Raw genomic sequence first — 144179 nt, 5'->3', positions numbered from 1 at the left:
TCTAGCAAGCTATCATCTTTATCTTCTTCTTTAAGATCTTGGAATAAGAAACAGTGAAAAGGTTGGAGCTCAAAGAAAAGGCTATAAGGAATGTTGTTGTTGTGCATGAAAGTGTGAACCTGGAGGACAAATCAAAGCAATGGTATATTGAAGAAAAGCACAGACTCGCCTCTTCTAAAATTAAATATGATGCAGCAAACGGATAAGTGGAGATAGAAATCCCGTGTTGCATGGCTGACACTTGGTGATCGTAACTCCCGGTTTTTCCATCAAAGCACGATAGTTCGAAGGGCCCGCAATAAGATACGGATGATTAATCACAATGGTCTCACCTTCTCAGATCATGGTGCCATTGCTCATGCTTTTGAACAGCACTTCAAGCATTTATTTTCATCCACTAATCATGTGACCTCTTACTCCTATTTTACCCTATAAAAAATAGGGTTTTCGAGGCAGACAAACTTTGGTTGTTGAAGCCTTTCACAAAAGAGGAAATCAAAGCTGCAATATTTGATGCTAATAGGATAAAATCTCTAGGTCCTGATGGTTATCCTGATTTATTCTATCAACATGCTTGGGATTCTGCAAACTTTTGGGGACTCTACAACGAAATGCTAATCTGACAAAATGGTATGTCCGATCTTAAAGTTGAAGCTAGCATCGAAGACGAGAAGCTATAGATGTAGGTAGAAACTTTTTGTTTGGCTTTGATTGGAAAGCAGTCAGTAGAAACGAGGACTCTCATTTTCTAATTTGTGAAAGTTGTAAACATTTGAATGGTACAAATATTAAAAAAAAATTGTATTTATATATGTATCATATCCATATATTTACTCCTACCACCATTGGATCTTTTCTAGAATACATGGTAAAATCTCAACCTTAAAGAGCTCTTGTTTCCACACCCCCCTCCCTCACGAGTTCAGATTCTCGACCCGTCCTAGGGGTTGGGTGATGGGAATTTTTTTTTAATATTTTTTTACTTGTGGGGCCTACCGATTTTGTGATGGTAAAACCGTCGGGGAGCAAGTGCTCCCCTGACGGATTCCTCCCCCCCTCGCTTTTGTCAACTAAACATCTTCTGTGTGGCAATTGTTAGTGGTAATTATCAGATGATGTAGGTTGAAAATGCACTGGAGTTTTGTGGTGATCTCTTAGGCAACGTTTTCTTCGCATGCAATTTCTAATCTTGGAGCTGTCTTTTTTGAGTTTTATTGAACCCCACATCATGCAGTATTTTGTCCCCATCCACCGTTAATGCAGTTATATCTCTTTATTGAAAAAATCCCATTTTCCTTGTCTCCATTACCCCTGTCACCTTCACCTATACGTGACATTCTTGTTTTTTTTGTTCTTGGAACTTTCTCCTTGCTTGGCATTTCTTGTTGTTTTGCAGATGGGTTAGTTAAAATTTGGAAGATAGTCCAACTCGCGAGCAACTTCCATAGACGACCTTATCATCCTCCTACATATGTTGGCAAAAGCAATAGCAAAGGAACCCACAGAAATAGAATGATGGATAAAAAGGGGTAATGCTGGGAAGAAAAAAACTTATAAATCCCTGTGGAAGATGACAAGTTCACCTCATGGTGTTGCTTTGAGCAAAGAGTACAACCACATTCTGGATCAAACTGATGGAAGATAGAAGTCTTTACGGGCATGCCATTGGCTACCCAGTATTGTCACTCGGAAAAATCAGCAACTGATCAGTCCGAGACGCATTGTACGATCGATTATGGTGTGATCACCATTTTAGGCTTCACCAAGTATGTCCTCAAGATCGTGTTCAACTCCAAAGAACAATGAAACGTAGTCATGTCTTTCTCACCTTGGTGCCTGGTGGGTTGATCAATTTCTCCTAGCTACATCTTTCTATGCTCCCACTATCAGACATTACATTGTCCAACTCTTTGCCACCGATTACACTCTGAAGCAACATCCTGGCCAGAAGAGTTATACACCGATAAAGGAAATAATAACCATTTGGGATAATCTCCTCATCTTTGTACAATTCATAGCCCTCCTAGTTCTCTTAATGGGACATTTCAATGAGATGCTCAGACCCAGTCACAAAATGGGATGCCCATAAAAGCCATCACCATCTCTTCAAAATCTTTCAAACCTCCAAAAATCTCTTTCAATGGAAGAAATTCCTGCCCATGGGGTTTATTACACCTGGACCAACCGGCAAAAACCACCCAATCTAACCAAAGGAAAAGCTGGATCACATTATGGCCAACCCACTTTGGCTCTCATTCTTCTCACATGTAGCGGCCTCAAACTGCCGGCTACAGGATCGGACCACAATGGACTGCTACTCACTCTCCAACTAGTGAAAGCAGGAAATTCTTCCATTTTCAAAATTCGTGGAGATATCATCCAGATTTCCCTAACTCAATTACAAGGGTCTGGGTAAGTGATGAAAGCTCACCATTGAATGGTAAGCCAACAAATCTCTCTTGCTTCCTTTTATCCTAGAGCCATTAAACTTTTGGTAGCATTAACAACCTTTTTTGAGAATATAGTTTCAAAGATTGATGTGCTTGAAAACTCCACCAATCCAGATTCGAAAGGAAAGGTTATCTTGGATTTTGGAGGCAGAGAAGAAGCGTTTTTTGGTACCAAAATCATTAGTATGTACATCTCTAATGGTGACTCTCTCCTATAAAATTCAACAACCTAAGCAAAAAAAAATTGATAATATTATTGACAATGGGGTAACTCTGAATAAACCTCATGCCATTGCTTATACGTTTGCAAACTTCATGCAAGATCTCTATGCCTCAAGCTCTCCCCTTAATCCATCCTTCATTCAATTGTATTTGCAACAGACAATACATAAGCAACAATTTTAGTATGCCCAAATTTTTAAGGTGGCCTAATTTTTTTCCCTTGGTTTGTTTCTAGCAATATTGTACTCCTCTTCTTCTTAATTCCCTTGAGCATGTTCTTCTTTAGTAAGAGTGGGCAGCTGAACTAAAAATGGCTGCCAGTTTTCAACAACTTGTTCATCACCCCCCACCTTCCGAGTCCACCATTGGTGGTGCCTTTTTTGGAAAATTTCTTCTGCCGTATATTTCATGAAGGAATTCCAGTGAACGGGATTCTTAAACATTGGCTTCTGGTTGATCCCAGGTGCCCTTTCTATTTAAATGAGGAAGAGAGAGCATTACTCGTCTATTTTTTACTTTCCTCTGATCCCCTTTCTGTTAATATGGAGATACTATTTTCAACTTCTCTGTCTCACTTTTGTGTATTCTTATGTAGTTATTACAAGTGGAATTTGAACAAGTTGTCATGGGTTTTTAAAACAACTGTGTATTTCGAAATGAAATTAAAATCATAAACTTGGCTGGACTATTAATAGAACTTTAAAAATTTTCATATTTAAACACTACATCTTGAATCTTGATAGAGCAAAATTTTTTAAGTAGTTTACTGAAAGTCTCTTAGAAAAAAAGTCTGTTCACCCTTGAAAGTGACTATCTATCTTTTATAAACTTGGATTAAGATTCAATAGGGTTTAAAGTATGTCTTTTAATGTTTAAAACTAGGGGTGTAGGAAGAAGGGGACTTTTGTAATAGAATTAATTTCGTAATCTGCTCTATAAATTTATGAATATAAAATAAATAATAAGGTAAATTTATGAATATAAAATGAACAAAAGGGTTTAAGTATGTTTAAGGGTGTTTGGCACAGGGACACGTTTGAAGTCTTCTGCAGTAGAGTTTCTATCCATTCAAAGATTAAAAAGAACTGCAAATCAATACTAACCAGGACAATTTAATCAATTAATGGATACAAAACAAAATTCCTCTCCCTTTCTCTCCCATCTCTAAACTTTTCGTTTTCTGATTTACAAGGGAGCTAGACCAGCGTTGCTCTTCTGAGATTCTGGAAACAAATTTTAGTTTTGTGTACAATTGTGGAGCGACAGAGGAACTTCGAGCTTCTTGGGTTCAAAGATGACCGAGCAGTAGATGTTCCTGTCGAATTGAGGTTTAACTAGTGAACCCAGACCTCTTGAATGCACCGCAAAGCCAAGGTTCAGAGGCACCATCGACATTTCTCCAAAACTAATGAAACTCCGTGGAGCACTATGCATTGGAATATTCTGGTTTCCAGACACCTCCACTGCCACCGTTCTCTGGCTTTTCTTTGATTGATAAAAATCCTTCATCTGCAATATCCATTTGACCCCAAAAGACAAAAAAAGAAAAGAAAAAAGAAAACAGAAAATCAGAATAAAGAGGGACGAACCCAGATGGAATTCTGCATATAATTGATTTAATTTAAAAGAATTTTGTAGCTTACGTTTCCAGTGGCAAGCGTGAGCTCTAAGAAATTCAGATTCAGGGGTTTTGACATTGTTACTTTAACCCGGAAAAGTGTTGCAGTGTTGCGGTATGTGAACTTAACAGTGGAGTTCACGGAGGCCAAATAGGTTTCAAGTCCTGCGAGATCAGAACCGACTGAAACGGTGAAGTGGTTGAATGTAATGCTCTGCAAAATCATCCAAATATAGCCCATTTCAGAGAAATAACTCTTCGCTAGATTTGAAGAACCCAAGAATGGAAAAAGAAACATAGAATAAAAGAAATAGATTTTGTACCTCCATTGTGATAACAGGCTTCTGATGTTTACTGACATTGTCAAGAATCAAAGAAACGAGAAGGTACAGAATAATGACTCCAGCAACAGAACTAAAGAGACACCATTTATGGGAACACAACTCTTCAAGAAAGCCTGCGCCTGTATTTGTCTCCGGCAATAAAAGATAAGAATCACTCGTAATCTCTCCAGAAACAGATCGGCTCAGCTGCTCATAAGAAGCGTGGGGCGAAAAAAATTCTTCTGACGAAGAACTACTATTCGGTGGCTCATCCACACTGTGAAGCTCTCCCTCGTTGGGATTTTCTTGCATTCTTGCTGCTGGATTGCTAAAACTGAAAACACAGAAAGATCGATATGTTACTTCAGGGTTGAAGCGAAGATGATCTCTTCTCTATTCTTTCTTTCTTTCTGTAAAGATCAATAGGTTGATCCAGAAGACAGTCATGCAAATGGATTGTCACACTTCCGTTCTTCAAATAGGGTGAAAGAGAGACTCTTGTCTCTTGGGGAGGAAATGTTGACTCTCCTGCTACAAGAGAAACGGTTCGGTGGGCCCCAGTGAATCAGTTATTCAGTTACAAGCTGTAAGTAGATGCGAATCCAACGGCTCACAATTTCATGACAGGGTATCCACAAGTCTTATGGCGGGCCGTTCCGCTTGTGGATTGTTTGTCTGGTTCGTCATCACTCATCAGTCATCACCCCCAGCAGCGGATGAAGAAGCAAAGCCCTTTCGTTGTCTTATTTCCGATTCAATCATGCAGTTGACCCAACATTTTCCTTCTTCTCTCTGAAGCATGTTTGATGGGCTCTAGGGATAGAAACTGGATTTAACATCAAAAGGGATCAAATATTAAATACCAATATTTCACACAAATCACAATGAGGTGTCTACAAATTATCTTAATCGTTAAAAAAAAATTCTTATGGAAGCCTAATATTGAAATTTCATACATAGAAAAGATGTCAAAAGAGAGAATTTTAAAATTTTAGAGAGGAAATGGAGAAAATTTTCAAAAAATGGGGGGAGAGGGTTGCAAGTGTTGATATTTCACATGTTAAAGAGGACAACCAAGTAAATTTTTAAGAATTGAAAAGAAAAAAATTAAAAAAAAATGAGGGGAGCCGGGGTGCATGGCCCCTGGGCCCAAATGTAACTCCACCCAATGCAAGGCTCTAGGATCATCAGATCATGACATGTGATTTTCTTTCTATCAAACTTGTGAATACAATGTGCTTTTTTTTTTTTTTTTTTCTCCTTTCTAAGGGGAACATGTAAGGGATATATATACATCATTAGGGAGAGCCAAATTCTCACTTCTCTCACATGGGAGTTCTGTTGGAGGCAGAAGATGACCACTATAAAGCTGCAATTGATGATTATTCTGAAGCATTATCAGAAACGTATGAGATGGGATCAATATGTGAGTTTCTTGGGGGATCATTAGAGACAACACCATCAAATGGAGTTTGATTCACCTAGGCACAATACTTGGAATTGAGAGTTGGAGATTTTATATGATTGAACGACTCTATGTACTTGTATAATAAACTGTAGACTTTATATGATTTGGTTTATATGAGTTTTCAGATTTCTAGTTTCGAGGTTTTCGCCCGCATATAGTCGAACATGGGTCGATTAAAAACATTAGTTTAGGTGATGTTTTATGTCAAAATAATACTCTCGATGTGTTTATTAGCTTCAAATTAGGCGCCATATCAAATTTTAGGCAAAAATGACTCCAAATGCTTTTCGAAACAGGGGGTCGATTTTTCATCGAACCCCCTCAAAAAATCGCCCAATATGTTGGCCTGTGTCGCCAGGCACCAACACGGCAACACAGGTTGACATGTCGGACCTTGCATTTACTTCCCTTCTTAGTTGACTAAATGGTAACACCTTCTTAATTGGATGATATTACTTAGCTTTCCTCTTCTTTGGGAAGTTAAATATTTTTTTCTAAAATCACAAACTACCCTAAATTGAAAGGATATTTTAGTATGATAATGACACAAACAAAATGATTAAAATCAATCTTTTTCCTTTTGTTTAAATAATTATTAAGTTTCCATTGTTGGGAATTGAACGTGAAAGGCATCCGCCCAACCACGTTGGGCGGGGCCAGGCCCCTTTTAATTGAAACTTTTTTTCTTATTTCCTATCTTTAAATGTGAATACCCTATTTGCCCCCTCCAAAATTAAAAATAAAAATTTACTAAGTGTATTTGTTTCTAATCTCTTCTTGTTTCTTCAATCCATGTTTGGTTGTTTTCCTTCTACTCCGTCCCCTTTTCTCTCCTTTTCTTTCTTTTTTCTCTCGGTTTCCTTTCTTCTTTTTTCTTTTTTTTCCCGCTCCATTTGTGTTGCCTTTTTTCCTTTCTCCCTCGTTCCTCTTTTCCTTTCTTTCTCTCTCTCCTCCTTTTCTTTTTCCTTTTTTGTGCTCTCTTTTTTTTATTCTGTGGCCTTGGGGTTCCCTTGCCCCTTTTCCCCCTCCAGTTCTCCTCCGCCCGCTCCGCCCCAACATATGTAGATGAGCATAAACTTAAAGAATGACATTCCAAAAGACGGCTTAAATGATGTGAGGAATGACATTCCCGGGGAGAAAGATATGCGGACCAAAATGGCACTAGGCATGAGAGAAGGTATCTGGACATGTAATACCAAACGTAGTTGACAGATATCCGAACCATTGGACGACAACGGATGGTTATACAAAAACTATCATATTCAACGTTAGAACTATTTTATACCACATTAGTATGAAAACATAATTATATGAAATATTAACGGTTGGGTTTTCTTCATTTATCTCTAGAGAGAAAAATTCAATTGCCCACTCTCTTGCTCGGTGGTGTAGATTTGTCACAGATTGGACCCTATACCCTAGCTATCAGATGCTTGTAAGCTATAAGCTAGATACCTCTAGTTCTTTCTGTCTTTTAGAATGAAAGCATAAATAGTTAAAAGGTGGGGTTTGTCCCCGGCCCCGAGGGTATTCGAACCTTCTTACCTAGAAGAGTTAGTTTTTCACCAAGTGAGCCATCTCTTATCTTTTTTATTTATTTAACGAACCATCCTTTACTCTTAGGTTGCGTTTGTTTGCAAAGGTGGGGTGGAAAAAAAAAACATGGGCCTCATGTGTAGTGGGGTGAGAGAGAAAGAAAAAAGAAATAATTTTGTGAAAAAATAATAGTGATGGGTTCCATTTTTTAATTTTCCCAACTTTCTCACAAAGTCCCACAAAATATATGAAATTTTAAAATGGTTTGTGGTGAGAAAATTGAGCTTTCACATCACCAAACTCTCTCACTTTCCCACCCCAAACAAACAAACAACGTAACATTTTGGGATTTTAAGGGAAAAGCAAGGAATCTACATTTTTTTTAAAGAATTTTTCTACCTCACCTTTATTCCAGCAAACAAATGCAACCTTAGAATTAATGAATATTATATAAATATTTTCAAATACATCAAACTCTAAAGCCGAAGCGTGGCCCATTAGCATACCATGGAAAGCGGACAGGAAACGTCTTATGGGGATCGGACGGCTGATATATGATTTGCTAAATCCACACTCTTGGCGCGAAAGTTGAGAGGGTTTTCCCGCCATTCGTCGCAGTTAACTCTGCAAAGCACACTTCCGTCGATGATCTGATCTACACACTGTACAGAGGGAGGGAAGCGAGACAAAGAGAGACATGGCGGACGAACCCATTGTTGCCGGCCGGCGTAGAAACAGAGGTGCCGATGCTACCGCCCGTGTCGAAGCCCTTCAGCGTCTCAAAGCTCTCCGCAGTGGCGGTCGGCGTTCCGAGGCTGGATTCCAGATCAAGATGGAGGATCCGATCTATGACACAGTTGCTGAAGACGATTACGCTGCCCTTGTTGCCAAACGCCGCGAGGAAGTTCGCGGATTTATCGTTGATGATGATGGTCTAGGATATGGGGACGATGGGCAGGAAGAAGATTGGTCTCGGGCCGGTCTTCCTCCATCCTCAGATGAATCTGAAGGGGAAAACGAAAAGCCTAAGAAGAAAAAAACCGAGAGAAAAAATCCACCTACGAAACCCTCTTCTTTTTCCGCTGCGGCTGCTCTTATGGGGAACCAGCGCATCTCGTCGATGTTTACTTCTTCAGTGTTCAAGAAGAACAAGGAAGATGGACTCAAAGGATTGTCCACTGACAGCATTGTCGACGACGTGATTGCTGAATTTGCTCCAGATGAAGCTGACAGAGAGAGGCGAAGAAGGGGACAGAGAAGATCTCAGCTAAGCTCGACTAATTTTGTACCTGTGGCTCAGGTTATGAGTGAGAAATATGTTAGTGCCGATTTCATGGTAAAGCCTGGAGTACCCCAGGTTGCAGATGTTGGTCCCCCTGCAAATTTCCAAGAAAATTTTGATATGGATAATGGGAAGGACGAGTCCAGGGAATCAAAAGATAAAATTGTTTTGAACCCTGAAGTGGGTTCTGATTCATTTCCACAGCAACAAGAATCTTTAGCCCCTACCGCGGTGGCTGCGGAGATGAAGCCTGCTACCGTCGAAGCAAAAGCAGAACCTGTGAAGAGAGAGGAGGCGTTTTCTCTCAATGCAAAGATCAAAGTGGACAACCCTGCATTGAGTGCCACAGCTGGGTGGCGAGCAGTACGTGGTGGAGAAAACGAGAATGCCATTGGCAACGAAAAAGAAGCGACTGCTTGCCCTAATGGTGAAGATAAGTCGGAATTTTCGCTCGACTCCAATGGATCTATGCTCTTCTACATAATTGATGCTTACGAGGAAATCTACGGTGCCAATATGGGCACCATATATCTTTCTGGAAAGGTACTTGAATCTCGTTTATTTTCTTTTCTTTCGTCAACATGCACTTTCCAACGTATCCTAAATTCCCAGGTGGATTATTAAGACCATAAACATTACTTTGGTTTTTATAAAACCCAATTGTGACTTATCATCGCCCCAAAATATCTATTGCAATTACTATACGCGTTATTTCTAATTTTGCAGTTCTGTGTCTACTTCGCAAGATGTCTTCCTTTTCTTATGCCAGTGCTACAGTGATTCTATCATTCCAAGATAATGATTAGACTACACAAAACCAAAGAAACTTGTATTTAGTATATCTATCAATAGCAAACCAGAACCTACTAAGTACAACACAACTGTACCTAATAAACAAAGGGAGAAAATAGATGCTTTGCTTTTAACAGGTTATGTATTTCAGTGAGGATGGGTCTTGGTGCAACTGATAGGTTGCTTAAGTTTGAGTTTGGAAACAGCCTCCTTGTTAAAGTAGGGGTAAGGCCACATAGGTATGACCCTTCCCCGATCCACAGTTATGGGAGCCTGAAACACTGGCTACCCTGAAGATTTCAGATAGGGCAGCCTGGGATGAACAGAATTCATGTAACCAACCAAGTAGTTCTGATAAATGCTTAGATATTTGAGTTATGTTTTGATTATTATAGATGCAGGGTTACCAATGCCTACTCTTTAGAAAATTGGTGCAAGAGATCTCTGATTCTCTGTAGATATGTGAGTCTAATCCTAGAAAGGCTAGCAGGCTTCTATCCACACCCAAAAAAAAGAGGGGCTGGGAGGCTACTAGTACACACGCTACCCTGATGATTTCAGATAGGGCAGACTGGGATGAACAGAATTCATGTAACCAACCAAGTAGTTCTGATAAATGCCTAGATATTTGAGTTATGTTTTTATTATTATAGATGCAGGGTTACTGATGCCCACTCTTTAGAAAATTGGTGCAAGAGATCTCTAATTCTCTGGAGATATGTGAGTCTAATCCTAGAAAGGCTAGTAGGCTTCTATTCACACCCAAAAAAAAAAGGGGCTAGTAGGCTACTAGTACACACTCCCTTAGAACACATGTGAAAGATCCTTTTGATTCTTCAGCTATTCAACTATGTGGTTCATCGTATTACCTCTAGTCTTCATTCATGTATTGCCTGGGTACGCACCTTTTCTCTTTTAGGTTTTGCTGATTTTTTATGCATGGTGGCTAAGGTTTGAAATTGGAAAGAATCTTTGTAGCAGTATCTTTTATTGCATCTTTGTCAAAATATAAAAATTGCTGATAGGTTTTCTCCATGTGAATATGTGAATGTCTGTGGCCAACTGAAGTCTCTTTTTTATATTGCTTTTGGACTATATGCTTGGTTCTTTCCACTCTTGTTGCAATTTGATGGGAAGCCATTTGACTGCTGGCATCTGTCAATGTGTTAAGGTTAAAGTTGGTACCACCTATCAGAGCTGTTGCGTGGTTGTAAAGAACATGCAGAGGTGTGTCTATGCAGTCCCGAATGGTTCCATTTTTCAAGATGACGTTACCATGGAGCTTGAGAAAGGTGTTTCCGACTCCCGCATTTCACCAGCAATTTTTCGGACAAAGCTGCAAGTATATACTTTTATATTGTTTATTTGCAAAAGTGAAGATGTTTAAGCTGCCTAGCAATACAGTCTTTGTCTTGACGATCTTCTGCTTTTGTCTTTGTTAGGAGATGGCATTTGAGTTAAAAAATGAAATAGCACAGAAGTTGTTAGATCTCAATGTGTCTACTTTTAGCATGGCTCCAGTTAAGGTAATTAAGTGCAATTAATTTTGTTGTTTGGGAATATTGTTTGTTTACTAATTTCACATGTTGGTGCATTTGCATCAATAATGTTTTTCCCCACTGTTAGGTTCTCAAATGATTTGAGGAGAAAATAAAATAAATACAAAAGGTATACACCAGATATATAAGAGAAGAGGGGAAAATAAGGGGAAAAAGGAGAGGAGAGAGTTGGAGGGGGGGGGGGGGGAGTAGGGGATAGGGGTTGGGGGCCTTTACAGAAATGTCACTGCACGTCTTAGATCAATTGGGATGCCATGTATTCTCTGTCGAGACAACCTCGGGATTAATAAATAATGCCTAGTCCTCCATTTTATTTCCATTATCTCCCTTAAATGGCAATTACAATTTTCTGTTTTTGGCTCACCCCAGTGATTTGCACAACCCACTCTCGCCATGACTTAATAACTTTATAATAAAACTATCCCTAAAGACAAGGATGGATAAAAACAAAATAATCAAACATTAAATATTTAAATGCAAAGTAACTAGCACCCTTATGTTTATGTGGCATAATTATTCTTTAAGTTACTTTGACATGCTGCAGAGGAGCTATGCATTTGAACGTTCTGATATACCTGTTGGTGAGCATTATTTTCTCAAGATCAACTATCCATTCAAGGTAATTTACCTAACCAAGTTAAACTTATTTTGCCAACAATGTACTTTTGTTTTCCTTGCAATTAGAGATCACAAGATCTCCCGTACATGGTGCTTAAGTAGAAGAATAAGCGTGTGTAGAAATTAGTATTTGTTACACTGAAGGCTTGTGAAATTTACATTCTTTGTATATTAATTGTTATTTCTGTTTAAAATATAAAACGTCCTTAAAGTTGTTCCTTCTGAATGACAATGTAGGATCCACCACTTCCTTCTGATCTCAAAGGAAAAAAATTCTCTGCACTGCTTGGAACACATAGCAGGTATAAGCAGCCATATCTATTTCCTTGTACTTGATATGCATGTCTTGTGAACATCTTAGTCCATTCTGAACTGCGGCTGCCATATTAGTCTTAGTGGACCTTTTTACAGGAATGGTTTGCTGACTAGTCTATATCACATATTATTTGATCTAGAAGGTTTAGAATGTTAAAATCTTTCCATGTTGATACAATTATATGTTTATAAGTTTATAAGCATATAGGTTTCTACTTGAACTAAATTGGTGGGCTGCTGTGAAGTACTTGTGCATTGTGTTCCCAGCTAAAGGTCCTAATAGGGAATCATCAAGATCCATTATTAAATAAATTCCGATTATGTGTCACTTACGAGAAATTCTTAGCCATGCTTGTATAACTCTGCACCCGGGTTTGGATACTGTAACTTGATTCTAATGAATAACCAAACTGTAAGGTGGTGCATACATTGATTCTCAATTTTCACATTTGAGGGTCTGGGCTAAAGGTTTTTGACTGCAATCTGCCAAACCTAATGCATTCAACTTTGTATCTAGGCTTGCAAGGGGCATCACAAAATGACACTCGCAAAATAAAACATGGCTCAGTTGTCAGAGGATATTCTTCCAATTAAAAGAACAGGACAGAGAAGTGCTTCCCCCCCCCCCCCTTCCCCTTTGGAGTGAATATGCTACCGAATTGGAAGTGGACCTTCATAAAGATGGTCTCATATCATTTAGGGTATTAGAACATGCAGATGAGGTTGATCTGGTGATTGCTTAATGTTTCTTTTGTTGGCTATCTGCTTTGTGATGCTCTAATTTCTGATTTTGTTAGATTGTCTCATCAAACAAGTTTAATACCAAGCATATTTTTAGGTGCACAATAGTATAACAGGCTTCTATCCCTCCATGTACAAATACTGTATGTTATTGAGCTTTGTGTGTTTTCTATTTTTCAAAGTCAAATCTTTTTAACAATCCTCGAATCAGTATATGCTATTTAGGATTAAGACAGTCCACTAGAAATTTGTGGTTTTCTATGTTTTAATTACATCTTGTCAAGTATCAGAATTCAATGCTTTTTGATTTATGTGACACCACTCTAGATCAAAGGTATGGAAACAAGCTTGAAGAACTGCATGCAATGACCCATCATTTATGCTTTTCTTTTTGTGAATGCTTTCCTTCGTAGTTCCTTGAACGTCATTGCAAATTATACATAGGCTAGACCTAATGAATTTTATTATGTTCATACTGGGCATGAATTATTTGCTCTGCAATCATTACCTTTTTATTTGATTATCTGTTGATATATGGACTTCTCTACTGATTACAGAATTTTCTTCTGGGTGGGATTGGGTTGGTCTAAATAGAATATGGACTAACTTTGTTCTGTGTAGTGCTCTGGAGTTGTTTCTAATCAAAAGGAAAATAAAGGGGCCTTCCTGGTTGTCAATTTCAAAATTTGGCATCTGTCCAGCAGCTCAGCGGGTGAGGTTTTCTATTGTACTGATCTTACTGTTTAATTAATTCTCAAATAGTCCACTTATGCATATTTGTTTTTGGTTTTAAATTTATTTGTCTAATTCTAAGCTCTTGTTAGGTGAGCTGGTGCAAATATGAAGTTACAGTTGATTGCCCCAAAGACATCCGTGCAACTTCATCAAAGTTGATGCCGGAAATTCCTCCAGTAATTGTTTCAGCAATAAATCTCAAGACTATCCTCAACGAAAACCAGACTGTAAACGAGATTGTCTCCGCTTCTCTCATTAGCTGTTGCAAGGTCAAGGTAGGTCTATAGCCAGTAGTTCTGTTGGTATATGACCAATTTTAATCATTGAGTTTTGTAGTTAGAATACCACAACTTTTTTCCTCCTTTATTTGTGCGTTACTAATTACAGAAAGGCAACTCTTGTACACTATAACCCGAATATTTATAAATAAATAAAAAAGAATTGAAAAGCAAGTTGGTGTACACCTATGTTCCCTCCAATTTTAAAAGTCTGATGGTAGGGCCAAATCACCCCTCAACTCCCCCCCCCCACTATGACCACAGGAATGGTTAAAGAATGAATATCCTTGTCTAGACTGGAAAACCATAATCTGAAGTCTGAACCCATTTGTGGCCCTTTAGGCCTCTAGGATGACCTCAATTGGAACCTGTTGATCCTAACACAAAATTTGGCCTGCTCATGACTTGTTTGATTTTCCAGCCATGATTTAGTTTGATAATATTATTCTCTTAGTGCTGTAAAACTTTCATTTTGGATGAATTAAATATTTGATGATTTTTACTTGTACTTGTTCTCTTTCAGATTGACTCTCCCATGGCAGCATCAGAATGGAAAAAAGCTGGGGTTCTTAGCCATTTTTCAGTTGTCCGCAAGCTTGAAGGAGGCATATTTCCAATGGGTTTTACCAAAGAAGTTACCGATAGAAATGCAAAGGCTGGATCTACTGTTTTGACGTTTGAAAGCAGGCAAGCATTTCATGCAAATAATGTTTTTATTTGAAGTTTTCATTTTCTACTCAAAATAAAAATATTTCAGTATCTATAAATATTTCAGTTGTACTCATCCAACTTTTCATTATTTTAACCATTTTCTTTTAATTGCAGTGAAAGAGCCTTATTAAATCGTCTGATGGCTGAACTATACAAATTAGATAGTGATGTTCTTGTTGGGCACAACATTTCTGGGTTTGACTTGGATGTTCTTCTCCACAGAGCCCAGGTAAGCATTTCATCGTATGAACAGTAGTTAAATTCTCTGATGTTGAATGGTATTAATGTATTTAGCAAATTCCTAAGTTTGAGTTGGAGTATGCCACACTAGAAAATCTTCTTTTAATTGCATATAAGTATAATAATAATGAGCCACTTCTGTATCCATATGGAAGGACTTGCTGTGGATGTATCAAAAGCATTCACCACTGCTTTTCCATGAAATTTAATGTAATAAATATAATAATTCTGTTCGTATTCACTACCATATTGTACTCATGAAGATAGCATTTTAGTTTGCCCCATCTCTTTGCAAGATTCATAGTCCTACGAGAATGTGACCCACCTGTGCATGGCAGGGCTGAAATACCAATGTTTTCTCTTTCTTCATATCCTTAGAATGATGATCCACCTGTTGCATATTAAATGCACTGACACATTAAAACTGCTGAAGACCCTTACTTGTTCTTTCCCCCTCCCCACTCTAAAACCTCCTCAGTACATGCATATTCAGGTTGTTTTTGTATTTCTATAATAAGAATGCTTACAATTTAAAATCTTATTGTGAAGGCTTGCAAGGTGTCGAGCAACATGTGGTCCAAAATTGGCCGCCTTAAGCGGTCTGGTATGCCTAAACTAACAAAGGGAAGCACCATTTTTGGGTCTGGAGCAAGTCCAGGGATCATGTCCTGTATTGCAGGCCGCCTCTTATGTGACACCTATTTATGCTCACGCGACCTATTAAAGGAGGTAAAGTTTGAACAAGCTTACTATTTACTTTTGTTGTGTCATCTGTCATCTAAACCCCCATGTCACCAGCACAGTTTCCAAATGAAGGAAGTTGTACTTGACATTTTGAAGATGAAATTGTGCATTGAGCCTTTGATGGGTCAGTTCATTGTTTAGCTCAACCAGCTTCTTTTTTTTCTTTTTTTGACAAGCTCAATGTGCCGAACAAAACATGGAGAGGTTCAATCATCTAGTTTCCATTGGTTTCAATGGAACAATGTGATGACCAATTCCAAGAGATGCAGGTTTTGCCTACATTGTGATGACCACAATGTGAAGTTAATGCTATGACATATTTTGTTAACCCCTTGAAGCATTTGGACCTCTTTCTTCCAGGTGAGCTATTCTTTGACACAACTTGCAAGGACCCAGCTGAATAAAGAACGGAAAGAGATCACTCCACATGATATTCCTGCAATGTTTCAAACGTCAGAATCTCTTGTGGAACTTGTAGGTTCTTATGCTGCGTACTCTTTCGTTTTCTTATGGTTATTCTTCTTCTTACTCATCTAAGCACACATGCAAGCAGATCCATAATTATTAAAAACTTATCATAGAAATTTGATCAATGGAAAGTCTAGCTTTAAAATCTTTGTGGGGGTGTATATTGATCTCTAATGTTGTATCTGTAATTGAATCAGGTTGAGTGTGGTGAGACTGATGCATGGTTATCCTTGGAACTGATGTTTCATTTGAGTATTCTTCCCCTTACACGACAGTTGACCAATAATAGTGGTAATCTTTGGAGCAAAACTCTCCAGGTAACTTCTCAGATAATTTATTGGTTCTTTTTGTTGGAGCATACATTTGAGGATTAACCCAGAAGTCCAACCCTGCTCTTTCAGGGTGCTAGGGCACAAAGAGTGGAATACCTTTTGTTGCATGCATTCCACTTGAAGAAGTATATTGTCCCAGACAAGATATCTGCACGTGCGAAGGAGATAAAACCAACTAAACGGAGAATAAATGGGGCAGAGGATGGAGATATTGATGATTTGGATAACAATGTTGCGAATTTTGAGGACTTGGGTCAACAAGTTGATGAGGGAAAAGGAAAAAAAGGTCCTGCCTATGCTGGCGGGTTGGTTTTAGAACCCAAAAGAGGTTTATACGACAAGTACATATTACTTCTAGATTTCAATAGTCTATATCCGTCAATCATTCAGGTTATTTTCTAATATTATTGTGTCAGTTCTTTTACATGTTGTGCATTTTGACCCAAAACACAATTCCATAGCATACTAGTGCCATTATATTTTTCTCATGACTTTCTTTTTCTAATGCTTTATAGGAATACAATATCTGCTTCACAACAGTTGAAAGATTCTCTGATGGAATGGTTCCACGATTACCTTCTAGTCAAACTACTGGAGTTCTACCTGAGGTACAACCACTTCAATAATTATTGTCAAAATTATGTTTTCGCCATTAGATAAATGATTAGTATGAAGATCATTATATCATTTTAGTGAGTCATTGCACACTTTAATTCAATGGAATAAAATTGAATTGGGAAGGGTAAGGGCCTTGAAGGAGTTTTTTGTTTCTGGTCAGATTTGGTACTTCTTTTGTTTTAATTTTCTGACATATTTTTGTTCTGCAGTGTTGTTTGAGATAGATTTAGCATCTGCATTCTTGTGTCAGCTTTTTGCAAGCGTATGCAATTCCTAAGGCTTACTTGTGGTTAGGGTGTCTAGCTTGGTTTGTTGGGTCTGCAGGAACCAAATCCTAATGAGAATGGCTGAATGATTAACCTTACCAGATGCTTAATCTAAAGTATTCCAATCAAACCCCAAGATTTACGTCAGACTGGATCAACATTTTTTTTGTTTTTTGTTTTGGTTGGGGGGGGGGGGGGGGGGGGAGCAAGTTGGTATAATTGTATGAGATATATTTTCCTCACATAATTAGCATCTACAAAGTTTGTTTACCGTTTATCTTTCTTAAATATTTTTGTGTACAAATAAAATTGAAAAGACAAAAACAACTAGTTCGGTTGAAGATTGGGTTGAGCTGGCTTAAATCCTAACAAAACCCAATTTTAATCTGGTTTGGTTTGCCTAGCCTGGTCTGAAGTATAATACTCCTACCATCCTCAGCTAGATTTTGTTTTACTCCATCCAAAGCTGTTCTACATATTCCGTATATTTTAATGATATCCATTTGTGTTTAAACTGCTGACTTTATTATAAAGATAGGTGGCGAAGATTCATTTTTGTACATCTAATTTTTTATTTTTGGTTGTAAGTAAGCTTTGAATCAGAGAGATAGTAATATAGAAGGCAGCCTCCTAGAATCCCCAAGGGGGGGGGGGGGAGGAATTTAACCAAGAAAGGCATTCCCTTCTAACCATTATCCCAATTCCCAAGTATGTTAAAACATCCAATTACAACCTGTAAAGCAGATGACAATCTGCATCCTGGATCAGGTCTGGCAACTCAGCTAGAAGCTCCTCTAGTGTCTACTCCAGCAGGCCACTAGTCAATTTGACTGCTGCCATGAAGCTGGCAGGTCACCTGAACTCCCTTTCACCAGGTAGATTAGCCTTTCGGCTGATCCATTTCCTTCCTTGTACTCTACAAGGCCCCTGAATTTTCCATTGATAATATCAATGGCTAGCTGGGAATCAGAACAAATTGACACCTCCATAAATCCCCTCTCAATTCACAATGTCAAGCCTTTCAGGATTGCTTGTAGTTCCATAGCTGGATCCTATACTTCATCCCCTTTCCCTGCATAAGCTAGTAATAGTAATAGTTATGTTCATCCTTGGTAATGTTGTTGAAATGAAATAATATTTGGGGATGGATGGGGCTGCAAATATTATGTACTTTTTGTGTATATTAGGGTTTTTCTGGTTGTAACTGCTAGATTACAGTATTCTTTTTTTCGCTTTAATATATGGTGAGATGGCATGATCCAAAAATCAATTTTGTTAATCTTACCGCATCGTTGTTTATTGCTATTGGTGGACATGTGTATTTTCCTTTTGCTTTTAGGGCTCTTTTCTTGGAAGCACTTTCTTAACATGTAGCTTATTTCAGGTGGTAGTGGACCATATAATATAATTTTTTTCCTTACTGAAAAAGGAAATATACTTTTAGGAAAATTGAAAGTTCATCAGACTTTGTTCATGAATAAAGACTATCATATTATACATGTAACAAGGGCAACTTCTGTCACTGATCTAACAATAACTTTTGTAACAGTTTGTTTATACTGTCGCATGGCTTACAATTCAAATGACACCAAAATATTATGAAATGGAATAATTTAAAAGATAAATTCCTTAGTGCTGGGCATATTGGGTGAGGCTGCTGCACTCCATAATAAGTGCAAGAAATTTTGGATTTCATACTAAAAACTGTTCTGCTTGGATGCTACAATACTGCCAACAGGAGGGCACACATAGTTTGGAATGAGATAGTGCAACTCAACAATAAAAAAGCTCCAAAACCAATTGATTTTATTTCATCATGCCACATTTGTCTCTTGTTTGGTTGCCATTGAGTGCCTTATTTGCATTTTTATTTTTTCTGTACTTGGGCTCAACAGATTACCCAGCATGTGAAGGTGCTTATGTTTCACATTAAGGAAGAGAATTTGGGAATTTTTCCTGTAATGGAGTGAAATGACATAGACAACTATGTGTTGAGCTGATAAGAAACTGGCATTTCATTATTTCTGTCATTGTTGGTGTATGAGTATGTGTAACGAGGGTGTTACATATGTCATCCCTTCACTTGTCAATATGTCTCTCGTAACTTTTGTAAGCTCACCTAGTAAATTGTTTGTCAGTAAATATGACTGGTTTGTAAAAGTTTCAGGTATGCCATACACTATAACAGTTTACTATAACAGCTTTTTAGTTGGCATTATCCCTTATGAATTTGCAACTCCATGCACTGAAAGTCCTTGTTCCCTCATTCTCAATTGTAGTTGCTGAAGGATTTGGTTGAAAGGAGGAGAATGGTTAAACGCTGGCTTAAGAAGGCATCAGGTCTTGATTTTCAGCAGCTTGACATTCAGCAACAGGCTCTAAAGCTCACTGCAAACAGGTGTGTGCTTAAATTTTTTTTCTTGCACCTCATTTTTCTTCTTCTTTTGATCCACAACCAAATTTCACATGACACTATCTGCAATACAGTATGTACGGATGCCTAGGGTTTTCCAACTCAAGATTTTACGCAAAGCCACTTGCTGAGCTTATTACAGCACAAGTAAGATAATGCTGTTTTTAAGTCCACAATGAGGAATAGAGTTTCTACTTTTTGGGGGTAAGCTTGTGGTTGCTATACTAAACATATGAGTTGTTCCATAGGGAAGGGAGATTCTACAAAGTACAGTAGATCTTGTTCAGAACAATTTGGGTTTAGAGGTATGAAGTTGATGAATGAGATTGATGTTATTTCTTTGAATTTCTTGATGAAGTGATAGTGATCCAAAATCACCCAATCCGAGGTGGGTCTCAAAGTTTTCTTGAATTTTGTAGGTCATATATGGAGATACAGATTCAATAATGATCTATACTGGACTTGATGATGTTGCAAAGATCAAATCAATTGCAGAAAAAGTTAGGCAAGAGGTATTTTTCCCAGTTTTAGGTGGTACTAAATAAGTGTTTGGTTGATAGTGACTACATATTACTGATTGATGGTAAGTTGTAGTAACTAATGGTACAATCCTGAAGTTACTTCTAGTAAAACCAAAGATGAAAGTTTCTCTTAATATAACCTGGATTTTCTTGAGAAAAGGAATATTTGCAGCTTAACTGAGTATCGAGCAATTTTGGTGCACCAGTTTTTTTTTTTTTGTGTACATGATGGGATATCCTTGTAAATTCCTTTGATTCCTATGTAAGAACTCTTGCAAAGTTGGCACTGCTGTGTCTACAGCCAACTGTATTTTCTTTTTCAGAACTCCTATGTATATTCTTAGCTTCTATCAGTATTTATTTCCCAAGAAAAAGCTGGGGGGAGGGTGGGTTGGGTGCAGCAAACTCTCATTATTGATCAAACACTTTGCATGTGATGATACAAAAGATTTTTGGATCATCTATCCAAAGGATACACTGTCTGAAATCTCACAGTTCATATTCGACCTGAACAGATGACCAAAACAATTAAGAATACTATGTGTGTCAACCTCTAATATAGTCCAACAAACAGCATTTCCTAATACTAGATTGTTGATTGCATGGCTATAATGATTCATTGAGGTTGTCTAGAAATCACCCCTATCTTTTCTCTTGTATGACACTTGAAATCTTGGATGCACTTATTTTGGTTTTGAGATGTTCTATATGTTACTATGATCTCTCATTTTTGTGTATAGGTCAACAAGAAGTATCGATGTCTAGAGATTGATCTTGATGGCATATACAAGAGAATGTTGCTTCTGAAGAAGAAGAAATATGCAGCAGTTAAAGTGCAGTTTAAGGATGGGATGCCATATGAGGTTACAATTAGAACACCTCCAGTCAATTTTTATGGAATCACACTTATAATATGTCCCTCTTGATGTACACCAGTTTTGTTTACCATGCTGGAGCAGGTCATTGAACGTAAAGGGCTTGACATGGTCCGACGTGACTGGAGTTTACTATCAAAGGAAGTAGGGGATTTTTGCTTGGGCAAAATATTGTCTGGGGGGTATGCATTTTTGTTCTTTTTAGCTTTTATCTCTGCTAATGTAATAGCGAGCACAGAAAGAATATTTTTGTAATTTGTCACTGAATGTCATCTCTTGCCTATTACAGTTCCTGTGAGGATGTTGTTGAGTCAATTCATAGCTCTCTCATGAAGGTAATGCCAGTTTCTTATGTGGATTGCAAGCTATAATTTATAAATTGTGCAGTTTTTTGCATGCTGTATGATGGAGAACCTGTTATTCCTTTAAGCTGTTTGAATGTCTATAACTTTTTAGAGCCAAGGAAAAAATGTAACTTAGCCCATGCAAAGCAGTAACTCAGCCTCATCCCAAATATTTGGGTCGGCTACATGGATACTTACCGTTCTGTCAACTCTTTTTGTCTATATTTTGGCTAGTCATCTAAAAATTAAAGCTTCAAGTTGGTTTAATTTTGTTTTAGTGGGTGCGAAGTAGTTTGAAACAGGTACTGTAAAGTGGAAGATTGTAAACGTTGAATTCCACTTACAAATTAATGAGTTAATCTGTTTTTTAGATTATTTTTCTTATTTATTACTTTTGTTGGGAAACAGGTACAGGAGGAAATGAGGAATGGGGAAGTTGCACTTGAGAAGTATGTCATCACAAAGACATTGACAAAGCCACCAGAGGCCTACTCAGATGCTAGAAACCAACCTCATGTGCAAGTGGGTCCTCTCAATGATTTTTAAGGCCATGTATATTGTTTGACCAATGATACTATTGGAGTTTCTAACGTAATAATTTTTCATTTGGTTGTATCCTCTAGGTGGCACTTAGATTGAGGCAAACTGGCTACTCCTCTGGGTGTTCTTCTGGGGATACTGTCCCTTATGTCATTTGCTGCGAGCCGGTATCATAAACTGTTATACAATATTTTAACTTTCAAAGAAACGATATTGCACTGCCATCATATTTAAATGTGTTACAAGAATATATGCAATTGCTGTGGACAGGGAGCTGGTTCCAGTTCTTCTGTGGGGATAGCTCAGCGGGCTAGGCATCCTGATGAGTTGAAGAGGGACAATGGAAACTGGATAATTGACATTGACTATTACTTGTCACAGCAGGTTTCCTTCATACCCTGTGGTTTTTCAGCCATCTAGTGGATGATTCTCATTTATATCTGCTCAAATGGTTAAGTTGGGGTCTCTATGCAGATCCATCCTGTAGTATCACGTTTATGTGCTTCCATTCAAGGGACAAGCCCAGAACGCTTGGCTGATTGTCTGGGGCTTGACTCATCCAAGGTTTGCATCTCATTTTCTTCTTATTCTTCCCCCCCCCCCCCCCCCTTTTTGTGTGTGGCTTACTGAGGTTTTCATCTCATTCTCTGGTCAACCAATGTTAGATGTATTACTTGGTGTGGCATGTGTAACTGACGCAAGTTATTGTTGTGTAGTTCCAAAGCAAAGTCAGCGAAGTCATCAACAAGGATCCATCTGCCTCACTCTTGCATTCTCTAGAGGATGGTGAGAGGTAAGGTTTTCTACTGTCCGGATCATGACTGGTCTGTATGCCATACTCAATTTTGATGGCTGTGTTTTGATGCAATGAAACTACAGATTCCGTGGCTGTCAGCCTTTGTGGTTATCATGTCCATCCTGCAGCAGTACTTTTGAGTGTCCTGCAGTGTTCAGTTGGCTATGGAATTTAAATAGTGAAAAGCCAGTAGGGCCACAAGCAGAAGAGTCAAGCAGTAATTTCTGGAAGAAATTGCAATGCCCAAAGTGTCCTGATGAGGGTGATGGAAGTAGAATATCTCCGGCAATGATAGCTAACCAAGTAATTATAGTCTTGCTGTTTCATGAAATTAGATTTGTACAATTGTCTTTATTAATTTACCAAATTTTAATTGATTTCACATACATCATCACAGGTTAAAAGGCAAGCAGAAGGGTTTATCTCAATGTATTACAAGGGCTTAATGATGGTGATTACTGATGACTGATTTTATCTTGCTCTTAGAGTGCAACTAACAAGCTTTTGGACTTGACTTTGATCTGATTAATCATTAATTGTGTCATTCCAGTGTGATGATGAGACTTGCAAGTACACCACTCGTAGACTTAACCTGCGGGTGATTGGTGACTCAGAGAGAGGAACTGTATGTCCAAACTACCCTCAGTGTAATGGTCACCTTATAAGACAGGTCCATATCTTATCCCATCATGGGTTTTATTTTCTTTCCTGGCTTAAAATGTGTATTCTGTATTTGCATATTACAAACTTGACAATTTGTTTTGATACAGTATACAGAAGCAGATCTGTACAAGCAGCTTGCATATTTCTGCCACATTTTGGATGCTACACGGTGCATTGAAAAGGTTATTTTCCTGCCTTCCTAATGTGTTTATTTTTCTTATTGAATGAATAGACTGTCCCAAGTAGATTAATCTATATCTTCTGCTTTTTCTGATGGGTTTTGCAGTTAGAGATCAGTGCTAGAATGTCATTTGAGAAAGAACTGTCCAAAGTCCGATCAGCTGTCAAATTGGCAGCATCAGTGGCACAGGAATTGCGTGACCGGTGTGCCTATGGATGGGTCCAGCTAAAAGATCTCACTGTCTCACTCTAACCAACCAAATGAATGGATCTTCAGCTTTTCAAGCTCATGATCTGCCAATTCACGTAGTTCACATATATAGATCCTAGATTGTTTGTGTAGAGTAGGATGAATGGAGGAAAAATGCTGATGCTGTGATGCAGAGTCTGGACAAATTTCATTGTGCAGGTTCAACTGTAACGTAAATAACCCATTCCGTCATGTGGGCTGAATGATATGCCCATTTTGTACAGCCAAGAGGAAGAAAAAGAAAAAAGTTTTGCTCTCTTTGCTTCTTATGGATGACCAATAATACTATGATCCCCCAAACATTTCTTTTTCTCTCTTCTTATATAGGATTAGGGCGTATGTAGTCTTCAATCTTCCATCAAAACTCCTTGGCTGAATACAACTAAAGCATGCTTCTCAGAATGTCAATCCCCAGTAAATGATAATTGAGTTCATACTAACGACTACCAGAATTGCATGAAAGCCTCTACCAGAAAACTGCCATAGTGGGACAAAAAAACAATTGTTTCTTGGCTAAAAATTCCCAACCAGGTTCTTGCCTTCTGCTCTCACCTATAAATTCCTGACCCACATCAATACATGACAAGCTACAGCTACAATTACTTTCTAAGGCAGTCTAAAGACTTCTCATCAACTCTGAGGCAGTCCTGACTGATTACTTTCCTCAGGGGTAAATTGCTCACTATTTGCATCATGGTTTATAAATGGTCTAATTTTGATTGAAATAAAGGGTCTGGCCCATCAACATAGAAGATACCATCCTCTCCCTGGATGAGAAAATTAAGAGGGGCACGAAAATTGAATGAACAATTAATTGATTTTATTAATTACTTGCTATACTCAGTTGTTTGTTCAAGGGCAGAAATTGAAAACATTATTATTTGTAGTACAAACTCTTTCAGGAAGATCACTAAAGTCTTTTGCTTCTCACATGGCAATGATACTTGTATTACTCTATTGTTCATCTTCACTCCAACTCGCCAACAGGTGCTTCGTTGAGCCAAAGGAAATGAATGAAATCGTATAACTTTGCACTTACACTCACCTGCACAGAACAAAAGGTTAATTCCCTGTACAAAAAAGAAAACAAAGGGCTTGAAGAGAATGCTTATATCATAAAAAAAAAATGGAAATCTGCAGAACCTTGTAAGGTGTTGGGTTCAATCGCCTCATGTGATCAGGTCGCATCTTCTCAAGCTGTTGCATGCAACGCTTTCTTATCTCCGTAAGAGAAGGTAACTCTTCTCTTGCTTTACCTTTCAAGCAGAAAATGCCAACTTTCAATGTTGTAACTTGTAATGTAGCCTAGCCCTCCCTCCCAACAACATCCCCCATAAAACAAAAGTAACCACAAAAAAAGGGGTCCACATTGCCAGGCATGATGATTCTCAGGATATCACAGATAGAACGGTACATGATCAAACATTATTTTCTTTAACATCAAGAGTATATATTTAAACACCGTTAGAAAAATTCATTATAAATATAATATCGATTTAAAGCTCAAACAGTTTCAAACTTTCAATAGACGAAAATTACACTGTCTAGACAGTTTAACAGGCATAGATTTGTGGAACAACAAAGTTCCATCTTTTCCATTTATGCACAGGTCCAAAACTGTCATTGGTATCTAGACTATATCACAATCACTCTTGTCCTTTTATTCAGTGGGTTAATCAGGGAATGACCCTGCTTTCTTTTGAATTGATTGATAAAAGAGTGCATGATTCAGATGTAATTTCTTTGGAAACAAAAGCCCAATATATGGGTTATGAAGGTGAAATTAAAAAGATTGTCCTTGACTATCTGCAGGATGATACACTCCTACTTCGATTTTGTTTTCATAATTTTCTAGTTTAGGCCAGCCAAAACCAGTTTTTGAATTAGAGCAGCCAATTAACCTTTGGAAGTCATCCTTCTCTCCCAAAGAAATCCAGAATGTTCTCAAAAAAAAGGGGAGGTTATCCTTTCCAATTTAGTATGACGGTCATGGCAAGGGTTCTCAAAAGATAGCCCAAAAGCCGACTAAAATCCTTTCTTATGTTATGTCTGTAAAATAATTCATACAAAGCCATCATAATTAAATAGTTTAAATTTCTGAATATATAATGGGAAACAATTAACAGCTTAACAACAACACACCTGAATCTCCAGGCCAGTAGCAACGAAGCAGTTCCTCAACATGCTGTGGCACTACATACGCTCTCTTAGATTCAATAAAAGGGTGACGACATAGAATCCGTTCTGCTGCCTGCATGTTGAACATAAAGTAAAAGATGACAATACTTCATACCATGACTCAAATGAAAAAATACAATCAATAAGACAATTTGGGAGAATGCAGCTACCACTGTTTAGTGATAAGACAGTCAAACAGCATCAATTTCCAAAACAGCTCTCATAGAAATACAATGACTAAATCCCTAACAGAATAGAAGATTTTCAATGAAAGAAAAAAATAGTCCTCAACATCTAGTTATATGGGGATATTAATTCTGGTAATCTCCGGTTCAGTCTGTATTCTCTCTACCAGAGTCAATGTGATGGGTAAGCAAGAGTCCAGTATCAGTACGTCATAAGTATTCAATCACTTGCAGTGAAAAATGCTGCAACATTTTGTATAGCCTCTTTTCTTATAAAATAGAGCACTAAGAACAAGTAGGCAACGTAAGCCAGCATTCGCTCTTTGGATCCAAACAGAAGCACAACTTTCTCTTTGAGATGGATCCCATCCTCCAGAAGACTGGACTAACCAAATATGATCCTTCTCTTCTTATGGTAGGAACTTGACATTTGTTTAAAACGCCTGTTTACTTCAAAATTAAAACCACAGAGGTTGACGGAGACGCACAGTTCCCATCATCAGCTTTGACAGTCTTTAATTAGCTAGTAGAGGTTACAAGCGTATTGTCCAAAGTATCTTTGGTATCTGAGCAAATGAGTGTTTTTTAAGGAAGCACAATGGAGTCAAAATGCCAAAATAATCAGTGAAGTCCATGAGTTGGTACAAGTCCAGCAGAAGAAAAATCTTAGGCATTGTGAGGGTAGCACACTAGCACAAATGAGTCAAAATGACAAAATAATCAGCAAAGTCATTGGTACGAGTTCAAAAGAAAAAAAGAATCCATAACTCATCACATGTACACACTTTCCATCAGGAATCACATGGTTATGGAAGAGAAGCTTAAACATCTTTTTGAAACAAAAAATTCTCCACATTACTGGAAAATAATCATAAGATGATGAGCTGATACAATACCTTCGGAGGTGGTTCATTTTCCCCTGTCATTATGTCCACCAAGGGATAGCCTTCTTTCCCATACAACCTATAACACCTTTTCTTGCATGGTATCGAGACCTAGAAAAAAATAATAATAAACACCAGGGAGCTCGGACAGAAATGCTAATGAGAGTTTGAGACTGTTAGACATCCTTGTCAAACCTTTGATACGTCTTCAGAAAGTTTTATGCGAGGTTGATTATTTATCTCAACCAACTTGAAAACACAACCTAGAGCTGCTTGAGCATAGCATGTAACGAGATAGGTACCTATTCCAAATGCATCAACCTCATGTCCCTGTGAAGAGAAGAAGTCATCCAAACATTAATGCACCGAATGAATATACAGCAACTGGAAGTCCTCTTTCTCCATTATGGCAATTTGTCCAAAAAATGTCTAGTTGCATACCATAATATCATACTCAATTTAAATTTTCAATTAGTTATTTATTCTTTTGGGGTGAAAATACCATACTAAACATTAATCACATATAGAAGCATAAAAGCTTCCGTGCAGCTACGTAACTCTGAAAAAAACAGACTTCAAACAAAAAGATCATGCAAGAGGAGATTTAAAATTTTTAACTGGGGTTTAGTTCAGAAATGGATTGGGAAAATCTGAAATCTCAAATGTGCAGCATTATAATTAGGGATCTGAGAAACACCTCTAACTCTCCTGGATTCAGCCTTTGGTTCGAAGTAATTTTTATCTCGGGCCTCAACAGCTGAACTTGGATGTTCGAGCTTCCAAATCCAACCAAGCCCTACTATATGGGTTCCTAGACAATAAAAATTTCTCATGGTTCAAACTTCAACATTCTCAATGAGAATTTTTACCATAGAAATTCTAAAATAGATTTTGAACTGATAAGAACACCATTTTTATCAGGAATTGAAGCAGATCTATTACAGAGGATGTGATTAAATGAACAGCATAGTATTAAGCGTCAGACCAATTTAGGAGTCGACCTTTCTGCAAAAAACTGAATTGTGGCATGTGTGTGTTTGTTATTAAAAACTGTACAGATTGGGTTTCAGTAAATCAAAGTTTGGTTTAGCATAAAAGGTCAAATTTTAGGATTTAAGGTTTTCTGTAGTTATTAGGTTACATTGAGTGAGCGAGATTGGGAAAATCGATTCCAGTTAAGGCTTTGTTCATTTTGGCATGAAAGTTTGCTTGAAAATATTCACTTCAAAGAATTTGAATGCTGACAAGCATTCCAAAGTTCTTTTTTTCTTGAAAAACTATTCACCATATAAAATTCTACATTCACAAAGTAAATTTAACATGGAAAATTTTACACCAAAATATACTGCGTCAAAGAAAATCTTATGCTTAGGGGCTCCAGGTTCCTAAAGGAAATGAAGCTAGGAAAAAGAAATGGTGGCCACAGGTTTCAGTCTGCCAGAAAAAAGTCACACTGAAGAAGATTTCTTAAAATAAAGGCTAACTGATTTTTTATAGAATGTGGAATAAAATGAAAGAAATTGGAACGAATCTGTTAACCTAGAGTGAGATGAACAGCATTAGAAGAATACGACAAAGAATTTCATGTTCTCTCAACCAACATCATTTGTGGATCGATACCAATAAAACTGAATCTTTATAGAATGTGGAATAAAATGAAATAAATTGGAAAGAATCCGTTAACCTAGAGTGAGATGAACTGCATTAGAAGAATACGACACAGAATTTCATGTTCTCTCAACCAACATCATTTGTGGAGAAATACCAATAACTTCAGTTTGCGAAATGCTCATGGAAGAAAAGAAGAGCTTGAAGAGAAGTTAATCCTTCACTTTCTGAAATGTACATAATTATTTTAATGTGCTTCGACAGAGAACAAGCATTTATTCAAAAACAGACGATCTAAATGACATCTATACTGGTGCATTTAGAACTTGACACCCTATTTCGATTGCCCTTTACCTGATTCACAGGAGTTCTTTTAAGTCAAGGGTAAAAGGAGATCTTCAAGATAATTTGGAAGTCATTTATCCTTTGTTAACAATGCTGCAATTCACTTTCTACTTTAAGTTCATCTTTGGTTGACAAGGATCCCATCATGGGCCCAATATTTGCCTTCTATTTACTTTATTTTCTTTCCATAATACGCAATCAGTTTAAGAAACTTTATGTTATCGGGATTAGAAGACTTCTCCTGAATCCCAGAATTTATAAAAAAAAAGCCATCAAGACAGTGACTGAGGGCACACACACAAATCTCGTTCCTTCATCTCTTCCTTCTGTTCTCTGTTCTTTCTGATTATTTTAATTTTAATTTTATTTCTGTTATTCATTATCGAAAGCTATCCTTGTCTATACAGTTTTGGAGGACATATGTGAAATGACAATATATGTTCTCGCTGAAAAAAAGAAAACAAAGAAAAAGAGAGTGTACTACTAGAAATGCAAAAAAAGTAAGTTTACAAATTATCTGACACCTTAAGGGGTGTCAATAAGAAGATCCCTTCAAAGGAGAGAAAGAAACCCTCTATATCAAAGGTTGTTTAGGGCTGAAGACAATATTCTCGAAAGAAAAACAAACCCTTCTCGAAAGAAAAACCCAAGAGGTTTGATCGATAAATGGCTTGGAAATATGATCCAAATCAGTCCATGGTTTTCACAGGCCAGGATTGTTGAAGTGAGTTAAGAGTCATTCCCACATGTTACAGTCTTCATGGGCTAAACTTAAACCCAAGTCCAGTCTAATATGAAATGAAAATTGAGAAGTGTTTCAAAGTCAATAAAAGGGTCTATGACGTAGAAATAAGAAACTCCATTGTCAAAGGAGCTTTCCTTTGCTAAGAGTTGGGTAGTAGTTAGTTTTTAAGTTTGAGTTAATAGTCTTGTTGGTGGGTGTTAAATAGTTGTTGGTTGATGTATTTAATAGAGTATTTTACGTGTGGATCCCCTTAGTGGACCACAAACTAAGGGTCCTCTTAGTGCAATATATTACATGTAGGTCCTAACCAAACTAACATCGTTAGTCGCTGTTAAGTATATTCAAATTTCAAACATTGAGGGACCAAAATACCCCTCATGTTATTTAATACATTGTGTTATTATATATATATATATATATTTTTTTTTTCTTTCATTTTTTGGATATATAATTTTTTAACCATATAATTAACGTTTAATGATCAATTATCTCTTTTTAAAACCATATATTAACACAATGTATTAAATAACCTGAGGGGCACTTTGGTCCCTTCACATTTGAAATTTGAATATACTTAACGGCAGCAAACGGTGTTAGTCTGCTTGGGACCCACACGTAATATATTGCATTATGGGGACCCAACATTAGTTTATGATCTACTAAAGGGACCCACACGTAAAAAACTCTATTCAATATCTATGCTTTTAGATTGACAGTATAAAGGAAGTTATATAAGCATATCCAAAGCTAGATGTAGTTTGAAAAATAGTACTGAGAACATTACAGGGAACACCTTTCCGGGAATAATTTGTGTTAGAGATAATGAGAGAATATGATGTAACACGATAGGTAGAGTCCCCTAACGTGGTTTCCTTATTGGATTGGGTCTATGGTCCTTAGTGTCCTAGTCTAAGTGAGTTTCCTATTAAGCCTTTAGGATTAATCAAGTAAGTGTTAAGAGTTACATTTGAGTTTCCTTTTTGTAATCCTATTGCAGTTAATTCTCTCTTCTTCTCCCTCAATCTCTCTTCCTTCTTCTCTCTACCTAGTATTGGTTACAAATCTTGGGATTGTTTACAATTTGCAAATGAGAAACAGATTTAAGTTTCCATAGCATTCATCATGAAATAGAAAACATATATTTGTTTGCTACTATTCTCGATTTCAGAGTTCACCTGTTTATTCAAAGCATCTAAAGTTTCTTCATTGAGATCATTGCTAGCAGTAATGGTCATCTTTCCAAATCCTGACACCTCAAATTCCTTTTCAATTGCAGAGAAGAACTTCCTTGCCTCACTGGACAAATATGCAAGGTCACCAGAATCCAATCTAATCCCAACCGCTTGGTAGCTGCAAAATATACCAACTCATCAGCAGGAAAAATTAAGAGCAACAAAGAATGATTAAAGTAGAAGTTTTCTAGACAGGAAATCAAGGGAAAGAAGAGGTTAGGTAGGTGGGGCCACATCTAGTAGATGAATGATGATTTCATGAAAAGGACAAACAATTAGAGATCAAACCCAGAGTGGTAGTAGTCCAAGGATCATAACTCTGATTTTACCATAAATCTCCCTAAGAAATTAACTGAAACGAATGCATATGCTACAAGAGAAACTACTTCTTTCAGCAGGATCACAGATCTCACCTACAAAATAACTAAACAAAAAGACGTGCTACAAGAGAAACTCATTTGTAGCAAGTGAAAACCATAGAATGATTGGTGCTTCACATGAGTTAACATGTTTAATAAACTGTTGCTCAAAGAACCAGCAGGCAAGTCCTAAAGGTGAACCCTAAACACTGAAGACAGAAACTATCCAAACGAACAAGTAAAACAATCCCATAGAGAACAACTGGCACCAAGTTGAAACCACTTCTCAACACTCCCTTTTTTTAGGGGTGGGAGAGAGAAATTGACCTAGATACAACAAAAAAAATTTAAAAAGGGCAACTTCTCGAACCACGACCTGTACGTCTTAAACTACCTCCAGCATACCAAAATACGTAGCAAAGACATCATAAACTCTTGGGAGGCCATTTCTTGCTAGTACTCCCATTATCTCTCCCATGTCAAAATGTTTGCTCTGAATATTCCACTAGGCTCTACCTTCTTTTTTTCTTCTTTTTTTGGTTGTTGTTGGGGGGGGGGGGATGAATGTTAAATTCATTACCAAAGAGAAAAATTACAAGGGCACAAGGGACAAAGCCCAAACAAGCAAGCCAAAGGGCACAATATCAAGCAACTAAAGGGGCATCGAGCCTAGCAACCACCTAAGGGTAAAGAAAAACAAACTAGACACACGAGCGCCTATTTTGTCGACTTTTTTCTTCTTCTTCTTAGTTTGCGGTGACTTAAAATCATCAATAAAGTCTTCTCCAAACTGATGCTGCCCTTTATTGGCACGATTGCTCCTTCTGCAACCCTCACGATCAAAGTCAGCCAAAGGACTTGAGACAGCGGTGTCCTTGGTTAGGTTAGATGGGGGGAAGGGGAAGGGGAAGGAGGTAACTGGCAAGAAGATGGAAGGGTGGGCCTCATGAAGAGAGGGAGCATCTAAGGGAGAGGTAGGGAGAGAGGAAAGAGAAGAGGATCCAGATGGGGGAAGGGGGGATTGGGGCATGGGCTAGTGAGAAGGGCAAGTTAGAGGGCTGAGGGGAGGATCTAGAGAGGAGATGGGGCCAATTAGATAGGCGGGGGACCAAGGGGTTGGGTTATAAGGAGAAATGGGCCTAATGGATATAGAAGAGGAAGGGAGGGATGGCCTGGGTAGAGAAATAGATGGGCATCCCAACAAAGGGCCCATAAGCCTAAAAGAGGGGTTGGGAGGGGAGAGAACTGAAGGGTTTGGACAACTAGGAGAGTCGAACCATGAGGGGGGTTGGACCAAACCTGAACCAAGAGGACCACCTTGAATACCTCGTAGAGGAGGTATTTCTAGGACGATGAGGGAATCACATGGGGATGGGATTGTAGAGCAACCGGAGGAGCAGGAAAGTGGGGCAACGGTAACAGCCACATCTGAGCCAACAGTAGCTACGATGGGGACCAAACTAAGGGGCACAAAAGACTTTTGCAAGGCCACGGCAGGTTGGACAAATGGAGTTGCTAAAACAGTGAAAGAGCCATGGTTAGGGATTAAAGCACAGAGCGTAGGATCCAAGTAGGGCAAGGAAGTAGGATCTCTAGACACAAGGGGGCAGAGGAGGCAGCACCAATAGGGGAAGTAGCTCTGCTTACGAAAATCTCGACTAGAGAAAAGGCAAAAATTTTGGGGTAATTTTCATATGGACCCCCTGAGGTTTGGTCCATGTCATTTTAAGTCCAAATAAATGGACACTTTGCATCTGCCTCCCCTGAGGTATTCAATAAGATCAATTAAGGACAATTTGTAATTTTTATGACCAAAATACCCTCACATCTATTCTACTTGCGTATTTTCTCTCTCATCTCTTCATCTTCAGTCCGGCCTCGCCCCATCTCCCGTTTTTCCTCTTCAACTCCGGCGACAGTTGGATAAAAGCATCTGCAACCACGAAAGCTAGCGGATGGAAAACGTCGCTCTGCAAGTGCTTCACGAGCTGCAACCACTGCCATTTTTCCCCATTTAGAAGTCTTCTTAGCAGATAGAGTAGACTCAGCAAGAGCATTTGCGAATCTCCATTGAAGTTTTTCTTGTATGCATCATACAAAATTGATGGAACGAGTCTTCTTGAATCAAAGACGTCTTTTTTGTCGAAAATAATTCAAAACGTTGTTGGCACTTTTCGAGCTTTGTTTCTTAGCTCGACAGGGAAAATCTGGAGAATCCGGCGACGACAACATGGAAGACGAAGACGATCTTCCAGGAGAAATTACTGGGTCCAAAAGGTTGAAGAAGGATTTGTTGCTCGAGTGACTCGTTTTCAATTTACCTGAAATCATCTTGAAGAAGAAGTAGATTCAATTCCATAAACCGTTTTCAATTTACCTGAAATCATTCTGAAGAAGAAGCAGATTCAATCCCACAAACCTGTACCTTTCGATCGTAGGAATCGTAATCTCTTGTAAGTCTCTTTTCTCTAGTTTTTTATTTTATTTTATTTTTTTCTTTTTTGTTTATTGCTGCTCACCCCTCTGTCCCTGTTAATTCTTGTTTCTCGTGAAGTTTTTTCTGACATCTTATCCTATGTACCACATCTTATTGTGAAACAAGAATCAACAGTAAGGGTAAACAGCAATTTTTCTGTAGTTGTTAATTCTATAAAAACACCTATTTTCTTGTGCATTGCTTGCTTACCCTCCCTGTTTCATCATCTATATCTTGTTTCTTATTTTCTGTATTTGTTAATCGAATTCCAGTATATATCTGAAATCAAAGAGACCTGGATCGATTTCACTTTATCGATGTTTCTAACCACATCGGGACTCGGTTGACGTTGCAAGCTCCAAGCCGGAATATTGACGACGAGATTTTCAAGTTCAAGCTTCTTGACGATTCCTGGAATTCGAGTCGTCGTTACTAAGTCAGGACTCTGTTGACGCTGCAACTTCTGGACTGGATTACCGGATGAGATTTTGATTCTCAGATTGAGGCTTCTTGATGATTTCTAGAATTTGAACCATTGTTAATGATGGATTTCTGCTCTCTTCACCGCTTTTGCTGCTGTGGAATTTGATGTATCGACTGATTTTTTGCCGGAATTTAGCCTGCAAGGAGAAATCTCTCAGTGCAGTGGTTGCAGCTCGTGAAGCACTTGCAGAGCAACGTTTTCCATCTGCTATTTCGTGGTCGCAAATGCTTTTATCCAACTGTCGCCGGAGTTGAGGAGGAAGAAAAGGCAGAGATGGGACGAGGCCGACGGAAGATGGAGACGATGAAAGAGATAAAGAGAGAAAATATGCAAATCTTACCGTAGAATAGATGTTAGGGTATTTTGGTCATAAAAATTACAAATTGTCCTTAATTGATCTTATTGAATACCTCAGGGGAGCCAAATGCAAAGTGTCCATTTATTTGGACTAAAAATGACATGGACCAAACCTCAGGGGGTCCATATGAAAATTACCCAAAATTTTGACATGCATCTCAACGGTAGAGGAGAGGTCGGACCCAGACAAGGTCATCGGAGCAATCAGGGATCCTTTGGGGGTCGTCATTTCTGTCGTCTGTAGACCATGGGGGTTGACGCTATGATGTTTGCAGCAGGCTTGGTAGATATGCTAGAAGAAGCTTCAATAGTGATTTGTTCCAGGGCGTCAATCAAAGACAGCGCAGAGGCAGTGGATGGGGTCTCCACTTGCTCATCAGGAAGGGGATGCAGAGCACCTTGAGGAGAAGCTGGGTTTGCAGCGGTGAAGTCTACAGGAGACTTCATGGTAGATGTGCAACCGAAAACTTCACGGTTGAAGGACAAACATCTCTCAATCTTGTAAGAACCCAATCATACGCTATAATTTGGTCATAGTGAAGACCATTCTCATCTTCAATGGGGATGGAAGAATGAAGTGGTTTGGCAACAAGAACATCAACACATATGTGAGCATATGAAAAACGCTCCATATTGAGGGTTTTAGGTCATCTCGCAAAAGGGCACCCAATGATAGAGCCGATTCAAATAAGGCATTCAGGGTTCCAGAATTCTAAAGGAAGACCAGGAAGGTTAATCCATAGGGGAATAGATCTGAAGTAGACCCTATGGAGGGGCATGGAACGTTCCCACGACTTGAGGAATATAGGGGATTTCCCATGAACCATGGCAATCCCTCAATAGCTTGATTTTTGTAATCAGGGGAGGGAAAGTTGAACAGGAAACAACCCAAGTCAATCAAGAATGTATCCATAGTACCTAGAGCTTTCCATTGTTTTGACAGAGATGATTTGATGATATCAAGGAGGTGGCTGGACCTAAGAATTGGCCGATGATGGCTGATTGCCAGTGATGGATGCCAGCAACAGATGCGCAATGGGCAACAGGGGCACGGACAATGGATGAAGGAGAAGTTACAATTGGTAGCAGAATCGAGGAGAGGGGAAGAGGGAAGTCCAAATTTTAGGTGGCAATGGGTTGGGGGCAGGGGGGAGGAGGAGGATGGAGGGGGGCCAGAGGGTGGGGGTGATGGGAACTGGAAGAGGCCATAGCGATGAAGAGGCTCAGGGGAAGCAGTGGGGAGAATGAGAAGGGATTCTGGCAGAGCTAGGCAGGATTCCGGCAGAACTTAAGAGTTGGAAGAGGACATGGCTCACCCTTGACCGTAACTTGCATCCTGGGAATTCCCTCTTCAGGCTGCTGTTTCACAAGGCTCTACCTTACTTGTAAATAGAATGAACTTCTTGTCCAGCCACACCTTTCTGCTGCTGACCACCACCAGCATAAGACTGGAAAGGATAAAGTTAATGCAATGTGTGGCACCAGTATACAAGACTGGAATGGGTTCAAAACAACAAGGTATATGCAATATACGATGCCAGCAACGTAGACTGAAATTTGACTGAAAAAACAGAGTTAACAGAATGGATCACACCAGTATGCAAGACTGGTGTGGACACAAGACAATAAGGTTAATGCAATATACGTACTGGTGCTCTGGAGCGGGATGGACTCAAAACAATAAGGTTGATGCAATATACCATAATAGTCTGCAAGACTGGAATGGACTCAAAACAATAAGTTCAACATATTGCACAACATGCCTTCAGAGCATGTTAAACTGCTAATTCCTCTCTTCAAGACAGTCATTAGCAGTCCCATCTTGTCTCATCTCCACCACTTGATCAAACTCATTGTTTGGCAGCCAGTGGACACCCATAATATTGATAAGAGCATTTATAGGCAGGAAAAATTACCGAACCATGTACATGTACACTAAGATAAACCTGTATAAATTTGAAACACCAAGATGCATTTTACATCATTTCTCACACAATGCATTAAACAGTCATTAAATTTATAGATGCCTCTCTAGTTAGAAGAAGATGAAAATTTGTGAAAACATTTTAAGGTTCCTTAAAACTTGCATTCATTGTTTATTTATTCACAGGGGTCCTGAGCACATGACTTATCCATAAAATAAAAGACAGGATTCCATCAAAGGCACAAGGGCCCCACATGCTAGTGCAAGGGATAATGGAAAATTTGAAAATTTGAAAATTTTTCCAAAAAGGAGCTGCTAGAACCACATTAGCAATACCTGGGATATGACTTTGTCTGACTGAAACATCCACAGACTCCTTGGAGACCTTGCAAAAGGCAGACCTGAGGGAATAGCAATTTAAAGTACCTCACATCGGTACCTTTGTAATTGGACCAATATTTTCATTCACTCATAGTTCATTGATTCACTCCTAAGATCTCACTTTCTATGGGAAGGCAAGACAAGATGGTACACTGAGTTAATATTTCAATATGACCAGATCTGGGTTCAACTCGACACATAACAGGGCCCCAACTTGAACCAGGACCAGATATTTCACCAGAGCTCAATCAAATTGGGGCATTTCACTGCTGGAAGCTCATCACTTTGTGTTTTAAATTGATTTAGTGCATTGCTACAGTGTTATCCTACATGGCTACATCCACAACAAATCTAGCTTGCTTTCAAGCACATCCATGAGAAGTTAACCATTTTTTTCCAAATTGATTTTCTTTAAGAAAATTCATTTAAACCTTTTGATTTTGTGCCACTTGAATATATGCAAGGCCACTTCGCCAGATCTATTAGCTCATGGCAAGACTTTGCACATAGGGAATGGCAGTTTTAACCACTTTAATGACTAATATGCTCAGAATAGGGTAATTTAGACTTTTAATTCGTTGTAGCAGTTTCAACTTATGATCTGAAAACAATTAATAATACATATAAGTTTTTTTATTTTTTTACTTATAAATCTGACAATGCATTGTGTCTAGAAGGCCTAAAATAGGTGATATACCAAGTTCTAGGCCCATCCCCACCTAAAACCCACAAAGATGGCCAACCAATCAAGTTGGTAGGTAAACAAATACAAAGTAGTTGAGATCTCAAAATATATATCATGTGTAGCCAAGTGAATAGTGATCCCAAAATCTCAATTCCAAGTATCGCTCTGTTTCTACGAATACTGCCCTGTTTCAGTGATATATCGACTGTTGGGCGAAATACCGCCTTGTTTCGGCAATATACCGCTGACATTTTGTAGTTTCGTTTTTGCTAGGGGTTTAGTATCGCTACTTACCAAAACACCGAAATATCGCCAAGTTTCGGCGATATTTGGGCGACATTTCTCACTATGGTTCTAATACTCAATCAGATGACTTCTTTTATGCCGAAGCAAGTTGCCATGGAATCTAGGTGAGCCGAAGTTGTCATAGTTAAAAGGTGACCAAGGCATTGAAGAAGGCCTAGACACAAGATGACACCAAGGCAGCAACCAAGGCACTCAGAAGCCTAGGTGCCTCCTTGATAATTGTGTGCCAGAGAGACCTAGGTTTCCCATCAACAAACCATCAAATAATTACACCAGTCCTTCCAATGGAGGAGACCACAAGACTTATCTTCTTTACATAGGTTCCATACTTTGTGAACAAATAAATTACTGGACCAACTTTAAAAGGAGGATCAACCATCGCCCAATGTGCCCACCCTTACCCTAGTCTTAACCTTGAATTCCAAGGAGAACAAACCTCATAGAAGGGCCTTTAGGGCTCAAAGAAGATACTTAATGAATAATAGCCTAGCTAAATTTATTTGAAAAAATAATAAATGTCAAGACAGAAAAACCGCTATTAACGAAAGAAAGATGTGAAGCAATAACATAAAAGGAAAGCATCAAAATAGATTCTACATCCATAGAAGGAATTTTTTATTATAATTGAAAAAAATTCCTGAGAGTGTCACTGTCCAAACTTACCCCAGATCAGCAAGTGCTAGAGAAACTGCACAAAAATTAGGAATACCACTCTTCATGACCTGATAGAAACTAAAAGGGAATATATCAACACTACATAGTCGGAAACTTGGAAAAGCTATTAAAAAAAAAGTTATGCACCTGATAAATGAGACAGTATCATTCAAATGACAAGTGTATAATGTCAGTAACTAGAATGAACAGCTCCCACAAAAAATATGCGTGTAAATTTAATTTTCGGTAAAATGACTATGGTACTAATTCGTATCAGTAACACACTGTCTTGCTATCTCCAGGATGAATCTTAGCTGATTATGACATTTCACAAGAACAATATGGGATTTTCAAGTACACTTTTTCAAGAATGATAAATGCAGTGACTATGATTTTTGGAAATATAGGAAATATTACATCAAGTATTGACCCCTTGTAACTTTTGCTATACTGGAAATAAGTTCAATGAGACTGTCATTTTGAAGGAAATCACCTAAATGACTTGTATCCATCTTATGAGAATATAACTACAAAATGTAGTCAATAACATAGTTATCAAGGCGTCATGGGGACCACGGCATTTAAGGGTCTTCATGAGTGCCTTGGAGATAGGGTAGCCATAAGGCGTTGCCGTGGCAAAATATTGTTTTTGGTTTTTTCTCATTATTATTTTAATTTTTAATATAACCATTTTTTAGACACAAATGGCATATTAAGATTATTTCATTTCATTTAGGAGCTAAATAAGTACTAAGAAGATATCCAAATATCAAATAAACCAAAAATGTTTATCATACTAATGTTCCAATATAGAATACACATAAGTTCATCTCTAAGAAATTTGATTGGCCAAATAATTTTATTTTTCAAGAGACTTTTTGTGTTAGATAGGCACAGAACCAACATCCAAGATTTGCTTAATTCTGATTTATATCGAAGGTGCTACATTCCAGTCAAACCTTGTGTGGTACGCACAAACATTGTTGATATCATGGCAAATGACAATATTTTTCTAGATACCCAAAAAAATGCATATTTTACTGCACTTATTGGCTTCAAATAATGTTTTACCACATAAAGATAATGGAACTTTTAGATTTGAGAAAAGCACCTCTAAAGAAACTACTTAAACTTTTCACCTACCAGTAAAAATCGAGATTTGTTCTTGAGCTAGGGGGATGACCTTTCTTTCTTTTGGAAATTGATCTTTTAAAATATTTTTATTGAATTCAAATAGGGTATTTATTTATTAATGAATAATACCTTAAGCTTTTTCATTTACTTAGATCATATTAGGTTAAAAACAACGTCCAGTACAGGATTCAACACCAATACAATGCAAGCTGCCTTGCAATAAAGCAACCAACTGCCTAGTCGCCTAAGCATCATGCTAGGGATGCCTTGATAACCAAGGGTCAGTTATAGAACTAAGTTTAGGCTTCGATCAGTATAAAATTGTGATCTTAATTTTGAATTTTGAACTACTTGTTTTGAAGCTTGTCCTATCTATAGTTTCACAACTGGACCAGAGGCAATCTGAAAAGCCACACAATTCTGGTTTAGAGTCTTCAGACTGGTTTAACTGAGTGCAAGTACTAAAGCAAGGAACAATTAGATAAATGCTAAAATTAAGAATAAAATAAATGAATAAAAATAATCACCAGAAGTCCAGAACTGGACAGTTCTTACTTTTCCAGTTTGAATGCCTGTTCCTCCAGTATTAGAACTATGGTCCCAGCCAAAACTCAAATGAGAAGGTGAACAAAAGGATTAAATAACTGAGTTAAACAGTATCTCTAGGGCTTCATAGAGTGGGGTGATTATTTACAGTCAGCTTCGCGCGCGCCGGCGCGCCCCCGCCCCGGCGCCCTGCGCGCCCGGCCCGCTTTCTTTTTAATCCGGTGCCATCGGGCTTTGTCTTTTCCGTTGGCTTTGTTCCCTTGTGCCCGCTGTATAAAACACTTGTTTGCGTCTCCTCTCCCTCCTCTTTCCTCTTCCTCTTCCCCCGGCCTCCCCGGTCTGCGCCTTCTTCTCTCCTTTTCGCCTTTTTTTTGGCCTTTGTGGTTGTTGTTGGTGTCTTGGTGTCGTTTGTTTTTTTTTTGTTGTGTTTGGTGTGTTCCTTTTCCTTGCCTCGTCGGTGGCGCCCCGCCCTGGGCGGCAAGAAATAGAAAGTGAAAACACAAATTTTATAAGTTAGACTCTTAATTTTACCTTGTCATATAAACAGAATATCCATACATAATTCATCTATGAGTTACAGAAACTTGAAAAGTAATCTAATAACCTTAAGCAATCTGGAACAATTGACTTACATCATAAGTGTCCACAAGGGCTAGAAAGCTAGAAGGGAATGCCAATGCATATGAGATGAAAGCTGCCAATTCACTTTGATTGGTCTCACCAAAAATGCCATGCAATGAAACTGTCCGCTGAATAGCAAGCAGGGAGAAGTTAATTTTGACAAAGTTAATGGAGAGAGTGAAAAACATAGGAGACAAAAACACATTTTGCACAACATAATGACATATGTAGTAGGGAACCATTACTCATATTCAGCAAATCTGTAGTGCTAACGCAGAATATTAAATTGACTAAACATTAAGGTGTAAATTGAAAAGTGAATGAATTTCAGCAAAAGTAAGGATTTCCTCTTTGTGATAGCACCACTGAATGTCATTTGAATTGACCATGCAGGTTAAACAACAAGACTTGGCACAATAGGTATCTACAGTTAACTGAAACATGAGTATGACATTCAGCAATGGCTGGAAAGACTACAAATATAGCAAGTATTTCCTATGGAATATTTTCTAACAAGTTGGGAGTCAAGAGACTTACCAGAACTGCAATACAAATCAGAAGAGAATACCCAAGGTGACATGGATGATCTTAGCTAAATGGACCCTGACTTGGACAAGTGAGGGACAAATGGACAATAGAATTCTGACCATCAGAGAGGGAACTGGCTCTATAGATTGAATCAAAGACTACAAATATAGCAAGTATTTCCTATGCATGTTTTGAGCGTCCGCTACAGAAAACTAATATCTATTTCCTGGAGAAAAAGTTTGTAACCCAGTGGGAATGTTCAGTTAACTGATTTCTACATGCATCAAACAAGAACTAGAATGACACAAGCAGGAGCCATTCTGATCTAACTTCAACAAGTTACAGGTTTCTTAATCAATGCCAAATGCTTGATGCAACAAGAAGCAAGAAATTCGCATGATTTTCCTTCCAAGATGAAAAACTCTGGCATATTAATTATTTTCCCCAAAAAAGCAAAAAGAGTATTTGTTCCTGCTGTTAAAAAAATACATCCATCAGTTAGATGATGTTTAAATTTTCATATTTATTCATCCTATCTGAAAGGAAACTTACCTAGCTAAGCTTAAAGTATAAAAACATAGGAAGCTTAGCAGAGCCTAATCTAAACTACTTAAACAGAAAATGTAAACCATGATATGGAGGTCCATGAATATCCATGAACAAGAACAACCAAGATACATGTCTTCTAAGAATCCTTCCCACCTCTCTCTCTCTCTTTCTCTCTCAAGCTGCAATATATACATATCTCCCATTCCCACTTAGAATAACCTACAAGAAATGCAACTTGAAACAGCATCTTCACAATATCTCAATGTTGATTACCAGTGTCAAAAAACATGATTGAAATGAACTACTACATAATGCATTCCTTACAAAGTGACAATTGATCTCAACATGCTTGGTCCCTTCTGGAGTGACACGACTACATTTTAAAGCTGATTAACCTTGCTGGACTCTTTCTATTTCAGTTGACATTATCGCTGGTGATTCCCTGTTTTTGTGTAATTTTTCGGGCAGCTTGATTTTATACTTAATACTAAATTTCAGGCAGATTCAGACTGATATTTTGGGGTTTGGGTTACCTTGTATTTAGACCCCTTCAATCCCAGTTTGAAGCCAATCAAGACTTCTTATGAGTTAGAAATTTCTTAATACCCTCCTGTGGTATTCCATTTCCTGGAGAATTTTCAAACTATTGCTTCAGAGATTAATTGGGATCTAATTGTAAATTCCCACTGAATTTGTGGGTATTGTTCATCTACTATAACAGGTCTTCTGACTCTGATTTGGTGCAAATCAGGCACCTTTAGTGCTTGGTATGAAGCCACAAAACAACATAATAACTATATTTCTTTCTTACAGGATTGATCAATAAGGTCGGTTGTTCCTAATGTCTAATCCTACACCTCCAAAAGATATTGTCGATACCCAAATAACCACTACAAAACTCAAGGGAGTTGGAAATTGTCTGTTATGGGCCAGGCAGTCAAGGTTTATATTAATTATATAAAGGCAAAGGAGAAGATGAAGTACCTTCAATCTATCTTCCTTCCGCTGATTCCGAAATAGCTGCTGATACTAAAGCCTACGAGGGACAAGTGTGTCCTCATATGGTTATTAGGTCATATAACATGGACTTAATTGCAGCTAATGTGATGTCCCAACTCACTCCTAAAGGTGTGTTGGATGAATTGAAGAATCCTTACCCCCAAGCGAAGAATACATCTAGGAAATATGAGTTATATGATAAACCTTACATTTAAGCAGGGAAACAAGTCATTAAGAGAATACTTTCAAATTTTCAATGCTTTTCCAGGTTGGAACTTAATATTCATCAGCCAATTACAACAAATCTGGATCGGTTAGGATTACAACTTCAGTGGGAACAGTTCTATGTTGTGAAGTTTGTGGCTGGATTAAGTCTCAACTATTAGTTTGTTAAGAGCCAGTTGCTTGCCAGAGAGAAGGTAACTTCACTTAATAATTTTTTGCATGTGTATAATTAGTCTATTACACCCTCTTGCCATGATACCTCACCCAAAGATAGTCCTGCATTTGTTACTGCATATGACCATGGACCTAATTTCTATGGGAGAGGGTGTAGTCTATAGGAAGGACGAGGCTGTGGGGAATCTGGTGATCACAGTACAAGTGCACAGCAGAATGACCAACCCTTTGGACCGTGTTCTTTTCATGGAATCCAATCATACTGTTGATACTTGCAGGGAAAAACTTGAACACCCCCAACCAAGATACATGTATTCTAACAAAAACCCACATCAATAGGTGGTTCAAAAGACATGCAATTGATTATAAACACAATGAAAGAAAAAGCCAACATGCCTCTCCTCTGTAAACCTGTTCAGATATCACTTTACTTGCAATAATGAATTTACACATCATATGCAAACATTTACATATCCATCAGATGGAAAACACTCACACAGAGACAAGTGTTAGGATGTTGGAAATTCAGCACAAATTGTCTCAAGCATGAAATAATCCCAATGCACTGAAAATAGAATAGGACTCTACAAGTGACAATTATTAGAAAGTAGATGAACCACATAAGTTTAATGAATTAAAATAAATCAGCTCAAAAAGTGCTGGGCCCAGTTTCTTCATTTCTAACTAAGATAAAATTCAGAGAGTAACATTGGAGATACAAAAGCTATCTTTTTTTTCTTTACCAAAGAGAAGGATTGAATCAGCCAACTGAAAGTCACAGTCTCTTTCATCTTCCCTCTTCCATCAATCTGTCTCTCCTTGGTGTTGCTTTGAGTTTCTTTACCAGAGGTCCAGTACAGACTGTCTTTGATGGGAGAAGATTGAGTTGTGCAAGATACCTGACCTACACAAAGTGGAAGGCCAAGCACCCAAACCCCAACGCTTGCTGCAAAGCAGCAGTTTCCATTTTATTGCATTTCATAATTTGGTTTTTATTTCAGTTTCATAATTTTGGTTGGATAGGGCAATCATGTAATTCTTCCCAACTTCAAGTCAAGGGGAATTGTCCTTTTAAGGTTTTATCAGTCTTTTAACTTCAGTTTAAAACTATATGTGGCAACCACAATTTAGGCCTGCAAGTATTAGAAGTCCCAGCTGTCCTGGTCAGAAGTTCCAGTTCAAGTCAGTCTAACTCCCAATTGCATAGGACTTACATTATAAAGATGTATATACCTCATCAGTCACCACACAATGGGGGAAGAATATAGACTAATTATCTACTTCAACCTCTCTTGCTTCTCTCTGTGTGTGTGTGTGTTTGCTATTGCACTGCTGGTTTATTTCAATCATGGTAAAGGCACCTCCGAGGATTGAGTTTACCTAGGGTTCTTGGTGAGATCAATCCAGATCTTCCCGTTGCTGAAGAGACAGCCTTCAAAAAGCCATTCCATCTTTTCGACAGTACCAACAAGACTCCTCCAAACAAGGTAATCTAGCAGCCTAAACCCCATCCTCCTCTCCTTTCACCTTTAATCTCTATTTTGACACCCTTAGCCCCATTGGTTGCTTCTTTCCCAAAATCAAGAACCTTCAAACCTCCCAAAACCCCATCAAGATTCAGCCAAACTTCATATACAGCAGCTCCCATATACCCTCTACTTCAACCAAAATGCAGCCCTTTTTGACCAGACAAAACCCTAGATACCATAAATCTTGTTTTTAAACCCTAATTTTAACCTTAAAATTCAAGAAATCTCATATCTTTCATTCTACTCGTCCAAACCTCCCCAAACTTTGGAAGCATAACCTAGCCAGTAAGCCCACATAGAGTCCAAGTTCCCTTGGATTCTGAGATCCCTAAGCCACCGTAAACCATCTCTTTCCATTATTTCCAAATATTTCTGATTGTGATCTTGCAGAATTGGCCCTCATTCAATTGAGGCTACATCATAAAGCATGAACAAACTTGATGAGGAGCCATCTATTCCTTGATTTGCAGCCCAAACACCTATATAGTTTTGCCTCTTTCCCTTACAAGATGTGTCATTTCTTATTACTGAGTAATTGATTGTTTTATAATGTGTTGCCAATTATCTATCCCATGCCACTTACATATAAGCAGATTACTTCTGTCCTTTGTTATTCTTTTTTTTTAATCATTTCAAATATACAATTACACCCCTGTTTAGGGGTTTAAGGTGGGGTACTTGAGTATTATATGTCAGAAAAAGGGTTAAAGTCAAATATGTATGCGTCCATGTGTGTGTAACTAACTCATTGTCACTACAATTATTTACATTTTCCGGATAAAATACAGCAAGGAAGACTCCTTTTCTCTTCAGTTTTTGGTGGTTTTACAATCTTTTGAGCAAGGAAAACTCTGCATTTACTAAATAGCTCTGTGTTACAGAGTACACTGCAATAATAGGGTAACAGACGGACAGTTAACTGAGCAATCTATATGATCAAAGCAGAAAATTTTAAATAACGAATTCAATGGTCCTGAAAAGAAACCAACCTGAATTTTGTTTAGCCAGGACTGTACCTGGCTAACAAAATCCTCACAAGTACTTGAGCCATCACTACTACGGATTGATTTGTCAACAATCTCATCAAGACTCTGCACAATAGGTTATAAATTAGACCACTACATTTTAGCTCACTAAATAGTATGTAGCTCTAGACAAGAGCCATATAGAATCAAGGAAGCAACTAACATAAGGGGAAGGAAAGAGTAAGGTGACCATTACTTCCTGAAAGTAAGGTTATTATAAGTAATATATGTGAAAGAAAAAAAAGCAACAGATAATTGAATGGAAGGGGAAGTTCAAATGCTTTTACAGAAAAGCAACTAGTGTCAGAAACAAAAACCTCTATCTAGCAAAGTACATAGATTTCTTTTATATTTCCTATGTAACTTATGATTTAGCACTATGACAAACCAAATATAAGGTAACCTATTAAAATATGAATTGCTTGAGATTGGTTTTGGAGCCAAACTTGGTCGGCAAAAAAAACTGAGTTGGATATGTTGTATTAAATGTTGTTTCAGAAGGCAAAATCAGTCAGATCAAAATTTCCGAGACATTGAAATTTCACAAAAAACATTCTACTTTTTCTAAGAAGCAAATCTGGTTATTTGGGGTGTAAAATGGCAAAAATAACTGAACTTTGAACGAAAGAGTGCATCTTTCAGACCAAAATTATATTAAAAGAAAAAAGATATAAATTTCCTAAATATTCCATTCTTTTTTCATTTGACATAGCATCTTATTTCAGCCTGGCCAAAATTTTAGTTAGATTTTTGACCGTTGGACTAAGATCTTGGCGGGTTTGTATACCTTCTTTTGGTTAAATTGAAGCCAGGTCTTGGTGGAAGCACACAATTATTATCAAGATATCACCTAGACATGTGAGATATTAACTCAGATCCCATCTTGTCTCAAGGTTTTACTGAAAAATGAAAAACAAGTTATTTTCGAGACATCGACGAGTTTCTCAAATCATGATTACAAGTGAAAAATGGAGAAAGCCCCTTTAATATATTAAATATAATTTTCAGAATGTTACATCAAAGTCGCAAGTTTATGGTCGTTGACAATGACTTCACGAATCACGACTTCACATGGAGTGCAGAAGTACAAATTTTACACTCTTTTTTGTGAAAGATTAATTTTAGGAAAAATAGGGTATAATTCCTAAATATGTGAACATTCAGATCGTCAATGTCTTGCATATGGTTAGAACAGCTTGTTCAACAAAGCACAGGATGATGCTAAAGTTCACTTTAATTTGAGATTTTTAAACTAAGGGCAGGTTTCACTGGAAACCTGTTGTAGCCTGAGGTCAAGGTATCAAAACAGTCTCCTTACAAAACTTGCTGGGGGTAAGGTTGCGTAGGAAAAATACCCCTCACCCCTGGACTCTGCTTGTGCAGAAGCTTACGACACCAGGTATGCCTGCAGGTTTCACATGAAACCTATTTTAAGTACAGTGACTATAGGACAACATATCACAATGCCATGAGATTTTGGCAAATGAAATAGCACCACTGCACAAACAATCCCCTGACCAGTCTAATGTAATTGGAAAATCCATAGTTATCAAGGTGTTCATACTTCTTAGTTGGTTAGCCGCCTTGATTTTGGACCCTCTCCCATGCCTTGCTGCCTTGATAGTTGGGGTGCGATTCAAATTCTGAGAAAGCAGGTGGTTTGAGGATGTTGGAGGTTTTCTGTTGGTCCAATGAACATCGCATAAGACTGCCTCGTTCCAGATTGAAGCACAAAGGAAGAGAAGGGCCCAAGACAAATTAAAGTTAAAAAAGAAAACTAAATTTTTATTGGGCCTCAGATGCACTGCTTTGGTACTACTTTGCTTAGCTATATCAGCTTTCTATTTTAGTTTCCAGCTTGTTGTGATGGGAGATTTCAATCATTTCTAAATTCAGTTTTAGTCAGTACTGGTTTCTAATTTCAGATTTAGAAAGTAGGCTTAGCTTTTATTTAGAAGTTTCTACTTTTTTTTAGTTCTATTTCAGTCCAATGTTTAATTTTTGTTAAGCTTTGCAAACCCTCCAGTAGCCAAAAGCAGGATTTCTATTGGTAATCATGCTTTAGTTATAAATAGAAGGCAAGAGGTTGTACAGGCTGTGTAAATCAGCTAACAATTAAGGGTGGACACAATCTGATTAATGTTTTATGCAATGGCTGTGACACAGCTCCATGAGAGATGGGGACGGTGAGAGGTCATTGGTTTGAGGCCTGGGGAGGGGCTCAATCCAAATTATATTTCTTCTATTTTCCTTTTTCTCTAATTGTTTGCATTGTGTGATCTGCTACAAATTCTGCAATCAATAGAGGATAATCTACCACAACCTCATGGTCCTCCTCTAACGTTGAAATTCATGTATGCAGAGTCACATGATTCACATCCCATTTTGTGTTGGTTCAGGTTGAAACAAAAACATTCAGTCCATTTCAACCCAAAATACAAACTTCATTTCTTATTCTGGATGAATGGAGCGCTAGCTTCTTGAACCTTGTTTTCAACTACTGCTTTCATCAAAATTGTGTCTTCAACATAGGTTTGTGCAATAATGAAATACAAGGTGAATCACACCAATTAGGAAAAACTTCACCTAAAAAGGAGTGCAGTAGTGGAGCAAGTGGATCACAAAATGAGCAGCTATCCACACAGATTAAAAATAAAAATATAATTGAATTTTTTTATTTTTTTTATCAAAGCAGTAATGAGTGTTTGTATAGAAGACAGTAGTTTCCTATGTCAACCAAGAATTTGCAACTACCAACCATGAATGAGCTAACAAAGGCATGTGAATGTGTCCCACGAAGTGGTATCCCGAACAGCCTTCCAGCAGCAACATTGCTATCCAAAAAAAAATGCAGATATTAAATATACAGAAAATCAACAATGAAAGCCATTATAGAAGATTGAGAATGATGCAGATAATATGATCATTTGAGGAACCATAAAACTCTTGTTTTTACTCAGTTCTATACACAAGTTCAAATTGATGACAATAATGATCTAGTTCCATGGTGAATTATCATTAAAGAAAGATATGCATACAAGCCACCTGATGAGCTCTACTTATTCGGTTGTACTTTGCTTCAATTAAATCTTTCCTTTTTGCAAACCATAAATTTTATGACAAAAAAGGAAAAAGAGAATAGAAGCAACACAACAAGCATATATGGAATTAAAAGACAAAAAGAAATAAATCAACAAAAAGAGAAGAGCAAACCCATTACCCACAGCAAGAGAGAAAGAGAGAGAGAGAGAGAGAGAGAGAGAGAATGACAGTGAGGCAACATAGAGCCATAGAACTCTGAAGGCAAAATCATCTTAAAAAAGAGCTAAACCCCAAAAAAAATCCTTGGCACAAACTAAACATTGGCAGCAAAAGAAACCAAAAGGACCCATCTAGTAAGTGGAGATACATTATTCGACCTCCCCCCTCAATATGATATGATAAAGAGTCAGCAGGTTATGCTTCACAAGTAAAAACCCTTCAGAAACCAATGGGACTGATGTGAACTAGGATCTAAGGTTTGATTGAATGGCAAAAGCCATAGGTCTAGGTCCACTCACAGGATCCTCTTCAAGATAATCAGCAGGCTTCTAGGGTTTGTAATACCCTACAATTGAAGGTAATAGGTTGGTTTAAGAGCTCTAGGGTTTTGAAAGGGGTAGGGTTAGGTTAGGATAGGGTTTATAGGCTAGACTTTAGCAATTCAAGCTTGAAACTTTGCTGTCCTGTTGAATTCAGATTCTAAATCTTCAAACTTAGTGTTTGGATTTCAGGGTATTATGGGAATTAGGGTTTCTAGGGTTTAGTTTAAGGTTAAGGTTAGGTCACTAGGTTTCAAGTGAGGGGGCTGTAACTAGGGTTTTCTACGGTCTAAAGAAGAGGGAAAAGGCTGGAATGGTGATCGAAGGTAGAGGAGATAGAAGGGAACTTAATTCACAAAGGAGGCGGGGATTTGATAAGGGCCTATTTGGTTACATGAATCCAGGGATTTGAAATGAAATGGGATTTCAAATCTACGGATTCATGGTTCAAAAAATTAGCAGTTTGGTTAGCCTCAACTCTATCGAAGTTCATAGAGTTCCATTGGATTACTCCGCGTGAATCCACAAATTTCATCAATTTTATACTTATGGTGAAATCCATGGATTTCACCCAATACCCAAGAATGGCTTAATTCACGTTGTTAGGCAAAAAAGTGAAATCCCTAGATTTCATGAATCCAGGGACGTTTTACAACCAAACAAGTATAAATCTCCAATTCATCAATCTAGGGATTTGAAATCTTTGGATTCAGATAACCAAACAGGCCCTAAGGGATTACAAACTCTAGGGTTTGAGAGTTTTAAATTCTGGTTTTATGTTTTCTGGGTTTCCTATGCTGCCGCAGGTAAGAAGGATGAAGGATGAAGAAGAAGAAGAGGAAGTAAGAAGGGAGGGGCTGGAAGGTTGTACTAGGGTTGGGAAAGGAAGGGGGTTAATGAAATAGGATGGGGGGGGGATCTAGGGTTGCTAATGTAGTGTTTAGGAAGGGGTGGGCGTGTCCTAAGATTGGGGGAGGGGTGGACTGGAATGTAGAGTTAGGGTTTGGGAGGGCTATGGATGAGAGGAAGAAGAGGGAAGGGGCTGGGGTTGGGTGGGGGGCCTTGGTACTTACTTGGAGATGAAGATGGATGCTGGAATTTCAAAATGTGCGCAAAATTCTTCATCCACTGGCTGCTGCAACTTCCCTCCATGGGAACCCATGACCTCTAATCCTTGCTCCTTCAATCTCAATCAATTGTATTAATCATAAACTCTGCTGATTACAAAATCATGAGGCTTATTATAGCCTTTAGAAGGAACTCACACGAGGACTCTAATTTAGAAAACAATTCAAATTGAAAGTCCTATTTGTGTAAGGACTCTTACTCACACAAGGATCCTCCATATCGCACCTTGGAAGAGTCCGAATTGAAATCCAAGAGTAAATATGGAATTCTTGCAAGAAGTAGAACAAGTCTAGAGGACTCCTTTACAACTTAAGAACCCTGACCTAACCAGGACTCTTTAATAACCTAACCAATAATGACTCAAAAACTCAAAATAAAAGTAGATCTAGGGTCTCACAAACATACTAGACCCAACTAAACCCTAAGTAGACTCAACTGGAATAGTGCAAATTACTAAAACACCCCTGCTGGTACTAGGGGGCCTAGGGTTTGGGGAAGTTTCAAGTTCCAAGAAACAATAGTCCAAGAAACACTAATCAAGGCGACACCAACTGAGGCGTCACCTGCCAAACCACCTGGCCACTTACACAACACCTTGACAACTACGATGAATAAACACCCCAAAGAAAGAACTATGAACAAGAAATTCACTTAGGCCTGTTAGCGTCAACAGAAAACACAGTTCCAAGAGTCCAAGAAACAATAATCAGTGTTTTGACTGAAATAACCTTGTTGCATCGAAGCCACCGATATAGCAATACTTTGAAGCACTTATTCCACCATCAGGCCCCTACATGTGAAAGAAATGTAAATTTTCTGATACCCAGAGATGCACTTTAGATTAAAGCAAATGAAGGTTAGCAACCTGTGCCCGACGAAGCCCAAACTCAAGTAGCATTTTGGACTTCCCAGCTACAAATCGATGTCTGGCAGCATTCGTAGCAACTAATGACGCATAATTGACAAGGTTCACAAAAGGAGTTTCCAGAAGCTGAACCACCTGAAACATTTTATTGAAATCATTCAGCAAAATTTATCATAATGTACTGCATTGAAACACTATGATTAATAATGCTATTTCGTCATTAATTACAATCAATGATAAATAGTGCAATCTGTCTCCTGATAATACTTACAGCAATGGGTCCCCCAACTCTCAGTAAGGGTATCTTTGGAAAAACAACTGATCCCTCAGGAATTGCATAAACTTCAACATCCAAACAATCAATTCCCCTAAGATAATCGAAAAATCCATCCTATACAGAAACGACAAATAGAGATGGTTAACCACAAGTTAAGGTAGCAAACAAATATTTGATTTCAGAAGAAGTACATCTCACAGCATACCATTCTACTATCATTATGAGAATAGACATCAGTGAATAAATACTTTGTATTTTACGTTACAAAAGCAATTCTGAAGTGTGTCATTGACCTTTTTGAATAACATTTCCAATGTGCTACATCTATTGAAATCCCAAGATGGGATATGGAGGATAGATGCATTTGAAGCTTCATTCCATCTGGAACTAGTTAAACTCATGGGAGGAAATATGGAAAGAAATCCTAAGTTGCCTTACTTCGGAAAATAATGGTATACCAAGACATTCCATTTTTATTAGGCAGCCTATGCATGGTAAGATCCCTGTGATGGACTCATTTTGTGTAAAAGCATTCAACTGGTTTATAAATGTGAGTAACGTTTTTTAACTTCGAATATATTTTCCATATTTTTATGGAAAATGTAGTTTCTCTAGGGTATCAGTTAAATTTACAGATTCTTTAAAATATCTTAGCAAACTCCAGTGATGACTTGACTTCTTTCCAGTGATGGAAGTGAAAGTCTTTTATCTTGTTAAAAGGGGCTTGGCTTTCACGGTTTTTTTTTAAATTCCTTTTAATGTGGAGAGAAAAATTTGTGTTGATATGACAACATTAGGAAATCAGTGGGGGTGATCTTTAATGTCATGATTCCAGATCTGATAGATATGAGCAAACATGAAGGAATTTGTTAAATGAGATTCGGATATTCCAGGTGTCCAAAGATTGGAGGGTGCCAATTCATCCCCGGCCATCTCAAAAGGTACATATCCGGGGTTTATTGGTGCAAACCAGAAGTCAATGCCAAGTACTGATGGTTGCTCATGTTGGGTTTGGGTGTCTTGTATTCTGCGAGCCCATATAATTATAATATTTGTAATTGAAAGGGTTTTGTTCAATTACTTATATGAGGGTAAATTTGAAATTATATGAGGATAAGGGTTTTAGGTTTCCATATAAATAGTCTCTATGGGATAAACTAGATGAATCAATCCATATAGGGGATTAGGGAACTCATCTCGGGATAGGGGGATTGAGGGCAAACCAAGGTGTAGCATTTTGTGATATGTCAGAGTGGTGTGAGGTTTCTTGGAAATAGTGGAACTTCTTTTCTCTTTGGTGGACGTAGGTAGGATTTTGTTGAACCACGTTAAAGTTCTCTTGTGGGTTTTTGTTTGCATTCTTCTTCATTCATGGTTGTGCATCCGACGAATCCCCAACAAGTGGTATCAAAGCGTGGTTCGGTGGATTGTTGCCAGAGGTGTATGAAGATCTAGGAAGGAGAGGAACAGTGCTAGAAAAACGAAGAAGGCTTCAACGGATTGTTCGAAGGTACTACAGATCATGGAGTTTTTTATGCTTTTTTTTTTTCTTTGTGATTGTTTGATCGGGTACAGATCGAGGATTGAAAAAAAAGGTGACTTGACAATCTAGCTGAGATAGTGGCTGAGAAGGACAACCGAGGGGGAAAAAAATATTTATGGTTTTCGTTTGGTCGACAGGTTCTAAAAGAATTAAAAGAAAAGAGGTTGAGAGGAAATTTCTTGGTGACTCACGGTTACATCGTGAGGGAGAAAACTGAAGTGGCCAGACAGTTAAGGGTTGACTAATTCAAGGGTTTTTTAAATATTTTTTCTTGGTTTTGATGCTAGGCCTGTGATAGCATTGTGAAAAGAAGGGGTTGAAAATTTGAGTTGTTGGGTATGTTGAACCAAAATAGGAAAAGGGGAAAAAAATGATTCGGTGGGAGAAAAATAAAAAGAAAAAAAAAGGTTTTTTGTTTTTATTATCAAATCGTACAGGTTGTTTCCACAGGATTTTGTGTGAAGGCGTTTTTGTATGGGGTCCAGTGTTTCCTGAGGTTTTTGGGCATTTCGAACGCAGTGGAAGGGATGGATCTCGAAAATTCGGTTTAATATATCTTGTGGGTTTGTAAGGAGATCAACGATCAAGTTCTTTAAGTTTATGACAGTACGAAGGGCAAAGATCAGGTTGGTATTGATCTTGTCAATTCATACAAAGATCAACGGTTAGGTTCTTTAAGCTGATTGATGGGTACGAAAGGCACAAATCAACAGAATTGTACAAGCTTGTAGGAAGTGTTGAAACAAGTGGAGCTCCAGTTGACGTTTGGGTAAGGGGTACATATAGGCAGAATTTGCAAGTTGTTCAAGTACCGAACAAGGGCGATTCTAGGAAGAAAGTGGATGACTTTCGCTTCAAATTTGGTGACTAGTGGGAATCTCTTGGAGCCAGCTACAACAGTAGGAGAGGTGGAGCCATGTCATGTTGTGCGGTGGTGATGAGCCTGTACGGGACACCGCAGGTGTGGGGGTGTGTGTCATGCTGGCTTTAGTGATGACAATCAGGAAGGCATCCTTGGAGGGGATGTGAGCCATGCGGTAATGTGTGGCAGATACACAGAGACAGGTGATTGCAAAGAGGCATCATCAACGGTTTTCTTTAATGTGATTTGCAGAATTCAAGCCAAGGTGGAGATTGTTGGGTTTGGGTGTTTTGTATTCTACAGGTCCATATAATATAATTAAGTTGCAGTTGTAATTGAATTAGGGTTTTGATCAATTACTTATATCGGGATTAATTTGTAATTATATGGGGATTAGGGTTTTAGGTTTCCCTATAAATAGTCTCTATTGGATAACCTAGATGAAGCAATCCCAGTAGGGGATTGGGGAACCTATCCTGGGGATAGGGATTGGGGGCAAGCAAAAGGGTAGCACTTTGTGAGGTGTAAGAGTGGCGTGAGGTTGCTTGAAAATAGGGTAGCACTTTGTGAGGTGTACGTAGGCAATGTTTTGCCGAACCACATAAAATCCTCATGTATGTTTTGCTTGCATTCTTCTTTGTTCATGGTTGTGCATCCGTATCCCCAATAGGTCACTAGGAACTCTGGAAGGGCATTGGTGGGATGAATTTTCAGAAATAGTCAGGAAAAAGTGGTTTACTCTAAGAAATTCCTAGGAGAAGTTGGGAAAAAAAGGAGGGAGGCAGAATTTGCTGGTCTTCTTTGTGGGCTGCAAAGCAAGCTTATGGATTAAATGGGACTCAGTTTCAATGGTTGTCTCCATCCAAGATAATATGTATTTGAAGGAAGATTCCACATTTTTCTAAACTCTATCTTCAATTGTTTAGAAGATTTCTCACTGTTACAGGAAGGCAAAACGCATAGCCTATCTTTTGCACCAAGGAGATGGCAAAGCAACAGATTTCCTCACATATATTGGAGGAGTTGCATGAGGATAGTCAATGTAGGCCTAGAACTCAGTTTTTCATTTAGTTGTTTCTGGGATGCTAGGCTCTTCCTTGCTGATGGTAATGCCGAAGGTGGGTACCTAAGTACTTTTTTTTGGAAACTATCAAGGTATCACAGATATATACATTCAGTCTGACCCTTTTAGCAACAAAATATGTTTGGCAAATTTAGTTGCCAGAATGTACTTATACTTTTTAGCAACTAAAAGGGAAGTGACTGAGTGACAAATTCCAAATGTGCATCTAGTGAGCCCTTGTGATAAGTCCTGTAATGTGCCGCACTGAGAAAATAGTAGACATTTTGTTTGCTAACAGAGAGGCATTTCTAGTGAGGCTTTGGAAATCAAATAAAATAAAATAAACATGGTAGAAAGACAGAGTGATGAGGAATGGTATGTTAAAATAACCAATGCTAACAAACCTACAGAAAACAGACTCGCAGTAATCCAAAAAACAGCAAAAACTTAGACTAACAGGTAAAAATAAGATATATTAGGTTTAGAAAACCTATGGGAGTTCATTAATGTATTAAAGAAAGTTAACAGTTGGATGCTGAGAAACTGACATGGACAAAAATTAGTGAGTTGTGCAACAGAAGAACAGAAAATAGAGACTAATCATCAATCTCAAGAACACAAGAATTATATCAAATGTCAAAAGGAATAGGGATGGAGAAGAGTATCACAGTCTAGTATCAGCACAAATGATCAACAGATTCTTAGTATCCATTGGCTGAAAACTAAACTAGGTTCTTGTCCAAGAGGATACGACAGACACCAAAACAGTGGGGAAAAAATGACTTGAGTATGAAAGAACCCATAATTGCATTGGGAAATCAGTTAAGAAAAAGCAACTACTTGTAACTCATCCAGGGATGCCAACCGTAAGAATTTGAGGGCTGGAGTTCTTGCTGGTAAGTGTATGACAGTAAGGAAAACTTAAAGAGAAAGGAGAAAATGAAAAGAAAAGGATATGACGAATAGGTATCACCACCTTGGCTGCCACTTGGATCACATCCGTGACAGATTCACCACAGTGCATATATTCATAGAGTAGTTTTCCCACAAATCATATCTGTGGGCTAACCGCCCCTTCCTCTTTACTTATAAAGACCAATGGCCGGAATACAAAATTTATAAACTTTCCATTGTGTGGAGTTACTTTGACTGCCAAGACATTTAGGAACTTCTATAAAAAAGATCCCTTGCTTCCACAATAATTAGAAACTTACCAAATTGAAAGAGACTCTTAGTTAGAATCTAAAAATGGCCATAACATGAAAAACAGAAATAAAAATTAGAAACTCCTAAAAGATCTTTGCCACTTCAGATTTCTGCAATGCAACCTAGCTCCATGGGGCCCACGCTAAGTCCATATGAATAGTACCACATGAATAATATCACGTGAACAGTCTTCCTCCTTGAACTGTAGCAGAGAGGAAGAATATTGTCCTCTCACCTAATACTTTGTTCAAGTCAACAATTTCCCAAAGGAAGCAATGTAATCTCATCATCATAAGGAGACCCATCCAGCAAAAAGAACTTGGAAAATTTATGGAAAATTACAATATCTTCAGTAACTTCAGAAATTTGAAAAGAACAAGAAGACAGTATTTGAAGAGGCCATAATAAACATTTTCAGAAAACAAAAGTAAAATAAAAACAGATATAGCAAATAATTATTTGAACTATGAACATAACCAGAAAGCTTCTTCATTGTCATTTTGTTAGAATGGCTCACTTGCAATAAAATCAACATTTTGAACTTGCATTGTTGACTTAGTATACTTGTGGACTCCGTGAACTTGGAAAGCTTCAGCGGGATATAGTTAAGGACCACTTTAAATCATTTAATGGTTTCCACGAAAAACTGTTTGTCATCTTTCTTGATCAAATAAGCACTTACAACAGGGTGGTGAAGGACATCATTTTCATATGCTTCTGGCCCAATGTTGTGATGAACTTTAAGTGGTTAAATATATATCTTTGTATTTGGGTGGAAACCATTAATATCCAATCCTACAGGAAATTTCTCTTCTTGCATAGTCGTAAGCTCCTTGTTTTGTATACTTAAATTTTCTCTTCTACAGGAATTATTTACTGTCAAAAGATTTAAAAAAAATAAAAAAAATAAAAAAACGTGTCCCATGTATTTTATTAGAGTTGGTCTTAAAGGGTACTTTTGTCTCAGTCTTTTACTTGTTATGGTAAGCTGTAATTTTCCATTTTTACCTTATTACCATGTAGGGAGGCAGGAGGCCTACATAGTATAAAGTTTGTGTTAAATAAAAGAAAAAGATGGGAGAGCTCTTTACGCTCACATAATTGATTCTTTCAACTCTTCTTCTTCTTAATATCTACAAACTCCTCCTTTGCTTGCCTAGAGCAAGCTCTAACTTCTAACTCTATTTTCAAAAGTAAACTCCTACATAAAAAAGACAAAAATATTACAGAGTTGAGAAAATTCAACTAGGCTTTGATTGTTCCACCTATAAGACAATAATAAATGTCTTGTTCTGGCTTCATCGTATGTTCAAAATAATTATAGACTCAACTTTTGAACACTACCTCACAATTATCAGGCAATGACGATCGAAGAAACGAAATTTCCTCCTCTGTAAGTTTGAAATTGGCAATGAACCGAATGCACTCTTCTAGGCCAGCAAAGACAGTATATTCACCTCCAAAGGGGTTCCTCCGGAAGAATAGATCAAATCTGAAACACATCAAAGATTTAGAAAACAGCAGAGCCATCCAGAGAAATGTAATATAAATGAACTCTCCAGGTAGCTTTGGGACTAGAGAAACAACGACAAACCAACTGAGAAGCCAAGGGGGAAAAAATATCATTGCATTCATGGAAGGAAGTCCCCCTAAACACCCTGAAATAACAAATGACATCTATCCTGTGCAGGCAATAAATCAAAGCTATACAATTTGATCTTCTTTAACCTGGAAAAAAGGGATAGTTTGATTAAGGGTGATGTCCATTAATATGGAACAAAGAACCTTCATGCAACAATCATGATTTGGAATTGTGAAAAACTTGCACTTTTCCAGAATCTTCCTCAAATAATCTAGTCTTCTGACTGTATATTTCACCTTAGCACTGTCATTATCTAATCAGTAATTAGTATTATGCAAGATTTACATACGATACAATTAATTAAATGTCAACAATTACCTTAAGGCCACACCAGATGGTGGCAGCTTCAGAAATCCAACACAAAAGAACAAACAGAAGTTGGGAATACTGGTAACCATGGATGAAACTGAAGATTGAAAATATAATGATGATTGTTAAGGCTGTGCCAGCATGGGGTTGGGAAAAATGTCAGCCCCTACAATTGGCACTTAAAAGTGTAGAACTGACTCAGACCATCAAATTGCTTAAAACGCTAGCAAGAATGAAATTCAACCAGCTTAACTCCAAGTAAATAGGGTCCTAAGAAGAGTGCATCCTATTTCTCCACTCAGCTCTGTTAAAAGCCATACAAGATCAAGTACTGAGCTATACATGTCTTTCCTTACTGCTACTTAAATGGTATTCATTTATTCACAATATTACATTACTGGATGACAAGTGACTCATAGATTTTTAATCCGTGCCATATGGTCCTTAATAAACTACCTATTATTACATGAATTTCTGTTCTTAAACTTCGTCATACATGAATTGTTTTGCAACACCAGTTAACTGGTAGTTTCTTCCTCTGTTTGAAGTGTCTAGTTTTGTACTTCAATTAAAATTTGAGTTTCAAGCCTACTCAGTAAAAACCTGTAATCCTAAGCACAAGTATTTAGTCATCAAGACTTCAACGTAGGTGTTCTTAGCGCCCCCCCCCCTCCACCCAAAAAAAAAAAAAGAAAAAAAAGAGTTGAACATCTCACAAAGGCCCCTTTGTACATTAGTAAGGCCCCTCCATAAGCCTCTGAGGCTCAAGAATCATACAGGGATTATCAAACTATCTACAGGCAAATAATCACTATATCATGATGTATCCATGGGCTGTCATATCTTGTTCCTAAGGCTGTACTTTTTCCCTACGGGTTGATAGGGCTTAGGTCCTAAAACTTTAAGCATCTACTGTCAGATGGTAAGTTGGATTATCAAAATTATATTGCTGACGCCACACCTCAAAGAAGAACAACAATATACATCATTATCAGCATAACAGAAGACAAAACTTCACACACATCTAAAAAAGGTACATCCATATGCATTAACAAAAATATACATCATTATGAGCATAACAGAAGACAAAACCTTACAGACATCTAAAAAAGGTACGTCCATATGCATTCAGTTTTCCAGTGTATGATACTTCACATCACACCACAGAGAGTCAATGGAACTTTTCATAAATATTAGCATATACTTTAGTGGCAGAACCCACTCTATGACAAAAAGAAACACATTTGTGCAGATGAGATGCCTCCCCTAAGCCCCTTTTCAGTATTGAAATCGTGCAGGATACAGAATTCACAGCTAAGGATGCTGCAGCTGCTTAATTCCCACTCGATGAGCTTGATGCTTTGATGATTATTTTCGTAACTGACAACCTTAAAGAGATTCTTCTTTATTTATTAATCAAGCAAAACAGAGGAAGAAAGATAGCCAAGGTCAAGTAGTTGTCGGAACACCTAGCAAGTAGATAGTTATTCAAATCCCGAAGTTTATAAAAAAAAAGTTTAATCTTTCCTTCCCTAAACAAATGCGAGAAGGAAGAAAAGGTTTTTAAAACTGCAAGTCCATCACAACTTAACACGAAAGACAAGGAAGAAACAGAAACGGAATTCAAACATGCAACTACAAAAACAGCTAGAATTGAAGTACGCAGCTTTACTTACACAGCTCGTTCTTGATGCTTGCCGGCTTTCCAGTAAGCATAAGCCATGGTGAACTGATAAAGATCTGTAAGTAAAGGCGTTACCATTGGATTTGTTGCTCCATCGAGACTTTGGTGCAATTGTTGTTCCATCGCTCCATTTGCTCTGGCTTCCATCTTCTTCAACAAGAATCTTCCACCTTTCTCTCTCTCTCTCTCGTTCGATCTCACACACTCACAATAAGACCCTCTCCCTCTCTCGCTCTCGCTCTCGCTCTCGGTCACGGCTGCGCCTGTCGCTTCTTATCGGTGCCTGTTTTAATTTAGTCTATATTTATTGGTTTTCTTTACCAGGACAAGAGAACAACAGTAAGCAGAAGGGAAGGGACGAAGAAGAAACATACATGGTAGAACTGTCGAACGTGAGGAAGACGGGATGCTAAGGTGAGACCGTGAGACGGGTGACTGATCACACGCGTGATTAGAGATGAGTTTCGGAAATGATTGGAACCAGACCGTTTTACACTGAAAAGTGAAAATCTTTTTGCTAGAAAAATTAGGAGATGGGCAGAAAGAGGTAAACCTTGACGTAACAGGGGGCTTGGAAGGGTTGGTTTAACGAGATAAAGGGCATGATGTTTTGGATTGAGGGTATTGAAAGATTTGGGATAACTCATTTGAGGTGTTTTTTCATAAGAGGTTCATCAGGGTCAGCTTGCGTGTATTTCGATTACATTTTTTGAGGGGAGCTTTGCCTATCCATAAGAGTCGAATCCATGACCTATTCATTGAAAAGTATGAATCTTACCACTTTATAACTCTGATCTCTCAGTGATTTTATTTTCATCTAGTGGAATAATAATATGATAGTCAAGGTTTAAAGTATCTCATGATACTATACGATACTTGTTGATACGTATTCATATTTGACCCAACCGATCGATACATCTCGTCGTCTCTCCGTTGAATTACCTAAAATGCATTAACTAGAGCAATACAATACTCGTCGGCGATCGTCTCTTAAAATCATCGACCAATCCATACTTTAAACCTTGATGAAAGTCGATTTTAACGAGAGTCCAAGAGACTTTGGCGGAATGTGGGCGCTTCACATACCAAGGTGAAGCACTTCCTAGTATCTCTCAGTGATTTTATTTTCATCTAGTGGAATAATATAATATGATAGTCAAGGTTTAAAGTATCTCATGATACTATACGATACTTGTTGATACGTATTCATATTTGACCCAACCGATACGATACATCTCGATACGTCTCTCCATTGAATTACACTAAAATGCATTAGCTAGAGTGATACAATACTCGATACAGGACGATACGTCTCTTAAGATCATCTGACCGATACCATACTTTAAACCTTGATGAAAGTACGATTTTAAACGAGAGATCCAAGAGACTATGGCAGAAAATGTGGAGCTGCTTCACAATACCAAAAGGTGAAGCACTTCCTAGTATCTGGCTCTTCTCTAGAAAGAACATTTTCCAGTGAGTGCCCAGTGAGTCCTGTAAAGATGTCACGTGTAAGATGCTTATCCAGCGGCCATGGTAAAAAGTAAAAATCTTATTTTTATCTGAATTGAAACCCAAAGATCCGAATAGAATCAAAACAAGATTTAAGTACCCTATCTTCCCCTCCTTTCTTTCATATCCATTGTTTTCCTCCTCCGTCAAGAACCCTTGAAATCTATGGGGATGGGAGTTTAAATGCACCAATGGGTCTCAATTTGGTTGAAGCTTTGGAACTCTCTCTTACAAATGGATCAAATCACTTAGAGCACGTTTCATCAATACCTCAGTCTATCTTCACCCTAACCTTTGGAAGCCATTGAAATTTCTAACAAAAGTTGAATCATCAAATTCTAGCCAACCCTTTTTGTGCTTTTAAAGTTAATTGAATTTGTTCGAGTCCTCCATCTAGAAACCATAAAATAAAATAATTAAATAAAGGGATAAGGCTTCACCCATCATTGTAGGGGATCAGATTTTTTACTATTTAACAACATATTTTAAAATAAAATAAAATAAAATAAAAGAAGAAGAAAGCAACCGACATCAAATCATGACCATAATAAAGGGCGGCTTGGGTATTCTTGATTGCTTGACGGGTTATTAATGTATTATTGATTGCTTGACCGGCTAAGTTTTTCCTTAACTTTTCTTTATTCTAATAAGAAGATTTTCTTCATTACTTGCGTAAGAATCGGGACCTGCAGGTTTTTTTTTTTTCCTTATTCATATGAACACCCAAATTTATAACAAAAAAATGTATATAATAATTCAGGGTTTAAAAAAAAAAATGTACCATACAATTTTTTATTTTTTTAAAGTATCATGCATTTTTTATTAATATAATTTAGTTATAATAAGATTTGAATGAGATATAAAGGGTTGAGTAAGTTGACAACGACTGACATGTCATAATGGTCAATAGTTTGAGTCTCTAGTAAATTATGAAATTATTTGAAATGACTTGATTTTCCTAGAATCATGAAGTCCCAATAAAAAGAAAATTCTTAATAATTTGGTTTTTTAATCTGATTAAGAATTTTCTAATGATGGCTTTATTATTATTTTGATTTTATTAGTATTTACTATGGGTTGGGTGAAGAATAATAATGACAATTAAATTATGGATAGTTTTTTTTAATAAATGTGCAATTATCAAGAAGAAATCAAACAAATAATTATACAACATAAATATGATTGCTTTTCATCATAAGAAAATGACTTAAGATTGTTTTTTTTTTCTCGTAAATATTGTAAAGGAATAAAATATGTTATAAATTATAATTCTATTCCATTTATTGATTTCACTAAAGTTACATGTGCATGTATGCCGTCTTGAACAAAAAACTTAGATTAGAATGTCAAATTATTTTAACTTTAATCAAGATTGGACAAAAAAGTGGTCAAGAATCTTGAATTTCAACCAAGAAATCTAGGGCTTCAAAATTTCAAACTCAGTAGACAATTGCTAGTCTTACTATGATTTTTTTTCTTTCTTTTTGGGATAAGATAGTCTTCCTATGATTTGATTCATTCAAATATATTTGACTCATTCTATGTAAATGTTTCAAAGTAATTAATATGTTGGTCTTTTTTTTTTTTTTTTTTTGATAATAAAGAGAAAAATGTATTAGTTAATAATGCATAACATCAATGCTGGTTTTTGTAAATGCAGAAATGTATTAGTTAATAATGCATAACATCAATGCTGGTTTTTGTAAATGCAGTAATGGATGGATCTACGGTGCTACTCTTGCATGTAGTTACAGCATTTAGAGCTAGAGAATTAAAGTAATGTAGGAGTGTTGGGGATTTAAAATTACTAAACGAAACTCCACGAGTGTTAGATAAAATATTAATAAAGTTTGTTATCATAAGCAAAGGCCACGTTGTTGTTTGTGGTTTGGCCAGCCCTTCCAACGCATGCTTTTGGTTGCACCAAATCTCTTTGATATCCAAGTTTGTTGATTTTGCCCAATTGATTCCCTTTGTAATTGCACGAAGTACTGCTCCCAATTCGTTTCCTTTGTTCATTTGACCTGTATCCAGAAAAATCACTTTTTTGTTGCAAAATATCCCCACACTCCATCCTCTAATGCCTAGTAGTTTAGTAGATACCCCTGCACATAAAAATAGCATTAGAGTCAGTATTTATTACAATTTTGGAGAAATCATAAAGATTTATGTTTGGGTTGGGGATATTTGTCTGGATATCTTTGTCTGTTGTTTCAGCAGAGAAAGGGGACAAGTGGAGGTCCCTTATCCATTTATTAACATTTCCCAACACATTGTAGGGGTTAGGCCGACTACCTCTAAAAACCACATTATTCCTTTCTAGCAAATAAAGTAAGTAGTAATAATAAAAATTTGCAGAAACCACTTCCGTGCAATGTTGTCTAGTCTTGTGTCGACTATTAAGCATTTACACAAGTGCAGAATTGAATTTTGGACCAGGTGTTCTGTTCTTAGCCCTATGGGTCCTGCTGCCCATATTCTCTTGGTCCATTCACATGAAATGAACGTATGCCAGTCGAACTCCGTCTTATCGCCACATAAGTCACATGTAGCCTCCATATTTGACCATTTTGAAAACAGTCTTAAGTGGTAAACCTACATTCAAAAGACGCCAAAAAAAGACTTTAAACTTTGGGTGTAATGGTAATTTCCAAAAAAAAATCCCACCAACTAGAAAATTCATTTGATTCCATAGACAGCGACTGTTTCATCAATGTTGGTCTTCTTTACTGATTGATTTATAGCAATGCATATACTGACAACTTAGGGGTAAGTTTTTCTTTTTTTTTTTTTTTTGGCTATGTCTGGTATTTGGCTCTTCTTCTCAAAGAAAATCTTCAAATTAGTGTCTATGAGTGATAGGATTCTATCCGATATAATAATCTAATTCAAGGACACTTATTCAATTAATCATAGCTAGCCTTTGAATTATAATATTACACATGGATGAATCCAATAACTCATTGAACACTGATTGGGAGAATCTTTCCAAGAAATACCACTTGTGTGCATGGACGCTACGCTCTCTAACAGAAAGCTTTTATTTATAATTTATTTACAAGAAAAACTTATTTAAAAAATCCTTCTTGTGATATCAAAATGAAGATGAGACACACTTTTTTTTTTTTTTAATCTTTTTGTGGGATTTATAACTTATAGGGTTTTTTTTTTCATGATGCCTACTTAAATTGGGCCAGAATTGTTGTGCCCACTTAAGTGAGAAACCTTTCAAACAACACAAATTTTAATTGTGAATGAACAACAATGCCTCTCACACTTTTAAATTATAAAAATGCCCTCTCACTCACTATGTACGCAATCCTTAGATGTTCTTCTTATACCTCACCTTACTGAAACTAGTAGTCAAACTATCCACGAAGGCTAGAAACCACCACGGCACTACCCCCTCTGCCCTTACCGGAAACCACCGCCCCACCTTCCCCTGCTGGAAACAAAAAGAAACACTAACTAGGATTTTGATAATTTTAAACGTTATTTGTCATTTTAGGTGTATGTCTTTTTTTTGGATTAGGATGATGATTTTCATAAATAAAAAAATAAAAAGAAGAAGGTATTTTTGGCGACGGTTATATTTTGAACCGTCGTTAAAAATGCAATAAAAAAAACATTTTCGGTTACGGTTTTAGGAAACCGTAGCCGAAACCATTTTCCTAGTAAGAACCAAATAACCGTTGTGGAATTTCGGCGACCTTAGCGGGGACTGTAGGAATTCGTCGAATCCGGATCTTCTCCCTGGGGGAGCAGAGGCTCGACCACAACATCGGGGCCCCCGGTGATTTTTTTTCCAAGTGTTTTTCCGTGCCCTGTGTGTGGCGTGGTCGCCAAAATGGCGACATTTGTTTTCCGACGTCAAACCATCGCCAATGTGTTTTTTTAGTGACTGAATAAACAATACAAAATCATACAAACGACAGGAGTGAGTTCATCCAATTTTTTTCCCCAAACCTTACCGCAAACCTCATTTTGGGGATTAATCGAGTAATAAAATCAGATCTCATATAGATTCCCAGATGCAAGGGTTTCATCGTGATAAATGATGTCTTTGTTCTCCACTGCCCTAGTTGAAATAAAAAGGCATGTTTTCAAAATCAAGAAACATGAGCTCTTAGAAAACGGGTAGAAACCTAGAGGCTCCTTTGGGAAGGAAATACAATGAAATCAGGAGACCAGATGGAGGCATACAATCAATCCCTAGGGCTTGTTTGGTTATTTGATTCCATAGATTCCACCCTTAATATAAAATGGTTGAAATTTGTAGATTCACGAGGAGTAATCCGACGGAACTCTACGAACTTCGACAGATTTGAGGCTAACCAAATAGTTAAGTTTTTGAACCATAAATCCATAGATTTGAAATCCCTAGATTCATGTAACCAAACAAGCCCTAAAATTTGAGTCCCATCTCATGCCTTGAGGCTGAACCCTAGTCAGCCTTTTCACCATCTCAAGCTCTCCTTTCTCCTTCCAACCACTCCCTCACAAACCCTACAATATATCTTCTTTATTTTTGGAAATTACCAAAATTTTCGTAACATTTGATTCCTCGAATTAAGGTCCTCGAAGGTGGTGGTGGGGATGGTGGTTCAATGGGTGTTGAATCTCACAATTTCTATCTCAACATGTATGCCATGAATAAGCCGGAAAAGTGGACCTTGTGAAACTAGGTTAATGCGGTGGACACTCTAGTTTATGGTTTCTTTATGTTTCCGGTAGAGGGAAGGTGGGGCGGTGGTTGCCGGCAGGAGGAGGGGGAGGTGGTGGTTTCAGGCGTTGGTGGGTAGTTTCCGGTAAGGTGAGGTACAAGAAGAAGCTAAGGGTTGGGTACATAATGAGTGAGAGGGCATTTTGATAATTTACAAGTGTGAAGGGTATTGTTGTCCATTCACAATTAAAGTTTGAAAAGTTAACGATAAAAAAATGATCAAAAACTAATAGTGGGTAACTTGATATTTTGCCAAATGACAAATGTATGAAGTCAATAATTTTGGCTCAACTTAAGTGGGCACCATGAAGAAAACTCTAATTTATATACACGACAGAACCCCGACCTAATGAGATTTGAATTCTTTAACTTACTTACAAAATATTGACTCTTACCAATTGATCAAACCCCTAGGATTAGACCCTTTGGAGTTGGGGTCAAATTGTTGTTAGTTTGTTACCAGTTGAATAATGACAATTTCATCTTCCACTACTGCTACTTCATATGATAAAATGATGAATCTTTAGACTTCAACCTTACTCTTTTAGGTAGAATAATACATTCACTTTATAATTATTGTGAGGTTACCCATAGGTTGATAACTTATATATCAACCAACTATTAATCTATACTTATATGATATATATTTCCAATCATGCCTTTTGCTTATGAAAGCACAAAGGAGACTATAATGGAATGTAAACCCATCATCTCCTTCATCCACCAATTTTATCCATTCCCTACTTAGTGATCCACTCAGAGAAATCATAACAACCTTCGCTGATGCATCTCTTTCACTCACCCTCATGGTTATGGATTTGGGTCCTACATCTCTTTTTAACCTTCCTATACAATTAGGGTCCGCCTAGCCCAACCATGAGGATGGGCCAAGATACAATTTTTTGGTCCTTAAAACAAATGAATAAAGTGGGCTGCACCCAACATGAATCCAAAAGAAGCCCAGGCCTGGGCCTTAAGTTCCAACAGTGGGTTCCTTCTTTTTTTGGTTATCAAACCAGTCACAAGGACTTTTATGCCCATGGGCCCGAGTAACGGGAAGGGCGATTGTGTAAAGAGATTGAAGTCTGAACCTCGAGATTTTCTTGGTCTTACTACCTTTAGATAAGAGGCTGCCACCACTGTGCGAGAAGCACGTACATTCATCCTAACTTGAAATTCGGTTGCTTCGGTTAGCAATCACAACCCAAATTTTCAGGTTTAATTATCTCAAGGCTCAAACCCATTTAAAATTTTTGGATTCAAGCAAAATGCAGCTATGGATTTTATGAAAGCAAGAAGATTTGGTACTTATACATTGCATACCACTCATCCCATGTATGGATGGAGATCTTCCATACCACTAGAGGTTCACAAGCTTACAAAGAGTATTGTGTGGCCGTTTGGGTTTAGTGAAATATGAGGATTACATGAAATCAGAGGCAGACCACATAGGTGGGGGGGTTAGGTTAGCACTAATGTTAGGTGATCGATGGGTACATTTGTGGTCATCAAAGAAACCAGTAGATGTCTTTTTTAGGTTTTCAATCAATATTAAGGGTCTTCTTTTGGCTTGGCCTTCTATTTGAATGACTACGACGGACACACCAAAGAAAAAAGAATGATCATGAAGGAGGCTTTGTCAATGGTATTGGTATCAATATTAATTTCTATCAGTGTTGAGTGTTGAATAGGGTAACCATGGTCCTATGGGTCCAACTGACCCTATAGCCACTTGGATTAGGCCATAAGTAAGTTTGAATGAGAATTATCATTGCGGTTCTAGCAAACCTTCATGGGTAGAGTCTAGATTCAACATAGAGGTCACAATGACTTTTCTATCTATTGTCTTTATCTTGTAAAGTTTTTTTTTCCAAATTAGGGGAAGGGAATGAGTATTGATATGCCACACTGAAAAGAGGTTCAAATGACTAAAAGAAGGGGCAAAGGTATCTTATTAGCCTGCTATGAAAACAAATATAGAGTTTAAAGTGGCTTGACCACTATGGATCGAGGAATCTCAATGCCCAAGTCAGATCAAGAATCAATGCCAACCCTAGTTGCAAGGCTTAAAGATTCAAAGCTTAAAGGACGTGACAGATATTAGGAAAAGGGCTTAGAAATTATCGAAGAGAGGACCTCGATGATGCATGGAATGGAAGTATTTATACCCCCAATTAGGCCAAGAGGCGATTCTTTCATTGTGTCCCAATCAATAGGGGAAAGTTCTATAATCCATTGGCCACGTAGGACATGGCCTAGTGAAGTAGAAAGATGCGATATGGATAGTTTGGCTCACGTGCCAGTGGGGCCCCCCCCCCCCTCCCCCCCCCCCCCCCGTGCGGGTTTTTTTCGGCCCCCGGTAAACAATTTGGGTGGGTTATATGTGCGCTTGCGCCATGGAAGTAGGTGGGGGCCCGTGCAAGTCCAACTCTCTAACATGCATGTGTCAGATGGCACTATACTGGATCTCAAGTACATACCCCAAACCGATGGTCTATCCTTCTGAAATGTGAACCGACAGTCAGACCGGATTTGGTATAATCTCATCCAACAACCATCAACGGTTGAATAACTTGGCAATTACCACCATCTCATACAATAGTTGTCCCTATAGGGCATTCAATTGGGCCGAAACCAAACCGGTCCAAATTGATGAAACCAAATTCTGAAACCGGATAAGGAAAATCATAACGAATCGTCCGATTAACAACACCAGTTGACTCAGTGGTTATCTTCTTTCCAATTAAACAATGATTGACGATCCTTTGTTCACGGAAATTACAACACCTTTAATGACCACCAATGTCATCGAAGAACACACGCTCGCTAACTTTGCGTGGAACTTTTCTCTAGATTTTTATCCCAAATCGATGCCACACATGGTAACATGCCTCGACTCAATCAAAAGCCAACACGTGTACATCCCTAATTCACATCGAGCTTAGAGCTCCAACATAGACCTCACCTATTGGAGCATCTGGACCACATTCTCTCCATTTAATCAACTCCTCTCAAACCCCCCGAGGCCTACTTAGATTGGCTCCTTTATACCCTAACAACTAACCAACACACCCTACCATTTTTTAATTCTTTCTTTTAAATTAACTAGAAATTGCCTTTGCTTGTACAACTCATAGTTTGTCATTTGTTCTAGATCAAAAGAACACTTGCAAGTTTTTTAACCAAAAAGTTATTTTTTTCGTTTAATTTTGTTTTAATAATTTCTACCTACTTAACCTAATCTACGTGTGGGAAAGTAGATTCAATTAAATTTAATATTAAATTCAAAAGCATTCATTATATAAATTAGACTGAAGAAAAGTCAGCAATCTTCAAGATTAAAGGTGCTAAGCCGGCATAAATTACCATGTGGATATGAAAGTAGGATTGATACGAGATATATGGTAGTAGGTTGAGTCGGAAGCCAACGAAGCTTGTCTCCTTTACACTTACGCTCTTATTCATATGTACTAGTGAAACAATACATAGCAAATCTGTAAGAAAAAGTAGTAATAATTTACAGAAAAGAACACTTTTTTGGTTTCTTTGTATAGTCTTTTACCATTTTTTCGTGTTATGATAGGTCAGATTTACAAAATAGAGCGACAGAGAAGAGACCAGCCAGGTAAGATTCCAAGAAGAAGAGAAAAGGATGTTAGGAGGCCATCACCCGGTGTCAAATTTAAGAAACATTTAGCAAATGCAGTAAAGTGGATAAGATCAATTGAGTATTCCATGCATATGCTCTTGGAATATGTTGGGAGTAGAATCATTTTAATTATTTATCCATTTGACAGTAATGCCTTCTCACTTATCCATGCTTTAGTATTATCGAAAAAATAAAATGAGGAAAAAGAAGGGCACGTTTTCATATTTGCATGGAAAATGAAATTATGATATTATGTTACGACGTATTCGTTGTGGTAATTGGTGGATTAGTGTTGATCGTTGGATCAATCTTAAAATCAGAGATTAGAGAAATTTGAGAAGGTGATAGCATTGGAGGGAACGGAATTGAGAACGCGGAGCACGAGGTGGTCAAAAATGGCTTAGCTGGAAACACGTGCGAGAGGGAGATTGAGCACGTGTATGGGGGAACCAAAGGTGCAGGCTAGCTCGGCAATCTTGCCCGGTTGACTGGAGACAAATTGGACTTTAGGGCGTGGTTCGTGGCGCTCTCTGTCTCTACAAGACCGCACGCGTGGGTTTATATACATCTCTCAATATATTTTTGTGGACACCACTACACGACACGTCGACATCACAGCTCATCCTTTTTCACCAGTATTGCCCGTGTATACGTATTGGCACCCTTTCCTTCCTAGGTCGGTTCGTCCGAGCCACCTTACGTGCGGTCCTCAACCACATTCTTGTTGGCAGGCAAGCAGCACATGTTAGGTTTGGTATGTCTTGTATTCTAGAATTCGTAAGTGTAATTAGATTACTGATGTGTCTTATTTTGATCCGAGTTCCTACTACGTTGCTCTAATATTCAAATACTTTTTCGTATTCAGAGACAATGAATTGTAATTTGTAAGAAAGGTCAGATGTAGGCCGACAAAGCGTGAGTTTTTATTTTAAATAGTACATAGGTTACCACAAACATACTCTTCTGTGTGTGTGGGAGTATAGTTGTATAGAGCAACATGAAGTAGAGGATACAAATTCCACAAAGATACTCTTCTCCTCCAGGATGAGATGAGATCTGATCTGACCTGGCTGCTACACCCAAAACGTCGACCCCACTGAATACAAAAATGGAAAAGTCACCACGAATCGTCCATCTCAAGCGATCATGCGTCAACCCAAATAATGAAAGCTTACGGACCCCACATATTCCTACCCATTATATATCCACTTTGACCTTTGACTGCCACCCCACCCACAGTAAAAATTTCCTCATTCTCTACTAAACCCCACAATGGCCCAATCAAGAATTCAAGTGCAGCTGTGCAAGTTGCCAACTGAACAGCAATTAATTTCGGGTGACGTAACGGGAGTAAGATTTTAGGAAGATATGTATACATATGAATTTATGATACAAGTGGGCCCCCCAGGTAGAACAGAATTAGTTTGACCAGAGTCGAACCCAGTTCTAGCTTCTAGGTTTGAAATTAGTGGACACACGTGTGGAGACAGATAGAGTAGCAGTGCTTCGCTGTTTTAGTATGTTCCCGATTCTTGCGTATATAAAGGAGCTGAGACAGCTCAAGTGTTTTGTGTGTAAGTGTGTCTTTGCACAGAGAGAGAGAAGAGAGAGAATTTGCAGAGAGATTCAGAAGAGATTGTAAAAGTTGTTTTTAGAATGTCGTTTCGGTTTTAGAGGAAGAACACCGACAAGAACATCAGATCTGTGAAGGGGAGAGAGAGAGAGAGAGAGAGAGAGAGAGAGAGAGAGGGGGAGGAACTTGCAGGTGAGGAAAGATAGCGAAGTGGAAGAGAATGCCGGGGAGTTTGGAACCACTGGATTTAGGGATTCAGATCCCTTACCATTTTAGGTGTCCAATCTCCTTAGAGCTGATGTGTGATCCCGTCACTGTTAGCACCGGCCAAACTTACGATCGATCAAGCATAGAATCATGGATCGCCACCGGCAACACCACCTGTCCGGTCACTCGATCTCCTCTCATGGATTTCACTCTCATCCCTAACCACACACTCCGCCGCCTCATCCAAGATTGGTGTGTCGCTAATCGCTCTCTCGGCGTCGAACGCATCCCAACACCAAAACAACCTGCTGATCCAGCCTTAGTTCGAACACTCTTAGCTCAGGCCTCTTCCAATTCTGTTCCTTGCCATTCCCGTCTCTCCGCTCTCCGCCGCCTCAGAGGCTTCGCTCGTGACTCGGACAAGAATCGATCTGTCATCGCTGCTATTAATGCGCTTGATCTTCTCATTTCTGTTGTTTTCTCCAACGAGTCCGACGAACTTACCTACGAATCTCTCGCGCTTCTCGTTATGCTGCCGCTCGCCGAGGCTGAGTGCGAATCGATTGCTTTACAGCCGGAACGGATCTCATTCCTGGCTTCTCTCCTTTCCAATTCCTCCATCGAAGTCCGAGTCAATGCGGCGGCACTGATCGAGATGGTGGTGACAGGGACCCAGGCGGTGGAGAATCGAATCTTAATTGGAAACACCGAAGGCGTGCTTGTAGGAATAACGACAATCTTGAAACATCCATTGGCATATCCAAGAGCGTTAAAGGTTGGAATAAAGGCGTTGTTCGCTTTGTGTTTGGTGAAGCAGAATCGAATCAAGGCGGTTTCGGCCGGAGCCGTCGAAGCACTCATCGACCGGTTAGCCGAATTTGAGAAATGTGATGCAGAGCGAGCCCTAGCGACGGTGGAGTTGCTCTGCCGGATTCCGGCAGGTTGCGCGGCGTTTGCTTCACACGCGCTGACTGTTCCGATTCTGGTGAAAATCATACTGAAGATATCCGACAGAGCGACGGAATACGCAGCAGGTGCGTTGTTGTCACTCTGCTCGGCTTCAGAACAGTTGCAGAGAGATGCGGTGGCCGCCGGAGTTGTGACGCAGCTTTTGTTACTGGTTCAAAGCGATTGCACGGAACGAGCCAAACGCAAGGCACAGATGCTGTTGAAGCTTCTCAGAGACTCGTGGCCAGATGATTCCATCACGAATTCTGACGATTTTGGTGGAACTGATGTTTTTCCCTTTTGATATTCTTCTTTCTTTTCAAATTTGAAATTCTCTCTCCATTTTCTTCTTCTTCACTGTTCGATTGAAGTGAAAAAAGAGAGATTGAAATTCAGAATATTGGTAAATAGACTAATAGAACAATGAAAATATAATCTGTATGTAATAATTTAGATTTTGTATGTAAGAATTTTTGTTCTTTCTCAATTTCAAAAACCCAGAAAAAAAATTCCAAAAGAAACAAAACAAAACAAACTAGAAAAATATCTCAACTGTAACATTCCATTGGCCCACTAGCGAGTAACGATTTATGATGAGACAGAGATGATGTTGTTGTTGCTCCTCCATTATTTCTTATGATCATTAATCCATTTAACTATTGGATGATTAGTTTTGTGAAGTGAAATTTAGTTTTAGTTGATCTGGTATTTCCAAGATGAGATTCTGGAATTTATTCTGTGTGGAAGTGAATTTCTGCAACACTACTTGTTTGACTCTGCTCTGTTCGTCGGAATCAAATCGTAAATTGGAATATAATCTTTCCACTAGTATCTATTGGCCGCCGGAGCTCTCCAAGTCAAAAAGCAGGTTGTGGCGTAGCACTCAAATGGTTTGGTGAAACATGTGGGCCCAGTCGAATGGAATCACATGATTTGGTGTTTGTCCAATCCAATTAAAGTACTTTCTGGACATGGGCTCCATAGGGGTTAAATAGGTTTCCAAAAAAATAAAATTGCCAAGAATGAATTCAACATGCAAGTGAATGAAGCCATTTCTTTTAATAGTGAATTAAGCCATTGGAATCCAAAAGGAAGTCGAGAAGATTTTCCATACATAATTTTTTTCCCATCCAAGTTGTTTAGAACTTGAGAGAGATAAAAGCTAAAAGAAGCATGAGTAAAGGAATAGGTTTTTTTTTCTTCTTGTGTGCGAAAGTTCATTGGATATCGCTAGTTTGCTACCCAACAAACCAGCAATATGATAAAATTTCGCCAAAATATTGGCGAGTTTCGTGTTTGTTGCTTGACTTGCTTCAGATCTGAAGGAGAAAAAGAGAAAGTAAACCATCCATCAACGGCGTTTTCAAGATCTGTAGTGTAGATGGTTTTGGCTATGGTGGTGGTATCCGCCTTTGCACAGGCTCTAGGAGCCGCACCTAACACAGCGCCGGTGTTGGTGAAAGCACCAACTGTTTCACCTACTACAGCACCAGTGACTACTTTGACTGCCGTTCCTTCTCCTAAGTCGACTCCTCCACCGGCATCTACTCCATCTCCAATTTCTTCACCGGTTTCATCTCCACCATCACCTCCTCCATCTTCCGAGTCTCCAACTTTGCCCTCTGCACCATCTCCTTCGATCGCTACTACTTCAGCAGGAAGTCCTAAATCACCAAATAACGGTGTTGCTGGTTCGTTCAGAGTTGCAGCGGTTGTTTTACCCATCAATTTGATCTCTCTTTTCAGAGATATTAAGTGAGACATCGTCGAGTTTGGCTATAAAATGGCGAGATAATGTCGAATTTTGGCGAAATATTGCCGAATTTTTTCGGTATTGCGTACCTTGGCAAGGTCCACGTGCAAGACCACCTCTAGATTAGGAGGACGATCTGGGAAGAATACCAAAGAAATCTCAAATCAAGGCATTTTTTTTTATAACAAATAAACAGGGTTTAGCAACCCTGAAAAAGAAAACTACTCAAGCATACAAATCTTATCCGCCTATAGGATCTCCTTCAACTCTTGGGGTGGATCCAAAAAGAATCGCGAAGGTTCCTCCAAAGAAGTCAGTCTCTTTGTGATCCAATCAGCAGTGTAGTTGGACTCCCGGTACGCATGTTGGAATCAAGGCATTTTTTACATCCAGTGAACAGTACCATTCGCATCCCTAGAGATGTGAAGGATCGGGGCTTGAGACAAGGTGCTGAAGATGGATGTCATTTACTAACTTGATAGACCGACCAATTAACACCTTATCGGTGGAGAGGCAAGAAACCGCCTGTAGGAGGTTTTTCTCAAAGAAAAAAAGAAGAAAAAAAAAACCCTGTTGAATAGGGGGTTTTACTTGTGTACTTCTAGAATGTCCTCCACCATTTCCTTTTTTATTTGTTTATGGGTGGAGAGATATATTATTCTAATTCAATGAAAAATTTTCCAATTTTTTTAAAGACATTTTAATTTTGCATACTTTTATATCTTTGGAATCAAATGCGATGACAATTGAGCTTTATCCCAACTAAATGGGGTTGAAAAGCTTATATGAAAAAATGGAGATACAAATTACAAACAAAAGAAAATAAGAACTAGAGGAATGAAAATTTAAATTAAATGAGATAACCAGAAGTTGGAAATGAGTTTTTTTTTTTTTTGGTAACTAGAAATGAGAAAAGTTAGTGGGAAGAGAATAGCCCAGAAAATCAAGAAAACCTCCATATAAATGGTGTCTTTAAAATAGATCATCGCTCAGGAGTAGGCTTTATTTGAAGTTCTGACACAAGTCTTAGATACCATCAAGAGGTTGCTCGATTGAAGATGATCAATACATTTTAATGAAGAGGTCATAGGTTCAACTCTCTCAAATGATATAATTAAATTATACGTAAAATTTTCCTGAACTCGTTGTTGAGGTGCCATAGACTGATCTTTTCAGATCTAAAGTATATACATATATATAAAAACCACAAACAAGCAAAACAAACAAAACTAGACTTTAATATTCATGTCAATCTTCACGAGCCGCTAGATTTTTTAGGTTATTCAATTGAACTCAAATCACTCCACCTTTTCTTCCCCTCACCTTTAGAAGTTCCAACTAGGGAGCACAGAGATGTCAAAAGCGCATAGTTTCTCCTCCAAAATGACATCTCTGGTTGGGGAACGCATTAGATATTTACCTAAAGCTGTAGGTCCTTGAGTGGATCCCACGTTAGCCCCAAGATGTTGGTCTCTAACTAAAAAAGTAAATGCTTGAGCTTGATAAGCTTTTGGCCCGTAAAACTCACTAAGATAAGCGGTATTATTAAACCAAACAAAGCAACAAGCAATGAACCAAAGACAAATAAAGTAGCTAAACTATAAGACAAGTAAACCTCTCCAGACCATACAAGTGCATGGCGAGCCCACGCAAAAGGTTTGGTTAGGATATACCAGATTCCACCAAGTATACAAATGGATCCTAACCATACATGTAATTGGGTTTCACTCCTTAATTGGGTCTTATGTAAACCTTCATTGCATATTGGGAAACCACCTTAGATGACATGTTCAAAGCTTCTCATTAAGAAAGAACTCTCAAACAAATCTAGTACATCTGTTCCTCATTTTCTCTTTGATTTTGCCTTACATCCATCTTCACATTCTCATTTCTACAACACATTGCTTCGCCATATGGCATTGCCTAGGCGGTCTACCGTATACCAGTCCATTCATATGAATCCTGATGAGGATGCCAAACCAATGCTTCTGAGAAACCTCTCACCATTGCAAGATTTAGCCCAAAAGTGATCACGAGCTCATACATCCTACACGAACACGAAGAGTACCATTCTTCTCATTAGTCTAGCATCTACAATTTGATCATGGCAAGGATCTACAGTAACAGCTTATTATACCAGTAGGGGTGTAAATGGATAATCGAAATCCGCTTCCGAATTCGCATCCACATTCGTTTAGGAGTATCCGAATCCGTCCGATTATTAATAAGATGTAGATATGGTATACGCCTTTCTTACCGATTATTATCCGTTCGATAAAATTATCCGATTAAGTTACTTATTTAGAATTATTATTCTTATTTTTATAAATTTTACCTATGACATGTGACTATTTTTCTAGATTTTCTATTAAAACAACTACCAAAGTTGTTAAATTATTAAATTTCAAACCTAGCCCTCACAAATAAAAAGGTAAAGATGTAAATACGTAGTCAAAAACTTGTATTCAATCTATATTCATGCCCATTTAGAAGAATCTACTTAAGAAAATAACTATCCGATTATCATCCGAATCCGACAAAATCCGTCCAGAAACCGATAGGATATTATCCGAATCCGTCCGAATATAATAGGATGCGGATATGGATATACCACTATCTGATCCGAATCCGGTCTATTTACATTCCTAGTCACAAGTCCCTACATTTGGTTCCTCTCCTTAGTGAGGTTCTTTCAATGAGTGTCTAATGAGTGACAAGATTTGGCCATATACAATATTTCAATGGAAAATTTTTCCAGATGGTCAGATTTAAATTTTTTTTTTTTTTTTAAACTTAAATGGATCCTATTTTTGAAAATAATTAATAAATCCTAAATTTGGTGATAATTTTTCCTACCCAACTAATATTCTACCGTAAACTACCCAAATTACTCTCAAGTTTTTTATATAAAAACTTGTGAGAAGTGCCTAACAATTCCTTCAATCTTTTAGCAATTTTAGGGCTAACAACATCTTGTCTTTTGTAGCTCTTAGTCCTTGTATCATTTATTAATTTCATCGTTCGCAATGAAAGACTTGAGGAAATTTGAGTAGTTCCCAGTAGAATATTAGTTAAAGAGGAAAAGTTACACCATCTAGGAAATTTTCCCTATTTCAATCTGAGGATGCTCAATGGATCTACTTTAATCTTTGGATTAAAATCTATCTTCCACATGACTGAATCCTATATCTCATTAAGCACTCATTAGGAGACAAGGAGAGGATCCAAAACTAGAAGTTGCTTTGTCTACATTTGATAAAGCAGTTTGGCCGGCCTGAGGAGCATCTCACGGAAATCTACAGGAACTAGAAGGCAAATACCCCTCAGAGGAACTAGAACACAATCCAACAGTTAATACACAGTGACTGAATGAAAACAATGTCAGGCAACAGCCTCTCTAGGAACAGGGGTAAATGCAGATCTGATCCTCACCAGACCCTGCTAAATGTGGGAGTCTCATGAGTCATGCCACTGGTATGACCTTTTTAATGAAGATACTCAGGAGTTCCAACTTTTCTTAACCATTTTTCAATGACAATGGCTCAAGACTCATGTTCCCATTAGGTTCTTCCCACCAATTAGTATATAATAGAAGAATAGGATTCCAACACTTTTTCCAGGTTTAACAGGAAGGTTTCCATCTGTAAACCACATCATGTATTGGAAACATTTATGCCCTGAGACCACAAATTATACTTAGATGAGCTACTTCCAATCCCCATCACAGGTTCTAGGCATTGAATAGACCTGGACTAAACTTCTTATCAGTTATGGCTCCTCAAGTAGAAGACACAGCTAGGGTAGCCCTAAACAGCCCAGAAGGAGCCTAGGGTATAATTGGTTCAAGACCTTAAGCTGAACCAAGCTGACACTTCATACTAAATGTATGCACCATCAGGCCATGGGCAACCCTAAATACAGCAGGTCATCGTGACCCAAAGAATCCTCAAAATACAACATAACCAAAAAAGAGCTCAGCAAAAGAAAATATATATAATTGAAAAATGACTTCAAAAGAAAAGATGGTAACCAAGATCTTAATCCTCTACGGTGTTCAATTAAATAAACCATGGGTAAGAAAATCTTTCTGGGAATACCCTCTTTAGCAAATCTAAAATAAGCAAAGACCTGAAATCAATGGTCTTCTCTTATGTGACCAAGGGCCGTCATTTTACAAATGGGGCACAAATTCTTCTGCAATAGCCACTTTTTAATGCAACCAGTATGGAAATCATGCCCGCAATCCAGTGCCCCCATATCTTCCCCATCAGCATAGTCTTCCTGCATAACAGTTAAGTTACTTAAAGGTATATACTCCAATCAAACAAGCTATGAATTTTACATTTTTCTTAAAATCCAACTGATGCTCACCTGGCAGATACAGCATGGTTCAACCTCTGGAGGAGCTCCTACAAAGATTGACAGATATTTTCGTTGCTTGAGACACTTGAAAATTGTTTCTTCACTCAAACCAGTGTTGACATTGCCAATCCGTTCTTCAAGTGCCAATAGTTCCTAAAATTGTCACATCAATAGATAAATCTTCGATTCAAAGACAGGTGAATAATTCCCCAATTCTATTCCCGGTTTGGTTTAATACCTCATAAGACATGTTGTCAACATCAAGCCGCATATCTCTGTGTCGGTCATGCAGGTCCGCCACCCCATAAAGAACTGACTGGTCAAGGATCAAAACATCCTGCAAATCACCACAACCAGATCAAGTTTCAGACCAAGATATGGACAAGCATTGTTACATGTAAGACAAAAGCAGGTATGTTAAAATGTAAGTCAAACTCAAAGCAAAAGCTTAAAAAAAAATGATGACAAAAAAAAAAAATCTAATCAAGAGACAGGACTGTCAGGATACTTCACAAATACAACTGATTTCAGTCAAAGGGTTCCCAGCTGGATTGTGTACAGCTAGATTATACAATCCTTATTCTTAAAGTCACTCAATCATAACTTTCTGCAGGTCAAAAATAGACAGAAGTTTTAAGGGTGACAAAAGAACTAGGGGAGACGAACAGTAGAGCAAATTTTCCAACCTAAGCCACTTGATACTTTATTATATTCTGAAACCTCCATATGGTGGTTTAGTAGAATACAGAGCCTAAGAGATAAACAGAACAGACTGGTAGGAGCAAAGGGAGAAAGAAATTTATGAATAAAATTGAAGCTAACCTCAATTCTCAAGTTCTCACCCCTACGCATAAGGTCCAAGACATTGCGAATCTGTTACAAAAAATGTTAGGTCCAATTAACTGCTAATAAAATATAAATATAAGCACGTGACAATTTTACAAGGCAGCAGCAGGAGATGATGACAACATAGAATGTTACACCCAAAAGAAGAACAAAGAAAAAATCAGCATTCTCCCAACTTAAGGTTGGCTACATGGATACAACTTAATAGGGTCTAGCAATAAAAAGATTGAAAAAGAATGATGGGGGGAAGTGAAGAGAAACCAAAAAAATTGAAAATGACAAATTTAAGGCTAATTCCATGTCTGAGAAGTGGGAAGCAGGTGTTTGAGTTTCTATCGATAAAGGTAGGTTGAGGTGGGGTTCTGGGGAAGGTTCACAAGAAGACAGTAAAACATCAGCAGTTTAACGGGTGGAAGTACTCCTAATTTAAGGGAATAAAATTCCGAACCTAACCTCCATTCATAAAAAGAACTTGGGTTCATGCTCATGGATAGGATCTCTCTTATTATACTGAAGAAAAATATTATTTAAATGGAAATGTAAACAGCCAGCCATCTGATTCTATAGTTGCTTCTGATTAATTCTCAAATCGAGTGTACTACTCAATGGGGTTTGTGCCAACTGGTTTTCCCACAATAGCTCATTTCTAGTAAGCAAATAATGGATAGGTTCTATTAGCAATCAAGGATTCCAACATTAGTGTCCAAAAGTTTTACACAAGAACTTAATTATAAGCAGGTGTGCAGATATTGATGGGTAATTCCCACATTTTATCTACACTCAAGGTGATAATCTAGATGCTGGATAAGGGAATAAAGGTGTCATGAACAAGGAAACATTTATAATCGGCTCAAATTACTTGTACCCTGCGGGAAAGCAACAGTTCGGATTAGCAGTTATGCCATTCCAGGAGTATATCTTCCTTGGCGCAGCTTCCTTGGAATGCGACTCCAATGCAAGCAAAGCTTGGAACCTGTTGTACTCGCTGCATCAAATATCCAATCCTGTGTTGGGACCATTCCAGCAGAAACTTGATGTTCTTGATAGCCAGGGAGACAGCTTAAAGAATAAAAAGGGTGAACCTCGTGCCAAGGCTTCCACACAAGAAGCTCAGAGAATCCTAACCCTAAGCTAAAGAATGAAGATTAAGAAAGAAAAAAAAAACTCTTCTTTTTGGGGTGTTATTGGGAGGGAGGGTGGGGGGAGATGCTAGCACTGGACAGGTTTAGAAGATTTCTGGTATTGAATACACTACTGAGTTTCTCGTAGAGTAGACCACTTTTCAAGGCTTCAACAGTTTCCCAAATATGGCACTTTACCTTGCAATGTTTCAAGGTGCCCCTGTGGGTTTTATTAAATCGTGGAGGCCCCTGCTTGGGTATGAAACTTGGGACTAAATCAGCATTTATTGTAGGATTCAGGAAGGAATGGTATGCAGGAGTGTAAGAAAAGTTTGATAGAAAATATGACTCGTTTAACAAAGTTACGACAGTTGAAGTGCAACAGAAAAGTCAACCAAAACATGACATTGCAGATCCTTATTGAAGATGACAAATTAGGCTTATTTGGGAAGCAGAACTTGAACAAGAAAAATCAGTTGCCAATTAGACGAATAAAAAATGGAAAATAAAAGTTAGTTCTACCAGGACATCACCCTCACTTCCACACAAAGGCTCCAAATCAAATGCTGCATGTACCTGTATCAGGCATCTACTGTGCAAGGATATTTCTTTTCTCCTTTTAAGTTGGGCACATGTGGGAAATTTAAACATCTCAAATGACATAACCTCCCAAGTATTATTAGCGGATGAATGCTTACATGCATAGGTTAATGGGCATATACATTGGTGGCCTATAAAGCATACATTTTCTCACCTAAAAGGTTGCAACAATTTACTAATTAATAACGCAACAAGCCATCCACTGTCCCTACAATTACAATACTCTTGCAATTTTACTCATGGTTTCCCATACACCAAATTCAATACATAAACTTGGCTTATATTAAAGTTTTTTAGGGGTGGGAGGAGGCTTACTTTCATTGATTAGCATACATTCATTCATATAGTTCATTGCTGACACTACCAAGAGAAAATCAATATCCAAAGCCCCTTCAACTGGTGTAGCTAAAAATTTTAATGCACAATTATTTAAAGTTATTGATCAGAAAAGATACATGCACTCTACTCAGACCATAACAAACAAACAAGCAAACGATTCAGCCTTATCCCAACTAATGGGATAAGCCATAATCAGCTTAAGGTTCCAGAATCCACAGGAAAGGATTTGGCTGGCTGGCTGGCTGGTTTTTTTTTCTTCTTTTTCCCCGGTGCTAGCTGCCGAGTGGGATAACAGTGGGGTGATGTGTAGGTCAGCATCCAGCACCAGGGGGAGAGGACCCCAACTACAAACAAGACATGGAAACTTTAAGATAGTTATCAAGACTATTCAAAATCCAATCTTTGCCATGTTGACCGTTTTTAGTTAAAAATGCAGCAATAAAGTAATGCAAAAAGAGAAGATATGCTAGAAAACAAACCTCAGTTACCAGCCTGCTTCTCCCTTCACCAGCAGCAGCCAAAGTCCGCACTGAAAAAGGACTTCCAAGAACACCATCACGTTGTCTCTCCATCAAGAATGCTGACCTTGACTGTGGCCGATTATGACCCTGGTGACTGGCTCCAGAAGGCAGCACCATTTCTTGGGCAGAACCAGAAGGACCTGAATGGAGTGCAGGGAAATTACCAACCTGAGCTCCAGACTCAGGTGTAAATAACGAACGACGCACATAATCTGATAATCTCTGCTGATGTAATGATGAAGGGTTAGGGGAAGGTATCCAGGCGGGGGCAGATGGATGGACACCTGCACTGGAGCCAATTCGTGATGTCGAACCAGCATTTCCAAGAACATTTACAATTCCAGTGGGTAAATTCCAACTGGTTGGATCTTGGGCTGGAGTTCTCATCTCAGTTGCTGGACTGAACATAGGATGTTCTGAGATAGTCCTAGGAATGCTTCTTGGGTTAGCTTCTTCTCGTGATGCAGCACTCCTCTCCCCGGCAATGACAGAAGAGCTTGTCAAATTGACAGGCCTGGAATTGGAGGACACATTCCATTGAAAAGGGTGGACATTACGACCCAAACCAGGAATGTTCATTACATGGGGCTGACTCTGTGGAGGAATCACACTAGCCTGTGACGATGACAGTCTTGATTCTGAGGATTGATTAAATGAAAGCAATCCAGATGCCTGGTGGGGTGACCTAACATGAGAATGCCGTATGGAACTCCCTGTCAACAATGGATTGGGAGTAGAATCTTGAGACTGTGCATGATTGACTCTCACACGGAAATTTCTCTGAGAGCTGTCACCACTAACAGCTACACTCAAAGCAGGTTGGCCTCCAGGGCCCCCCCTCATACCAACTCCAAATCCTGGAACTGGTTGCTCTGCAGGACTAGTAACTGGAGAATTTCCCATAGGAGTAGGTACACTAGAGCTACTAGCACCATTATTGCGAGCAGGAACAGTATGCCATGCGCTGCTTTCTGCTTGTTGCAACCAGTTTGGACATGCACCTAAGGAATGTTGTCCAGAAGTTCCTTCAAGGGCCTTCCGTTTGCAGGATAAACGTCGACCATCCAATGAACAACCTGGTCTTCCATCATTCTCTTCCAAAATATACCCGGAACTTGCACCAGCAGCAATCACAAGAGAATCAGAACCACCACTACCATATGGAATCTGCTCCATGTCTGACCCACCAGGTTTAAAAGTGAGAGAACTAACATCACCTTCCATGGCCTGATCACTGTTACTACTACCTACATAACCAGCATTTAGGTTTATGCTCTGAGCAATACCATCTGAACTGGGACTGGGACTGGGACTGGAACTGGAACTAGAGTTATGCAGAAACAAAGCCCCATTAGCAGCTTGATTGTTGTTGAGGCTAATATTAACACTCTCAAAAGAAAGCATACTAGTTGGTTCAAATCGCCTTTCTTCTGTCCTTGAACCCACTCCAACAGAAGCACTCAAGGAAGATGTCCATCCATGTTCAGTTTTTGTTTCATTGCATGCCTGGCTTCGTGAATTTCCACGAGAACTTGGTTCACCCAAATTCCAGCCACTTAAGCTACGAGCGTCCTGATTAACAGCATTCCCTAACATACTACTTGTTTCACCAGGTGATAATCTGTACTCTGGTAACCGGTTTTCTACCGGATTGATCATATTATTCCAGAAAAGTTGTTGATTTACTCCAGTATTACTTGAACTAGATCCATGATCAAACTCAAAAGATTCAGGAAAATTATCAACACTGCTTCTTTGCCCTTGCATTAGGGCCAACTGGTTTTCCCCTCAAATATTCAGACAAGCAATGATTTGCATATAAGACCTCCTGGTGGACCCAAGATCAGTGACCTACATACAGAGATAAAAATCAACAGGTTTAGAAGTCAAAACATTTGTGATCTTGAGATGCGGTAAACATTGACAAGAAAAAGAACAAGCGCCAAGACAGAGCAATCTCATTGAAAATGATAGAGATAATGGTTCAGGGTCTTGATCTAAGGCCCATCTTGCCAACTCAAAAGAGTTTGGCTCGAGATCTTGGTATTGTTGAGTTGGTGCAATTTTTTCCCCAACTCAAGGGGAATTAGGGGCTGAAACTGGCTGTCCAGCCTATTTCAACCCTCTTGAACAAAGTGGTAACTGTAGATTTATGAAAAAAATATAATGTAAATGTGAGTTCCACTTAAAACCCCAAGTGGAAAATGACTGCTGAAATGAAGATTGTACACATCATATACCCATACATTAATGCTCAAAGTCAAAAGTTCAACAAGTTTAATACATACACATTTTCATAGTTCAAATTACAAAGTTTAAAGGATGATTAAATCAATCAAAAGTTACAACATGAGAGTTTAAGACTTGAGATCCCATGCGCCATGGACATTGTCAGAGAGAGAGATCTACTGTGATCTCCTACTATGGACACATACAAGTGCAAACACATGATGTGATTGTAAGCAATGGAATTTACAATAAAAAAGAGTAAATATTCCAAACATGTAAGCAGTTAAATTTCCAATAAAGGGCAAAAATATTACACCAAGCAGCAAAATCTGGAAGGGAAAGTGAGCTGTTAATATGAACATGAGAACCTGTCCAACTGCTTCCATTCCCTTTACAGCATGACCATCCACATAATTGCCATTCCAGTGACCAGAGACCTGTTTGCACAAACTCCCATGCTTTGAAGTCTAAAGCATAGTTATCCAGCACCTATGCACTGGAGAGGGCAAACCAAGTCAACACTAACAAGGTGACCAAGGTGCCCCTTTCTAGGCAACCAAGACATCTGGATAACCGGGTAATGCGCAACTATGCTTTGAATAAGCACCCATTTCATGAAAGTTGATCTCTCTTCAACAGGAAAGCAAAATAGAATGGGTAATGTGGAAAGAATACATTGCGAAGTGGATATGTCAGCCAACCATTTGCTCAATAAGATTTGGGATGTGACCCCTAGGTCCTTAAGCCAGGCCTATACCAAATGAGCAACCTTTTTTTCACTTTCCATTTGACCTCACTGAGTCACTTCCAAATATGAATATTCAATGGCCAATATCATCCTTCTTGAGCTGGTGAGGCCATTTTCTACAGCTATCAAAAGGGGTAAACCAATACATATGTACTTACGAATGAAATTTTTAACAGTGTACTATATAAGCAGTGTACCCAAAATCTCCCTCAGAAGGATAAGACAATGAAAAAATCATTTATTGCATTCTGACATGTATTTAACCATGGCATAATCACCCTATTTAGCTTTTCAAGGCACTTCTTTTTTTTCAAGTAAATAAAGATAAAATTAATACCTTCCAGCACTCGAGCCTGGTTGACCCTGTTTCCCATTAGATCAAGTACTCAACTAAACCTTTCCTATATAAAAGGGGTTGGCTACACAATTTCTTTTCTGCCATTGAACTGGAGATTATTGCTATGAGAAGCAGTGCTAGGAGAAGATTGATAATTGCAGTCCAATCCCAAACAAAATATCAGAATAATCAAGGGAATGTCAATGGTTCAAGCATACTAAACTGATCAGTGATGCGTATGATACTAGAATTTTCCTCCTGCCAATAAAAAACATGCACTCTCCAGTCTCCGCACATGTAATACATCATCATCAGCCTCACATTCCATATAAGAATATCCACCTTTCAATCACAAGGAACATAGTCAAAACTCCATGTCAGGGGGGAGGGGACTCTGGCAAGTGACAACCAGTCTCATACAAATAGCCCAAACCAGAGGACCAGCCCACATTATCCAGTAGAAAGACACTGATATGTTTTAGAATAAGGAATATTAAATTATTAGAACACGAACCCACATGAGAGTATCACAATGAACCAAAACAGACAGTCTAGAAGGAACGGAGTAATAGCAGATCTAACCAATGAATGGGGCTGGTAGATTAGTTGAAACAAGGTCCTTGAAGATTACCTTGGATTCACCCAATGAACAGATTCAGAGATGAGTTTTCAAACATTGGTGACAAGTATGCAGATATACTCATACCAAGGACAATCGCAGGTATTAAAAAAATATTCTAAATGCAGAAGATTAGATTGGCATCTTGGCGAATTCGGCCTTTAACGAGTAACAGTCTTGGTAGATGTTTTGAGAAAGAAATGGACTCACATATCATTATTAAAGAGACCCGGTAAAAAAAAATAAAGAGAAAAGAAAAGAAGCTTAGTTAGATGACTAAACAGGGATAAAAACAATAGAAATGGCGTTGGTAGGGTAGTAGATAAATATTTAAAGAACGAACTGGTGAATGATGAACATTTGGAGAATGGTTTATACCCATCACCCTTGAGTTGGAGAAAGATATTTATTAATATAATTAATGCTTACACATCTCAAAGACAATTTGCGAAGGAAAAAAAGAACAAAAAACATTTTTATATGGGGGAGCTGAATGGACATGTGAGGAAAGGTCCTAAAGGCTATGATGATATGGTTTTGGAGATGGGAGTGAGAAGGCGATCTCAGCTTTAGATTATGTCAGTGGCTCATGAATTATCCAGTGCAAACACTAACTAAAGATAGAACAGCATTTCATTACCTTCAAAAGTGGGCATCATGGTAACTAAAATATATTCTTCCTAACCCTAAAGTCCTACTAGATTGTTATACCAGGAGTCTAGGGTTATAGGTAGAGCTTAACCATACAATGTAGATTTAGTGATCATGGATATTAGCCCAACTACACAGAATCATAAGAAAGGCAAGCTTATTTGCATAGGATGTGGAGCTTAAAAGGAGATGCATTGAAAACATTTAGTAATGAAGATGTCAAACAAGGAAAGTGGGACTTTGAGGGAGAAATGAATACCATATGGAAAGTGATTATATCAAGAAGACTGCTAAAGATATACTGGGTGAATTCAACTGAAAATGTAAAGAGGTTTAGTGGTATGGTTATGAGGTTCAACCAGCCATTATGACTAAGAAAGCTAGTGTTAAGACATGGCAAAAGATTAAGGATATAAAGGACCTCTACTTAGGTAGAGATTTGTCAAAAACAAGGTCAAAGAAGATTGTAGGAAAAATGAAGGCAAAGAAATATGAAGATTTTTATAGCAATCTGAGCGAAGGTCATGCTTGGCACATTAGTCAAGTGCTCACCTGCTCAACACTTTTGTCTGTGGAAACAAGGATAAGCCAGGAGCCTTGTGCATTGAGTATGACCTTTCTTTTTTAAAACAAAATAATAACAAAGCAAGCACAGCAGAAGGGGGGTAGCTATTTATAAGATAGCTATAGTGTGAAGGAAAGAAAGAGAGATTCCTGCAATGTAAGATTATTAAAGGTGAAGATGGTGAACCAATAATAAGAGAGAGTACCACAAAAGGATAAGTTATTAACTGCAGCCTACTAAGTGAAGATACTTCATGTGGTAGTGTTACTGAAGAGTGCATTGCCCATCAAGACACCACATGCCATGGATATATACAAGAAGCTTATAGGAGGCTAAATGTAGGCTAGACACAGCACCCAAGGTAAGGCAAGGATAGAAGTGTTGACAAGAATGAGTAAAGTAACAGTAACCAATGAAGAGAATCAAACTGTACATAAAATCTTGAGGGGCGGATTTTGTGGACTTTTAAGTGGGAGTGGAGTTAAAACAGGAAAACATAAGAAAAGACCCTTATGTCATTATGTGCCAAGGGCAGGCTTAGAAACTCCCTGTGGTCCTTTTTTTCCTTCATGCTCTTCTCTTTTTCTTCCATAGATCCCACCACCACCAGCTCTTCTGATTAGTCTGAATATCTTATCAAAGTGGATGAGACAGAATAAGATATTCAAAGAAGAGAAAATAAGATGTCAAAGCTAGCAATGGGGAAGAGAGAGAAGAATCTTCAGTCACCAATGATAATAACCAATTATTTCATTAAAAAGGGAGCACAAGGCACCCACCTCTGCAAGGCTTGAGACTCAAAGGAGGGTCATAATGTATGAAGCCTAATCCCAACTTTCCTGAGAAGCTGCTTCCCACAAATCAAGTTGTTCCATTCAAAACCAAAAATCATGAGGGTAACTACATTTACGTATATTTAGAAATCCAAAACCAGAAATGGACTCCACCAAGGACTATCAGCTTTCCTACTCCAAATAAGTAACAAAAGTCATGGGCTATTTATGAGGGATTATTTTCTTATTTTATTTGTTATTCAGTCTTGTGTTCGGGTTGGAATACTGAATATGACCATATCAGCATAGACGAGGATACTGAACAAATTTTCTATATAATACCAGTAACATCAAGAACAAGTGGGGAAAACAAAGAATGCATCAACAATCAAAGAAACCAAATGAATTGCATAATAAATTTATGAAAAGAGGAAGTAAAGAATCCAAAAGTAAATCAAGGATGATTGGCAGATGGTTCATCAGGAGTGACACCAACCTCACAACTGATGATGAGAACTTCCAGATAGAAAGAATTCACTTAGTTAAGCCATAGCTATTACACAAAAATTGTCCAACCACCAAAAACATAGAAAACATATTAGAGCACTTGAAAGTTGAAACAACACAAATTAGCATATTTCAACCTACATTAATTGTAGACTAATTAACAGAACCTCCAGTAGTTCTTACCTTTACCTTTTGTGGGTGTATGCCAGTATCTTCAGCTTTTTCAACAATTTACAAGCACCAATACCTGTTTCAGAATCAGCTATCCAAAATAAATAAAAAAGAACACAATCAGAAAAATTATCTAACTTGAAGCACAATGAAACTCAAACCATTTAAAAATAAAAAAGAACATGATCAGAACAGTCATCTAACTTGAAGCAAAATTAAACTCTTAGGAAAATGTGGAGGACCAAAACAGAAAAAATCTATAGACATAATCTGTCTTATTAATCCCAGCATGTGGATACACAGATATTCAAATAGTAACCAAAGTTTACAATAAATCAACAAGACCATCCATTGACGGGTGTATCGCAACAAAACATGGATTCCATCACAAATGGATGACAACAAATACACAAGAAGCACACACTGAATGACAAAGATTTTCTTTTTCTCAAAAAAGAAGCCACCACTACTGCGGAGAGAACCCAAAATGAGTATGCCTATCCTTATTTCCCATCACGATATTTTTAATTAAAAATAAAAATAAAAAGTCAGCAGATTTCCCGGAAATCCTAAAAATCACAGCATCATCGTCCATCAAATCCACAAAAACCTACAAACCATTAAAAAAAAAAGAAAGAAAAGACACTGGTACATGAATATCATGGGAGGATAACGACTGGCTATAAAAGTTGATCAATTTACTAATCACTTCTCAGCCGGTGGCAGAAAAAAGAGGGAATTCCTTGTTCTGAAGTAAAGGGAATGCCAGAATAGGCCACCGGGAGGGTTGTCGCTCGCTTGCTCTCTCTACAAATGAATTCTCCTTCTCTTGTCTACTTTATTTCTGCGGCTTAAAAGAGAGATGATACGAAAGCCATTCGAAGGAACGGGTGAAAAGGAAAGTTTGGTGAGCTGTGTTGCACTTGGAAAGACAAAGAAAAAGGAATATGGGGTGGAGAGATTTGAGGCGCTTGGTAGGTCTGTTATAGAAGAGGAGATGATAAATGGGTTGAATTGGAAAAGTAAAGTAAATGATGATATTACCAATAATATATGACAGATAAATTAAAAAAATTCAACCTCTATGAACGGGTTGGGTTGGAAAAGTAAAGTAAATGATGATATTACCAATAATATATGACAGATAAATTCAATAAACTCTCTATCTCTCTAGAAATGTAAAATGATTACATGACAACATTAACTCTTGCTATCAATCTCTCCCGCTCTCTCATCAAAATCTACTCACCTAATCTATACATCTCCCCCCCCCCCAAAAAAAAAAAAAAAAAAAGCGAAAGAAAGAAAGAAAGATTTAATGGATTAATAATTGAAACAGAGAAGGAAACAAAGGTTTAGTTGTCCTGATGGATTTGACCAATTAAAGGAGATGAGCATTCAGGCTTGTACATGTGAGAAGAGGCAAGCATGTCTATTCCATAAAAAGGATATATATGCAGAACAACTTTGTAAGCCCATACAACTCCAAAGAAGAAGAGATTTAAGTTCACAAAGAACGGAACCTCATTCAAAGAAAAGAAAGGCTCTCTATGCTGAACAACTCCCTAGGACCATACAACTCTAAGAATAAAAAATCCAAGACATGCAGACACAAACCTCAAAAGAAGAAACCATAGTTCAAAATCTCACCAAGATTTGACAAAACTCAAACTGGACAAGACATTTTATAGGCCAATATCTCATAACTGTTAGACTCGAAAAACTCAACCGAACCTTTAGCAAGATTCCAGTACTTCTGTAACATTTTACCGAAATAGTAGAAAGTGCCTAAACAAAAGACAATTTAAAAAACCTTGGTTCTTACTTTTTCTACTCGAGGTTGCCAATCAATACTACTGGGGGTTGCCACATCACTACAAAGAGATCAATTGACTGGTCCAATCCATCATGCCACAGTCACATCAGCAGTGGTCACCTACTTATAATATAGTGCGTTGGGAGTTGGGACATGGAAGACTAGGGTAGGAGGGTGTCTATGATATATGCATTGTTCACTCTACTTAAGTGGGCTGTATGTAATACGCATTGTTAACATTTCACTTACTTTGTAGCTTGTAGTAGAAGCTTTGGCATGTTTAACCATTTCTTAAATACTTATTCAAATCATGTGTATTCATCCATTATTGCATCATTATCTTGTTTTATTTGCCAATTATGTCTCATATCACTCAATCAATGTCTGGAATAAGCAATATTACATTACAGGTTCATCAAGTGTGCCAATCAAAACACCAAATTGGGCAATTTTCTCAACAATTTTAATACTTAAAATTAAACCTACAGCATGCTTCCCAAAATGTTTTGGAGCCTGGAGCATTTGTCCACCGAAACATGATATCGAAACCAAAAAAATAATACACAAACTCGGTGAGATCTCAGTAGCGACGCTTATGGGAGAAGCAGAAGAATTCAAAGATGACCTGCGAAGAAACTTGTTTAGTCTCCTCGAGAATGGCATCCACACAGTTGATGTCCAGGCATACTCAGATCCAAGACGCAAAGAATAAGGTTGAACTCTCCACATTTGGCAACACCATCAGCCGAGAGAAGAAATAAATTCAAAACAACTGCAAAAACTATATCTCAGTGTTTCATCCATGTCCCACTGCACATCTGCAGCAATAAAACTTGGGGCAGTACCCCATACATTTGAACTACAACGCAGCCTTCTTTGCAAGGCTATCTGCCACCAAGCTGATTTCTCTAAAGCAATGACAAACAACCCAATAGATTAAAGCAGATTAATCAAAGTTGAAGAAACCCTAGAGAATTTTAGGCTAATAAATACATTCCACAATTGCCAATGGCAAAACCAATGAGGGTGCTCACTCATTGTGACAGGTAGTGAAACTACTTAACCACAACTTCTAAATCAGACAGAACACTTCCAGATAGATAGAATTTAATTAGTAAGCCCCATTGTTACACAAAATCCTCCAACCAAAAAACATAGAAAGAGTACTCCACAGTACTTGAAAAGACGTACAATAAGCACATTTCAATCTACTATGGTTGTGGACCAATTAAGTCCAAACTCCAGGAGTATCTTACCTTTCTTTCCTTTTGTGGGGTGTGGACCAGTATCTTCCGCTTTTTCAAGTATTTATAAGCTCCATGACCTGTTTCAGCATCACAGCCATCCAAATGAAAAGGAATACCCCCTATTCAATCAGAAAAATCATCTAACTTCAAAGACAATGGAACTCTAGAAAAGGAAATGTAAAGGACCAAAGAAGAAAAATCTAGCAGTGCAGGCATGCATGAGTGAAATCTGTATTATTCATCCAAGCATGTGGAGTACATGCAGCAATTCACAAAGCAACCGAAGTTTACGAAGATCAATGATCAACAAGACCATCCATTAATGGGAGTAACGTAACAAAACGGCACATTTCATCACAAATGGATGATAACAAATAACCCAGAAGCAAACACCGAATGAACCACAAGATTTTTTTTTCCCTTTCCTTTTTTTCTTTCGAAAACTGAAGAGACGTTTACCAAACCCTAGACGAGTGCCGCCGGCCTTATTTTCCGTCACAAAATTTTGGCATAGAAATAGCAAATTTCTTCGGAACTCCTAAAACCACAGAATTATTGTCTATTAAATCTAAAATAACTTATAAAGGGTACCTGATTAACAGAGCAGGACAACGATCGGTTGCGAAGATCGATAGATTTACCAATCGCTCAGCGTTCGGTAACTGAAACAAGAATGAATTTTTATTTTATTTTTTTCTTTGTTTTTGAGAATAACCAAAAAGTGACCCCAGACCCAGAAAGAGCTGCAAAGAGGAATCGCTTGCACAGTCCGCAAATGTATTCTCCCTCTTCACCTCTCTCTCTCTCTCTTCCGTTTTTTCTGCTTAAAAGACGGATGAAACGGACGCCATTGGGAGAAACAGATGGAAAGGAAAGACTGGGGAGATGGGTTGCAGTTGGAAAAAGGGGGAGGAAAAAAAGGAAATGTGGGAGAGAGATTTGAGGGGTTGGGTTCAGAAACTGAGTTGTTGGAGAGAAAGAGGGAGAGAGAGAGAGAGAGGAAGGCGAGGAAGGAAGGGTTGGAAGAGGAAAGTTAATAATGATAAACCCAATAATAATTTGACAGAAGAATTCAATCTTTCTCTCTTTCTTGTGACGAGAGATGTCTGTGAATGGAAAATCAGTACACGAGAACAGTAACTCCTCTCTCTCTCTCTCCCTTCCTCTCTCTCTCTCTAAAATCTACTATCACCAAAATCTATACATGTAAAATAATAATAAATGAAATAACCGAAGCAGCAGAGAAGGAAAGAAGGAAAAAGGGAAACAAACGAAGGTGGAGTTGTCCTGTAGAGACGCTGACCAATGAAACGAGATAGGGGCGTTCAGATTAGTGTGTGTGCGTGAGAGGAGAGAGAGAAAGAGAGAGAGGAGCGCGAGTTTTGATTCTGGTTTCTCTCTCACTGTCAAACTGACCATTCTTTCTCTTTCTTGAATTAAAATGTCGGACAAGCAGGCCCGTCTCTCCTGATGCGCGCCGTAATGCCTCTTTCTCTCTCTGTCTCTCTCTCTAACTCACTCTTCACACCAAGCTTCTGTCCTTTTTTTTTACTTTATTTATTTATATCTGTTCTTACCTTTTCTTTTTCCCCCATTTTCTTACTTATTTTTGTCTCTCTTCAGAATCTCAGATATTACCTTTTTAACAGGGTTGTTTTTTTACAAAAAAATAAAAAAAAATTTTAAAATACTCCATTTCCATAGGAGGAAGAAGGTGGATCAGATCTCTATCCTCCCTAGTAAGGAGTAAGGACTATATGTGGTGAAGTAGATGTGCATCTTGAATGTGCAGAGAAGGGATATGAAATGCAATCCTCTACTCTTTCGCATAAATGGTCCAAGCTCGAATAAGTTATAGATTACATAATCAAATACGTAAATGGTTACTCAAATCTCTGAATTTGATTTGCATCATTATCCAAACAATGAATATCTAGATTCAATACATATGGTCCTGATATGATACATACTCGAGCCATCTATACTCATAATTCAGATCCTCTCCACCCAAGTGGGGACTGATCCTCTCCACCCAAGTGGGTTGTCCCCCATGCCCTCATCTTCATAAAGGGTCTGACACAAGCCTGCCTGGTCAGATGCGAAGAAAAGGGGAAAGATGAGAAGATGGATTTATGCGTCTATATTCATAGACACAAACAAGCATTTAACTATTGAATTCATTTTACTCAACTTTATTTAGGTACAAGACCACAAAATTTCATTTCTTATATATAATTTTCTTTTATTCTTCATAAATAGTATATATTCCTTTTTTTTTTATATGCACAAGCTTTTGATTAAGGAATTGTGTAATACTCTTCGCTACTGGACATAGCACAGGAGATTTGTCTATATTCGTTAATGGTGTTAATTTTGTCCAAATTATTTATTCACTCAATATTCTTTTTAAAGATTTTAAGAAGAATTACATTATTCCCAAGTTCACTCTTTTATTTGTGTAAGGATCAAGCAAAATCCTTTGTTACATTCCCCCTAACATTCTCTCTCCTTGCTCATTAAGTCTTACCCACATCTAATATCTCCTATGTGTCAAATCATGCCTAATTTATAATTTTCTTCAATATTCTTTATTTATAAAGAAATAAAAAATAATAATTTCAATCCTCCCCTCCACCTTATATTCTCTCTCTAAGAACAAGAACTAAATTAAATAAAAAATAAAAAATAAAAAAAAAAAAAACAATAGCATCTAGTGGAAGTGCCCCTTCTTTTTGAAAACCTAAAAAAGAAATAAATACAAAATGATGACTTCTTGCATCATCAGTGACCTTCTTTATATTCAGATACCCACCTCAATTGAAGGAGGGAGAGCTGAAACAGTCAAATTATCTTTTTATAAACCCTAGCTCTTTCTCTTCTCACTCTATGGCTCATGATTTGGTGGATTTGTTTAAGCATACAAGTCTCTGAGGGTATTTGGAAAATGGTTTCAATGAAAGCTGTGGTTGGCAAAGCACCTACTCTGTCAAAGGGTTTGGTGTCTCTGTGCCTAAGAAAGGTGTTGGAGTTAATTATTTGTTGGAAATAAATATCTTCATGTACAGAGAACCTAATTGTCTGCAATCACACACACAAGGACTCTGATGCATTAAACCACTGCTTTTGCATCTGTTAGAGTATGAAAAATAATAATCACCATCATGCATGTGCCAATTTTTGGTTTTTTAACAAATGGGTCAGAGAGACCAAAGTGATAAGATTCACCATTCAAGGTGAAAACTTGGAATTAATATACTAATACATGGAGATGACTTTGTATTAGAGAGTGGAGACCCACCTACCTGACTTTATGGGGTGAAGCTATCAAACACCAACCAACATTAATCTATTGAATTTTAACCTAAAGGATTTATGATTTTGTTTCAACAAGAAAAAATGGGTCTACCTTGGTATAATGTTTAGAGGGTCACTCTTGTAGCCTGACGTCGAAGCATCGAAATAGTTCATCAGTAAAATTTGTTAAGGTAAGACTACGTAAGAGAACCGTCCCAAACTCTTCCCTGTATGGCAACCAGGCTCGCCCTATTTCATGAAGAAAAAATTTTGAAATCTCATCACGCTTGCTTGCAAACTATACAATTAGTTAGAAAACTAAAAATAAACATTTTAAGAGTGAGGTCACACCTCATACTCGTTGTGCATGGTGGACAAGTGTCCGCGTTTGGTGACTTTTGCTCTCTAAAAAATGCTCCAAGCCCTATTTTACCTAAAACACTTTCGAATTGCAAAACCCAGCAAATGTGAACACTGCATTAACAAATCGTGTCCAGATTGTCTAGGTTCTCGAAAATGATGTACTATAGCCTCCACAGGTTAAGAGGTGGTCATGGATGATTTAGCAATTTTTCTGAGTCGTTTTTAGAGTTGTACCTGATTTTTCTTCTTCTATATAATGATATCGTCTTATAGCTTGACTTTTAATATAGCTTTCGGGTGACTTACATAAATTTTTGTCTTATGTGCGTGCCTCACAAATGCTCCTTATCCCCACAGAGAATATTGAATCAACAATAATTTATTAGCTATGAAGTTTAGCTTGGAATTTGATGAATTAGTTGTTACCTATTTCATGATTAATGAATTATACATCATGCTTATGAATATTTTAAATAAGAAACATGCTTATCAACTTGATTGATTCCTAAGCATAATAGAAGAAATAAGTAGTCAAAAAAATATATTCCAAGCAAATAGTTTCATCTATTTAGATATGAGAATTCTGTGACAGCAGGATACAAACTACCAAACTAAGCTACTATTGTCAACTTGTGATTGGTTCACTATTCGATTATATAAGAATTTAAAATCATAATCCAAGTAGCATTCTTCAATTCTGTGGTCAGCTACTTCGGAGATCTTTTGGTATTGATTTTTTTTTTCTTCCATTTTATTGATCTCATGGCAAGATCTCACCCTTGTTCGATAAAAAGACAAAAAAAAAATAATGTTTTTCATTTAAAACGATCAATTCCAGTGGGAGAAAGTTGATTTTTTTCCTAGGGGACAAATTGTGAAACTGTTCCTGTTGCCTAAAAAATTTCTCCACTCTCTAGATCATGAGAAGGACAAGATAGATGTCTAAAACTTTTCAGCAAATAAAATGGGGTAAAAAAATAAAATAAAATAAAATAGAATTTAAAACACATTGTGTGACTTTATGTGCCATCTAATCTATATTTTTCCTAATCGATTTATTTATTTAAAATAAATTTTAGAAATTTATCTTAGAAATTAGAATTACTTGAAAGAATTAGGCTAGATCTAGATACCATGCTCCTTATAAGAAAAATGGCCCCAAATTCTACTTGTGCAAAAGCTTTCGACACTGTGTGTATCTTTCAGACTTATCAGAGCCACAAATCAAATTTATAAGAGTAGGGTTTTCTTTATTAAAATTGATTACTTAAAAGAGAATATGTTTGAGTAGTGTTTTGGACATCCACCAATGAAGAAAAGTGTTGTTTATGTAAGTAGAGACATACGTTTCATCCTAAATTCAAAGGGCAAGGTTTGAAATTTATGTTCTTTAAAGTTGAAAAACTTCATTTGTTGGAAGCTTGTCGGTCACTGTTGACCCAATTTGTTCTTTACCAGAGGTTCTATCTTATTTGATAAATTGTTTTACATTCCCAAGAATTTTTTTTTTTTGGGTAAAGTTTTTCCTTCCCAAGATGGTATGTGAAACACTAAAACTCCATTAATTTTGAGTTTTTTTGGATATTAGTATGAGTAAGAGAGGCTTCCAACTTTTGGTTTGCAGAAGGGTTTGCCCTCCCAGATCCATAGGAGGTCTAGGTTAAAGGCATACCAATACACATTTTTCTTTCTTAAAAGAGGCTTTGTTGGTTAAGCTTTCTTGGGAAGACTAATAGGTCAGTGCCAAGTCTGGGACAGAACATTTCAATATGAAATGTGTTGGTTGATTAGACCTGTTTGAGGAAATCAACCTAGTTTGATCCCCTCATGTTGAACCATCAATCGTTGAACTTGGAAATTTCAAACAAAATTTTAAGTGTTCATGTAGAAGGTTTACCAGAAAGGATTACATTAGAAGAAAATTTTGGAAAGTGTTCTGCTTTAGTTTACAGGGAAAGGGAAAGGAGTCACTCTATCATTTATTCCATCTCTGCGTGCTGTTGTGGCTTTCTAATAGAGAGGCTGGATGAGCAACCCTAAATGGCTGTAGGAAAACACCTTCCCTTCACGTTTTAGGGTTCAGGTGGAAGGAAGCAGAGACACTAGGGACTTCTCTTAAGAAAGCAAGGCAAGTTGGCAGAAGAGGTACTCAAAAAATAAATGCTTGCATCGACTCAGGAGAATCAAGCCCGGATGTCTATGCTTCTCTTACTTTTTCACTATACAATACATATGGGGGCCATTTTAGGTCTGACATCTGATTCATTCTAAATTAGCATTCAAATGTAGTTTCTACCCTTATTATGTGGTAGAAAAGTATAAGGAGAGCACAAACCTCTCCCTGACAGGCAGAAGATCCGAACTCGGCAGAACCATGCAAGGTTTTCAAAATTCCAAAAAAAGGATATTCCCCTGAGTTTCAACCACTTTGAATAAGTTTGACCAATTCAATGTCGTGGCATTAACAGTTCAGCACCCAAGCACACCATATACAAATGACATTTCTAAACACCACCAAAATTTGTAAAAGTTCTGGCAATAATAATAATCAGACACACGAATTAGTCGAAGGCTTCCAGACCAGAGACCCCGATCAGCAGAAAGCAGCAAAATTATCAAGTATGAGTAAACCAGCAATAACGAGCAGAAAAAAGAGTTGAAGTTGACACTTGAAGATTATCGTATCAAATCTGATATACTAGATAGGTGTGTGTAGTGCCTGTAGAAATGCAGGAAGAAAGTAAACCCAAATTAATGTAACCAAAAGAATGGGTTTTTTTCCCTTAAAAAAAACCAATGTAAGCTAGAAGAGTATCAAACTTTACCTTACAGAAGTAAGGTTCACCAGCCAAAACACCAGAGCCCAAAACTAACTTGGAACTTATTTCAAAAAGTCTAGTTTTCTCTTGCTTCACTGACAGATATATTCCTTCTTGTAACACTTTTAGCTTAGAAGTCCGATGGGACTTGGTCCAAAAACAGCAGCAGCAACTGCAAAGTCCACAATAACTTGCAAATTTTTTCTTTCTTAATTTCAGTCTCTTTGCTTCATTAATGATATTCCCCTTCCTAGAGCCACTTCAAGAATAGAATTCTTGACAATAACCTGCCCCAGGGAGTAAAGTGAAAGTACAACCTCCAAAGTTAACTTGCAGTTTGTTTCTTCATAACCTTCATTTTCTCTTGATTTCTAAAATGATATTCCCTTCCTGAAACCACTTAAAGAATACAGTTTTTTATAGTAATTTGCTCGGACTAGAAAAAGCAAAACAGAAAAGCTCATATGAACTTACCATTTGTTCTTCAGAATTTTCATCATTTCCTGATTCATTAATAATATTCCCTTCCTGAAACCACAGCTTAAGGAGAATTCAGAGTGGTGACTTGGTCCAAGTAGAATAGTAGAGTGACATGAATCTCTTGAAAAGAAGTTGCTCTCATTTTAATCCTATGCATCAACATCTGGAAGAGGAGTGATCAGATCATTCAATTCTATGAAATCTCCTTCCAGTATTACCGAATTGCATATTTGCTGATCGGTCATGGTACTAGCACATATGGTGCTATGGTTGCTGCCACTGACAATTCCATTTGACAATTCCACCTGCACAACAGCCTCAATAAGATCAGAACTCAGATACATCCTAGCAAAACTAAAAGTGTGGATGACTCAAAAGTGCGTAAAACTGGATACTGTCTAAGTCTCGCTGGAAGCTCAAATATATGCTTGCTACATTGAGAATACATAGTTCATGAGAAATAAATGCATTGGCTATGATGTGAATATTTGCTTCCATGAAACTCATATGAGTAAGATTTCCAAGTAGACAATATTATGTCCTGACAGAATGAAATCAAAGGACATGGCCTTCTGTGACCCAACCATAGTTGTCAAAGCAACGAGGCGAGGTGAGGCGATAGATCGAAACGAAAACCAAGGTGACACTAAGCAAGGTGCCGAGGCAACACCAAGAAGCCTTCACCCAAAGAATGGCCAAGACGCCTAGGCAACGCCTTGATAACTATGGTCTCAACTGGAATGAGCGGGTAAATAGCCATCAAGTATCACAACACAATACATGACTTTGAACCCTTTTTTGTTTGGGATATTGAGTATAGGAAAAATAAAACACCCAAGTGTACAAAAATAAGTTCAGAGAGAATTTGAACCAGTTAGAAACACATGGAAAACGCTGAGGTATAGCAAAAGAAGGGCGGGGGGGGGGGGGGATAACTTTCAACATGGTAGTCACAAACAAAAATTATATCTTGTAGACAAGATACTTATAAGTGATCGTACCAGTTGATATGGTTGTGAAATTGTCATTGGCAACTGAAATCCATCACCAGAAGCTGGTTGTGCAAGAATTGTATCACATAGCCCACAGGTTCTTTCCATCAGCAACCCCTGGATGTCATTGTCAGTGCCAACAGATGTATCTGCATGTGCTAAAGCTTCACCAATGCCAGATCCTAAGGCTCCACGATGGTGTCTATAAGGTACATCCATATCAGTAATACGTCTTGCAGCAATCTTACTTCCAGGATGAGATTTGAATACTCGACATAGGGCAAAAGGGTCCTGCAAAAATATTCCTAGGTTGAATAGACAAATATAACCTTCTTTGCTCAGTAAGAGATAATTTCACTCCCTACTGATATGATGGATAACATTCACAACCTGAACTCCAAACAGGTTATTAATTATTATCACTCGATGCCAGAGTGAAATCATTTTGAGTAATTGAGACCATGAGAATGATGGACAAAATTAAGATTCTATTTTGTTCAGACAACCATGGCAAAATGGTTTCAATGCCTTTCTATTCTAGCATAAAGATTAATAAAACAGAATAATGCTTACTACAGATGGACAAGCAAAATTTAAAAGACAATGGGCAAAAGGTAATACTTGATCATGTTGAGCTTGTAATTTCATCGACATTATCTCCATTTCTGATGTAACCTCAATTGAATGAGGTCCAGTTAATGAAAATCTAAAAACCAACCTTTTATAGTACAAGAAAGAGCTTCTTGAAATTTCGCTTCTCCAGGCCACCAGTTTCTCTGTTGAATACCCCTTGGCCTTCCCTTATCACTTCTTGTCTCACTAGCCACCATTGCATTCTTGGGCTTGACAAGTGGCTACAACTTTGGAAAGGCTCCACTACTCTGCTGGGAGACACGCCCTCATCCAATATGTTCTTCAGACCTCCAATACCTTTTGGTGCGGGATCTTTGCCCTTGCCAAACCACCATACTTGCAACGGAGTCCCTTTCTGTAGTTTTCTCTAGAAAGGCAAACAGGCTTTACCTCACCCCCTTCCTTGTGATGCTATCTACAAACCTAAGACAGAAGGAGGTGTTGGCCTTTGCCAGAAAAGGACTTAAATGTGGCAGACCTCTTCAAGCTCATTTGGAAGATCTCCTCTTAAGCACAATTCCGTTGTGCTGACTAGTTCTATTCGTACCTCCTCAAACCTAACTCAATCTGGACGACTTCTCTCCCGTCCAACCTGTCTTCAGTCTGGCAGAAGCTCATCAGCTCTGCCCTCTTGCCCTTAGAACCATTTCCCCTATCATTGATTTAATGCTCTAGTATCTCCTTCTGGCTGAATCCCTGGAATCCTCAACCACTATGTTGGGGCTAGAGCCTTCTACACTTTGGGAATCCCCAAAAACCCCACCTTATCAGGTATCCAACTGATCCTATACCAGCCTCTCCTCCCCCGCGCCCCCCCCCCCAAAAAAAAAAAAAAAATCTTCATTCCCGTTTGGTCCTTCCTGCCCACTCAACCCTCCCCCCTTCCCTCATGATAGATTCATCTAGCTTCCTCCAAAAATAGTAACTTCTCCACCTCATTCGATTAGCACTTCCTTTAAACCCCCTCCCCCATGTCCCACAATCCAAACTTGTTTGGTTCAAAGTAGTATCTCCAGACATTTCCTCACTGCCTGGAGAACCCTTTTCCTTTGCCTCCCCACCCTCGCCTATCTCTGTGCCCACCATATCCCTATCCCCACCTTTTGCATTTTCTGTCACCATAGTGAGGTAGACTTTTTCTCTTGCCCATTCAATAAACCTATCTGGTCCTTGGCCTTGCATCAATTTGTCCCCAGTGCAGGCGCCCTCTCACTCTTAACAGAGAATGCTGCAGGCTGGTTGATACATTTGGTGGTTCAACTATTTGTGACACCATTGCTTGTTTGGTTTCCTGCACCACTATCTCTGCTATCAAGTTCAAGCACAATCTCGACAGATGGTCTTCCAAATTCCACCCTACTGATCATATTTGGAGGGCCCTCAGCAGGAATGTGACGACCAGAATTTCTTCTCTACCCCTTAAACCCTTAGCAGATACAATGAGGAACAAATTTCTTGTTGAGGCCTAGGGCTTAGATTCTTCCTTTTTGCATGACACCTTAAGTTGAGGTGTCCTCCCTCACCCTCCTTTCTTCCTCCTTTAGTGTTTTGTCTTAATTTTTTGTTCATTCATCCAAAAAAACCCACTCTACAGTAGGATTGACAATAGTTGCACCAATCCCCAAAAAAAAGAAAACTGCAAAATCCGCTAGGACCTTAACTCGAAACCCTACTTGCAGGCCAAAGAACTGCAGATCCAGTGCTAGGAAGTTGTGGACCATCCAGCTTGAGACCACTGGGTTAGCATTTGAATCCATGGATTTGGACGATGTAGAACTTCGGCTAGGTGGAGAGGACTCAAATCTGCTAGTCTTGCGATTGCAGAATTATTCCCAGTAGTCTTCCATCTATCTGGGAATAAATTGAATGGCTAGGTTTTAACAACTCAGAATTCTACAATTTTAAATTTTCTGCAACTTCCTAAGGATGAAGCTGAAGTGCAGAAATTCAAAACTAGGGGAAGAAAACTGATCTGCAGCAATTGACGGAGGGGCTTAAACCTAGGGCTTCCTGCGATTCTTAGGGAAGTAAAAGGACATTGAGAGGGGATGGGAATGGGGGCTTCCTAATGGGATTAGGATCTGTAGCAGTGGGGAATAAGGGGAAGGGGGGAGGATGGTGGCTCTAGGAGACGCTGGAGTTTCCAGGAAACCAAAGGCGAAGAAGGGGCAGGGGATAATTGTGATGGGAGGGGAGGGCTTTCTAGGCACAAACATGAGGGAAGGTGGCTGGAGAGGCTTTGATGGTGGTGTTGGGATCTTCTGATTACTTGGGAATTGATGAAATATGCTGGAATGTCGAAGGAACTCGCTGGATTTGCTGTTAAGTGATCTTCTGAACTAACCGCTTGAAACAATTTGAAAGCTCTCAATAGACCACCATAGGTTCCCCCACAAAGGAACCCTACCACTCACTCAAGCAATTAATACTCAAATTCTTTAATTCATCAAATCTGAATATTACAATGCAAGAAGAGGCTATTTGTAGCCTAAAATAAAAGACTTTGACTGGGGTTGGGAATCACTACGAGATAAGGATGCCAACTCCGGACCAAAACACTCAAAACGGAATCAAATTACTACAAGACCACAACCCTCAAACTGGAATCTTGTAAAAAGACACTATACTTGGGACTCAAGCTAAACTTCCAAATAAAAACAAACTCTAAAGATAAGAATCCCTTTGGATAAGGAATCCTATCTAATTCACAACTTAAACTCTCAAATAACCTTCAAACTACTAGCTCAACAAGAAAACCAAAAGTAGATCCAAGACCCTTGTATCGAGGGAAATCTATCCAAACCCATACTGAGCCCTAAAAAGAAGCTGAAAATGACCAAAATACCCTTGGGGAATTTCTGCCAGCTTTGATTGGCCATTTGGATCTAGATTTTGGAACTCAATTATGGGGATGTATATTTATATTTGACCATCTAATTTGTTTCAAACTTAAAAAGTACATTTCTCTTAACCATTGTGCACACCCCCCCCCCCCCAACAAAAAATTCTGGTTTCAAACAGACAGCCTAGAACCCCAGGTCAATTTGTGCTATTGTAAGCCCTAGACACCCTAACCGAAATTTCAAAAGTCCCTATTTTCACCAACTTAAGATGCTTCTATTATTAAGATCTAGGTGGTCGCTCTCATGCCATTGAGGCTACATCAACAGTGAAGTCCAGCAACGGATCAGCTTCCAACATTATCATATGTGAAGGGACAAAAAGGATGTAGGGAATCAGGGGTTGAATGGTCTAGTTGTCAAGAAGAACAAGTCCATAAAAAATTTCATGCTTATCCAATTGTCTAAAGTAGGATACTCTCAAAATATCAAGTAGCTAAATAGAAATTCAGATAGAAAATAGCACCGAGAAACCAAAACTTAGAAAGACATAATTGAAAATATCAAGGAATTACTAATACCAAGCAAGTGAAAACCGCGAAATAGAAACTTCATATTTACTGAGTCAAATAGTAATTATAAACCAAAATAGAAACATAAGATACACTTAGCAACAGCTGATAACAAAATAAAAAGTGAATCAGATATGGTAACGTGTAGAAAAATCAAAAGTAGAAAATATATTGTAACAGCAGATAGGAAACTCTAATGAATGACCCAAAAGAATTTCAACTTGATAGGACTAGACTCTAACTTGATCTGAAACTTCAATGAAAAAGAAAAAGAAGATAGCAGGAAAGAAATATGCTAACCCTCTCACCTAAAGATGGAGAAGCTCCCCACCGATCGGAACATTGGCATCCTACCAAGATTACCCAGCGGCATCCCATAGTAGAGCAGTTCTGAATTCTACAGAACCATGTCTCTCTTTCCCCCTCCCTCTTTTGTTTTTCAAGTGTGGGGTAGTGTGATCTCCTACTTTTTTATAACTTCAATGAATAAGAAAATGGCAAACAACCACACCCCCCCCCCCCAAACAAAAAAAATGAAGAAGAAAATGACTGTATGGCTGTATGGAAGAAGGAATCCTGACAGAATGTCAGGTTGTAGCAAATCTGTCCAGTCCATTGCAAAACTCAGGATCCATACAACCTTTAAGCCCTGATGTTTGTACTAGTAAACTATTGGGCAATCAAAATTGAGCCTGTTGGTCAATTCATGATTCAATTTGACCCAATTGATAGCCTGGTTCGCTGCTGGTCTTGTTCATCCATACTGTTTTAAGAATGGATTTTTTTAGTCGGCAACATGTAAGATGTCTTAAAGTCAAGGACTCATTGGTGATTCGTTTAACTCTCATATTCTAAGAAGCATCAAGGGCACTCCAGAAATGATTCCTTTGGTGATGACATGGTAGCAGTCAACAGTTTACACGTTGACGTAGTGCTCTCACATAGAAACGACCTCCTGCAAGTTTTATCCTGCTTCTGTTCACCCCATACGTCAAAACAAATGCATACTGAACTATAGATTCTTAAAGGTGGTTCCTAATTAAAAGAATTTCAGAATCTACTAAAGAAGGGTGGAAACTCCTCTGGCAATTATACCACAAGAAAATGATTTTGCCACTTTCTTTATTTGTAAATGATGCAAGGTCCCTGAACCAAATTAGCAACGACAAGTTAGCCACATACCAAAACTTTGTTTTCCGCCACAACATTTTCTAAACCAAAAATAAAAAATAAAAAAAATTTGTGCATCACAACAAACCATGCCGAAGTTTAGTCTGTCCAATCGCAAGAAAAAAAGAACATACTTAAGGCTACGTTTGTTTGCAAAGGTGGGATGGAAAAAAAGGGGTGGAAAAAAAAAACATGTGGACCCCATGTGTAGTGGGTGAGGGAGAAGGAAAGGAAATGAAAGGATTTTGTGGAAAAGTGTTAATTGTGGGTCCCACTTTTTACTTTTTCACACTTTTCCACAAAGTCCCACACATTTTGTGGGGTTTTGAAAAGGCTTGGGGTGGGAAAGTTTGCTTGCCACCTCACCAGACAAGTTTTCTTAAATTAAGGAAACTTGTTCATAACTTTCCCACCCCAAGCAACCAAACAAACTACACTTTTAGAATGTAAAGCAAAAAATTTGCTTTTTCAAGAATTTTCCCACCCCACCTTTATTTCAGCAAACAAACGTAGCCTAAGAGAAAGAAACAGGAGTCAGACATTAACTCTGACCTTGAGATAGTCGACAAGTGCATACTCATAGAGAAACCAACCAATCTTCATTGTAAGTGATGAACTCTTGCGGTAGAACACAAAAGTTCTACTTTTCCCCAAACGAGGTCCTTCTTTCCCATCCAGGATATCTTGTGCTCGTCCTTTTCTCTTCCAAAACCCACCTTTGGCCTTCCGCCTAACACGCTTAGTAGAGGCCTTTTCTGTAAAGCAATTACCAATGCTTCCTACTACCACCACAACCATAAGGAAAGCAAGCAACATTAGGTAAGTCGCAGGGATCGTAATTATAAAAATCGATTTCCTTAACCCTATCTATTCCCAAAGGCAAGTAACTGAGATCGCAAACAGAAGGAAATGAAAGACCATGGTCATTGCACTCAGCACGGTTGTTCTTGTTATGAAGGTAGTAACAAAGAAGCTATTCTTCTGTGGGATAGAACTCAAAACCCGGTGAGATTGAGATCGGAGTTGCTCTCATGTTATTAGGGTTAGGGTCTGCCATGAATAAGACACTGAGATCGATAGTGCACAACTATTTGAAAGGAAATGGATATGGACTGGATCTTTGAATGGGGGAGGATCTCTACTGTTTCTTCCTTACTTTTCTTCTTTTTCTTCTTCCCTGTTATTTTCTTACTTCTTTCTTTTTTCTGTTTCTGGTTTGGCACAAAGAAGAGGTGAGAGAGAGAAAGAGAGAACGAGAGAGAGTCAAGAGGGTTAGATAGGGGGAGGGAAGTTATCGTAGGGTAGGGGAGGGCCGGCAGAGGGGTTAGGTAGAGTCATAAGGGTGGGGGGAAGGACTTAAGGTTTCGTAGCGGGCTGGGGAGATTGCTGCCAAGGGGGACGGGGTTCTAGGGTTGCAATGGACAGGGGAAGGTTAGGAAAGGTCTTGCGAGGGGCTAGGGAGTTGGGGAGGGTGCTGGGGTTGCTGCGATGAAAGGGGAAGGGGAGGGCCTGTGATGGAGGGAAAGAGAGGAGAAGGGGGCTGGGGGTTTGTTTACTTACTTGTAAGCTTACTGGAATTTCTAGAAGAAGAGTGCTAGACAGAATGTTGCTGATCTTTGAAGAAGAAACTTAATTTTTAACTTAACCGTGGCCTCCTCAACAGGAACCACAATCCTCAACTCAAATAATCTTGTTCAAAATAATCAGACTTAAGGAAATACAAAGAAAGAGTAGGCTTATTTATAGCCTACTAAAAGACTCTAAATTTTTTCTTCATAGATTATGAATAATCTCATGAACCGTCAAAATAAATATTTAAAGATCTAATGGAATCTCCTTGAAAATAGATCCCCCCTAAGACTCAAATACTAAAGGAACTCACTCTCCCTCTTTTTCTTTTTCTTTTTTTCCCTTTTTTTCTTTTGTGGGACAATAAATAGTAAAGTAACTTTCTTGTAAATAAAGACTGATAAGAGTCTATCTTTAAAGAAGAATCCCAAAGACTCAAGAACTATTGTATCTCAAACTAGACTCCTAACTGACCCAGACTCCTCTGAAAATGAAAAGAAAATTCTAAAAATTAAAAATTAGCAACTAATTAGGGCTGGGATGGACCAAACTATGCCTCCTGGAGGATTCGGCCAGCCCCATGTGCACCACTTTAGAATGGTGGAATGGCCTTGGGGCCTTCGGCCAGGGGCTGAATTCCGGTTCACATCATGTGGTGTGACAACCAAGTTGTTGTTCATATAGCATCAATCGAATCTTTCATGAATGTACCAAGCATATTGAAGTTGACTGTCACTTTTTTCATGAGAAGTTACAATAAGGCATAATATTCTCCAGCCACGTGCATACTAGAGAGCAACTTGCAGATTCATTCAAGAAGGCTTTAGGGAGTGCAAGGATTGAATATATCTCTAACAAACTGGGTATGAGTAATATATATACTCCAGCATGGGGGAAAGTGTTAGGAATGGCAAAATTGGAAGTGTAAGGAAGTGAAAAAATGGGACAAAATTGAATCCTCGATTGAAATAGCTTAGGAGTTTTGTTCCTATTTAAGTTCCTATATCGATTTCTATTGTAAGTCGACTAACAAGAAGCTTATAAATAAGAGATTTGGCACGAGGAGGGCTCACAATTTCCATTAGAGCCTCCACAGAAAAATCAAGTTATCTTCTTCTCTACTTCATTCCTCTCCTTATTTTCTTCGCAACATTAAATAGTTATAATTCAGTTCTAAATCAGTCCTAACCATGATTCTAATTCAGTTCATACAACTTAATTACTATATGGTTGGTAAATTGGTTCTTGCTCAATTGTACGTCTCAACATCTATTTATTTTATAAACTAATGAAAATAAAAAGGACTACACTCCCATTAAAAGCTTCGCATAAAAAATATCCCTTATCCATTCTTAAGTAGAATCTTAGTTAAAAATTACATAATAAATACTATATTTCAAAAAGAACAAAAGCCTTTAAATTTGAGTTACCTTTAACAGAGAGAAGTCTTAAAAAAAAAGATAATTACATATAGACCCCTTGGATTTGCAATCAATTACATATACTACCCCTAAAAAATCAATTACAAATACCCCTTTATTGTTAATATCATCATTTAGCTTTACTACCTAATAGTAAGGGGGTATCTGTAATTGATTTCTTTTTAGCGGTAGTAGATGTAATTGATTGTAGATCCAGGGGGTCTATATGTAATTTGCCCTAAAAAAAGCTAAAGAACTTAAATCATTAATTAATCCGGTTATTAGGTTTGGTTTTGGTTAAAACCAGTGGTTCTAGCCTCTAAACCAAATTAGAAACGAATCCAATTAGATTTTAATCAGTTGATCCAAATCTGACTGGTTTAGTACGGTTCACATAATTTGATTGAATTTGGATCTGGATCTGGTATTTGATTACAAACTGACATGCTTAAACAGAGGTAAGTTGCCAAACCAACTCACCCTCCCCCCTTTCTTTTTTGCCCTAATATGTTTTTTTTTGAGGGAACCCATAAAGCCCTGTCGAGTAAACCCTAACTCCAAATAGAAAACCTAAAATTCACAAAAAACCATTATTTTTTGTTCAAACTCCAACCACACCTTTCCCCATGATGTTTCAGATTCAACCCAGTTGCAACCCATTTCCATTCCCACCAGCCAAAAGCTAAGTTACATTGGGCCCTTCCCTTACTCATCAAACCCACCTTAGCCCTCCTGACCCTCCCCCCTTTCAACCTCCCCCACTCCCCTTCCTCTCATCTGGTCTCTTCTTCCCCTTCAACTGCCATTCCGCTGAGGTCCCATGAGCTGGGGATTTCCAACTTTCGAAAGATCCTAGCTAGCCCCTTCTCCATCTCCCACTCCCCTAAACCCTCCCCCCCGGGCGGGCATCTGGGCAGCCTATCTCCAAAATTGACGACCTCTCCCTGTTGGGGGATAAGGATACCTCTGAAGATACTCCCCAGCCCGATAACTTGACCCCCTGTTATGCCTCTAATCGCGAGGGTTGCAGAAGAAGCAATCATATTAACAAATTGATGGAGGTTTGTTTGTAGATTTTAAATCTCCAAGAAAGAAAAAGAAACATACAAGGAGAAACCTATGAAAGCTGAGTAGCTTGGCCTTCTGGCCTTAATTTTTTTGTTACTTTTGCTTAATGTAGTGCTTTTAATTTGTTGTAAGGCTTTGTCCCATTTGTTGAGTCTGTTCTCTTTCGCTTGGGTTCATTCCTGCATTCCCTCCCCCTCCCTTCTTCTCTCTTTTGGTTAATGAATTTATTTATTCGTCCAAAAAAAAATAGTTACAACCATTCTTGAATTTCAGTCAAACAATAACCTGAAAATCAAGAACCTAGACCTACATCAATCCATCCCTTGGATTTCCCCAGAACTTTAAGGATCATCCCTGCCACCCCAATCTAGGTTCAGTCCTAGTTTCACCCCCATACATCAGAGCAAACTAAAGATCGCAACACCTAGGATTTCATCCCTATTCTTAACCCCTAAAAACACTGTGGTGTTCAAGAAACCATCTTTTACCCATCTAATTTATTTCAAACTTAAAAATAATTAAAAAATAATAATACTAATAAAAAAAGACCATCAATTTTAACCATTATGCACACACCCCTAATCAAGGATCAGATAGACAACCTAGAGCCTGAATTCAATTTGTGCTATTGTAAGCCCTAAACAACCTAACTAAAATTTCAAGGAGGCCCTACTTTTCACCAACTTGAGTTGCTTCTACTATTAAGATCTTGGTGTTGGCCCCCATCCCATTGAGGGAACATCAACAGTGAAATCCAGTGACAGATCAGTTTACAACATGATCGTATGTGAAAGGACAAATAAATGTATGACATCAGGGGTTGAATGGTCTAGGTCAAGAAGAACCAGTCCACAAAATCTCATCCTGGTCCAATGGTCAGATTAAAGTTTGATACTCTTAAAAATAGCAACTGAATAGAAACTCTGATTCAGAAATCAATAGAAATAGCACCTCGAAACCAGAACTAAGAAAGCCAGAACTGAAAATATCAAGGAATTACTAATACCAAGCAAGTGAAATAGAAAGTTCATAGTTAGACACTCAGAGAAATGGCAATTATAATCCAAAATAGAATCCTAAAATAGATTAAGTAACCAATGATAACAAAATAACGCGTGAATCAGATATAGTAACATGTAGAACAATCAAAAGTATGGACAAAAAATACAGCACACAGGAAACTCTAATGAATGACCAAAAGAATATCAACTTAATCAAAGGACTAGTTCATTAAACCAGCACTGCAGCTTGTTCTGAAACTTGAATGAAGAAGAAAAAGAAGATAGCAGGAAAGAAATATGCTAGCCCTCTCACCTAAAGATGGAGAAGCTTCTCAGCTATCAGAACATTGGTATCCTACCGAAATTACCCAATTGCATCCCATAGTAGAGCAGTTATGAGTTCTACAGAACCAGTTAGTGCTTTCACATAGAAACGACTCCCTACAAGTATTATCCTACTTCTGTCCACCCCATACGTCAAAACAAATGCATACTGAACCTTAGATTCTTAATGTGGTTCCTAATTTAAAGAATTTCAGAACAAACTAAAGAAGAAGGGAGGAAAGCTCCTCCTCTGGCAATTAGACCAGACGAAAAAGGTTTTGCCACTTCCTTCATTTGTGGATAATGCAAAGCCCCCAAACCAAACTAGCGACGACTAGTGAGGCAAATACCCAAAAATTCTTTTTCAGCCAAAGCATTTTCAAAACAAGAGAAACAAAATGGAGCAATTCAACACAACCATGCCGAAGTTTACCTCTTCAATCGAGAGGAAAAATAAATAAAAATCATACTTTAAGATAAAGGAACAGGAGACAAGAATTTAACTCTGACCTTGAGAGAGCCTACGAGCGAATACTCATAGAGAACCCAACCAGTCTTGATTGAAAGTGACAAACTCCTGCGGTAGAACACAAAAGTTTTCCTTTTCCCCAAAAGATGCCCATCTTTCCCATCCAGGATATCTCGTGCTCGTCCTTCTCTTTTCCAAAACCCACCTTTGGCTTTCCTCCTGACATGACCTGTAGAGGTCTTCGCCGTAAAGCAATACCAATGCTTCCTACTACCACCGTGACCATAACGAAAGCGGGCAACATCGGGTAAGTGGCACGGATCGTAACCATAGAAATTGATTTCCTTAACCATATCTAATCCCAAATGCAAGTAATCGACATCGGAAACGGAAGGAAATGAAAGATCAAGGTTGTTCTTGTTCTTGTTACGAAGGTAGTAACAGAGAAGCTGTTCTTCTGTAGGGTAGAACAGAAAACCAGGTGGGCTTGGGATCGGAATTGGTGTCACGTTATTAGGGTTAGGGTCTCCCATGAATGGGAGACTGAGAACGTTATTGGATCGGTTCTAGTATTCTGAATCATATATAACATTCGATGGTGACGAGGTTAAGGAAGAAGGAAGAACGAAGAAGGAACAAGCAAGAGCGAGCAGAGTAGAAAGTGAAAGCTTGGGCAAGAAGCTTCAGTTACTTATTGGTGGGAAAGGTTGACTTCTTTGCATTTGAAGTACGGAGACATACACGTGTTGAGATGACATTACATTATCAGTTTGATGACGATGACAAGGCAGGTGACGTGGAGATCGAGAACTGGGAGCGTCGATGGAGTGTGAGAGACTGGTGGTTGGGTTTGGGTTTTGGAAGGGTGGATCATCTCCCCGACACAGAGAGCATTCTTGATGGCTTTACAACCACAAATTATGTAGAGCCTGTCAATAAAAAGAAATTAAAAAATAAATTTGCCTAAACTGACGGCAATGTCTAATCGGGGACCACTAGAGGATCCCCATTAGGTTGTTTGCCATGCCTTTTTTCAATAGGAGCTTTAGATGCCATTGATAGTAAAGAATAGGAATCAAGATACCTAAGAGAGAAAACTAAATAGAATAGGAAGTTTTACTTAACCAAAAAAAAAGAATAGGAAGTTTTAGCTAGGCCTGGTCCAAGCATGTGAAGAAAGCGAGAAAACGGAAGGGTGCGCTAGCAGCGTAGAAAAGCCTTAACCATCTAGGGGCCCTTTAGGACTTGTAGCTTTCTACGCTTGTTCAAAAAGCCGGCACTATCACGAAGCACCGCCAGGTGGCAACTTATGCTCTTGCTCTCGTCATTTAGCATCACATATTTCACACAGAAGTCCATCAAAGGGAGGGTGCTGCTTCACATTTGGCGACACAACGTGTTACCGAGCACTCTAATCCTGTAGGCCTTTTGTAATTTGTGATCAGTATCTGTCATCCTTCAGGGGAGATGATTAGGACTAGGGTTTTCGGGGGAGCAATCTTGTATGCGTTAATTTTTTATTATTTTTTTAATATAAATTTGTATAAAATCTTGTGTTGCCTTTTTAGAAAAAAAAAACTTCTAGTGTACACAGTAATGCACTTTTTATACCAAATAAAATATTAAGATTAAAATCTTAATTTTAAATTTGAAAAGTTCAAAATAATATTTTAGTTCTTTTTTTTACCTCAGCCTTTTTATTTGGTATATATGTGCAGATGATGGATTTTAGCCAATATCTAATGAATAATGAATATTTGAAATCGATAGCATAAATAAAGCAATGATCAACTTCAAAATAATGGTCTAGTTATACCAATGATCAACATTAAATATAGATGGTTATGTTAAGGTTTCATACTATACACATTTTGTTGATTTCGATCTTGACTGTTCATTTCTCAAAAGTGTGAAAACATACTTCTCAGAAATGGACAGTCAAGATCGAGACCTTGACCATTTGCTGTAGGTACTGCGCAACAAGCAATTTTCCATTTTGTTAATTGTGCTAGTTTAATTCTAACCTAACGAGCTTCTAATTGAACTTAATCAAACTATAAATTTTGGTGGCTGAGGCTCTCTCCCTTGGATGACCATATAGTGGAAAATCATTTAAGCATGAATAAAGATAGCAGTCCAAATCCATAATAGACTATCCACTGAGACACAAGTTTCGATCAAAAGTAAAAGCAACAAAAGGTTAAAAAATTCAATCATATGGTACTAACAGACCAAATGAAAAAATAACACTAGAAATTCAAAACTGAACAGTCCTATCATTGTAAAAACTCCCACAATGAGGATCAACATCCTCTATAGTTCTGATTTCAAATCCCATACCCTCAAGCAGTGGCTACTGGATCTACCATTAGGAAACGCAGAATTCTCTATTAGAATGACCAAAGGTTTCCCTCAATGTATTTGCAAGCCTCAAGTTCAATGGTGAGTTTTCTTTTGCTCTTTTGGAAAAAAAACAAACAACCAACAACCTCTATAATTCCATTGGATGTAAGGCAATATATTTTTGATTCAAGTGGTTTTGAAAGCGCAGATGACCGGAAGTAAACATCTTGGGGGCCCGTGCCTGGGGCGCTGGGCGGGTCTCCGCGACCCGGGTCCAGAAGAAGGGGCAAAATTGGATCGGATGAATTGGGAGATGGTAGAATTGGGTAGTTTTTTTTATTTGTTTACCCTTACAACCCCCCCCGCCCGGGGCCGCTTTTAACCCCCCAGTTCTACTAGTTTGGTCCCAACAGCTCAAATGGTAGAATTTTGTATGTTTGGCATATTTCTTTAAAACTTAGAGGAATTTCTTTTAGGATAAATGGACAATTATATGATTTTTTGGTCAAATGGACAATTGTATGGTCAACTACGATGTATGGTACAAAATGTTGGATAGTTTAAAAGCTTCATATGGATAAACTCAATTTAGTAGAGATAGGGATGTTAAAATAGAAGAAGCACAAAAGCAGAGAGTAGAATAAAGAATGACCACATTGAAACTGGTTTGGGACGAGCTCAAATACATAAAACTAGAAAGAAACAAAGGTCCATGGGTGGAACTACATTCCCATTTTTTGAAATTTCCTCCATTTTTTTCTCGAAATTTTGAAAATTTCCCTTTGACCCTCCTTCAATACTTGGGCCCCTAGTTGAAGAAAATTTTTAACAATGAAGATAATAGGTAGAAAATTCATTGTCTTTTGTGAGAAATATTAGTACTTGGTCTTGCTAGATGTTAAATCCTGACTTTGCCTCTGCAAAGACAACTCTTAACACACCCAAAAAAAAATGAGAGCCGAATGACTAAATTGGCATTTGTGTCAAAATGTGCTACCATGATGCTTCTGAACCATACATTGGGGTGGGACCCACTAGTAAATATTGAAAAGAATAAAGATACCAAGTAGTATGAAATTGTTATCTAACATTCCTTGTTTCAATACTTGCATTACATGTCCGTGAGAGTGATCGACAGTCACAATATCAGGTTTACCATGTAATCAAATTCATTCCACATAATAACATAATCATTGAGGAAGAAAAAACAATAAGCTTATATGTTGCAAATGAATCTATCATAAGAAAGGAAACTCAAGGAATCACAAAACTTGGACAGGTACTCAAGAATAAAATTGTTTACATCTTCCAGGTGTACTTAATTAAATGATAAATGACAAAATTAAATGTTTCGGTGTCTCTAAAAGTAACAGTCTTCCTAAGCGAAGGGCTGAGTGTCGTATGAACACTCCAGACATGCACGCGAGTCACATGTAAGTTGATTTCCCCATAATCCAATAGCTCGTGATTATCCGTTGGCATCTCGTACTTCTGTAATGTTGAGTCATCGTGACCTACAACACTATCTAAAACAATATTTCCACAATGGGTGAGCTCCACAGAAACTCAATAGATCATTAATAGCATATGTCCACATACTTAACTCATGAAAACTTAATAGAAATGCAATGCAATGTAAGAGTGCTCCTAGGACTCTAACCATGTTGGTCTCTAACTAAGTAGACAAACATTAAGATACACATTAGCCTCATCTAGGTAGTCTCACACGGACCTCTGACGGAATCTCACTAATCTTGAGCATCATGATCGAGATATAGGGATAAGAATCCAATCAATGACCCTTGCTAGGGTTTAAGGCCACACTCTCTCACGACGACCATTAGTATGAAAACTGGCACGTGTCAGGGAAATGCTTAGCCCAATGCATAAGTCATCTCCTTCAACATATTACTCAAGGCCCATATATCTTCTCTCATGCATCTCTCACTCTTGGTTCAATATCTTTCCAAATCCAAGGGATGTCATATCCTTATTGGATGGCTACCAACTATCGGATATGCACCCATAACCTTAATGGTCATCTACATATAATAAGGTGGACACTTTTGTGTCCCCTTACAAAGTCTCACTGGTCTTAAGCACCCATGATCCTTATACCTAACATATACAATTCTACCAATGAATGGTCCCTATGGTACAATTATGTCTCTTGATGGAGTCTCACAAGTCTTCGTCACCCACCAACCCTATTCCACTGCCACAGGTCATTCGGACTTAATTCCCATATTGATAGGGTCATAACATGCTAGGGGGTTTGCCTAACCAAATGCAACTAGACATCCCACATATGCAACAAAGTCTAAATGGCCATTCTAAGGTTCTAAGGGCAATGGTCTAGGCCACAACTCTAGGTCAATACTAATGTTAATAGTAATAAACCACTACCCAAATCATAGCATCATCATGATTCAATAACAAAGGCAATAAAGAATATCCATATATCTTATGATTCCCTATAATCTATAACGTACCCATCATATATGCTCAAGCAACATGTAAATATAGTAAAATAGTTATCATGGATATAATTAAGAAATCATGATTTCAATACATGCACACACATGAGGTTGAATCCCTCACCTAGTCAACGAAGTAGAGTCTTCTCAAAGAATGCAAGGAACAGTTTAGAACATCTCAGGATACCCTAAATATAATATGGTGTAAATTAGAAAATTAGAGATCAACGGGATTCAAAACAGACCAAAAATAGAGGTAGCAGGGTGGAGGTCTATGGGGGGGGGGGCGAGTGTGGGGCGACCTCCTTGAGCGACCTCCACAGGTGTGCGAATAGCACCCTGCTACGAACTATGTCATCTTCACTCCTTCACTTCCAACAAGTTACAGATCCTAAAACCTTCCCAAAAACATGCCTTGACATCCCAATGACCTTGGATTGAAGTATCAGCTCAGATCTAACAAAGCACGAATCTAGGTTTTCCCTAAGATCTTCCCCTGATGAAAATTCAACAACTAGAATGATTGGAGAACAATTCATATTGCTTGATCCAATCAAGAATAGGGTTCCTTGATCGAATTCATCAATTGACAATTATCTCCTTCAATTCATCCAAGGTAAGAAGAAAGTAGAGGTTGGAGGTTGGGAATGAATTCTTACCTTCAATTTCACAAAACTAGATCCGAATCATGATTCGTAACTGGAACGCAATTTTCGTCTTCTTTGACAATGAACTCTTTGAACGTGCTAGGGCTCTTTGACGGTAAACAATAAAATAATATGATATAGGGTAAAAACACCTTTAAACAAGGTGTTTAAAAGCCAAAAATCAAAATTTGCCCTTAAACTGTTTGCGGACTCCAGGGGTGGGTCATCCAACGGGGTTGCCCCGGGAACCTACCTCTTATCAACGTCCACCTCCAATTTTTCATAGAGGTGGGGTCTCTTGGTCTGGTTTGTCCACGACACTTACACAATCTTAAACACCATATTAGGAGCTCTTACCTAGAGTAGGGAACCTTCCCACTCCGTCTTCCATGGGCTATTAAGCACCTTCCGAATCTATCCAGGTTAGTGTCAGATCTTCTTCTAAATTCAACGACGTGTCAAATCCTTCATCTACTTCATCCATATCTATGGATTTAGGTCCTAATCCAAGGGTATCTATATGGATGGCCCACAACCTGTCTTCTACGGCACCTCGAGTTCTCAGACCAGCAATTATGGTTTCGGGTTTGGATTCTAGGGGATTTCACATTGGGTGGTAGAGAAAAGATGAGGGATAGTGGTCCGGAAAGGAATGGTCTTTTGTAGGTAAGACCCGTTTGGCTATCAAAACCAATGAGAAGGTCTTTGCCTAGTAGCGTGGAATCAAGGATTGGGTGATAAAGAACCAAGGTGGGAAAGCTCTTTATTTTGATGGGTTTCTTGCTGGCTAGAGTGACTAAAAGGTGTTCTCCGTTGGCTTCCAAGAGAGGTTGGTTGCAAGGTTTCCACCTCATCAACAGATGGAGGTAGGTGAGTCATCCTATCCGCAAGTTGCACTAGGTCCAGATGTAGGTGCACCTTCAGAGGCTGTTCTTTAGGGAGTACTATTTGTATATCTTAGGAGGATCAAGTCTGACTAGCGCGATATGGATATTTGATTAATCAATATGGACACTCGCCCGCTTGCAACAAACAGTTACTCGAGTTTGCCAAATCAGGGAGAACTACATTCCACCACCACATGGTTGCTAGTTGCCTCAACTTGTCTCTTTTAGTGTTCTAATACTTGTTTCCTTTAAATGTTATTTTTTTCATGTATGACTTGTATTGCGTGTATCATCATGCTTTAACTTTCAGTTATATGAACTTAGTAAGTTAATGAAATTCAGTTATGCTTATTTCCTTTCCACTATTGTACATTATGCTTCATTGTTCTTCATTATGTATCGTGTACATATTTGTTTTTGCCTGACTTATTGGGCATTATTCATACTTGGTTGATTATGCTTCATTTTATTTCTTGGTTTCTCATTCACCGTTGTACCTATTATTCACTCTAATTTTGTTGGGTCACTCATGGATCTATGACCCAAGATACTCCGTTATTGTGTATCATGTTCAGGATTGTATACTAAACTTGGCTCTAATACCAACTCTATCACACCCTACCCAGTAGGTATCGGACTCACCAAAATATCTGTGGATGTGATCCAAAGCCACCAGATCTTGTCTACATTCAATCCCTAGAACAATCCACATAATAACATAATCTAAGAGCAACAATAAATATAGAAATGTTAAAACTGTAATTAAGATGTCAATAGAAGTCCAAAATGATAAGTGTGTCAAAATGTAGTCAGTGAAAGTAAAAAAGGATAAATGTGTCAAATGAAGGAAAGGAAGATTAAGTTTAATTCCAATTGTTTAATGACTCTCATTAAATGGTATATGTCCTACTCAAATATTTATGTATCCCTAAAGATAACCAACCGCCGATCAAAAGGGTTGAGTGTCGTACATTGACATGTGTCACTGTGACCTTCAAAATATTGCATGAATGAAGCTCATACAACTCCAATGGAATCGGGTACTCCTGCACCGCTAGGTCATCGAGTCCTATAACACAATCTAGAAAAAAATATTCCCATAAGAGATGAATTCCAAAGAACTTAGCGAGATCAACAACATTATATTCGAATAATGTATAAAGAATGTAATGTAATGAAATATAATGTAATGTAATGCAGTGATGCTTCTATGTACTAATCATGCTAGTCTCTATCTAGGTAGACACGCATTAATATGTAATACTAGCCTCTCTGGGAAGTCTCAGACAAACCCCAAAGGCACCAACCAAATTAGGCGTCATGATTAAGGTATAGGGATAACAATCTAATAAAAAACTATGACTAGGGATTAAGGCCACACTCTCTGACCACGACCATTGGGATGAGAATTGGTGCATGTCAAGGAATTTCCTAGCCCAATGCAAGAAGTCATCTACTCAATCCTGTCATACTGGGTTCAAATGCCTTTTATGAAATCTCCTAGAACCTAACTCGGTAAACCTTTATTTCAGGTCCACGAACCTGGAGTGCCAATAGAAGGCAATTGTGGGCCATCCAAGTTAAGGTCGTGGGTCCGGAAGTTGAACTCATGGTCACGGATAATGAAGGATATGATCCAGCCACCATAATTGATTTTGGAAGGAGAGAGAAGTCAATTTGGATGGGTTAAAAAGGTGATTTTGACACTCATGAGAATGGAGGCTAGAAGCCCAATGCCAAGGTAAAGTATGCCATTGAGTCAAGCATGTTTAGAGGTGTCTACCCACCAAAGCCCGACAAACACCCTATTTAGGGGTAGTCTCTTGGAGACAATTGGTCCAACTGACTTACCACCTCCTACCTAAAAAGGGCAATTTCAGGATTTTGGGTTTCAAAACCATATTTTATAGTTTCTTTGCCTCTTACATGAATTGTTTATCATTCTTGGAAGTTGAGAGCTCAAGTGGAGTGGGGAGCTTTGTTTTAAGTGAAATCCACGAGGATTTGGGAGTGCCAAAGTGTGAATCGTAGGGATAAACGCGCATGGAGGAAAGAAAACCCATCCTCTTCATTTTCCATCAAGTTTACTAATGTTTTCATTGTGATGGATGGCATTAATGGTGGTAGTTTTGGTGGTTGATGAAATTGAATGCTTATTTATGTTTCCCACATGTCTCCCAACCCCTTTGAATGGTGGGTTGTGCTATCTCACCCATTTGTGATTGAATCGCCATCTCAATCGCCATCTTAGAGACGTCGGCGGGCAACTCTCTGTTAACCCATTTGGGGCTTTCTAGTTGGAGACTTTGTTGGGTGTTTTGAATGTGTTGTTGGAGCGTTCTTATTATTTCATTGAAGCTCCAAAACCCCCCAAACCCTGGAGTTTCGAAATGAGTAAGAGATGACCCAAGTTGTTCACAACTCAGGGGGCGGTCGTCGGTCGATCAAGGGTGGTTGACCGATCCTGGTAGGCTTGACCAACCGAGCCTCCTTGGGTCCAATAGGGTGACATAGAGTGTATGTAGGGTTGTGGTTGCTCAATAGCTTATTTCAATAGGTGACAGGACACAAACAAATCATGTGTCATTCATGGTAGGGTTACATAAAGGGAGGCGTAATCCGAGTTGGTTGTTTCCATAAGATGTGGCTTGACCCATTGTATGTAGATGACCATAGGATTAAGGGAGGTGTAGTCTGAGTGTGTGAAATCCCCCAGATTTCTACCCCTTTAACCCGTGGTTTTAAGACCGAGAACCTGGGCCTTGATTCGGCGACAATTGTGGACCATTCAATTCGAGCCCGAAGGATTGGAAATTAAACAAATGTTGGTAAATGACCCTTATAATGACTCAAAACTCTCCTAAAGTTTAAGTGAAGAGAGAAGATTAGTCTCGATAGTGTAAAAAGGGTAATTTTGGAATATCTGTAGATCAGTGATGGAGAATCCGATTGATGCAAATAAGATATCAAATCGAAGATCGTCGAAAGACCTTTCCAACAAGCCAAAGATCATCAAAATCAGAGTTTGTTTGGGGGTCCAACCTTGGACCAGAAGTTTCGGCCGTTTGGGTGAACCAACCCCCACCCTAGTTTCTATTTAGGGGCAAAATTGGAAATTCGGATTTTTTAAACCCTATTTATGTTTTATCTCATCCATAAACGCATTTTTGGAGGCTAGAAAGAGGCGGAGGGTTTGGAGAAAAGGAGAAACGAAAGAGAGGAGCGATTTCCATTCTTCCGAAGGTGTCTGTGATCTGAATCTTTGCAAAATTGTTAGGAAATGTTAGTTTTCTTTAATCCTTCTCTTACTCACAATTTTGTGAGTATTTTCTCTCCTTTCCTTTTGAGGAATCTTGAAAGGGAAGGTTATTAGGTATCTTGGATGCTTTCCTTTATTATTTTAATGTCCCTTCGTAGTTTGTGGAAGTAATATCTTTTCTCTTCTATTGAGGGATCAGATCTATGAAAGGGAATAATGATAGGTACCCTAGATGCTTATATTTTCTTATATTAATGTTTCCCTTGAGTTTGGGAGTATTGGTTTAAGATTTTAGAATTTGACTCCCCGGGTCACACACGGGTGATTTATGAGAGTCAAATTTGGGGCTTTTTGAGATGGGTCAAATTTAATAAAATTGAAGGTACCCGTAGGATCCTTTTGTTTCCAATTAGATTTTTCCAAAGTTTTGCTTCATTATAAACTTGAGTTGGTGGCAAATTAGTGACCATTCACTAGTGAGGTTGAGAACTACCCATTTTAACCTAGTTTTCAGATTTGGGTTTTTGTGGGAAGATTTTAAGATATCATTTGAAACCCAAATTGAAACCCAAATTGGCTCTAATTTGTGATAATTATTTCTTTTGCATGAATAGGTTAATATATCTTTAGTCACTAATTTGTGAGAATGAATTATTGATCATTGGAGGAAGAATAAAGTAAAAGGTGAGGAATATACTTAACTTTATATTACATGTGTAATGATGTTAGTTACTTTTCATTATTGATATCTTGTATTGTCTTAGTATTATCTTGTGGTTATTTTATGTCTTGTGTTAAATATGAATTGCTATAATTTATATTTATTATTACTTCTGATGTTGCTCATTGCTTTGAAATCTATTATTGTTGTTATGAAATGGAATGTGATTGTATGAGAGGAGAAATATTATTATTTCTTCTACCTTGTATTTTCTACTAGGGTAGTGGGTTCACCCATTGCCCTAGTGACATTATATGATTGTTTTTATTGTGGTTGGGAATGGGGAATGCCCTTTTTGGCATTTCTGCCATAGGATACCAAAGGAGGCGGTATGTGACGCATTCCTATGGTGCCCTTGGCTCTTTCCCGATTACTGATTTACATATTTAGGGCATGTCTAGAAGTGTTTGGTTAGGTGACCTCATGAGTACTACTACCCTTTCGGCGGGGGTATTGAAGCCGGTTAACCCGTGATGTTAGTGGCTGGGTCCTGTATGTCAAGCAGGCCTACTATCATCATAGAGAGGTAGGGTTGCATATAATAGATAAGGGCTCATGGACGGTCAAGACCGGTGAAATGACCCTTGAGAGGACATGGAGATCATCCTATCCATTATATGTGGATGACCACTGGGTTAATGAATGGGGTCCAACAGATGCCTCCATTGAGGATTCCATTCATAGGTGGGAAGGTATTGAACAAGCGAGCACTAGGCGTGAGGGGAGATATCCGGACCATATGTAGTACGAAACCATATGACTTTGCATTGGGCCTAGGATTATCCTTGACACGCGCCAGATCTTATACCAATGATGATGTGAGAGAGTGGTGACCTAATCCCCAACCATGGCTTGACAAGACTTTACACAACAACCGCGGAGAACCCAACGGCGTGCATCGAGCCGTGAGGGAAGAGTGATGAGACCGCCCAAAGAAGGCCGGTGTGTGACTTAATGCGTGTCTACCATAGAGACTTCATGATAGAGTTAGGAGCATAATCATTCACATATCATATCATTGTCATTAATTACATTATTGATATTCATGTTTTATGTGTGGTGTGGAATCCTGAGAATGAATGTGTGATATGATGTTGAGTTGACCTCACTGAGTTCTGTGGAACTCATTCCTTTTATATGTCTTTTTTCTATTAGATTATGCTGCAGGTTATGAGGACTTCTTCCGAATGAAGGATGCGTTACCAATATGTCTTCTTGAAGAAGTGATCGAAGAAGAAGTGGACGCACATGGAGCTTCATGCCGGTATGAAGACTGTTCTTTTGGATTGGATTCCATTAGAGAACAAGTTTAGTTTATTTTTCCGCTGCGAATAAAACTACTCTCTTTTCTTTTCAAAACTCTGATGTTATATTTTTATTTTGAAGTAATGGATGATTGTAACCATTATTTCGGTTTTGATAACTTAGTATGATAAACTTGATTTATTCTTGTCCATTTAATTATGCTATATCATGTTCTGTATGGATTTGTCACTGAACCTAGATCTTGCGGTGTATCACCCCCACGGGCATTCGGGTATGACCGGATCCGGCTGGGTGGGGTGTGACAGAGTGGGTTGGTACCATAGTACGGATATCCACCCCTAAGGTGACAGAATGATGTAGATGACCTCTTGAGTCTTGCATTAGGCTAGGAAGTTCCTTAACACATGCTAGATGTCATGACAATGGTCGTGATGAGAGTGTGTGGCCCTATTCCCTAGCCTTGGTTAATGATTGGACTATTATCCCCGTACCTCGATCGTGACACTCAATTTGGTTGGAGTTGTTGGGGGTTTGTATGAGAGATCCTAGATTTTAATGTGTGTCTACCTATAGAGACTAGCATGATTAGACTCACAGGAGCATACTCACATTTACATTACATCTATACACTCCATTGTATTTCATAATACATACATGTGTTAAATGTGTGGTATATGATATTGTTGACTTCACTAAGTTCGTTGGAACTCATCCTGTGTGGAAAACATTACTTTTTAAACTCCTATACATGTTATGAGGACACCATATTCCCAGAGAGTGCACCGCCAACGGAGTCTTTCGAGGAATCAGCAAGAGAGGACACCGAGGCACATTGAGAGTAGTGCCCTGCCCTGGACTGCTTCTATAGAGCCCAACCATTCTGAGAACCCAAGGAATATGTTTGGGAACATGGTTGCCTTGATTGCAATCTATTATGTTCTTTATCTATTCGTTAGGCAAGGGCATTACCTACCCATTTTAAAACTTATTTATAACACTTTGAGACTTAGTTGTATTACCTATAACTCTAATTTAAACTTCTATTATAACTTTGATATTATTTTGGATAATTATAATAACTCATATTTGATACCTTTCAATTACTTGCTTTTTTGATTATGCTATTGTGTATTGCATGGTTATGGATTGGCCGTAAACCTAGACCTTGTAGTTATGGATCACCTCCACGGGGACTTGAGTAAGTCCGATACTGGCTGGATGGTCACACCTTTCCTATGGCACCAACAAACTCAGTCGGGTACCCTTGCCTATCTTGGGAATATGAGTCCTTACAGAATGTACGTATACTGTATGTTAGCAAGCACCTGTAATAGTCATCCACATATGATAGGACGGACGCTCTTGTGTCCTTCAAGGAATCACTACCGCCTATTGGGCGCCCACTTGCCCAACCTCTATCATATGCAAACCTACCGTGAATGACACATGGTCTGTTTGTGTCTCCTCGTAGGATGACCACAAATTGTTGGATGCCCACAACACTAGCAATGGTAGTAATACTGACTAATACTAATACCTAATATATTGATAGGGTAATGACATGGTAACCGGGAATCTTAGCCATGCATCTAGACACCTAAGGCAAATGCACATAGATTTTATATGATGTGCAAAGGTACCAAGGGCAATGAGCTAACCCACAACCCTGGGCACGTAATATCCATGAATGCATCCCTTCATTCCCATCACAACATATTCATAATTGATAATACAAATAATAATAATAATAATACATAATAATAATAATAATAATAATAATAATAATAATAATAATAATAATAATAATAATAATAATAATAATAATAATAATAATAATAATAATAATAATAATAATAATAATAATAATAATAATAATAATAATAATAATAATAATAATAATAATAATAATAATAATAATAATAATAATAATAATAATAATAATAATAATAATAATAATAATAATAATAATAATAATAATAATAATAATAATAATAATAATAATAATAATAATAATAATAATAATAATAATAATAATAATAATAATAATAATAATAATAATAATAATAATAATAATAATAATAATAATAATAATAATAATAATAATAATAATAATAATAATAATAATAATAATAATAATAATAATAATAATAATAATAATAATAATAATAATAATATTATAATTAATATTAATATTAATAATATTATTATTATTAATATTATTATTATAATAATAATAATATTATTATTATTATTATTATTATTATTATTATTATTATTATTATTATTATTATTATTATTATTATTATTATTATTATTATTATTATTAATAATAATAATAATAATAAATAAGAAGCATTTCATAGGTTATTAATTTGTGCAAGGTCTACTATAGTTGTTATAACTACAATATCATAAATAAGGTACACTAGTAGCATAAAATTAAATACATAAATATATGAGGTTGTATCCCTCACCTTACAAAATATAATAGTTTCTCAATGAATCTAAGAAACTCCACAAATTATAGGCCAACAAGTAGTAAAAACCTGCTAGAAAATATGTCACATTTTCCCAGTTGGTATTTAATCCACTCAAATACCCAAGGAAGTGATCCCCAATCACAAGATCAAATTCATACGCAATCGCATATCATTCCCCATAATAATACAATCATGAGCTAGAAATAATCAAATTCAATAATATTAAAAACCAAGAATCATAGAAAGAATCTCAAAATGGATCTTAAATAATGTGGAAGCATAATCAAAACTAACAAATTGTATGTTTAAGACTGGAAAGTCATACTAGGAATAAGAGAGGAGTTTAATTCTCCAAAGGTTTAAGTCCTCTTTTCTAAACGTTTATAAACTTGCATCATTTGGGTCTAACTCTAATTCATAAACCCAACATCGAACTAAGCCGGTCCTGTCATTGTTGATCGAAGCTGTAAGAGTATTTCAGAATGGTACACAGATCACACCATGAGTTATAACTAGCTCCCAACGATTCCTCACTGAATGCTCAAAGGGTGATACCTCCAAACTTGAGATCTCTTCTTCACCTACGAAACCAGCTAAAAACAACATTTCCACGAGGAATGAATTCTAAAGAACTCAACAAGTAATTCAACAATATATGAGTAACAAAAAATCAAGCATGAGGAAGTACGAGTACGGTGATATGCTATATGAATGTAATGCAATGAAGTAATGCTCTTACACTCTAACCAATGCAAGTCTCTATTTGGGTAGCTAGACATGCATTAAGGTACGCTACCAGCATCCTCTGGGTAATCTCACATAGACCCTAATGGCTCCGACCGAACTAGGCGTCATGACCAAGGTATAGGGATAACAATCCTCTCATCGACTATGGCTGAGGATTAAGGCCACATTCTCTCACCAACAACCATTGATATGAGTACTGATGCGTGTCAAGGTAATATCTAACCAATGCAAGTCATCTACTTAATCACATCGTTTTAAGTTCAGATGATTCCCTTATGGCACCAACCAATTCGGTTCAATATCCTTCTCTATCTAGAGTCATCATATTCTATGGCTCCAACCAACTCGAACTATGCCCTCCTTTAACCCTATTGGTCATCCACATATGATGGGGGGGGGCGACTCTCATATCCTCTTACAAGTTGGTTACCAGTCTTAAGTGCCCATGAACCCCACCCTACTATATACAACCCGACCAATAAATGGCCCCCACAGTGTGGTTGTGTCCCCTCACGAGTTGGTTACTGGTCTTAGGCGCCCACCAACCCAAAGTTGTTGCCATAGTCACTCGACATCAATACCCCCACCGATAGGATAACAACATGATGGGTGTTTCCTAACTATACATAGCTAGACATCCTAGATGTGCAACCTAAACTACATGTTCATAGTAAGGTTACTGGGGCAACGAACATGCTACAACCCCAAGTCAAGTCTATGCATAATATTGATATTCTCGACCATGACACTTCATAATCCAACAAGCAAGAATAGAATATAATTCTAGGAAATTTCATAATATAAAGTGAATGAAACAATCATATAATAGCAAAATATCATTCATTGCACGATCAATATCAAATCAAATTTCAATGTTAAACATACATAGTTGAATTCCTCACCTGTCAATAGATTTGTAAACTTTTTAAAGCGAAACAAAATATGGCTTAAAATGATCCAAATTTTCCTAATTAATCACTGTTTAAAGTTAGAATTAACTTAGGAAGTCAAACATCAAAATTAGAAACAAAATCCAAAATAGAAGGGGGTAGGGTTGCCTGGGAAGACCCCTGCTGGGTGACCCCTGTCAGTGCGCAGACAATAAACCGACGAGATCTTTGACAGCTTAAAATTCGGGTTTTAAATTACTTCTAGAACGACTCGGGTTTTCCAAAAACTCCCAAAAAATAAGGTCTAACTATAGCAAGCAATTTAAAACTCAAATCTAAACAATAATCTAACAAAACATAATTTAGATCTATCAAAAATCTGTCCGTGAAGAAAATCAGCATAATAGAGTGATTATAAAATCATTCCAATTACAAGATAAAAATAGGGTTTAGGTTCCGTATAATTAATGATATTCTCACGAGGTTTTTCCGCTGACAAAATATTAAAAGAGAAAACTTCGAAGGAAAGAGGAATTAACTAACCTTAAAATTTGACGTTAGAACTTGGATCACTCTTTGAACGATCGCCACAAAGTTCTCCTTCTCCGAAATGATTTCTCTGACATGGACTGGCGTTTTCTGATGGCTAGGAGTAAAATATTATGTTTCCGGTCAAAGATATCATTAAATAGGGTTTGAAACAAAAAATCCCAAAAATATCCCTTTCTTACTCGTGGGCACCAAGTAGGATCACATGGGGAGATGCCTTCCCAATCGACCCTACCCCTTGAAATTACTCCAGGAGTGAGTTTTATGGGCAATTGTCCTGTGACATTGCTTCAACACTAAGCTCACATATTAGGAGGGTCTTACCTAATCTTTGGGACCTTTCAAAAGTACCGACTGTAAACTCTTAGTCCACTTTCCCTGTCCATCAATGCTCGAGTCAGTTCTTCTTCCGAAACTTAGAAAAACTCCAGGTTCATCATCTAGCTCCATTGGTTTAGGCTCCAATTCAATGGCCTCTATTTGGATGGCCCACAATTGTCTTCTACTCGCGTTTTTGGGGTTCTTGGACTTACAATACGAGTTTTCAGGTTAGGATCATAGGGGAAAGCGGGGCAACATAGGAAGTTAGGTTTAAGTTGGAAACAAAGCAGGGCAACAAACTAGACTAACTAGCCAACCCAAATAGGTGTGGTCAACCATTTGGGGTGACCTCCCCAGGTGCCCAAATAGTGATGGGTCCAAACCTTGCCCTCTTTGATCCCCTAGTTTTGATGTTTTTTAGGTCGACCAAAGGCATGAAATTAGTCCCCAAAGCACGCTCAAACACTCCCAAACAAACCCCCTTCAAAACATCCACAAATCCAAACATTTCCCAAAGTTAGGTCTTCTCTGTGCTATGCTGTGAGATAAAATTCAGCAACAAAAAGAGATGGAAATCTCATTCTGTGTGTTAGATTCGATAGGGATTAAAAGAAAACACATATTTCCCAACCAAATCTACAATTACAATAACATCTCACCTTCCAGTATTTATGAAATAAAGGAAAATTAATAGAAAAGTGAATGGGGTAGTTGGTCACCTTTAATGTCACCAACCGAGTAACCGACACTTGATTCAGCCTTCAGCACACGACAACCACTAACCTTTTTGTGGGCACGTGAGCTCCCACTTCTCTTAGGGTTGTGAGCCTCCTAGCAATATAATAGTTCCATCCATAAAACTAGGGAGCAAGGAGTATGGAGCTATTTAATAGGGTTTTCTAGGGGTCAAATCCCACTTTTGCCTCTGCTAAATTGGACCAACGCCTAGGGTGGGAGGTCAATCAACCAACCAACCACCTTGATAGCCACCCCCTAAAAATAGCATAGAAAGGGTGTTTTTCGGTCCAGTCGGTCCTCAACACTTGTCTAACCTTGTAAAACAAGATAGGGGCTCCTACGCAGGCTTGAAGACCTTCCAACTTTGACTTCTACGAGTGAGAAATCCACCTTCTGAGGACGTTCAAGTTCGAACTAGATCTTCTCCCAAAGTCCTTCAAAGTGACCAAATCATCATCTTCATCATCTAAGCTCTGGGTTCCAGTCCCAATCCAATAGCCTCAATCTGGAAGGCCCACAGTTGTCTTCTAATAGAACTACGGGTTTTCGGACCTGTAAGATGGGTTGGGTTAGGATACTAGGGAATTTCACAAGAGGAGCTAGATTAAATATTTGGTATATGTTTATATATCCCATTGGACATATAAACCATACATATGGCCTATGGATAGGTTCATATCTGCTAACCTCAAGTGAATAAGGGGGATTAATTTGAATCGTATATATGGTGTAGGCCCCATGCTACATAGCATGAGTTCTATATGACTATACCATATAGGTATGGCATATCCCTTATTGCTATGCCAATTTGCACAAGAATCAAAGGTCGGTGCCAAATCAGTGGTTAGATTGGGCTATTCCCATCTAACTTGCAATGCTGGAGATGGAATGGGGCCTTGCCTTTAGATCTCAGTACAAACTAAAAAGCCGCCTCAATGTGTTGACTCGAACCCAAACCACGACATGATGATAAGACATGATTGAGAATCCTCCCAAGAATTCTGACTTGTGCCTTACCCAGGCGTATGCACACACAGATTACTCATGAAGAAATCAATTAGCTTGAGAAGATCTAGGACTAATAATTGATCCACAAATCTAGCGATATATTAGTTGTGGGATAGAAATCTAGCGCCGTAGACACTGAGGATATTGTACCTGCTAAGTAACTCTCAACACAACACTAGGATCCATTATGCTCATGTCGAAACTTGTGCAAGAATAAATTGACATATTGACTAGAAAGGAAATCCGTGCTAACTAAATCCTCCGATGCTCACAATAGTCAAGTTGCTCTATATAAGAAACCACACACTTACTCCATTTAAGGGTAATGCCCATTTACGTCCCTCAAGTTATTGGCTACTCAGCATGGAGTTCTTTTCACAACAACGTTGGTGCAATATTGTTTATCTTTTGACTTGCTCGTTAGACGTAACTTCCAGTCCAGCAAGATCACTGCACTCTCACTATTTAGTCTCAATGAACAAGTTTTTGTCCCAATCTATTAGTGTTCGATCCTAATTCATTTGGTGAGTCAGCTTTAGACGGAACACTTATACATAGTGCATATTTATCTTATTACCTCCCAGAGAATATTAGGTCATGCTCATTTGGACCCTTATACCATAGGTTTAAAATGATGTAAGCCTACATCTATTTAATAGAAAATCAACCAAATTATTTTCATCAACTTATATCTACAAAGACTCCTCACAAACTGACCAAATCCTACATTCACTCCCACCTTTATCTTCTTCACCATTTTTTCTCTCCGACTAGTTCTCTTCCTTACACACTCCCCTAAAAAAAATAAAAAAAAGACAGCGGTTCAACATGGGTTTGACCCGGGCAACCATACGTGAACCGCATCAATCAATTTGCAAGAAATCCCAGAATTTCTGAATATAAAAATCACGTGACGAAATAAAAGTGTCCAATGGGCAAGAGTCACATTTTTCTCCATGTCGTGTGTCAGCGTCTAGAAGTCCCAGAATCTCCCGAGAAGAGAGAGAAGAGAGAGAAGAGAGAGACGAGAGACCTTTTTCTCTGGGGATTGCGATGCGATCTGATTCCCGACAAAGCAGCGCCCAAGATAAAGTGGCGGCAGAAAATGATCAATCCGCCGCCAACAACACCATCTCTCCACCACAATTCTATGAACCACAACAACTTTCTTATTAAAGATCAAACATGGATCCTCGGTCTTTGGCAGCTTTAGTCACTTCTGTTGTCTCGCAGGTCCTACTTTGTCTTCTCCTCTTTCCTTCGTCTCCTACTGATCATCTCTTCTCATCCACTTCTTCTACTTCCACTTCTACTCTCTTCCCTCTCATTCTCCATATCCTTTCTTCCTCTGAAATCCTCACTTCAATTTCTCTTCTCGCTCCATCAAGAAAACGCAAAAGAAGCAGTTCGTTTCCTGATTCTGAAGAAGCAGAAGAAGAAATTAAGGATGAGGGTTTGAACGATGATGACGATAATTGTGGTTCTGATCCTCCAGTGTCATCTGGGTTTCCAATTCCGCATCCGGATTCCTTCAAATTGTGTTTCCGGATGACGTCTTCCACTTTCAAATGGCTAGCTGGTCTGCTTGAGCCTTTGTTGGATTGTCGTGATCCTGTTGGTTCTCCTCTCAATCTCTCTCCCGAAATTCGCTTAGGCATCGGTCTTCACCGATTGGCTACTGGTTCTGGCTATGCCGAAATCTCGAGCAGATTTGGTGTCTCAATAGCCACATCCAGGTTTTGTACCAAGCAGCTTTGTCGTGTTCTTTGCACCAATTTTAGGTTTTGGGTTGCGTTTCCCAGCCCTTCTGAATTGCAATCCGTCTCCGCTGCCTTCGAAGAAATTGGTGGAATCCCAAATTGTTGCGGTGTTATCGACTGTACTCGATTCAGGGTTGCAAGAGAGGGGGATGACCAGGAGGACAGTGTAGCTGCGCAGATTGTGGTTGATTCTTCGTCTAGGATTTTGAGCGTTGTGGTGGGATTTCACGGTGATAAGGGTGATTCCAGGGTTCTCAAGTCTTCAACTTTGTACAGAGATGTGGAAGAAGGGAAGTTGTTGAACTCTCCTCCTGTTTTAGTCAAAGGGGTTTCTGTTCCCCAGTACTTGATTGGGGATGGAGGGTATCCTCTGCTTCCTTGGTTGATGGTTCCAATTGTTGATCCTGTCCGTACCTCATCTGAAGAGGATTTTAATGTGGTTCATCACTTGATGCGTCTTCCGGCTCTCAGAGCCATTGCAAGTTTGAGAAATTGGGGTGTACTTAGTCGCCCAATGGAAGAGGAATTTAGGACAGCCGTAGCATATATTGGTGCGTGTTCGATTCTTCACAATGTTTTGCTCATGAGGGAAGATTATTCTGCCCTCTGTGATGTAACAGAGGATTTCTCAGCGTATGATCAAAGCTCTCAGTATTATCGGGACACTACTAGCCTAGAGGAGAAGTCCATTGAGCAGAAAGCTTCTGTCATACAGAATGCGTTGTCGGCCAGAGCGAAGGAATTTCGGACTTGAATCCATGATATTTGGTTTTGACTGTATTCATTCTGTTCAATACATGGTAATATTTCTGGTCATTTTAACCTTACGCTTTTCTAGAGATGTTCTTTGTCCCCTGATCCAATTTGGTGGAGAACACCTGAAGGCAACATAAGCAAATTTTATTCTACAAACAGGGCTGTTACCCACTGTCCATGTCAATAATTCCAAAACAAATCTGATCAATTTATGCATTTAAATGCTCTCGAATGAATGCTTCAGTTAACTTTTTTATTACTAGAAATAAAGTGAATGATTTTCCAGTAGTGTAATATACGACATGAAAAATGGGCTGGTAAAAATTGGCATCTCTTATTTATTTTTGAAGAAGGGGAGGGGATGGGGAATTGGGATTGAAGTACTCATGGAACAAAAGATGTGGTGATTTTGAACCAGGTGTTGAGCAGTCCCAAACCAAAATTGACTGCTGCATCCAAACTAGGTGTCATCTGTGAATGCAAATTTGATAGACCTAAGCAGGGTTGTGGCACTGCTGAAATATCTCGAACAAGTGCAGGAGTTCACTGGATTCTGACAGTATCTCATTGTCATTGGCAACCATTGGAAATAATCAGAAATTTCTAATTGCTGCGAGGGAATGGTATCATTTAACTATCATTTGCTCTTGTTCATTTTATTGGTGAATTTCACCATGATTTCAAGTTCTGATATATACTTTTGTAACAAGGAAACATTGTGATATCATATGTATTAAATATGTTTCTCATTTTTCCACAAGCTATTGCAAGTTATTTCATTCTGCAGCACTCAGTCATCACATGGTCATGTAAAAAATCACAGCAATTACAGTGATTAACAAGGTATTTCCAGAAATATTCATAATTTAATCATCTCTCTCTTTTTATTTATTCAATTCCAAGGGTTTCTATGGTCTTTATTGGGAAGAGAAATTCTTTTAAATTTCAGAAGTTTACAAGATTTCTTGCAATATTTGCCATTGGAGTACATTGACTGGAGACAGTATTTAGACCTTGAATTTCTGCTTTGATTTCATCACACACTTGAGAAGTAAATGAGTATTCTGGCATGCTTGTGAAAATGTTACCAACGTGTCCCTTAAAATCATGGTGTTGGCTAAGGCAGGTCCTTTCAAGTTTCAACTAATCTATCTTGTCACAATGGAGTAAGGAGGTCCTGATCATGTCATCAATATTAGGAGCCGATGAAATGATATTCCTCTTCCATCAGTGTGATGGTAGGGTTGGTTCACTGCATTCTGGTCACAGGTTTGAGTCAGGGAACATCATTTCCGTAAAGAAGGGGTAAGGCTGTGTACATTATGTCCCAACCCAGAACCTGCAGTGCTGAAAGCCTCATGCACTTGGTACGCCTGTTTTTTTCAAATTCCATTTTATTCTTATACCTCAATCACTGATTTTTCATGAGCTGCAATTAATCAAAAATCCTTATGGATCCTCTTAGGTATATCAGGAATTTTGAATGTGTGAGATGCCTCTCTGAAAGGGCTTGGCAGTGGTCTATCCTTCTCCGTTCCTTTTATCTGAGTTCTCTTTAACTCCCACTTTCTCTCTTACCTGTCTTTGGTAGGATTTTTCCTCAGGTTGACAAACTATGCACGTACATATACTTTGGCACCGCCTGATTTTCTGTAGTTGCATCTTCTTCTGCTTTTCTCTTCAAATAAACCAGCACAAATAGACCCAATATTTTCTGCCCAATATTTTCTGCCCATCTCTTGTTTTTTCATATTTATGATTCATAAAGAAAGAGCCACTTAACGATCATGGTTAGAGCTGGTCTAAGAGTAACTCTGATAAGTGATAAGCTTTGAGAAAGTTGTTTCGGACTTGAATCCATCATATTTGGTTTTGACTGTATTCATTCTGTTTCATACATGGTAATATTTCTGGTCATTTTAACCTTATGCTTTTCTAGAGATGTTCTTTGCCCCCTGATCCAATTTGGTGGAGAACACCTGAAGGCCACATAAGCAAATTTTATTCTACAAACAGGGTTGTTACCCGCTGTCCATGTCAATAATTCCAAAACAAATCTGATCACTTTATGCATTTAAATGTTCTAGAATGAATGCTCCAGTTAACTTTTTTATTACTAGAAATAAAGTGAATGATTTTCCAGTAGTGTAATATACGACATGAAAAATGGGCCGGTAAAAATTGGCATCTCTTATTTATTTTGAAGAAGGGGAGGGGATGGGGAATTGGGATGGTAGTACTCATGGAACAAAAGATGTGGTTTTGAACCAGGTGTTGAGCAGTCCCAAACCAAAATTGACTGTTGCACCCAAACTAGGTGTCATCCTTGAATGCAAATTTGATAGACCTAAGCAGGGTTGTGGCACTGCTGAAATATCTTGAACAAGAGCATGCCTTCATTAAATTCTGACAGTATCTCATTGCCATTGGCAGCCATTGGAAATAATCACAAATTCTAATTGCTGTGAGGGAATGGTATCATTTGAGTTCACTAGATTCTGACAGTATCTCATTGTCATTGGCAGCCATTGGAAATAATCACAAATTTCTAATTGATGCGAGGGAATGGTATCATTTAACTATCATTTGCTCTTGTTCATTTTATTGGTGAATTTCACCATGATTTCAAGTTTTGATATATACTTTTGTAGCAAGGAAACATTGTGATATCATATGTATTAAATATGTTTCTCATTTTTCCACAAGCTATTGCAAATTATTTCATTCTGCAGCACTCAGTCATCACATGCTCATGTAAAAAATCACAGCAATTACAATGATTAATGAGGTATTTCCTGAAATATTCAATAATTTAATCATCTCTCTCTTTTTATTTATTCAATTCCAAGGGTTTCTATGGTCTTTATTGGGAAGAGAAATTCTTTGAAATTTCAGAAGTTTACAGGATTGCTATATTTTCCATTGGAGTACATTGACTGGGAAGAGTATTTAGACCTTGAATGTCTGCTTTGATTTCATTGCACACTTGAGAATTAAATGAGTATTCTGGCATGGTTGTGAAAATGTTTCCAATGTGTCTCTTAAAATCATGGTGATGGCTAAGGCAGGTCCTTTCAAGTTTCAACTAATCTATCTTGTCACAATGGAGTAAGGAGGTCCTGATCATAACATCAATATTCTTCCATCAGTGTGATGGTAGGGTTGGTTCACTGCATTCTGGTCACAGATTTGAGTCAGGGAACAGCATTTCCGTAAAGAAGGGGTAAGGCTGTGTACATTATGTCCCACCCCAGAACCTGCTGTGCTGAAAGCCTCATGCACTTGGTACGCCTGTTTTTTTTTAAATTCCATTTTATTCTTATACCTCAATCACTGATTTTTCTTTTGGGCTGGGTGAGCAAAGGAGTTTATGGCTCTTCTGGTTGATTCATTTCCATGTTTATCAATTTTTTCATGAGCTGCAATTAATCAAAAATCCGTATGGATCCCCTTAGCTATATCAGGAATTTTGAATGTGTGAGACACTTGCCTCTCTGAAAGGGCTTGGCAGTGGTTCTATCCTTCTCCATTCCTTTTATCTGAGTTCTCTTTAACTCCCACTTTCTCTCTTACCTCTCTTTAGTGGGATTTTTCCTCAGGTTGACAAACTATGCACATACATATACTTTGGCACCACCTGATTTTCCGTAGTTGTGTCTTCTTCTACTCCTCTTCAAATAAACCAGCACAAGTAGACACAATATGTTCCACCCATCTCTTGTTTTTTCATATTTATGATTCATAAAGAAAGAGCTACTTAATGATCATATTGGAGCTGGTTTAGGAGTAGCTACAATAAGTGATAAGCTTCGAGAAAGTTGTTTGAGGTGGCACGGTCATGTTTAATGGAGGCTTGTAAATGCCCCTGTATGGAGAAGTGATTTAATCCAGACTGAAGGAATTAGAAGAGCTAGGGGCAGACCTAGGATGACATTAAGAGAAGTTTGCATAGCTTAGGCCTTATATCTAGTATGGCCTTAAATAGAGCTGATTGAAAGACAAGAATCTGTGTAGCCAACCCCATTTAGTTGGGAAAAGGCTTCTTCTTCTTGTTTTGAAAGAAAGAACCACTTAATGAACTGCTGATGACGTTGACTGTAAACACATATTCTATGTTCTTCCACTTTCCACCTAAAGCAGTGCAAAAAATTTTATTGCCATAGAAGAGTGCAGCAGAGATAAAGACCCAACATCTCCAACATTCCAGAGTTCATTGTTTCCTACTGGATTTCATTTCACCTCTAGTAGGAAAAAGGAAAGGATTGTCTTTTACTTCCCTATCCGTTGATATCTTCCTTGGTTACCTTTCATCAGAACCAGCATTTGGTATCCATCTGAAGGTCTGAAGCTCCAACAAATTTGTATCTTTCCTTCAATATTTAGGGTAGACTTTAACTAGAGCAGCCCATTATACAATTTGGCAAATCTCTGCGTGTAATGTTTTTTAATTTAATTTATTTATTTATTATTATTTTGGTTTGGGGAGGGGGGCAAGAGGTGGGTGGGGTTGGGGGGAGAGGTGTGTGGATGTCTTAGTTGCAACTCTGTCCCCTTAAAGAAAAAGGTAAAAGATGGAATGAAGGCACTGTCAGAATGCTTTTTTCCTTTTTTGTTTGTATAGGTTTCAAAGTAACAGCCATCATCAGCCCCTTCCCCGCAACTGCAGAGAGCTTTAACCAGTCCTGCCATTTGTAGTGTCAGGTGCACCTGTTCATCAGTGAAGAGTTGATACCAGCTTGTTACAGGAAGAAGCTTTTGAGTGCAGTCTGGGCTGTAACCATGCTGAGGAATGACTTGTGATCTTCATATCTTTTGGAATCTCAGGTGCTGTTGCATTGATTCACAATCTAAAAACTACTGCTAAAGCTGTTTAATCAAAAGGCTTCTTGAGGTTTCAGCCAAGCAGTTTCCTTGCTACCACCATCTGAAATTAAAATTAGCAAGTTGGGCTAATGATTTGTGCTTTGAGGAAGTTGGTGAATGTCCACTTTGACACTTTGCATCATGGATCATCCAGATGTATGGTGATCAAAAAATTTGGTCCAATTCATTGATCTGCTCCTTTATGGAAATAACCAGTAGGTTTTTCTAGAAACGCTTTTGTCTAAAACAATCGTAGACATTGATATTATGAGATCTGCCAGAAGATGTGTCTCTTCAAGCAAAAAGGGTACCCCAGAGAGTATGACACAACACATGGGTCTATCACAAACCCATTGGTGGAACATCGAAGTTCAACTCTTTCTCAGGATCACCATATGTAATGTTGACTGAGTTTCACCTTTCATGACAACCATTTTCTCTGTTTCAAGATTTATGCAATGGCTAGTAGAGAGATTGAATTTGGGCATTCTGTTGTCAAAAACCTTTCGGTCAGTACCCTTACCTCCACCATAGTTGGAAAGGTAAATGTTACCTTGAGCTCTATTATTCCTTTTACTGGAATTTGCATTTTCCTCATGTCTCAAAAATTAAGCAGCATTATGGACAATTAGCAGGATATGTATGATGTAACTCAAGCTCCTCAAATGGATTTGCTACTTTGCTAGCGCCACTTTACCCAAAAAAGCAGCATCATTGTAAAGCCATCTGCATCCATTTCTTTGATCTCCTCATGGATTATGGAATATATAGACCATCGAGTGTAAATTCATTTTCAAACATACCTGTTTCATCTTAGCAGTAAAGAAAGCAGATGACAAAATTGAAAATGGAAATTGTGTATGATCCACAAGAGGTTAAGTATCTGTTGTTTCATGTATTAAACACTAACAAGTTTATTTGAGAAATTTGCTATAGGTGCCCTCCACGAGGAATTATTGCCTTGCACTGTGATGGTTTCCTATTGATCGAGGTTGCCACATATGGGGGGTATGGTGAGGAATGATAATGGAGAAGGAATTTATGCATAAGCTTGGAATGGGGATGTTCATTCATTGCTGCACATGGAGATGGAACCAATTTGGTAGGGAGTTGTTTAGTGTGTAACAACAGATCTACATCAGACATCAATTAGATCAGACTCTTTGTTAGCAGTCAAAATTCTCAATGAGAAAATAATGTGCCCTTGGATGGTTCAAGAGTTGAAGAGCAATACTTTGAAACTCATGAAACAATTTTCTGAGAATGGAAGTAACTCATGTTTGGAGGGAAGTGGATAGACCTGCTGATTATATGGCTGGATTGGGGACCGGAGTTCCGAGCTAATTGTAGAAGTTTCTTAGTTCCCTGAGAGATTGGGAGGCATGGTTCTGGAGGTTGACTTGATTTCCTATAGGGGGTTTCACTTTGTTTTGCAAGGGGTTTGTCCCTGCTTGTTTGGATCTCCTTTGCTTCGGCAAAGTCTGTTTGACTGTAGAGGTGAAATAGAAACCTTATTTTGATCCTTCTCTGTTCTAATACAATTTGCTTGCTCATCTGGAAAAATGTAATGTAGTACAAGTTCAATTGGGTCAGTTCTAAAACCGATCCTGCTTAAGACCCAACAAAACCATTGAGAATTCAAGCCAAACAGCTAAACTTCAAAACCCCTTGGAATCATGAAGGTTTAATTGCCTTTCTTTTTCTTCTTTTCTTTTTTGGGCTAAATCAATGTTTCTTGAGAAATATCCATGGTATTAATTTTCTTCAGTCATAAAATTCCTAGGAAGTGAATATTCCATTGAAGTATAATATCCCAAAATAGTTAACGTTTTGTTCATGTCATTTTAGATAGTTGCAGGTATTATCAACTGCCAGGCATCATAGTTATTTCAGTGTTCATTATGTGATTTCTTGCAGCTGTCCCTCAGAATTACTCACCATGGGCCATCATCGAATCATAAACCAAAAGCACCAGTTTCTTATCTCAAGAGAAATCAACAATTGTTCAGTTGGAAAGCAGGACCATTGATAAAGAGAAGCATGAAAACCAAAACTTCAAGAAACAATAAGAAAACAGGGAGGGGGAACTAGAACTGTTGATATGATGGATTTATGTCCACAAAATGTCTCGTTGAGACTAGACTTTATGTTTGACCATTAAGACTAACTACAACCATAAGCTGAAATCAGAAGTCCTATAAAACTTAAGAGCATGAATAACCAGAGACAAAGCCTATAATGATAATTGCCCAGTGAAGTGATTTTTGAGGATAGTGAGTGAAAGAATGGAACATGGAAGCATGTGTTTTGAATCTTTTGATTAAGCTTTCAGTTTGGGTGAACTGATAGAATTTGGTGGGTCTGATGACACCCCTGGTTGACTGCCTTCAGCTGAAAAATTGTGGACAAGTGGATCCCAGGGTTCCTTTACTCATGTGTTAAGTCCAATGCACAACAAATCAGACGTGCACTTAACTTAGGCTGTTAGAAATTTTCCTTATACTAGTTGCTGAACTCATAGATCAGCAGAAGAGGAGATGGAGAACAGAGCTAATAACTACCTTGTTTCTTGATGGTGTTGCTGCTATTTTATCCATAAAGCTGGGTCTCTTTCCTAGGCCAGATTATCAATACTAGAAAAAGGGAGAGGGGGGGGGGGGGGGATCAACTCAGGGATTTTTATACAGCAAAGTCAGGGTACCATTTCTTATGTAATCGAAGGGAAGCTCATGATAAAGAGGCACCGTCATCATCCCACCAAAGTGAGTACAAGCAGAAACATAGCAACACTTTGAAGAAAGTATGGAGCTGTAAAAACTCTCCCAGTATAAGAAATTCATATGAAAAGCTCTTGCAAATGTCTAGCCACATCATGAAGCCTATATGAGGAGAATAACGAGAGATCGCTGTTTTCCTACCTGTGAAGCAGCCATAGAGACCCCAAATCATTTACTACTTGACTGCCATTTGCTCAGGCAATCTGGTTTGGTTCTATACTCTCTTTTGCACCCTCAACAGTGAAACCAAGGATGAAAGAGTCAATAGATCCATGGGGCTTAAACTATGGCCAAAATCCTGAAGCAAGAGATGAAGAGTTTCTAATCTCTCAGCCACTGTGTTGGAATTTGTGGATGGCCCAAAATGAGAGGATGTTTGGGGCGAGAGATTGGACACCATTGGAGGTTATTAAGAAAGCAGAGAAGGAATGCCATGAGTACAATTCAACAATGCTAAAGGAGCAAATGGACAGCAGTTTAGCACCTCCCCATAGGACCCATCAAGGTCAACCCCCCAACACTCCACCCCCCATGTTTTTAGAACTAAAATCAGATGCAAGTGTTAAGGGGCACAAAAAGGGTATTGGTCTCATCATTAGGAACAACAGGGGAGCTTGATTGCTGCTTTCTCTGAACCTATCTCCCTCTCTTCTGCCTTACAGGCTGAAGCTACAGCACTAAGAGAAGGTCTTCTCCAAGCCACTTAGGAAGGAATTCAAAACCTACAGGCAGAGGTGGATAACCTTCAATTGGTGAAGTTGCTGAAATCTAAACCAGGAGGAATTCTAGACCTACAGGCTGAGGTGGATGATAACCTTCAGTTGGTAAAGTTGCTGAAATCTAAACAAGGACCTAAACCAGTAGCACTCCTCCCAATTTTATAGGATATTTTTTACTTGAAATCCTACTTTATCTTCTGCTATTTCTCTTATGTATCCAGGGAAGCTAACAGCACTGCCAACTCCTTGGCAAAGAAAGCCCAGTCCTGTTCTTTTAGGACTGAATGGCCTCCCTCCTCCCCTTGGATTTCTCAGCTTTGTAGCTCAGAATTCCTTCACTTTTGGCTCTCATGAATGAAATGCAACATAACCCAAAAAGAAAAAGAAAAAAATAAAGATAATTTTCCTTCTCCTCTATCATATGTATTTTATTTGTCATACCAGCCACAGGAAATTGGGAAAGCCATTCCACACCAACAAATGTAATCGACCTAATAGTTGGTGACTTGGTGGGTAGGTGTTGTATTCACCAACTTCATGTCAATTTTCAAAGTTATCTCTCATGTGTTATTTGACTTGTGTTGTTAAAAATAATTTTGTTTTGCAGGGAAGTTTGATGTCTTTAAAATCTCATCATATAAGATTTATATATTTAAAATAAATAAAAAAATAAAGATTTCATGAATGAAGAAAATTACAAATGACTCTGCTTGTGTGAAAGTTTTCGACGCCGATTTTACCTTTATTTATATAAATTAATTAATTAATAAATAGAGAATTTCTTTATTATTATTTTAAAATTTTAAAATTTAACAAACAAAACCTTTAAGCAAAAAAAATCTGTCCATAAGTATGATCTATCATATCTATCATTTTCCTATCAAATATACATTTTTATCCGTTTTGAGGAGAGAGACATAAGAATATTTACCTATGTAATATTTTATTGTTGTGAAATTTTATTCATTTTCTATAATTTATTAGTTCAAAGAATTTCTACACAATCAAATAATATATTTATGATTCTTCTTATTATTTCTTTTACTTTTAGAGCATGGGAACTCATATATATAAATCTCCATTCAGTTAAAATTTATAAAGTATTGGAGAAGTATAGAAATTTATTTTATGTTTGGATGGGAAAAATCATTATATATTTTTGGAGAAGAGCTTGGGAAATGTGGACTTGTGGTACCCACTTACCTACCTCAACCAACTTTTTGGTTACCAAACACGCCCCACTAATTTGGTGCCAATGACTTTTGTATCCTTTTCTCCTTCAGTGAGGTCACCAAAACAATGTGTGGATCCTAATCCCTAACCGTGTGACTTGTTTCCTTTCCCATCCAAAAGCAGAAACTCTCACATGCCATGCATGTATGTATATACCATACCATACATACATGCATGTATGCATATTCATCTCATTATTTTTTTTTCATTATTTTTTTTTCAGAGTAATGGACATAGTCTCTCATTCATCTCCAAATGAATGATCTAACGAAAAATATAGTCAATGTTCGTAATCTCAAGCTTAAATTGATTAGTTTTGATAAGACCAATAAACTCGTAAGTCACTTGAGATCAATAAGATTTTATAGATATTTGAACTGAAAATAGATAATCTTGCTTTGGAGATACCAATCATGATATGAGTTCTAAGTATCAATATCTAATTGTCTTCTAACTAAGAAAAATATCTAATTGCCTCATTTGAGAATTCATGTCAATTTTACATTTTATCGATTCAAACACACCTTAATAGTTTCATAATGTACAATTAAAGTCATGAAATCCAATGACTAATGTATCTAATACTAATCTTATTGAGCTGATATCAATCCAATAATCAAATCCATCAATACCCATTTCCATATTGGTGCACTAGAATCATTCAATAGTCTCAACCATAAATATACATCATTTACCAAGAAAAAAATCATAAATGTACATGACATGATACATGGGTGATGGTACCATCATCATCCTCTTCTTCTTCCCTGTTGGGGTTGGTGAGTGTAGTGGTGGGCCCTGACCATATTCAACAAAGTCTTTGTTGTTGGTCAGTCAGCGGGCCAGAGATGGGCCCACATTTTTTTTAATCTTCTCCTCAACCTGAAGTTCACCAACTCCCTTGCTATTCTTCCCTATAAGATCTGCCTTCTCATTGCTCTTCTGGTCCAGGTTCAGCCTTTCAAGCTTCACAATCTCCTACACAAACAAACCAAGAAGAACAGCAACAATGGCAACTACTGGAGAACAACAACAAACCCAGTCAGGAGAACAGCAACAACAAACCCAAGCAGGAAGGCACTCAGAGGTTGGCCACAAGAGTCTCCTTCAAAGTGATGCTCTCTACCAGGTTCAGATACCCACTTTAAACTTAAATTCTCATTTCTCATGGTTCCTCTTCAGGCATGGAAATTTTGATCTGGTTCTATTGTCGTTTTTTGCAGTATATACTTGAAACCAGTGTGTACCCAAGAGAGCCAGAAGCCATGAAAGAGCTTCGTGAGGTCACTGCCAAGCACCCATGGTGAGTTGAGTTGAGTTGAGTTGATCGCGAGTTATAATAAGAATCTGAAGTTGAATCTTATTAATTTTGGGATTTTTGATCTGAAACAGGAACCTCATGACCACCTCCGCAGATGAAGGTCAATTCCTGAACTTACTACTCAAACTCATCAACGCCAAGAACACCATGGAGATCGGTGTTTACACTGGTTACTCTCTTCTCGCCACTGCTCTTGCTCTCCCCGACGATGGAAAGGTACTTTTTTTAGATTCAAAATCGGTATAAATAAATAAAAGTCACAAAAAACCCACTCTGGAAATGAGATTTGTTCCCTCCTCTGCAGATTCTGGCCATGGACATCAACAGGGAGAATTTCGAATTGGGTCTGCCGAGTATCCAAAAAGCCGGGGTAGCCCACAAGATTGATTTCAGAGAAGGCCCTGCTTTGCCCGTTCTGGACCAATTGCTTGAAGATGTAAGTGAAATCTCCACTCAAATCGATCGCAAATCACCTCAATTCGATCTGGGTTGCGATAAATTGACGATTGGTGTTGTTGCAGGGTAAGCAAGGAACGTTTGATTTCGTCTTTGTCGACGCAGACAAGGATAACTATCTGAACTACCACAAGAGGCTGATAGACCTGGTGAAGATCGGAGGAGTGATTGGTTACGATAATACTCTCTGGAATGGATCGGTGGTGGCGCCGCCAGATGCTCCGCTGCGTAAGTACGTGAGATATTACAGAGATTTCGTGATGGAGCTCAACAAAGCTCTAGCTGTTGATCCAAGAATCGAGATCTGCCAACTCCCCGTCGGCGATGGAATTACCCTCTGCCGTCGTATCAGTTGATTTGAGTTTCTATATTCGCTCTCTTTAAAACAAAAAATCTTTCTTTGCTACTTTTTTTTTCTTGAAGACAATAAGAACAAAAGAGAAAAAAGAGAAAAAAGAGATTGTGGTTGTTTGGTAAGATATAATGTTGTACAATGGTGGGTTTTAATGAGGGTATAACTTGTTAATATCCCCTGATCATCATGTCATGATATATTTGAAATTCATCCTTAAATGCATTATTTGGTGTCTTTTTTTCCTATTATTTCTTTTGTATAATTTTCATTTTGATCTTTGAGGGTTGTTTCCAATCATTTTTAATCTAAATAAAAATGACATTTTGCATTTGTCTCGGCGTAAAATATGACTAATACATCTTAAAAATGACAGTATGTCTTTAATTGATCATTTGAATGCTTTAAGAAAAGGGAAGCAATTGCTTAACATCATCTTAGACATCAAGGTGCCTAAATGAAAATTATGATGTTTTTTTTTTCATTCAAAAAATAATGATACTTTTACAAAATAATAAGTATTGAATGGCTTAAGCACCAAACTTCTTTTCTTAAAAAATGAATCTTGCTTGTGTGATGGTAGTTG

The 144179-nt window shown here is 38.2% G+C and overlaps 7 protein-coding genes and 1 pseudogene across 23 annotated transcripts; 3 read left to right on the top strand and 5 right to left on the bottom strand.

The window, feature by feature from the left end:
- Positions 1-3908: 3908 nt before the first annotated feature.
- Positions 3909-4925, bottom strand: LOC149016296 (uncharacterized). The gene is made up of 3 exons (XM_089156721.1): positions 4614-4925; positions 4316-4504; positions 3909-4181 (listed from the first exon to the last, which is right to left on the bottom strand). Exons 1-3 carry the CDS (start codon positions 4923-4925, stop codon positions 3909-3911), a joined length of 774 nt encoding a protein of 257 aa, XP_089012847.1.
- A 3362-nt stretch (positions 4926-8287) lies between these two features.
- Positions 8288-24508, top strand: ICU2 (DNA-directed DNA polymerase). The gene is made up of 31 exons (XM_089157446.1): positions 8288-9442; positions 10863-11033; positions 11134-11217; positions 11795-11869; positions 12106-12170; positions 13546-13641; positions 13754-13934; positions 14461-14624; positions 14763-14877; positions 15438-15617; positions 15993-16106; positions 16298-16417; positions 16502-16822; positions 16948-17040; positions 19596-19714; positions 19804-19876; positions 19978-20034; positions 20149-20241; positions 20991-21113; positions 21210-21307; positions 21415-21460; positions 21878-21991; positions 22093-22176; positions 22280-22393; positions 22484-22573; positions 22726-22802; positions 22889-23108; positions 23203-23256; positions 23356-23475; positions 23576-23650; positions 23755-24508. The coding sequence occupies exons 1-31, from the start codon at positions 8315-8317 to the stop codon at positions 23899-23901; spliced, it is 4611 nt and encodes a 1536-aa protein (XP_089013572.1). The 5' UTR covers positions 8288-8314; the 3' UTR covers positions 23902-24508.
- A 77-nt stretch (positions 24509-24585) lies between these two features.
- LOC149016294 (nicotinate phosphoribosyltransferase 2-like) lies at positions 24586-60748 on the bottom strand. Of its 2 annotated transcripts, XM_089157448.1 has the most exons (16): positions 60566-60748; positions 60184-60474; positions 57901-58048; positions 51877-51996; positions 51606-51740; positions 51469-51530; positions 48790-48865; positions 45996-46097; positions 41014-41130; positions 38711-38769; positions 31019-31193; positions 27341-27475; positions 27158-27256; positions 26041-26149; positions 25042-25154; positions 24586-24943 (listed from the first exon to the last, which is right to left on the bottom strand). In XM_089157448.1, exons 2-16 carry the CDS (start codon positions 60336-60338, stop codon positions 24866-24868), a joined length of 1683 nt encoding a protein of 560 aa, XP_089013574.1. In that variant the 5' UTR covers positions 60339-60474; positions 60566-60748; the 3' UTR covers positions 24586-24865. The 2 variants fall into 2 exon arrangements, with proteins under 2 accessions (XP_089013574.1, XP_089013573.1); XM_089157447.1 differs by having other exon boundaries at positions 60184-60748.
- Positions 60749-71592: 10844 nt separating this feature from the next.
- Positions 71593-73683, top strand: LOC149016293 (U-box domain-containing protein 26-like). Its single transcript, XM_089155692.1, has one exon. The coding sequence runs from the start codon at positions 71869-71871 to the stop codon at positions 73105-73107; it is 1239 nt and encodes a 412-aa protein (XP_089011818.1). The 5' UTR covers positions 71593-71868; the 3' UTR covers positions 73108-73683.
- Positions 73684-77802: 4119 nt separating this feature from the next.
- Positions 77803-93501, bottom strand: LOC149016292 (putative E3 ubiquitin-protein ligase HIP1). 13 transcript variants are annotated; one of them, XM_089157436.1, is made up of 10 exons: positions 92600-93501; positions 92018-92085; positions 91387-91533; positions 88958-89036; positions 88764-88820; positions 82304-84196; positions 79741-79791; positions 79157-79255; positions 78928-79071; positions 77803-78837 (listed from the first exon to the last, which is right to left on the bottom strand). In XM_089157436.1, exons 6-10 carry the CDS (start codon positions 84110-84112, stop codon positions 78691-78693), a joined length of 2250 nt encoding a protein of 749 aa, XP_089013562.1. In that variant the 5' UTR covers positions 84113-84196; positions 88764-88820; positions 88958-89036; positions 91387-91533; positions 92018-92085; positions 92600-93501; the 3' UTR covers positions 77803-78690. The 13 variants fall into 13 exon arrangements, with proteins under 13 accessions (XP_089013562.1, XP_089013560.1, XP_089013565.1 ...); XM_089157434.1 differs by having other exon boundaries at positions 88958-89021; XM_089157439.1 differs by having other exon boundaries at positions 88964-89021.
- Positions 93502-98081: 4580 nt separating this feature from the next.
- Positions 98082-111668, bottom strand: LOC149016290 (NAC domain-containing protein 2-like). 4 transcript variants are annotated; one of them, XR_016173706.1, is made up of 4 exons: positions 111065-111668; positions 99966-100247; positions 98491-99269; positions 98082-98384 (listed from the first exon to the last, which is right to left on the bottom strand). XR_016173706.1 is itself a non-coding variant. In XM_089157425.1 (3 exons), exons 1-3 carry the CDS (start codon positions 111554-111556, stop codon positions 99114-99116), a joined length of 930 nt encoding a protein of 309 aa, XP_089013551.1. In that variant the 5' UTR covers positions 111557-111668; the 3' UTR covers positions 98082-99113. The 4 variants fall into 4 exon arrangements, 1 of the variants encoding a protein (XP_089013551.1); XR_016173707.1 differs by having other exon boundaries at positions 98082-98883; positions 98959-99269; XR_016173708.1 differs by having other exon boundaries at positions 98082-98874; positions 98959-99269.
- Positions 105706-106439, bottom strand: LOC149016291 (putative NAC domain-containing protein 94; annotated as a pseudogene).
- A 30732-nt stretch (positions 111669-142400) lies between the features above and the next one.
- On the top strand, positions 142401-143831 carry CCOAOMT1 (S-adenosyl-L-methionine-dependent methyltransferases superfamily protein). The gene is made up of 5 exons (XM_089157422.1): positions 142401-142593; positions 142688-142767; positions 142857-143001; positions 143090-143221; positions 143307-143831. Exons 1-5 carry the CDS (start codon positions 142474-142476, stop codon positions 143595-143597), a joined length of 768 nt encoding a protein of 255 aa, XP_089013548.1. The 5' UTR covers positions 142401-142473; the 3' UTR covers positions 143598-143831.
- The last annotated feature ends 348 nt before the right edge of the window (positions 143832-144179 follow it).

The sequence above is a fragment of the Hakea prostrata genome, chromosome 5 (assembly GCF_041222555.1).
Source record: "Hakea prostrata isolate BN-2017 chromosome 5, UWA_Hpros_2, whole genome shotgun sequence".
Taxonomy (NCBI): domain Eukaryota; kingdom Viridiplantae; phylum Streptophyta; class Magnoliopsida; order Proteales; family Proteaceae; genus Hakea; species Hakea prostrata.
This window is presented reverse-complemented; position numbering and strand designations above follow the sequence as displayed.

What these genes read in the sequence shown, in the direction of transcription:
- LOC149016292 (XM_089157436.1), bottom strand. Translation starts at nt 84,112, where the DNA reads ATGCAAGGGCAAAGAAGCAGTGTTGATAATTTTCCTGAATCTTTTGAG. An exon ending in GTGAGAACTTGAGAATTGAG is followed by an intron (nt 79,256 to 79,740) that starts GTTAGCTTCAAT and finishes GGTGATTTGCAG; the next exon opens with GATGTTTTGATCCTTGACCA. An exon ending in AACCATGCTGTATCTGCCAG is followed by an intron (nt 78,838 to 78,927) that starts GTGAGCATCAGT and finishes ACTGTTATGCAG; the next exon opens with GAAGACTATGCTGATGGGGA.
- ICU2 (XM_089157446.1), top strand. Translation starts at nt 8,315, where the DNA reads ATGGCGGACGAACCCATTGTTGCCGGCCGGCGTAGAAACAGAGGTGCC. An exon ending in CACGCGACCTATTAAAGGAG is followed by an intron (nt 15,618 to 15,992) that starts GTAAAGTTTGAA and finishes TCTTTCTTCCAG; the next exon opens with GTGAGCTATTCTTTGACACA. An exon ending in TATATCCGTCAATCATTCAG is followed by an intron (nt 16,823 to 16,947) that starts GTTATTTTCTAA and finishes AATGCTTTATAG; the next exon opens with GAATACAATATCTGCTTCAC.
- CCOAOMT1 (XM_089157422.1), top strand. Translation starts at nt 142,474, where the DNA reads ATGGCAACTACTGGAGAACAACAACAAACCCAGTCAGGAGAACAGCAA. An exon ending in CTCTCCCCGACGATGGAAAG is followed by an intron (nt 143,002 to 143,089) that starts GTACTTTTTTTA and finishes CCTCCTCTGCAG; the next exon opens with ATTCTGGCCATGGACATCAA. An exon ending in TGGACCAATTGCTTGAAGAT is followed by an intron (nt 143,222 to 143,306) that starts GTAAGTGAAATC and finishes GTGTTGTTGCAG; the next exon opens with GGTAAGCAAGGAACGTTTGA.
- LOC149016294 (XM_089157447.1), bottom strand. Translation starts at nt 60,338, where the DNA reads ATGGAAGCCAGAGCAAATGGAGCGATGGAACAACAATTGCACCAAAGT. An exon ending in CATTGCCTGATAATTGTGAG is followed by an intron (nt 51,997 to 57,900) that starts GTAGTGTTCAAA and finishes GTTTCTGTATAG; the next exon opens with GATGGATTTTTCGATTATCT. An exon ending in CCCTTGTGGACACTTATGAT is followed by an intron (nt 38,770 to 41,013) that starts GTAAGTCAATTG and finishes AGTTTCTATCAG; the next exon opens with GTCATGAAGAGTGGTATTCC.
- LOC149016290 (XM_089157425.1), bottom strand. Translation starts at nt 111,556, where the DNA reads ATGGGAGACCCTAACCCTAATAACGTGACACCAATTCCGATCCCAAGC. An exon ending in CGCTCGTAGGCTCTCTCAAG is followed by an intron (nt 100,248 to 111,064) that starts GTCAGAGTTAAA and finishes ATATTTTTGCAG; the next exon opens with GACCCTTTTGCCCTATGTCG. An exon ending in TTTCACAACCATATCAACTG is followed by an intron (nt 99,270 to 99,965) that starts GTACGATCACTT and finishes GCTGTTGTGCAG; the next exon opens with GTGGAATTGTCAAATGGAAT.
- LOC149016293 (XM_089155692.1), top strand. Translation starts at nt 71,869, where the DNA reads ATGCCGGGGAGTTTGGAACCACTGGATTTAGGGATTCAGATCCCTTAC.
- LOC149016296 (XM_089156721.1), bottom strand. Translation starts at nt 4,925, where the DNA reads ATGCAAGAAAATCCCAACGAGGGAGAGCTTCACAGTGTGGATGAGCCA. An exon ending in AGCCTGTTATCACAATGGAG is followed by an intron (nt 4,505 to 4,613) that starts GTACAAAATCTA and finishes ATGATTTTGCAG; the next exon opens with AGCATTACATTCAACCACTT. An exon ending in TCACGCTTGCCACTGGAAAC is followed by an intron (nt 4,182 to 4,315) that starts GTAAGCTACAAA and finishes TGGATATTGCAG; the next exon opens with ATGAAGGATTTTTATCAATC.